The 144,179-nt window shown below is 44.7% G+C and overlaps 2 protein-coding genes across 5 annotated transcripts in view; one reads left to right on the forward strand and one right to left on the reverse strand.

Annotated features, from left to right (window-relative positions):
• Window positions 1-16,800, reverse strand: part of LCTL (lactase like) — a 160,214-nt gene extending 143,414 nt beyond the window's left edge. For 2 of the 4 annotated variants that reach the window (XM_086958000.1, XM_086958001.1), the window contains exons 1-3: window positions 16,709-16,794; window positions 899-976; window positions 1-124 (exon numbers count right to left, since the gene is read on the reverse strand). The exon at window positions 1-124 is cut by the window's left edge and continues 112 nt beyond it. In XM_086958000.1, coding sequence (XP_086814126.1) covers window positions 1-12 — 12 coding nt within the window. In that variant the 5' untranslated portion in view covers window positions 13-124; window positions 899-976; window positions 16,709-16,794. Of the gene's footprint in view, window positions 125-898; window positions 977-16,708 lie in introns of all 4 variants that reach the window. The other 2 variants (XM_086958003.1, XM_086958002.1) reach the window with 1 other exon arrangement.
• Window positions 16,801-23,594: 6,794 nt separating this feature from the next.
• On the forward strand, window positions 23,595-103,194 carry LOC147733376 (gamma-crystallin A-like). The gene is made up of 7 exons (XM_086956346.1): window positions 23,595-23,607; window positions 47,341-47,416; window positions 87,696-87,744; window positions 92,324-92,445; window positions 93,603-93,738; window positions 94,945-95,084; window positions 102,967-103,194. The coding sequence occupies exons 1-7, from the start codon at window positions 23,595-23,597 to the stop codon at window positions 103,097-103,099; spliced, it is 669 nt and encodes a 222-aa protein (XP_086812472.1). The 3' UTR covers window positions 103,100-103,194.
• Window positions 103,195-144,179: the final 40,985 nt, after the last annotated feature.

Raw genomic sequence — 144,179 nt, forward strand, 5'->3', positions numbered from 1 at the left:
ACACATCCTCATCCTCTTATGTCACGTTGCAGCCAACTTCAGAAATCCTTCCCGTGCACTTTCACTCTTGCAGGTATGCCTTGCTCGTGCTGTAAACTTCAACGGGTCATAGCGCCAGTGTCAACTGGGGAGACGGAAGAAGATGGAGAATGATGGAATCATTACAATTTTGGATCATTAGCACTGCCTGCATTTGGAGCACATTTGACGATCCATATTCGAAATACTGAAACATTTTAGAATTCTAGGGGATCCTTTGGAATGCTGCTAGAGCAAGGTAGATGACTCTCGGAATTCCAATTGATGTAGAGTCAACTCTAAATGGCTCATTGGAATGGTTGCCTGTGCATCAGAATTCTATATTCAAATCTCCCTAAGTATATTAATGACTGAATGAATGTTGGAAACATTCCAAATTTAGATGGATTGCATTGCCCACAGATTCCACCTGTATTATGTGTAGTCTGCAACAAAAATTGCGAACGACCAATCAAAACTTCAAAGAGACAAACACAGTTCCACTAGTCATGCCGCAATTGTACAAGACAATTCAGGTACTATAATTTTGGAAGACTAGCTTGCAAGCCTTCTTCTGAATCTCGATTGCAATTCAAAATCTGAATATCTAGAAGCACCTAATGTCTAAAAAAATTATGATAACTTGCAGAATTTAGATAAATTAACTTTGCTAGCATTCGGAATCTTCCATATTCACATTCGGAAGAAAAAATTATGAATTACAGGACTCCTATCAATCGAATGAGTTAAAAGTAGAACTCTCCTATTCTCTGTTTATGGATTTGGTCACTAGGGGATGAGAAAAGATGCAAGTAAACACATACATGAACTGTGTTTGGCTGCAAATCAGTTGACAGCCCAAAGAGCATGTTTTTTTTACCTGAAAACCACCCATTTCAGTCGGCGTGACGAATAACTGCCTCCCCGCTGGTCTCAAGCAATCTCCGATGTGCCACTTCTGCAGAAAAGCATAAAACAGACACAGACTGAGTGTTGCTTTCCTCTCAACCGCAGGCTTGTAATATTGTCTCTACCCCTGTTTTTGATGCATGTATATATTGTTGCCTAATGCCCTTAAAGTTTTCATAATTATAGACACACACTGGAACCACCATCTTTGTACCTCACTATGGCCACACCACCCTCTCCCATCACCACCATTAGCAGGAAAAACTAGGAAGGACTATTACTCACGCCCTCGCCATGCACTGCTAAATACTTCTCATATTACATCACTCTTGACATGTTCTATGACATCACTGATAACATCTCTGCAAAATGTGAAATTACATCACTAATGACCACACTGTGCATGGCGGGGGCGCAAGTTATAGTTACTCTAGGGCATGAGTTATAGTTACTTTGGGGCACGAGTTAATGTTACTTTAGGGCACTAGTTATAGTATAGTTGCTTGAGATAATTATAACTGGTGAATTTCAGTTGTTGGTTTGATTAAAAGGGTATGTTTTAACTGACATTTTCACCTGCATAAAGTATGATATTCATGTTCATTTAGCCATAGTTAGTTTAGGCCTCAGTTTTAGTAAATTATAATTAGGGCTCCCGGTTTTATGGTATTTAGTTTTTTTGACATTTCTGTCTATATTTATCCATATTTATTTTTTGTCATCTTTATCTGTATTTTTCCATATTTCTTATGCGTTTTGTGAAAAAAATAAAGCTGAATCTGGTATATTTCCAGATTTCTTTAATATGAACACCCGCAGAACACAATTCAATTCACCTTTATGATAATACGCACTTTCCAGTATCAGCCTTGGGAATATCTACTGCTGTTTAAGTCTCTTTACTAAAATTCCTTTCTTTCTAACCCCGTTATCTATCAATCCACAGTTATTGGCCTGGCAGTCATGTCTAAGTGTATTTAGAGCAGTACAAAAAGGGGTGGTGATGGACGGAGCATCTGAACCAATCAAACACTCACACCCAGTCAACAGATCTGGGTTTAATCCATCACCGTTCTTTAGCCCACTCTGCCACCCCAGTTCAGACATGGCCATATGCAAATCAGTCTGACCCTGTGCCTCATGGGAACAGTCCAGCCCGAACTGCCAAGCCATGCCTTCCTGGACCGGAAACAAGCTTCCCATGATTGGTTCAGATGCTCCGTCCATCACCACCCCCTTTTGTACCGCTAAGTGTATTTAGAATCACTCAAAAAGCACCCAATTTTCGTTTTTATCCACATTTAAAAATAAATACAGACAAGAAAATAAATGGTTTTCTGTCTGAATTTATCTGTAAAAATCAGTAAAAACGGAAAACAGGGAGCCTTACTTATAATAAGCAATATATTCTGGGTTTGCTGTGTGTTTGTCCTTTGTCTTGTTTCAGGCGCCAATCTGCAGTAGTTAATTTGAATGTTTAAAAATATTTTGGTTTCTGTAAGAATTGTTTATCTGTTTGCGTCCCATAGAGACTGAACAGTGAATATCCACACCTGTGCTTGAACCATGCTGACCGCAATGTATCATCCTGCTACGAGATATCTGTTGAAAGCCATCCAGCAGAAAACTTCCAAGGTGCATTGTCTGGGAATTAGACTACAAATGTCCTATAGTGAGATGTTAGACCTTGATTGGTTCTCTTCATGGGATCCGGAAGGAAGTTGTTTCTTAACTCATAGAAGTGTATGATTTAATTGTGCATTGCTGAGTTGGTCAGATTCATATACCCTTTCCATTGTCTTGAGATTATATGCTCTCTCTGTTCTTGCTCAAAGAGTTAAACTCCTAAGGAAATATGGTCTCATTTACCTAGCTGAATCTTTATTTGATTCTGTCTTTCAGAGGTTGTAGCTGGGGACACTTCCTACTTGACTTCTTTCACAAATGTCCTACTTTCCTCTCACCATACCATTTCAGGGATTGATCCCTTCTTAGGAAACTGAATTTGATCTATTTTGCTGTATGACAACTTTTGGAACAAAAGGGGCTAGTAGGCAACACAAGCCTACTGGACTCAAGTGCGCACAACTTAAGGAAATTAACTTGATCTCACAAGATTAACCTTGATTCTTAGCACCTTATGCGTGCCAATTTATTCATAAGTAAACCATCAGTTCACAATTTCTAGAACATGAATTGTACATAAAATTTGATTTGTGTAAACAGAAATAAACAATGAAATCAAGAAACACATAAACTCATTTTCATTTGAAGATGTTGATAGCCCAATGCATTTCGGGACAGAAATGAAGTCCCTTCGTCAGGGGAAAAACTCTAGAAAAACAAAATATTACAAGCACATAAGTTCAATTCTGGTACATATGGATGAAGTTCTTTCAATGGATCGATTATTCACCAGTACAAAACAGTGAAACATAGTCAAAAATAGTGAAAGACCATCACAAAAGGCAATACCCCTAAAGTGAAAACAAGCAATTCATGAACTCACTCAATAAATGTAGAACACACTCTCCTCGAAGTATGGGACAAAATTATGAAGATACCTGGAATCCAAAGATATATGCAAATACAACGTAAAAACCAGCGTGTCAATGTTATACACTTCTCATGTGTACTACAAACAAAAGGATACTCACGTCCTAAGACGATACGCTATCTGCAAATTGAATTAATAAGATGCATCAATAAGATTCTTACCGCATTTAGATGGAAAAGCATTTACCATTTCAACAATGTCAACTGTCACGTACCGTAAGACTGGGAATCCCGGTCTTTCATAACTCTGCCAAAATTACACAGCTACAGGAACCTACACCCGCTGCCAATATACAAAAAAAAATCTAACATCAACATTCTGAACGACTTTCCTGAAAGCTACTCTCTTGAATCGCGTACAGACAACGCTTACCTCAAAAACACAAGTGAAGCCCTCCTCGTTTTCACGTTCTGTGAAGATCACTCGATGCTCATCATGTTGAGCTTAAAAACGTGGTGCGTCATCCCGTAACTAATTCTAATTGGTTGAGCGCTGTCTAGGTAACTATGGTGACGTAAAGCAACAAACCTACACCGAGCTGCCATGCTATCGCGTTACTAATACAATCACACACTCCGGAGTATTCCACGGTATAACCTTGACCATTTCAACAAAACTTTATGCGAACAAACGTATGCGCGACTTCAAAATCTCAGGAGGAATCCCTCTTTTTAAATATAAGTAATCCATGAACGAAACTATTGTGAAAACAATTGTAACCAATAGCGATATACCATGAAGTGCATATGCATCTAGGAACGCCGTATAAGAGAATATCCCTTACTAAAAATGTGAAAGGTGAATTTAGACAGGGTGAAGAGCGCAGAAAAAAGTGTGTCAACAGAATCCTTTTTAAAGACAAAGAAATTAAGAACAATTACATGCAATAAACATCGATCATGACAATACATTGTACATTTATAAAATAACCGTATTATCCATACATTTTTACAGGAAACAACTCAATTCTATCTGATCATTAAGACCACACGGGGACAAGGTGTTAAGCCTTTTCATCTAGAAAGTCTTCCTTAGGAGTAATTTTTTATTTGTGTCCTGTCCTTTTTTTACAACTACTGCCTCAATAATCTGGAATCTGACCTGTGCTATGGTGTGGTGCTTTTCAAGCCAGTGTACAGCTAAGGTTGAAGTTGTAACCTGGTTACGAATCCTGCTCTTATGTTCTGAAATCCTAATTTTAAGCTTGCATTCAGTTTTGCCTACATACAGTAGGCCGGCCACATGGGCATTTAATCACGTAGATAACGTGGCTTGTGTTACAATCTCCATAAAAAAATAATTTGATCTTTTCTCCGGTGTGAGGATGAGAAATAATGTTTCCACTGATAACATTATTGCAATGGACACAATTTACGCATCTACGCATGCCTTTAAAGTCTTTGGTTGTCAATTTTCTTTTGCCTGTTTTCAGGATTTCTTTAATGTTCTTTGCACGTGTATAGACAAACAGTGGTCTTCCGGCGAAGATATTTTGGAAATCTGTTTCTGATTGGAGTAGTTCCCATCGTTGGTTAATAATACTCCGCATTTTCTGAGAATTTATTGAAAATTTTGATACAAAAACTTTCCTCCTAGTTTCCGCTTTGTCTTTTTTCAACAGTAGTGTACGGCGATCCTGTGCAAGAGATCGCTGTTCTGTTTCCTTCCACAATTTTTTAGGATATCCTCTTGTTTCATATTTTCCTTCAAATTCTGTGATACTTCCCATGCACATCTCTGTCTTTGAAATGATACGTCGTAACCTCAGAAACTGAGAGTATGGTAGGTTATTAAGTAGGCTTTGGGGATGAAAACTTTGAAAATGTAGCAGGCTGTTTTTGTCTGTGTCTTTTTGGTGTAGAGTAGTCACAATTTATTGTTCATTGATTTCAACTATGACGTCAAGGAATGCAATTTGAGATTCACTCAGAGCACCTACGCAAGTATGACAACTTTTTGCATTTTGTTTGTATTTGCTAATTTTAAATTGATTTGGATTATATAACAAAGACAGTCATGTACTGACTAATTATCTTTGATAACCTTAAATGTCTTGAGTTCATAACTTTCATGGTTTGAAATCTACTACTCTCTGTCGTCTGTGAGGGGCCTAATCTGTTTCCCTGTTATTGATATATTGTTAATGGCAAACCTCAGCCCAGGACTAAAAGTCCATCTGCTCGAATGCAGCTTGTACTGGAATTTGCACCAAAGAACTGTATGTTGCAAATCTCCTCCTGCCGCCAAAAAATCCACAACAGACTAATCAAACAACGACCAATTGTAAACCCAGAGATGCTTGAATCCTGCAATGTTCAGTTTACAATGTGCATTGACTACAGATTGAATATCCCGGAATTGCTTAAGATTTTATGAAGAGGTTAATAGTTAAGCAATAGACAGTAGTGAGACCCTACGGAGGTCAATATTATGATGACATTTGAGAAAAATATGGAACATAGTTCACAGACCTTAGTAAAATATACATTTTTATACCACTGCATTTTGTAAAAAAACAAAAAACAAACACACATGTAATGTATAAGTGGTAATGCCCTGCCAACGAAAACAAATGTGTTCCCATTACAGGTTATCTGAAGCAAGCACAAATTCATACATGCATTACTAGTGTCCAAAGCTCAGATTCCATGTTATAACCCCAGTAGAGCATAACTGACTAGAGAAAATACAGTTTAATGCCTCTCGAATTCTATTCAAAAATCAAACTGCATAAGAAAACAACGGTGAACCTTAGGAGGGTTAGTTATTGTGATTTTAACACGTGTTTTATATATCAGTAACTTGTTTATAACTACTACACACGAAACAACAGCAGGGCATACATCATATATGCAGATTTGCTGGGTGCAATATGCTATTTATCAGGTTTTTTAATGTCTGGCCCACCCACAAAACAGTGGAGATGCAAGAGGGTCACGTGGTCCCTCTAAGAAGCGGGGCTTTAAACAGGAATGCCTCTGCAACTGCTGACCGGTTTGGGATTCTGTTTGCAGGTTTTTGGAGCTTGGACCTCATTGGCAAACTCACCAAACATCCACAGGCCAGGATTACAGACTGAGCAAGATCTCAGTCCTGCAGGGGGCAGCTTGGGGAACACACTGAGGGTTACAGGGATTGAAGGGGCCCACCACAGTGGCCTATAGGACTGATAGTTTCCCTAGGTCTCACAGCATTGATAAAGTGATGATTAGTGGATCCCTCTGCACATTTTCCCTTGATAGGAGGCCAGTGGGTTGTGGTCTCCTTTTATGGACAGTCTTTCCCCTGTGGAGGTGTTGTCGAGCACCCGCTCACTTAGTAGTTGGCTTCCTCCTACAAGGAGAGAGCATCCCTTCTGGCATTAATGATTCCCAAGTCTGTCCCTGGCTTGACAATGGATATGGTAGTGGAACAATCCAGCCCTGGAGCTTATAAGAAACCTCAAGCACAAGGCAAAAGTGAATTCCAGAGCCCCTCTCTGTTTGCAGTTAAGTCTGGTTTTTGGGGTGTGGGTGAGTTTCAAAAAAGCAGTCTCAGCCTTAGTCTTTTGACTGCAGAATCAGCAGGGCGAGGTGATGGAACCATGTTGTGACAGGAGATTGGAAACAAAGGTACAAAAGAGGAAGAGGCAATCCTATCCAGCCACTACACAAAACAGTCTGCAATAGCGACTCTGGTGAAGGGGAAGCAGAAAGAGGCCATGAACTTCCTTCGCACTTCAAACAGAGGTCACTCCCCACCCTCCAGCTACAGAGACCTGGCTTGCTGCAAAGGGAAGGCTGTTGAATGTTCTTAAACCTTCCCTCACTCAACAAATAACTCACCTATCGTCTCCATTTGGCCAGCCATCCAGGAGTTTGGATGTTATAGCGCGGGGACACACTGTTTTAGTGTAACCAGGCGCTCTAGAAATGGCTATATTATTATTATTATTATTAGTTTCAAAAGAGAGAACAACACACACGCACTATGCTTGCCATATCTCACGCAAGCAGAGTAAACATCCTCTCTCCACCCGTGTCTCCCACGAATGGAATGAAGGACCCAGTTGATGGAGGACTGGGCAAGTAGGAACGTTTTCCTATGATGATGAAGGCAAAGGCCTGGTGTCTAACCCAGTGAGAAGACAGTAATCACACTCTGAAAGATGAGTGCACTTTGGGTGCACTTCCTGACCATGCAGAAACCTTACAATCAGTCTAACACAGGGCAAATGCACATGTTATCCGGAACCATGCAGAGAACATGTTCGTCCTAATAATATGCATGCAAACACTTTGAAACTGGAGGATTATACGTAACCTGAGCATAAGTGGAGTCTGGGTGCAGATTTATGGAGAATTATTTGTACAAGAAAGAGTCACAACTTTCCCTAATGCACTGGAAGAAACATTCACTGTCAAGTAACCTACACAAGTAACACCAACTCTGTTTCCACAGGCTAAGCAAAATATTACAGGTCATAAAATATATGTTTGTAAGCCAGATTTTGTGGTGTTGCTGTGGCCCCCCCTCCTAATCCAGTAGGAGTCTTAAAGGCCGAGTATGAGTCCAGTGTAAGTGTAAGAGAGTATTGGGCCTCCAGTAGAAGCATTTGACAGGGTATCCCTACCCTGGTTGACCTACTTGGAAAGGCCAAGAGGAAGCTTCCCTTTATGGTGGTAGGATAGGTCCTTCTAGGTGTGCTCCACCAGAATACAATATACATGTGTAAGATATCTAAGTGCATGTACTTGTTAAATGGGTCCCATTCTAATTTTTATTGTTTGGTGGGTTTTGTAATGTATAGCATCGACCATCTAGAGGGCTGTGCGTGTATCCTTACCACTGCATATGTGTTGCATTGTCTATCGTCCAACGTTTTCTTAAATATCTTTATTGATATTTTGGGGTTTTCTACTTCCCATATCATAACAACCAGTACACATATCACTACCACTTCATGGGCAATTTTCAACAAAGGATACATAGCCAGGGAGTGATTACAGGAGAGAACAACATCACGCTAGCAACCTTAGTGTTGTTAATGCTCTTAATGTGGGGGCAAAAAATCCTAGCCCCCCTCCTTGAAACTGCTCCTTTCTCAAGCCCTTTCTTGCCCATTCAATTACTTTGCATTATCTTGCAGCCCTTTAAAATCACAAGTCTTTTGGACATTTTGGGGCAAAGTTTCACTTTTGTTACCTTTTCAGTGGCAGTGCACCACGTTCCCATTTTGATTTGTTTGCATGTGCTGAGATCCCCAGTTCCTTTCAATGTGCCAAGCGGCCATAGCATACAAAACATAAGCTTTCTTTTTCTAAGATCTGCGTTGTTGGGAATCCCCAGGATCACACGTTAAGGCGGTGGCAAGACTTCAGACTATGTGATCAGCCCGAGTTCATCCAATGCACTCTGCCAGTATTCCTGTAGTTTGTTACAGATCCATTTTGTGTGCTGTTTAATTCACATTTCAGACAGTTGGGTTGAATATATTGGCACAGCATCCTCATCTATATGTTCCATTGTTCCCATATATTCCTTCCCATCCATATGATCATTTTTGCAACCCATATAGCATATTGTTTATGAGGTTCTTGTAGGAGGATAAAATTGCCCCTTTTTCCAATTCCCTAGAGTGCTCTGTTTTCCAATGGGGAATGCCCAGGGACTGCCGGCCAGTCCAATGCCCCTGCCTGTAAAGCATTTCCGAACTGTGCACGTGTAGGCCAAGGTCAGGTGATATTCATTTTACAGGCTTGAAAAAGGTTTTACATTTCCACCATCCAGTAGGCCCCTAATGTAGATTATCAATTAAATTCCCATGCTGGGAACCTTTGTAATTTGGATACTTCTTTCCGCATACTCTCCTCTCTCCGTGTTTCGTTTGTGACTTTACCGTTCCACCTAAGACAGCGCCTCGCTCTACACCAGGCCACAAGGTTCATCTACATGGTTATTAACAGTATTTCCCTTCCAGTGATGCCATACATATGTTATTTTATGTTATTGAGATTTATACTGTGCGCAGCTACTCAGAGAGTGTATCGGCGCTAAACAGACAACACGGCACCCGCAGTGATTGGCCTATGAAGATCGTTGAAAGAGCCACATCTTTTTAATTTTTTCTTAAAAGTAGGGAGATCGAAAGTAGTACGTAGCTCCAAAGGGAGTTTGTTCCATGTAACCGGCCCAAAATAAGAGAAGGATCGGCTTCCTGTTTTGGGCCGACGGATTTTAGAAACTTTAGCCAAATGGTATATAATGCACTTATGCGGGTGTTTCCATCATGATCTCTCCAGTCCCTCTGAAGGTCCATCTCTCTGGATTATATACAGTCGTTTATTGGCAGGAGTTGGGCAACCCAGTAATAGTCTGTCATATCCAGTAGAGCAATCCCTCCACTGTATAGTCACTATCCATGGAGTACCCCCCCTACAATAGAGTCTGCACTTCTCTGTCCAGTCTGAGAAATATCCTTCCCGGCATGGAGAAAGGTCTGTTCCGCATTACACCGATTCATTCTGGCAAAGTGATCTTTTTGAATATCACACCCACCCCTTATTGTAAGCGGAAGGGATCTCCAGCGACTTACACCCACTTGGAAGATACCTAGCATCTTTCTAAAAGTTGCTTGTACCAGGATTTTTTTCCAGTTTTGTTGTTTTATGTTATTTTATATTGATGATGGTGAAGACTAAGTGGATATAGTATTGGCCACTTCACATGACTGAAGACAATGTCCTAATATACCTAGCTACTGTATTAGCTGTACATGTAGTGCAAGAAATGTGTCCCCTAGTAAACTCTTAAACTGGTGATAGTGCTGAACAATCTCTGTCAGATGTGTGGAGGTTCAGCGCTCCATATTTCTTTTTCCATCTGTTTTCTTGTATCTTCATGAATGGGTGCATTTTTAACTGGTGTAGTACGGGTGATCTGTGAGCTAGGTTTCATCTGGCCTTGATCATCATGTTTTAACTACTTGTTGGGTCGTTATTCCAGTATGCCCTTAAGACCACCTCAAAATCATCTCCTCTAAGTTATCGACGTGCTCATTTGCCTTCAAGTGTTTTTTTGCAGATTTATATAGAGCAAACTCGACCCGAAGGTATTTAAGCGCTTTACATGAGCACCAGTTACGTTACACAAGGACACATTCATTTTTTGGTAGGCACAGGGAGATTAAATGATTTTCCCAGAATCACAGAATGTGGAGTCAACCCCGAGGCTCGAACCTTGGCTTCGCAGCTCTAAAATCGGCAGTCTAGCCGTGGGACCACATCCTCTCCCCCTAGGTTCTTAAAATTAGTTAACTTTTGACTTCACTGCAACTTCACACAAGCCAGTAGCAAACCTTAATGTTGGGCAAAACAGCGATGTAAGCAAACAAGTTATTTGTTTAAGTAGCTTTACTATAAAAATATTTTCTTTGTAAATAGCATTGCTTATGCTTTAGGGCTTGAGTGGTACACATAAAATTGACACTCTGGGTCCATGTTTACTATATTTATTAAGATTCTGAAATTGTGACAGACATAGAGAGCCTGAAAATACTGATATCCCCTGGTAAAATAATAAAATTAACTGTTTGTGAAGCACAAATCGAATTGTCTTTCGATTATTACTGTCAGCTATAAAAAAATAAAAGTACCATTTTATAATTTCACTATTTACTATTGCTACCATCAACTGTTCTCTCACTGTGTTTCCTTTTTCTCAATATATCCACCCGATTCAACCTTGGTGCTTATTTTTCCCTTGCCTCTTTTCTCCTGCTCATCCTATTACAATTTTCAGCTCCATTCCCTTTTTCTAGCACTCATTCATTTTTACTTATTAATGCTTTGTATTTTCTAGTGTGCTTCATACCACATTTCTGAAGTTGACATGCATATCACACCAGATGTTAACTTTAAATGTTTCTTACTTAGTAATCTATTTCCTTCTGACCTGTTCTGCAAAAAACATTTTCTTTTTATTTTGTTTATTTTCAGACACTGCAGCTTGCTGTAGTTCTGCATTCTGTCGATTCCTTATAGGAGTACCAGAAAGTCTGTGTATCGCTTTCAGTTACTCTTTGTGTCATTTGGATGTAATCCAGGAGATGGTCATGTTGACCTCCGCAACTCACCCACCTTGGTTCCCGCTGTCAAATCTATTAGATTTATCATTGACCAAAGCATCTCCCGACTAACCAGATTGCAATATTCCAATTCCACTTTATCAGAAAATTAGAAATCCTACAACCTGTCCTTGAACTTTAGTTTCCCTACTCAAGCTTTTTGTGTGCTCACATCCAGACAGCGATAATGTAGTAGCTGGCCTTCGTGAACAGCACTAGACCCTCCCGCAGCCATCCTATATGCTGCGTTCTGATTTATTAACGATTTGATTGTGTTCCGGTTCAGAGAGGACCTTGCCTGGCAGTTCGGGCTGGATTGTTCCTATTGGAGCAAAGCTAAGTCTGATTTGCATATGGCTGGGTCCAAACTGAGCAGGCGTGGTGCGCAAAATAAAGATGGATTGGGATGAGGCCCGAGTAATTACCAGTGGCTGAGATTGATTCAAGCATTCCACCCATCACTTTTTTAATTCACTGCCAACCTGCTTTATGTCATTTAATATCTCATATTATACTGTTACCTATCTCTTCACTCTAGCAAAAATACTGCTGCCATTAGAAGTGTTCAAAAACGTGCGTGGTTAACAGCCTCGATGCACATGATGCCTACTATTCCTACTTTGTTACGTTTGTGGAGTTGGTGGGCCATGCCTGTGGCGGAAGTGGGAGAAAGCCTCTTAAGAAAAAAAAATGGGACACCTGTAGTTCTTTCCTTTCTTCTTTTTTTATGGTTATTTATTTATTAATTTTTTAACCAACCAAGCACTACAGTCAAGGTACTATATTTTACATGTTATGGCATGAGACTACACCTAAAACTCTTCTCCCCATCTACAATTTTACTCCGACCAACATGGGGCTCACTATTGCTCTGCATGGATGGTAAGGATAACATTTAACAACTCTGGGGCATATTACCAAGCCGGGTGATATGTGATTATCGCTGCTTTAGCTTTAGACTCTCCAAAGGACACCCCCCTCTTCCCATCATAGAATCTTCCCTTAGCACTTCGACCTGGAAGTCTTGGAGAACAAGTCCTGTTGTGACACCAGCCCTTCACACCAGATCCAGCAAATAAATTTCATTTTCTTTGTAGGCATGTTTTGGAGTTTCAGTGACATCTCCAACTCATGCGGCAGATTTACTGCTGTTCGGAGTCCAGTGAAAACTTTATTGCTACAGACATCTTTCACAAGCCAGCTATCCTTGCAAGGAAAAACTTGGGTGATTATTCAGTTCAAAGAGATCACCTACACTACTTGTTTTTTCTCCTTAAATCCAGTGCTTTAAATGGGCCGGTACTGTCCTGTACGGAGTACCGGCACTTTTTATTTTGAGAGGGAGAGTACCTGCACTTCTCAAGAGAAATGTAATGCATTCAATAGGATAGTACCAGCACTTCTCTGAAACAAGCAGGTACTCTGGCACGTACTACCTTCCATTTCAAGCACTGCTTATATCAGTCCTGGAAATGTCAAGCATGTCTTTCTTCAAATTACCAAAACGGCCATCATGAATGCCTCTGCAAAAGGTGTCAAATCCTTTGGTATGTTGTGCAAAGTGTTTTACGCTGAGTCACGGACATGCCTCTTCTGGATTGTAGGTTGCTCGAAGCACACAACAGTGAAAGTTAGCTCAGGACGCTTCCCTCTGAACTGTAGTAACTGGAAGGTGTTGTTGACACAATCTCATTCACAACACTCGCTGATGAAGTATCCAAACCACATGCATCTTTCATGTCTTGTGGTCTTAGAAAACAATTCATCGTTTCCCGCTTACTATCATTTATGTTGTGATGTCGTTTTTTTAATTGTGTTGAACCCTCGCCAATTTCTGAACCAGGTTTTGATGCTATTGACATTTACACGGGCATTATAGGAATCACTGGATGGCACCAAGAAGGCCTCGCGCTTCACCCTAGCATGGCTGTCTGATGCTTCCGTGCAGTGCTGGTTTTATAGAGTGTGGCCGTGATGACGGTGCACTTTAAAATATAGCTTGTGGTGTCAAGTACCTGTTGCAGAGTTCTTTGTGTGCTCATTAATTTTCATAATAATGGTAAGACATAGGTTTAAAACCTCTCTTCTCCCTTCTTCATCCTACTCATCTCTCGTGTCTTAGTGCCTTGCTTTAACTCTTATTTTATCGCACCATTGTCTCTCTTCCTCTCCTGCCATTTTCTATCCTCTCCTTTGTTTTGTCTGTCTCCTCCCTCTGGTTGTCTTGCGCGTCTCCCTTTTCTATTTCACCTGCCTCCCTCTCTTTCTCTTTGTTATCTTTTTCTCACCTGTCTGTCCCTTTAATATCTAGCTCCATCTCTTGTCACGCTCTCTCGTTTTTTTCCATCTATCTTTCTGTAATTACCTCTTTTTGGTGATGTTTTACTTCATAATTATTTTTTACTCTTGTCTCTTCAATATATCTGTCATTCCCACGTTCTCATGCACACTTAACTGTCTCTTTGTAACTTTTCACAATCTCACACACACACGTTGTTCAGTCTGGGGTGTCATGCTCTTTTTCTGTTGGCTGGTTTCCCCTTTCTCACCTTTGCTATATTTCTTATTCCCAGCGCTTTTTCCCACTGGTTTGTTTGAAGCCTCTATTTTACTTTTGAATTTTCTCTCTCTAGTGTGTCATACTCACCAGGCTCTGTGTAGCCTGTGCGTCTCTCTTTCTCCCTCTGCCTCGCTTCTGTCTCAGGTATCTCTCTATTCTCTCTGATTATTCTCTCACACATTCATTTCTCACTTTTTTCTTTTTCTTCTTACTCACTCAGCTGTCTCTTACACATCTGACTTTGGCATGTGAATCTCACGCACACTCTCTTTTCTCTGGATTCTTCGTAGTCTCTCCTCCTCCATTATGCCTCTCTCTTTCTCTTTGTTTTTCCCCCTCTCACATGCTTTGAGACAAGTCTAAGAATTACCTCTGTGGTCTGCCTATATTGTTACAATACATAAAAAAGTTGCAACTATTTCTTTCTGCTCACAAACAGCACAACCCACAAAGGAAGGTTAAGCCAGGCCAGAGCAATAGCTGTTCTCTAGTTCAGTGGTTCTTTACCTTAGTCTGACCCCTGGGGGTCCATGATGCCTTCTCAGGGGGTCAGCGACTGCTTAGAAAATTAAGTAATAATAACAAACTAATAAAGTATATATAAATGAAAAAGGAACATTTCGATTTTTTGTAATAACATACTGTAAATGTGAAGCAATTTGTAGCTAGAGGCTAAAGACCAAGTTAGTATCCTAAGTTTGATTCATGGGAGCAGTGCAACTCCATCAAACAGAAAATAGCGTGGTGTATGAGTGGCCTTAAATTAATTTTGGAAAGCTCCAACCTTCCCAATAAAATGTAGAATGTCTTATGTTTGTTTGTGATTTAAATATAATAGTTCATCATGTGTATATTTGAGGATTACTTACTTCTGGATTTTTATGTATGTATTGTTTTATAGTTAAGATTATCACAAATGCTTAGGTCGGGTCATTGGCTTCCAGCAATTACTCTGGCGGGGTCCACCATATTCCAATAATTATTCAGTGAGTGTCTCTGGACTCCAGTAATGATTAAGTGGAGGTCCACTGAAGTCAAAGGTTTAAGAACCACTGCTCTAGCTTTATCGCACTGACACTCTATGGTTGTTTGAGGGACCACCTCCAGTGTGGGAGAGCCTGGTGCCCCACACTGGTGGGTCCTGCGTAACGCCCCTAAATGAAGGTGTGGGAGAAAGGCTGTAAACAGTGACAAAGGAAGAAAGCAGTCATGAAAAGGAACTTACAAGAGTGAGATAGAAGGACTGGGAGAGTTTAGTGGTGAATGAAAGAGGAATGAGGTGGACTCAAGACTAGACAACATTGGGTTTCAGCAACCTAGACATTTGGCAGCAGTGCCACTGGGCTTCTGAGAAATTCTGTCGACCATAGCACTTATTCTTTTACAAACTAAGCTTTGGTCCTCGATCCTCACTAACCTTTTCGGGAGGACACTTACCTCTCCCTATTTCAATCAGTAAATCATTCAATCAATAAAGTTTCTTATAAAGTGCAACTACTCACAAGTGAGGGTCTCAAGGCGCTGAGGGGGAGGGAGAATATCTATGGGTTCAGTCGAAGAGTCAGGTCTTGAAGTCTATCCTGAATTGCGGCAGCGATGGTGTTTGCCTGAGGTGCCAAGGCAGGGAGTTGCTGGTCATTGTAGCGACATAGAAGGATCAGCTTCCAGCCGTGGTCCCGCAGATCCATGGGATGATGTTTAGGGCCAGTTGAGCGGAGTGTAGAAGGAGAGGCAGTGGTTGTGGTATGCATAGCTGCCGTAGTGAAGGGCTCTGTATGCATGCGTGAGGAGCTTAAAGGTTATTCTTTTATTGATGGGTAGACAGTGAAGTTCTTTCAGGTGGCTGGTAATGTGGCTGTGTTGTGGGATGTTCAGGATGAGTATGGTATTTCAGGGAAGTTTATGTTCATAAACTAAATTGAATAGACTAGAGGTTGTGCCAAGAAAACTGTGGGAAGGAGGTTGGGGAGGGCTTAAGAGTCTTGGGCTGCTTATAACTATTTACAATAAATGATTTGGTTCTGGTTGGATTTCCTTGTATTTGAGTAGACGTGTAAGTGTTCAAAGTGGCTTAGGCTGGGTCCATTGCTTTTGCGTGGCTTAGAGGTGGTTCTGTCCAATTCAGAGAAGGTTGGTACTTTGCAGGCAGCTGAGGCGTACCTCCTGGTGGAGACTGACAAACGCCTCTCCACGAAGACAGATTCAGATACCAATGAAGTATGGAAAACAACTGTCCCACCATGGCCCAACAACATCCGCTGACAGTATCAGCCCCAACAGCCCACGGCCTTCCGCTTGGCCAGTCCTAATGGAGCATACCCGGCCCTCGCCTCTGTACCAGCTTGTTCAACAGTCCCCTCTGACAACAGCTGCTGTGGCAGGATTTCCAAACCCATCACCTGAATGCAACCAACTATGAACGCATTCAATAAAAGCATAAACCAGCGTATGATGTGCGCATTAAATAAAAACGTAAACCAGCTTACGATTTACACATAAAGATGGATGTAGCGACATACCAAACCATAGCTGTGTATAAAAACAACATTAATAGGCCTACCTCGGGTACTTCTTCACGCGTGCGATCTCGCTGTGAGAGTTCTCTGAACTGCCAGAAAGCGACCTAGACATTCAGAATAAATGTAACTTTTTCCTGAACTGTGTTTTTCTTCACAACACAAAGTGCGGACGAGCTCCCACAAAAGGGACAGCAGTGGTGGACCCCCGAGAGAAGCATCTCGTAGCAGGTCGCGTTGTGCTAAGTGTAAGCCCATAAACAAAAGCGAACAATCGCCGCTTTCATGGTCAATGACACAGGAGCTAATTCTGCAGAAGCAGCCAAAAGTCTGGCATCAAAAGAGGAGCTTAGCGTGGTGTAAGCAGAGCGCGCGCAGTGTGGCTGACCCCGATCACTGACGCGGCATTGTGCAGGCCACTGCTGTGAGGTGTATCTGGCTGCTACTATGACTCATGAGATGTTCACTAGGTGAAACCCAAATTAAATAAATATCCACGAGGGAAGCTGCTATTTCCGAACAGACAGAGGCCTATGAACAGATGAGCCAGGCAGCCCCACTGCACATGGGTCCTCCCCCCAGCCCGGCCTTGTAAGTCTATTAGATGGGAATATTTTGGACATTTTAGGGTGCTTCTCATTCAGTTATACAGGTGGGCCTTCCATTGTGCTTTAGGCCACAGTTAAAGTCAGCCACAAGGAAGAAACTATAAACAAATCTGGAGTTCTCCTTGCGAGGTCTCTGGCAGGCCACTGCGAGGAAATAGAAACACTCAATCTTATCAACACTCGAACCAAAGCTGCCGCAGCGAGCCTGCACTGTGGGCAAGGCTCCTACTTCATGCAGCCCAGGTCTATGACAGGTGGGGTAGTATACTAAACTACGTCAAATGCAATGTGCATCCGAGGAACGGCACATCGAACGCCTGTTCTTAAAGGGGACGATGAAGATGGAATCTCAGACTCTGACCAGACCCTGCAATCCGGAGAGCTTTAACTGTAGGACAGAGTGGCTGATTGGTTTAATATCCTTTATTTAAACACTTGTGTTATAATTTCCCTACATTACTAAAGACGAGAGACCCGCGTGCCCCGCTCGTTAACGCCCAACAAATGCACTCAATTAGGAGGAGAGCGCCACCTGCCCGTTCCTCAGCGTGCGTTGGAATTTGATTTAAAATGCGTCACGGAGCCTCGCGCTTCAAAAGAAACGGGCGTTTCAGAATCTGATAGCTCTCAAGCGAGCCTCACCATTGGATGTGTGGATGGGAGGAATAGGCTGGTTGTATGAAAGAGGAACCCACGCGCGACTCTACAATTGTATTGTATCTGTATTAAAATTGCATTTATATAGCTCTTACTACCCCTGACCAGGCGTTGAAGCGCTTTTTCGGCGAGTAGCACGCTACTTCGGAATCCATAAATGATTAGTTGCGAATTAGTATAGTGAAAAGCGAAAGTAATTTGAGATTTGGATTGAGAAGGATAGTGGATGGATAGCAGAGGGAAAAAGGTTTGTATTTTATATAGCGCTTGCTACCCCTGATGAGGTGTTAAAGCACTTTTTTGGTGAGTTACACGTAACGGATTAGTGGTGAATTAGTATAGTGAAATATGAAATTAATTTGAGTGGTGGATATGTTAGTCTGTTATTTGGATTGAAAGGGATAGTGAAGGGATGTTTTGGAGCTCATAGCAGTAGAAGCAGGCTTGGGGTGAGTAAAAGGGAGGCGGAGAAGGAAGAATCAGAGGGAAGGGTTTGGAAAGGCTTGTTTTGGGGGATCAGAATAGTAAAAGAGGTATGAGATGATGAAAGGAGGGGTAGAGTATGGAAGAGTCTAGAGATGTTTTTGGGGGGGATCATAGTAGTGGTGTGGGGTTTGGGATGAATGAGACAGTGGAGAAAGAATCTATTGAGAGAAGTATAGGGTGAGAAATGGGGTAGTGCATTGGAAAGAGTAGTAGAAAGAAGTTTGAGATGAGTAAGAGAGTTGAAGTAAAGGATATATTGAGATCGGTATAGGGTGAGGAATAGGGCAGTTCAGTTAATATGATGAATTAGAAGAAAAGTAATAAATCTTTAGATCCATAAGTACATGGGAGGTGTATAGATGCATATAGAAAGGTGGTATATGTACATTAAAAAATGCATTAAATAAACTCCAGCTTTCAGGTGTTGTACTTTAAATTAATTATATATATATTTTTTGTAATTCAATAGTGAAGCAATTGTAGATAAATAGTTATAATAAACAATTTACTTATTTATGCAGTCACTTGTATGCATGTTAAAAACAGAATAATGTAACTATCAGTAATATGCCCATTTGTTAAGCAGATCTAATGAATATTTATATTTTTTGAAACATAATTATTCTACACATTTATACAAAGCAATACACATATATAGGTACATATCTATAGTCCAAATAGATGCTTACAGAGGGATATGCTGTATTTCTGTTTGCGTACAGTGGTTATGTGGGGAAGAGGCAATTCTTGAGTAGTTTTCTGAAGATAAGGTGGTACCCGTGGATCTTATGTTGGGGGGGGGTGGTAAAGGGTTCCATAGTTTGGCTGGTTGAACAGAGAAGGAGTGCCACCCATGGTTTCCTTCTTGTATGTTCGGATTTTTAGGCGAGGTGCCTCTCTAGAGTGCGGGTTCCATTGTGTAATGTGTTTGGTGATTTTATTCCTGATTAAGAGTGGTCCTGCTTTGTGGGTGATACACAGCAGCTTGAACGTGGATCTTCTGGCAACCAGTAATCAATGTAGGGCTTTAAAGGCGGTGGAGATGTGGGCTCGCGGTTTTATATGTAAGAGTAGTCTGGCAGCCAAATTCTAAATCTGTTGTAGTCTTTTCATGGTCATTAAAGGTGATCCATGGTAGAGGCAATTGGCGTAATCGAGTTTGGACAGAACAAGGGAGATGGTGGCCTAGACCTTGTGTGGAAATCCCAAATGAGGGAATATTTGTTGCAGAGCTTTTATAGTAACAAAGCTTGATCTTGCTAGTTTGTTCACTTGCGCATTCATTGATTCCTTGGCGTCCATGGTCATTCCGAGTTTCTTACTTCCTTTCAATACTTTAGGCGGAGTTTCCAGATCATCAGGCCTCGCGGTGAGTGGGTCATAATGTTTCCAATCGCCACTAGTCAATACTTATGTTTGGGAAGCGTACAATGTGAGATTGCTCCATGTCATCCATTGATCCCCGGCTCTTAGACAACTGAAAATTGCTGAGTTTCCAAAGTCTTTTGGGCATTTCAGTTGAAGGAGTATTTGGTTGCCATTTGCATATTCATAGCACGTGAGGTGAAATTGATTGCTTAGTGCCAGTAATGACTTCATGTAGATGCTGAAAAGCATGGGCGAGATGATAGAGCCTTGAGGGACCCCTGCTTTTGTGAAGTACGGTTTGGAGGAGAAAGGGGGGTATGGATGACATTAGTTCTGTCACGAAGGTAGGATGTGATCAAGTCTAGAGCAGTCTCCTTTATGCCGGCATCGTAGAGTCTTTGTACCAGAGTGTCATTGTCAACCGTATCCAAGGCAGCCGAGAGGTCCAAGAGAAGTAACGCAGACACCCCATTGCGGTCAGCTGTGTTCTTCAGGCCATCCAAGATTGCAAAGAGGGCAGATCCTGTGCCTCTTCCTGGACGGTGATTTTGATTTGTAGAAGAGTGAGCAGTCTTTTGTGGGCTTGCAGCAGGTGTGTCCTTGGTGTTTTTATTAGCTGTATGAGGATAACATTTGTGTAGCTGTTCCGTATCATGTACCTCATCCAGCAGACTAAGAAAGCATTGTGATGGGTCCATGTTTGTAGTTGGTGGAGATGGTAGTTGAGAGTGAGTTGGTGTGCTGTGTTGTTTTTGTAGTGTAACCTTGTTGGGCAGTAGACATGGAGAAGCAAAGTTGTGAAGTGTGGCATGTTGCCTATTTCGTTAGCGTCTGTTTAGGGTGGAAGGTGTATGAGCTAGGGGTGGTGGTGCAGCATGTGGGTCATGTAGTAAGGTTCTAAATTGTCCAATGGATGAGAGGTGGTTAAAAGAGAATTGCTGTATTGCTGTATCTGTGTTAGGTGGTGAGGAAGATAGAAAGCTTGGAATGGGAGTTTCTTCATTTATGTAATCTGAAAAGTGGGTGTATGTTTGTAGTTTGTGATGGAAAGATTATGAAGGGTTGAGCTTGAGAGATTTTGTTGTGCTGGTGTGCGTGTTATGTTTTCTTTTTGAGGAGTAGTGAAAGGAGGTGCTAATGTATTTGTTTTATGAGATAGATTTCTTAGTATAGTATTGTTGGTGAGTGGAAGTTGTAAGGCAAAGGGGGTAGTGCCCAAACAACGACTGCATCTAAACAATGCATTCCTTTATCATGCATGCCTTTACTACACAGTTTTGTGGTAAAGGCATGACTGGTAAAGGGATATGTGTAGTATAGATCACATACCAGCCCCTCCCACAACCCTGAGCCCTAAAATCTACCCAGGTCCCCGAGCCCTAAAAACTACCCAACCCCTCCCTGTGCCCTAAACACTATTACAGCCCCTCCCCAAACCCTAAAAACTACCCGACCTCCCCTCAAGCTGTAAAAACTACCCTGAAGCCCCCTGGTGCCCTACCAACTATCCCCCAAACCTTAAAAACTATCCCCATCCCCTCAAAACCTGGCCTCTGCCCCACTTTCCAGATTGTATCCTCTCCGGATCCTTCCTCTTCCTGTGCCCGCTCATTCCAGCATCTAGACTGCGCTTTGCCTTAACCACGCATACGCATAGTTCGGCGGTGGGGGAATGGCACTTGTGGCTCAGGCCGCATTGTAAAGGCCATTTCCCAGATTCTACCTAGGTGGAAGGAATAAGGCTCGTCTAGGAATGGAATTGGTTGAAGGAGGGAGAGATGGGAGGGAGGTAGGGAGTTCCACTTTGTAAAATCGCAGCCGAAGGCAAGACATGGTTTCAGAATAGCCATTATGCTCATCTTGGTATGTTCATGGCAGTTTGCTTTGTTGCCTCCTGAATCGAAGCACATATACAAACACACATAAACAAATACAAAGTGATTTAAAAGTTTTAATCAGGCTGTGAATCAAACATTACTTATGTCAGTGGAAGGGGTGGTGGTGTTCAGTGTGTCCCAATTTCTCCAGTTCTTGACACAGCACTTCTGCAGACTTTCATTTAAACTCTTGTGCCCTTTACTCCTCATATCTTTCCTGCGCTGTCCATTCCTGCATCTAGACCGCGCATGTCTCACTCCTCATCTCTTTCATCTTCAGCACACTGTTTTACTCTCTCCTGCACATACTTACTTGTACCTCCTTCCATTAACCCCCCAACACAACCACTAAACTTTAAGCACCTGCCAACTCACACAATGCCACCGTGTGTCACACAATATAGGCCCCCTTCAGACAGTCACCCGGTAAAGAGCTGATTTCACATGGTGGCAGGCAAGGCGAACTCGAAATGACTGTATAGAGTGGATTTTCAGCTCATCTTTTGAGGTTGTAAGCAGCTGATGTCCATTCATGGGTGTAAAAACACCCCAGGACATTCACAGCACCCTTTTGTTTTTGGCTTTTTGAGAAGTGGGAGGAGGTCGATGGGTACAGGTTTTGGAGGCATACGGCCTCTATGGAAGTTCTTGGCACAAAGTCCCACTCCCAAGCCACACCCCCTTCTCACACAGGGATTTTTTTTAAAAGCTTGCATTGGCACTGCCTTTTCTTTATCTTAATTCTGGCAATTTTTTGCCAGTTGTGTACGTCCTTCACATACTTTCACATAGAATCACATTTACAATTGGCACACCGGACCATTGCTCTGTCTGCACTGCAGAAGGGCCAAGAACCTGGATGTAGAGTTGAACTAGCTAGTAGCAAATTTAATGACATCCCAAAAATCTCATTCTATTCTCAAAGAATATGGTTTTCTGTTCTTCTAACTGATATGTTATCGAGCCTAAGAAAATTGCAGTAGTGGTAGCTATTCTTCAAGCATTAGAGCATAGCTTCTAGTCTCTCGGATTGCCTGTCCTACACCATAGTTGGGAAATAGAATGGGGGATAGTCGGGGCCTCATTTATGAGGCCTTGCGTCAGTTTTGCGCTTCCGATGCATCACTTTTTGTGACGCATTGGTGGCTTAAAACGTGCCTCCTGTTGTGTACTATTTACAAAGTGACCCATCTAAGCAGATGCATCACTTTGTAAACCTCTGCGCTACATTATACCTGCGTCAGGTATCATGTATGCAGGGGGGCATTTCCCTGCAAAAAGCCTCGTATAAGTGACGCAGTGAAATCTATGAGATTTCACTGTATCACTTCTAGGACGCCGTTGCGTCAAAATCTTGCGTCAAAATCTTGCGCCTGCCTCACAGCACTCAGGCCCTTTCACATGGGGCTTGCCCCATGTGAAAGGACGCATTGCAGGACACACTCCAGCAATGTGTCACCTTTGCACTTACAGATACGTCAGAAATACTGACTTATCTGTAACTCCTTGCGACATGATGCATCATACAATAAATATGATGCATCAGGTATGTCGCAAGGAGTGTGCACTGAGAAGTGGCGCATCGCTGCTTTCACGCAGCGATGCGTAATTTCTCATAAATGAGGCCCTCTGTTTCTAAGTCCTCGCAACACTTAGGCCGCTGTTGGAGAGAGTGAACGGCAGAATGTCTGATAGCAGGGATGCCGTGACCAATCAACCAACCAACCAAGTAACAGACCCAAGCCCATCCCGAGGCAGTCGTCGATAAGATTTCTTTCCGCAGCTGAAATGAGCATATTCGTCTTGACGTCGATGCTCATGAAACGCCATGCCAATGGGGAGACAGTGGTGAGACAGTATTCATATGAGAGAAGTTCAAAATAAACAATCTGAACAACAATGTCACAGTCATTTCATCTCACAAAAAAACAGCCATGGCCCATGCAGGTAAGAACGGTTGGGCCGGGTGGGGGGGTATTTCAACATATGACCGTGAGAGAAAATTAAATAAACAGTTAATTTTTTCTTGTGGTCGTATGTCGAAATCTCCCCCCACCTCCCACCGAGCCCCACCATTCTTACCTGCATTGACTGTGGCTGCAAAAAACTTCATTTATATAACAATAGTGCTCACAAACCAGCCTTCAGAGACAGGAGGAGCAACATCGAGTTTGTAACGTCCCAGTGGATTTCTATATTTTTGGAGGCCTTGGAAAGATGGAAGGGAGGTGTTGGCACATTCAGGCAGTGTCTGCTCATGATGGAACAGAAAGAGGTGAGTTTTTGCTTTTTTGCAGAGGGACTCTCTGATCCAAGTCACACCCCCTTCAACATCAACAGGCAAGTGTGAGCAGATCAGCGAGAAGAAAGATTAAATGCTTGGTGCTAGTTCTCTAGCAACAGCATGTAGGAGTTGTTTTCATACACAGAGCAGCAGCTCCACTCCAGCACAGGTTCAATACAATTTGGTTTCTTGATAACTCCCCGCTCCACAGCATGGGATATCTCACCAAAAGCCAGAGATTGTGGGGAGCAGCAAAGACACCAAGCCAGACCACAGAGGGATCCAGTATCAAGGAGATGGCCACTGATGAGGGGTGATGGCTCATCGTAGCGTGGCCATGGTGCAGGCGAAGGTGGGGGCTGGAGATCTTGCCAACTGCCAGATGGCAGGGTAACAGGGACAGGTCTGGCAGATGTCCCCAGCCTAGGGCTGATGCAAGTCTGGAAGCATGTAACGATGAGCAGTTGTCTTGAGGAGGTGCAGCACTCTTGCACTGAGAGGAGTTGATCCACTTCTCCAGACCAGAAAGCTTAACAGCTGTGTTGGTGATCAGCAGCACTTTATAGGTGTCCCTGCAGTAAGGATGTTCTCGGATGTACTAGAGTGTAGATCCAGCCACCAGGCTGAAGGGAATGGCAGCTTGGATATGAGGAAGGAAAGTGTAAAGACAGTGTATACATTTTCTGAAGTATTGTAGGACTGCATCAACATTCAATTGTAAGCCTAACTCTGCCGCAGAGATCGAATATGTGAAGAGTCGCAGCACAGGGCAACCCGTAACTCTCTCGTATGGGCTTATCTTGATTTTCTGGGTCAGCACATCCCTAGTGGGCCGCAGTGCTAGAGGCAAGGTATTGGACCATTTCTACTGAATTTCTGAACATAGCTCGGCCATCTTGTTTTTGAGGGTTGTATTATTTCCCTCTACTTTGCCTGCTGACTTGAGGTGGTAGGTGCAGTGGAAATGTTGATTTATTCCTATTTCTTTGCAAACCTCCTGTCCTAAGGGTGAAATCAAATTTGCTCTCTGGCCACTTGAAAGGCTTCTAAATCATGGAATAAAATCCCAAATTAAACGCTTTACAACTGTAATGGTAGCTGCTATTATGCGGAGGTACATTTCCAACCACCCCAAAAACATACAAACAATAAGCAGCACACAAGAGTATGACATGCACATAGGCATCTGGATAAATTCCATCCGGAGGTGAACAAACAGACATCGAAGGGGAGCAGCAGGAGTGGTCTTGGTCCCTTTCTCCGCATTATTCGACTGGCAGGTGACAGAGGACTGGGAATAATTTGGTCCATAGAAGGGATGAACAGCTCATACCAGTGGCTTGCAGCTGCATGGATTATACTGTCCCTACCGACATAAGCAGTTCCACAATACATCTGTGTTAGGTTTAGTAGTAGAAATGTTAGTGCAACTACACCCCCTGAACTGCCTGTCCACACTCCCTCAAGGTCCCTTGCACACTCCTGCTTGATTCAATACTGTTTCTCACTCTCAGAAGCTCTTTCCTTCAACAGAGACAAATCTTTTAAGGAAGGTAAAGGAAACATATACAACATATATAGCAGCATCAGCAGTTTGTGACGGGTTGCCTTTCTGGCAGCGAATCAGTGTGGGCATTTCCCAGGGACACTTCATCATGTGGGTATTGGTAGGAAGCACACATAACCACTGCAACCTGTTGTGGCAACATCAAAGCAGGGAACAAATTGTGCACAAATTTACCATTTTGAGCTGGAATTTCAGCGGATGTCCCCAGGCCTGAATGGAGTCCTGAGTGAATGCAATGAGTTTGGCAACCTGAACAGATTCAACATTGGTCAAGAAGCGGCTTTCAGCAATTTGATATAGAGTACCTACAGTGCAACCCGATAAAAGGACACCTTCATCATTTCTGAGACATGAACCATCCACAAAATCCTAATTTTTTATAGCTATATGTAGCAATTCCTCCTTTTCTGTGTGGTCACCTGAAATGTTTTGCCATTTACTGGACCCTATATTATCACAGCCATTAGAACACTGCGCAGTTTACCTCACTAACCAGTAGTAAAGTGACTGTGCTCTTCCTTTCAACATGATGAAATTAGTATATTCCTAATTGGTATATTTAATTTACATAGAAAGCCCTATAATAGGATACAAAATGTACCCAGGGCCTGTTAGTTAAATCGCATAGATGAAATGCAGCGCATAGTGTCATCTACTACAGTAACAGTGTAAAACATGGCTTCAGGCCTACCAGTGTAGTCTAACTGTAGCAGTTTAATCATTGCAATTCGGCCTGTCAAAATAAATCCTTTAACATGTAAAAAACAATCTCTTATTTATTAAGTCACCCTTATGTGGACCTTGTAGTCCACAAGGTAGAGTGCATGGTGTTTAAAAATAAAACATGTAGAAATGTAGGATGGCTGGACTTCAGTCCGCCCGCCACCATAGCGGTGCTGGGACCAGCTGCCAGTGGTACGGCGGCCCCGCCATAGCAATTAGAATGCCACTGACGCATACGTTACATTGTGGCGGGCGGTGCTGTAAGCAGCACCCACCACAATGCAATATATGCATGTTGTGCATGCACAACGTGACAGGCACCGCGCGGTGCCTGCCACCTTGTGCATGTCAATGTTGGGGGTACCATTGGTACCCCTCCCCTCCAAGTGCAGCCTCCCACCTCAGGGGGCCTGCAACGGGCCCCCAAAGAGAACTCTGCATGCCTTACCATGGTGGAGTCTCCGCCATGGAAAGGCATTGAAAATGGCACAAACTAATATGGATGGCGGTGTCTGCAAAGCACTGCCACCATATTATGGGCATTTTCCGCCGGTAGGCAATCGGGATGATTGCCTACCGGCGGAAAAGTGGAGGACTGTCTTTCCACCCGTAGCCGTACCCCCGCCATGCTAATGTGGTGGGGGATAACAGGTTGTCGGGTGGGGTGTTTTGGTGGGCGGATTGCCACCACCGGTCAGGCGGTGGTGATCCACCCGCCATGCTAATGACCCCCTTAATGTTTGAATGTCCTTACAGTGACTAGCACCCAAAAGCTATTTTTCACAGTGGCAGGCCAAGCTGTCCTACATGGTACAGATTTAAAATCCTAATACTGTATCTCGGGAATGGGACTAGCTATAAAAAGAATTAAACAGTTACAAAAAAAACTCCTATTCAATGGTGAAGTCAGATTTTATTAAATTAAATATAAGGACAAGTAACTTTTTACAGGTCACATTTTCCCTGCCTGAAGTTCATGGAGGCTAAATTTGCATTTTGTTCTCCCACTTCTGACAGCCAGTTTTATTGGTACAAATGTCTTATCGTCCTCTCCAGAACACTGCAAGGGCTCTGGGGTGTTTTTACTGAAATAATCCAGAAAGGGCTTCACCATAGTGGCATATCCCAGGACTCAGTGCCTAGAATATTCAACAGTGCCCAAGGAAGTTCATACCTCTTAGGCAGCCACTGGATGGGACAACCTATGTATGACTTAAACTCTCTTGGGTGATGGGTGGTTTTTGCCGGGTGATATTTCATACCCAAGCTATCATATTTGCTAAAGGCAAAATTGCAATTTCTCTTATGAAGTCCTGGGCCTTTCTTGGCCAATCCTGGTATGAGGTAGAGAAAGTTGACCTTGCAGTGATCTAAAATATTAGATGCCAAAAGTAAATTGTCTACATACTGCGCTAGACTAGATCCCTGGGATAAAGGCCTAAGTTTCCAAATCTTTCCTTAAAGCTTGGGAAAAGATTGGTGGGGAGTCTGTAAATTGTTGTGGCAGCCTTCACCATGAAAGTTGAGACCCACTACATGAGATTGTGAACAGGAGCTAACTTACTTCATGTGTGGGGATGGAGAGGAAAGCAGAGCAGAGATCTACCAAAGTGAACCAATAGGGGTTTGCGGGGATACAAGAAAGGATAGTGGCAGGTTTGGGAACCACAGAGAAGCTAGGAATAATCACAGTATTAATGGCATGGAGATGTTGGACTAATCTGTACACATTGTTTTTTCCTACCTTTTTGATATGGAGGATAGGAATACATTTGCGGATAATCTGTATGAAACTCGCTGCTTAATGAGATCTGCAATGATTGGACAAATTCCTACCTCAGCCTCAGGTTTGAGGGTGTATTGAGGGATCTGAGGCAGGAGATGCTGTGGGTTGATCTTGACCTTTACAGATTCCATTGAAATACATCCCACAATGGTGGCTTCTGTGGACCACAATGTGAAGGCACCTGAGAACGTAAATCATTAGGTCAGAAGCTAATTCTGCATTATTCACAGCAGGGTAGTGATTGGTATTCTCACAGAGTAACACTAGCACTTCATTCCCTCAGTCCTGGTGTATGGTGAGGTGGATTCTGCCAGGGGTACAGAACACTGTGCACTTGAGCTTACATAAGATATTCAACCTCAACAGATCAGCTGATAAGGTAGGTCTGAGGAGGAAAGCATGCTTATCTGTAATGAGTCCAAGAGAGATAGAGACAGGATCAGAAATCTGATAGGGAACACTGTTGGAAATACTGACTGCATCTATAGACAAGCCTGGGAGAGGTAATGAGGGAAACTTGGAGATTTTCAAAGCAGAGTGGTTGGCACTAGTGTCAATAAGACATATGGTGCATCCACCATTAGAAATGTGATCAATATGGGCACCTTTCTACAAGAATCAGGGCATTCGAGACACAGTCAAAACCTCTTAGGCTGTCCTATGATTTAAGATAGTATAGGTTGAATTTTTGTGTAATTTGTTTGCATTCGAGCTTGTTGGCAAGACTTGGTACATTTGTAGCAGATTAGAGCAATCTCTTTTCCGATGTTCCAGAAGACCACAGGTAAAGCACACCTGGGGCTTCTCCTCTGCCATTTCCCCCTGCCTATTCTGCCATTTCCTTGTCCTGTCTTTGCTTCGCCCCTTCATTCCTGCTTTGCAAGGGGCCCATGTTCTCTCCCCTTCACACTCTGCTGCATATTTTGCAATTTCAAAGACATGGGTTTAGATTTAACATTCTTTTCTTACTCTCTCAAAAGCTATACAGTACTTCATAACAGTCACAAATCCCACTTGTTTATTAGTTTGCTGTCCAATATATATTGTCATTAATTGGCTTCTCACTTTCGGTAATATTCCCTGCACAAAAACAACACCTACAGCTTCCAGGGCCATCCCTGTCAGGCTGCCAATGCCTGAGCATCTCTCAAAAACATCCTTAAGCCTGTTTAGAACCTCTCTTGGCAATTCTCCTTTATGTTGTTTGCAATTTAAACTTAGTTCAATCCGTTTTCGCTAGGTACATCCGCAACCCCATTCAACAGCACATCCTTTGCTGTGAGCAGGGTCTCATCATTTCTGGGATCCTGTGCCATGCCGACGTTCCCACCAGTCTGTCTCTCACTTCACTGGCTACCGTCGAACATATCAATTGATTCATATCAGGCCCGTTTGGTCTAGACATGTCAAACACACTCACACAGGTAGGGTTTTTTCTAATGTTGGGGAATTGTTTCTTAATATTCATTAAAACAGCAGGGGCCCAAGGTACAAGAACAGTGACTCTGCCCCGAGGAGTGTAGTAATCTGTAAAGGGGAGAAAGGTGTCTGGATTAGGCCTGGGCAAAGCACTACACTACGCTCCCATAGTTTGCGCAACTACGCACTACGCAAACTGCACGTAGCACAGTGCGAACACGCGTAGCATAGCGTAGTGCAGCGGTCATTTTTTGCTTGCTCGCGGTCCTCATCGTCAAGTTGGCTACCGCGAGCAAGCAAAATGACATCCTGGCGAGGCTTTTTCCTCATTCGCGATCAGCAACATCAAGTTGCCGATCGCGAGCGTGGAAAATAAACCTCAACGCGGAGGTCTGGTTTCTCATTGCGAGTGGTTGCGTATGCTTGCGACCGCTCACAATGAGAAACTACCAGTTCGCATTGAGAAAGCTGCAGCTCGAGTAAAAATCTCCTTGAGCGGCAGAAAACTACAGCTCGCACTGTGCAAGGTGCCGTTTTCAATGATTGCACAGTGCCGGATGCTTGTTCGCACTGTGCAATCATTGAAAATGTCATCTTGTACAGTGCGAACAGGGTACTAGGCAGTTCGTGTAGTGCTACGCGTAGTTCGCAGTGCACTTCGCGTAGCTACGCGTAGCGCTACTTCGCGAACTACGCCCAGCCCTAGTCTGGATAGGGTAGGGTGTGGTCTTTTTCTTTGGCAGCGCTAGACTGAGGCGAGGGAAAGTGGCTTCTAACCACCTAGTTAGCCCTCCTTCTAAAGCTTTCCATCATAATTGTGGAGCTGCCCTCCTGGAAGTCTTTGCAGTCAGCTGGGCCGCAACACGTTCTCTGCCTAGACCCCTCCTCAGTAGTACAGTCTATGGCTTGCTTGACTATTAGGGTGCTTCCACCAAATTGCCTAGTGCCAATGTCTCACATCACAGTGCTCCTTGTGCTCTATCTCTCAGTGGCCCTGAAGGCAAGACTTCATTTCCAGGTGCATCTGAGGCTGCAGCCCTATCCCCATTGGCGAGAATGGAGGAAACAGCTTATAAAATATCCTCCTCCCTGTAATCCTTGCTCTGCTTCTCTTTGTCTCATGGTTCACTGATTTTGGGGAATAAATAGGGGGAAGACAGGATAATCTGAGCGCAAGCCCTTACTCTGTCCTTAAGGTGACTTATCTTGTAGTCTAGCTTTACCTGTGTATTCTTTAAACCATAGACTTGGGGTATAGGCTTCTGCGTATTGGCCTCCTTGTGTCAGTCCAAAAAGATTGGCCATTGTTGAGCTTCTATCTTGTTTTTAGGATCTTTCAACTTCTTTTGTAAATTGGCTAATCTTTTTATAATTAAGGTACTGTGTTTAGTAAAAGACTTCTTATCTGAGTTAGTGAGTCCCACTCACTGTGCTTTGCCCTCGATCATTTGGAGCATGTACATCTAAAATCCACACATTTTAGTGCCATATTTATCCACTTTTTCCCAATGCAAATGAATGGAAGCAAGAACATGTTATAAAATCGAAACCTACAGATAGGCGCTAATGACCAGGTGCCCGACTCTTCTCATGGAAGAATGCAGGAAGACACTGGCAGCAAAAGATACAAGTATTGTCAGCAGGAGCGGATTGATTGATTGATTGATTGAGTAAAATGTATATAGCGCATGGCTACCCGGAGGCATCCCAGCGCTTGCAGTAACAGCAACAGAAGTGTCAGGCCAGGTTTAAGGAAACAATAAAGTTTTTAGAGATTTGCGAAAGGGAAGATGATTGGGTTCAGCTCGCAGATGGTGAGGGAAGGAGTTCCAGAGTCTGGTGGCATTAAGCGAGAATTGTTGACCTCCACTTCTGGCCTTTTTAATCCTACGGATGGAGGCCAGGTTTAGTGTTTTAGATCGAAGACTTCTGTTGGGCTCATAGGACTGAATGATATTGTTAAGAATGGAAGGGCCTGTGTTAAATAGAGATTTGTGGGCGATGCATAAGGATTTAAATGTAATTCTTTCTTGTAAAGGGAGCCAATGGAGGGACTTCAGAGCTGGTTTTGGCCGACTGATGTTTAGGAATGTCCAGCAACAGTCTGGCGGCCCGATTCTGGATGGATTGCAGCCTGGAAATCGTAGCCACCGTGGACCCCAAATAAAGCCCCATTTGCGTAGTCTAGCCGGGACAAGACGAGTGCCTGGACCATGATTTTTCTGGCCCGGAACGGCAGGATAGGGAGGATTTTACGAGACATTTGCAGGACACCAAAGCATGAAACAGTGGTCTTCCGTGCCTGGGATTTAAATGACAGGTCTTGGTCTAACCAAACACCCAGGATCTTTAGCTGGGTTTTAGGAGTGGGAGCCAGGCCTAAAGAGGTGGGCCAAATTTCTTTCATATCAAGTGGGGAGCGATTACCCCTGACTATGATTTCGCTCTTTTCCCCGTTTAATTTTAAGAAGGAGCTCCTCATCCAGGTTGCAACCTCCTGTAGACAGGCGTGTAGGCCGGGAGAATTACTTTCCTCTTTGTTAAGCCCAATCACCAGCTGCGTGTCATCAGCATAGGTGACTATGTGAATTCTAAAGGGAAGAACTGCTTCTGCGAGAGTGCGGGTGTACACATTAAATAAAGTAGGGCTCAGGGAAGATCCCTGAGGCACTCCGCAGCGGAGGGGAGTTATTCTGGAAGTCACATCATTTTGAAACACTTGAAAGGATCTGTTGCCTAGGAACGACTGGAGCCAGGCCACAGCAGTTCCGGTGATACCTATTTTACTGAGCCTATGGATTAGGATTTGGTGATTTATGGTATTGAATGCCGCGCTGAGATCAAGAAGCAGTACCACCGCGGTACCGCCAGAGTCGACTATTTTCCTTGATTCTTCCACTACTGAGATCAGGGCTGTTTCTGTGCCCTGTAGTGGACGGAAGCCTGTCTATGTCTGGTGGAGAAGATTGTGGGTCTCCAAAAAAGAGGAAAGTATCAAATTAAAATATTTTTCAGTGATTTTACTTATCCCTGGAAGCAGGGAGATGGGACGGTAATTTCCTAAGGTGGAAAGGTCTAGGGAGGGTGTCTTCAGCAGGGCCTTTACCATGGTTTCCTTCCATGCAGGGGGGGACCACCCCTGAAGACAGTTATGTGTTAATTAGATCTAAAATCACAGGGAAAACTACACCTGCTACCTGGGTGAGCATTCGCAAAGGGGCAGGGTCTTTGGGTGATCCACTTTTTACTTTAGAGAACAATTTTTCTAGTTCTGGCATTTCCATTGCCGGGATAGAATCCAGGCTGGGATCATTTTTACCAAGTGAGGGGAGTGTGAGGTCGTTAGTCATAGGGGGAAATGAGGAGAAAATGGTATAAATTTTAGTTGAGAAAAATTCTGCAAGTTTGTCACACTGTGCTCCTGAAGTATCAGGAAAGACAGGTGAGGGGGGGGAGTTTTGAGAGAGTTTTCACAATGTTGAAGATCTCACGAGTGGAATTAGGTGCAGCTAAGATTTTATTTTCATAGAAGGCAGCCTGTGCTGGTCTGATTTCCGGTTTATAGAGGTAAATGCTATCTCTATATTTTTTCTTCGAGTCCAATGGAAAAACTTTTCCTCCAGGCTCTCTCCTTTTTTTTACAGTTCTGCTTTAGGCCTCGTAGAACAGCTGTATACCAAGGCGTTTTGGTGTTCCTTGTCTTAATTTTCATCCTTTTTTAGAGTATCCAAGGATTTTTGAAGCCAGTTAATAAAATTATCATTGGCCGTGACTACGTCTAGTGGGGAGGCTGGTTTGGTTTGTTCCAGAACTGTGGTCCATTGTTCTAATGATAATTTGGACCAGGGCCTAGCTCTTGAATAGGAGGGGCTCTACACGCTGTTCTACAAGGCGGTGACCATGAGAAAGGTATAAGAAAATGGTCTGACCATGGAACAGGTATAGGGTTTTCCCCTACTATCGCGTCCAGGTTCGAGAAGATGGGGTCTAGTAAATGGCCCTTTATGTGGGTGGGTTTACTGATTTTTAGTGAGAGTTGGAAAACAGCTAGGTCCTTGATAAGTTCCGTCACCGAGGTCTGTAGAGGGTCGTCAAAGTGTAGGTTAAAATCCCCCAATATACAAAAATTAGCAGAGGAGCTGGCTAAATTTGCAGCCAGGTCTGGGAGAGATTTACAGAAGTCCAGTAAGGGCTCTGGAGGTCTGTATAGTAAAATACCTGAGAAAGTAAGGGCAGGGCTGAACTCAATGGAGAACGCAACGTTCTCGCAGTCTGGGACAGGACTGCCCAGTATTCGCCAGATTAGATTGTGTTTGTGAATAATGGTGATCCCGCCCCCCTTCCCTACGGGACGGTCCAACCTCATGACGGAGTAGCCCATAGGCAGAGCCTGGACGAGGTCAGGATCGGAATTAGGGGTAAGCCAAGTCTCAAGTAAGAAATACCACCACCGGCGATTCTTCTTTGAGAAGAATGGAGATTTTGACAGAGTTTCTTGGCAGAGATCTACAATTCAGCAGAAACATCTTATATCTCTAAGAGTTGGTAGGGGGGGGAAGGTTGTTACTTAGATGAAGGCTACAGTGTGGACATGTAAGCAAACTGTTATAAGGTGGGATGGAATGTTTGCATGCTCCCTTCAATGGGGCATCCAGGCGGCGGAGATCGTCCAAACTATACTGTAGCCGCTGGCTGGCACAGGGGGCAGCGCCCGCTGTGCGCGTCCGCTGCGCATCTGGGTTGTCATTGCTTTTATGCTATTTCCTGAGTGGGGCGAGCGACTATACCGCTGACCCTCACACCCAAGATGGCGTCCACGCCGAACTTAACAATTTAGCTGGTTCTCCCTCCGCACAAACAGGAACACCCGCGGCGGATCAGGGAGTAGGGGGCAAGGTAAGACTTATGGCGGAAATTAAGTGAGGAGGCAATAGATTTCTAGTGCAAACAGTTAAAATACTTTTTTTTAAAAACTGGCGATAATGCAAATTTTTGGCTAAAAAGGCTCGTAGTAGTAGTGCAGATTGCAGTGATCAATGTTCCCTCAGCGCGCTTCTCTGTACCAACTGTGGCTCGTCCGGGCTGTCGATCCTTTTATGCTATTTCCTGAGTGGGGCGAGCGACTATACCACTGACCCTCACACCCAAGATGGCGTCCACGCCGAACTTAACAAGTTAGCCCGAATCTCCCTCCGCACAAACGAGAACACCCGCGGCGGACCAGGGTGTAGGGGGCAAGGTAAGACCTACGGCGGAAATGAAGTGAGGAGGCAATAGATTTCTAGTGAAAACAGTTAAAATACGTTTTTTTGTAAAACTGGTGATAGTGCAAATTTTTGGCTAAAAAGGCATGTAGTAGTAGTGCAGATTGCAGTGATCAATGTTCCCTCAGCGCACACCTCTGTACCAACCATAGCTTTTTAAAATCTGCACTTTGATGTGGCAACATCAGAATGAGGCTATGCTTTTCTAGAACAGGTCTACAGAAACGTACTGTGTACAACATAAGATACATTGATGGAGACTCATTTACGGCTTTAGTGGTCTTCAAACAGATACAAAAATTAAATAGCATTTGATTAGTAAAATATAACAGCACATGTTAAGGCACATCTGGGTAGGTGCTTGCTTTTCCCCGGTGTATGAAAAGTGGTTTATTATATGGTGCAGTTGTGCAACCTCACCATGTATTGAAATCCATATCAGGTCCAGTCAGGTTCATTTGTAAAACCTTAGCTCAGTCCTGACTAGCTGGGGATCAGAACAGTCAGGCTTTATCAAAGGTACAATTGTAAAGCAAAAAGAAGTATATGAACAGTTGTATAAGAAGAAAATGCACCACACATAAAAATGCAACACCAATTAATAAAAATAGTTTGTATTTTTATCTTTACATAGACAATTCAATGACAATAATATGATTTTTTAAAGAAACAATAAATCGCTGTAATCTACTGCAACTTACATTTTAGAGTGAGCCACAACAAGTAGCATGAAAACGGCTATAAGGGCACTTTTGTGAAGTCCAACTCCAATAGGGAGCCTGTCCCAATGACCAGTCAGGTCCAGTTGAACAGTTACCTCATAATATAAGCAGTCTCCAGTCCAGTTCCAGGACCTATGCCATACAAGTCAATGGAGTCGTCTTGAATCCAGGGATACAGGATGCTGAAGATGCTCAAGGATGCTGAGGATGCTCATCCTGAGCCGGTGTCAGTTGTCTTCCTGCGGCCCCCCTCTGGTCCGTGAGAGGCCGACCTTGGCCCCAAGGCTCGATTATCCTGCGAAGTCCAGTTAAAATCTAGCACAAAACCAGTTGCCACTGGTCTACTGTTCTCTGGTTACAGCAAAACTAGCAGTCCCTTTAACTTGCAGTAACTCCTGTGCTAGGTGACTATACTGCACTCTGACAATTCTCCCAGGTACCGCAGATGTGGGTGCAACTTTCTACTTTTGGGACTCGGTCTCCTAGGCTGTACCTCGGTGTCCAGTGGCAGTCAGGTTTCTTGCCACTTACCTCTCAAGGGTGCAGGTTTCTCAGCTTTTATGACCCAGGGGATGTAACACGGAGTCAGCGAAATGACTCTTGGATTCACTTGCTGTCTGGGGCTCAAGGATGACTTTTCCATGAGTGGGACACCCCAATCACAGTTGTTTCTTTGCTAGCCCAAGGTACAGCAGGTTCAGTCTAGCCTTTGGTGCAGCCTCCCTTTGCTGGGTCCCAGGAACAGCAGAGCAGCCCTTTATCAGCCCTATCTCCATTCAAGACGTGATCTGAGGTCTGGGTGCCAGGGGTGCCACTTTTATGCCCATTCTGAGCCTCGGGTGTGGCGACTAACTATCCAATGTGCTACCAGGTCCCTTCCTGCCTAATTATGACTTCAATAAGGTGGAATTTTAAAAAACACAGTGTCATGCCGTGCACCGCCTGCTTGGTGGGCTCCCATGTTCACCGTGCCCTTCTTACTCTCATTGTCAGTAATACATGACCACAGGCAATGTCTACTCCTCCACTTGTGGCTCTGCGGTCCTCTTGACCCTCCAGCATCCCTACGAATGGCCACTGTCTCCCCTTACATACTTCCAATGTAAAGACCTTTGCTTTTGGACTGGTTCTTTCTAGTTGACCTTGCTCTTCCCACAATTTCACAAGATTTAAGGAACTGGTGGCCATCTTGCGCGTGGTCGTATAAATACTACCCACTTCCTGAAGCAGAGCACCTACTTCGTATCCAGCATCTGAGACAACCCTGCAGCAACTTCCAGAGATGTGGATCCATCACAACTTTTCCTCCTCTGGTATCTACTTATGACGCTAAAAAAAAGGTAAAGATAAAGTTTGAAAACTGATAAGAATAATTACTGCACACTCAGCTTGAGCTCACAGAATAATCGCTACAGGAAAAAGGTTAGTGCACCAATGAAAGAGTTAATTGATGACAGACTTCATTAATCTCAATGCAGAACTTCACAAGACTTGAATCAAGTGTATTTCGATAAAAGACTTAATGCCAACTGCAATTTGATGTGAAGAGGTTATTGATAAAGACTTTAAGTAGAGAACTGTGTGTAGCAAACAAGACTCAGAGACTGGAGACAAGAGGACCTTGAGGAACATTTTCTTTTTTTTTTAGAGCATGAATACTATGGATGTTCACCGGTGTTGAGGGGTACTTACTCAAACAAGAAAGGGAGAGGTGGGAACTGACGGGATCACTAAATGAATTCTTTCGAGGTCCATTGCTGTATATAATTAATGCATGTTGGAATCTTTTAAGGTAAAATCTTCATAGGGGGGTTTAGTTTCACAAGTGCGTCTTCCCGTAGATAAACTCATGGATGAGCGCAAGACTCATCAGAGTTATGAGGCAAAGATCTGATATCTTATCATAATCCTACAGTGTAGTAAAGAACATATAACAACTATATGCACCAATCATGTTCTCTAATGTATTCTTTCCTAATGGATCACCAAATAGCTTAGCAATTCTAAGAGCCCTGTAGAATCGCAAGGAAGAAGATGAGGCAGACTCAAAAGCGGTCCAGTCCACTGGCACAAGTAGTCTGTCTCTCTCGTCCCAACCCCACGTCCCATGAAGGCTACCACGCTCACACAGTTCTTGAAACCTTCGTATAGTGGTAACTAGTCTGTAGGAGGATCGGTGGCCTATTCTTACCTTCTGCAGACTGCCAGTATTCTTCAGGTGAGTGGTGATTGGCCATGAGACACAACATGTTTTTGGGATTTCTTTTTGGGATTTTCATATTTTGGGATTTCTTAATCTGAAAGAACCTGGAGGCAGCACCCCTCTGCCACACATTTAAAACTTCTCCGCCAGGTCAGAAATGTCTATAACAGGAACATCCTCAATTCAAAAAAATAATTTTTCAGAACTGAACTAAAGTAGGCCAAGAACAGACCCCATAATCTCTTTGAACTGGTCAAACACCAATCTAATAAACTGGCCAAAACATCGAAAGAAACCCCCATGTCTCTTATATCCTGTTTCTTCGCTGACAAAATCATAACTCTAGAAATCGAACTCAGCTCCGCCACATACTCTCAACCCCTTCCTGACCTGCTGCGACGCCCCCACAGGCTCCACCTAAAAATCAAGCTCTCTGGACCGACTTCAAAGTCTATGATGAAGACTCCGTCTCTAAAATCCTATCTTTCTCAAAACCAAATAACCATTTTAATGACCCGCTCCCTTCCAACTGTCTAGCTGCCATCGCCCAATCCATTATTCCTAGCTGGACTGCAATAATTAACGCCTCTCTCCAGCAGGGATCAATGCCTGACTCTCTAAAAGCCGGCCAAGTCCTCCCCATTTTGAAAAAGCTGTCCCTGGATCCAGCTTCCCCTGACAACTTCAGACCCATCTCCAACATCCCCCTCCTAGACAAAGTGCTGGAGAAGTGTGTGCAACAGCAGCTAAGTCAACACATCAACAACTTCCACCTACTCGATGACTTCCAATCCGGATTTAGACATAGATACAGCACTGAAACCACCATGCTCCACATCATTGATGATGCCCTCCAAGCCCTTGACCCAGGCAAAACATGTCTCCTAATCCTAATAGATCTATCCTCGGCCTTCGACATGGTCAACCATGAAAGACTACTTGAATGCCTCAAACTCAGGATGGGATTGGATGGCACTGTTCTAGAATGGTTTAGGTCCTTCCTCCTAAACCGATCACAGCGATTCCTAATCAACAACAACCTATCTGCACCCTCCCCGGTCATGGTTGAAGTTCCTCAAGGTTCAACCCTGTCCCCCACCCTCTTCAACCTTTACCCAGAACCGCTGGCCAAAGTGCTACACACTGCAAACATCTCCTACCATATGTATGCTGATAACACTCAGATCTACATCAAAACCTCATCTCTCAAAGAGATTCTCATCCTGAACGAAGCCCTGAAACTCACTGTTTAATGGCTCTCCTTCAATCATCTCAACTCAATGCTAAGAAAACTGAATTTCGCCTAATTCCGACTCCTACTATCAACCATGGGATTCATAAATGGATTAACGCTATCACAGCCTTAAATTGCCCACTGACCATTGTGGACTCTGCCAAATCCCTGGGAATTACCCTTGACAGCAACCTGAACATGCGGGACCACATCAATTCGATGGCCAAATCAACCAGATTCCACCTGAGCTACCTTAGGAAACTGAAACCCTTCCTTGATGCTCCTGTCTGGAAAATGGTTGTCCAAGCACTCGTCATCTCTAGACTGGAATATGGCTGTACTACCCTCTCAGGTTTACCCAAGATCTCCCTGGCACCTTTAAAAGCATGCCTCAAAGCAGGCAGGCAGACTACTTACCGGCACAAGAAAATTCAACCATATTTCCCCACACCTGAAAGCTCTGAACTGGCTTCCCTTTGAAGCAAGAATACAGCTCAGGCTAGCATGCATCACACACAAGGTTTTATACTCAAAATCCCCTATATATCTTGCACGGAAACTTGTGATTTCCGGAGGAATCAGAAACTCCCGGGCTGCCAGAGACCTCTTGCTCCAACATGCACGCTTTCGGAAAAAATAAACTTACAATTGGGCTTTCTCTGGAGCGGCTCCAAGAATATGGAACTCTCTCCCACCTGACATCAGGAAAATCCCTTCTCTGGCCCGCTTCAAAAAGGACACCAAGACCTTCCTTATGAGTAAATTCCTCGTTTAAACTTTGCCCTCAACCACCACTATGGCCCTGGTTTATGTCTGTCTATTGCCTTCCCTCGGATTACCTAGTCACCCCACCCAGAAATTTGGGATCTTGTCTTGAGTAATGGTAAATGTAATCTGTAAATATGTATATCATCTTGAGTAACTGTAAATGTAATTTGTAAATATGTGTCCTTCTATCTCTTATATATCCTGTACCACGCCCCCTACTATCCGTTTTTTTTATTTTATTTTTTTACTTGCTGATTCTATGCCTTTTTGTATTGTATTGTATTGTATTGTATTGTATATAACATTTATAAAGTGCAACAAACACCCTACGGGTACCCTGGTGCTGGGGTACGAGACGTAAACTATCATAAAGCGAAGAGGGTAGAACCCGTTTAAACAGTACTTAAAGACAAGAGATCAGATTCTGGGTCTCGTGGTCTTGACAGCACCAATCTTGCCGCCCCATTTTGGACCCGTTGCAGTCGCTGAATCAGATACTTTGGTGACTCCAACAGTAGGGCGTTACAATAATCAAGTCTGCTTAAAATAACGCCTCATACTATTAAGGCTCTGGCCGAGTTTGGAAGCAACGGGAGGATCTTTCTCTGAGCTCTGATCAGACCAAAGCAGCATCCCACTGTTTTATTCACTTGCGTCTCCAATGGCAGGTTGGCGCTGAACATGACTCCCAAATTTTGCGCTGTCTTAGTCGGAACCAGAGGAGTAGAAATTACTAGGGGCCAGAAGTTATGAGGGAGGGGCAAAGGAACCTTTCCAACTGTACAGTGTAAAATTTCGGTGTTATCCGAGTTGAATTGTAGAATTGAATTGTTCCGTTGCCACTGCGCAATATCCTGCATATAGGCTTGAAAATCCTCCAAGGTGTTAGACTGGGTTTCATCCAATGATAAGATAATCTGGGTGTCATCAGCATAATTGACCAATTTCACATTGTGAGCCCGAATTATGTTAAACAATGGGCTCTGATATATGTTGAACAAAATTGGGCTGATGGCAGACCCTTGAGGGACACCATGCCAGATGTTGTAAAAGGCTGATTGAAACGGAGGAAGAGCCACTGCCTGACACCTGCCGGAAAGATAGGATCGAAACCAATCCAGGGCAGTGCCCACTATTCCTACCTCCTCTAGACGGGTCAGCAAGATGCCCTGGTTAACCGTGTCAAAAGCTGCAGACAGGTCAAGCAGAATAAGTATCGCCGATTGTCCCCAGTGCTATGTTTCCTGTAAAGCGCTCTGATACCCTAACGGGTCAAGTTCGCGCTCTATAAAACACAGTAATTAATAAATAATAAATAACTAAATAAATGTATTTGAAATATTAGTTTTATTCTACCTTTACAACTGTTAGCTATAATTAGTAGGAAATTATGGACTTTAAATAACTGTGAGGCAGACACTTTGAGAATATTTCAGGAAACGTATACCAAATGGTGTTATGAAAGCACTTCTGGTCAATGAAATTGATTAAACCTGAAGCTGACGAATCTGCCTTGTTTGTGTAAGGAGTTGTGTCTGTTGAGGTTGGCCAGGCCGGGGTGTGCTTAGTTCCTTGAAAGTCCGTGAGGAGTATGAACTTTGCTTGCTTGTGTATTGGGAACCAGTGGAGCTCCTGAAGGTATGGTGCGAAGTGTGTGCGGGAGGTTGAGTATTATTCCTACAGCCGCATTTTGATGTTTTATAGGTCTCTAGTGAGTTGTTTGCTGTTCTTGTACAGGCCATACCCATAATCCAGTTTACATCCATCAGATGCTGATGTGCAGCTATTATTTACGTTTAGTTTGCTACCATAAACCCTCTGTAACCAACAGACTTTGGTTTGCTGGAAAGGGAAACAGCCATTACATCCCATGTGTTACAATGCATGTGGTTACAATGCGGTCGTTACAACGACCGCGTTGTTACATCGCAATACATTACAATGCAAGTAGTTACATTGACTTGCTGTAGGGGGTGCGCTAACCTAATGAATAGTATAATTTACTATTCCAAAACCTTCCCTACTGTTACGCAGACTGGAGTTGGAATAGTAAATTATACTATTCCTAAGTCCAGCACGCCCCCTACAGCAAGTCGATGTAACTACTTGCGTTGTAATGTACTGCGATGTAGCAACACGGTCGTTGTAACGACCGTGTTGTAATTGCATGCATTGAAAACGCATGTGATGTAAGATGCTATATTTACTGAAAGCTGCTTCCCAAGTCATAGAAATAATTATGTCAGTTATCTGTCAGCAATGCTAGTGGTCAGAATGACGAATTATCTTATTGTCATCAATACTACTAACTTCGTTCTCGTTTAGTGAAAACATTCCCGGAAATATTTTTGCCTAGGTTCATGGTTGACTGGTCCAAAAATTCCACCTGTAGCTCAATGATATGAAGGCCCTAGTCGACCCTTTATAATCATGGCCCCTTGTCTAACTAGAGTTGGCAAAGCCAATAGGGCTTGGCAATCTGGTGCAATGTTTAATTTTGTTTTATTTACAAGCATATGCCTCAAAATAAAAAGGGAAAAAAGAAAATATGCTGCCTCCTAAATATTGCTCTTTATGCTTGACATAAAAAATCGCATTTAAAAAAACATTCACAGATGCAGCTGCTTTACCACTGATGATTTTTAAGCAACAAGCCATTCAGTGGTTCCATGCGTTTATTATTATTTTTTTGGTGAAGAATACAAAAATAAACCACCACCTAATTAGGCATTCAAATTGCAGGCAGCTACAATGTTAAAATACAATTAACACTTTATTGCACAAACCTTAAAAGGGAAAGCAGGCAAAATAAACAGCTGGTATTTGAAGTTAATTTAAAATAAATTCAATAAACTAGCCAACTTTGAACCACCTTTGCAGCTGATGAGAAATAAACTATTTTAGGTGGATGAGAACAATGTGAACAGCCTTTCTGCAGTCACTCAAAGTGAAGGGAGCCAATGGACAAAGTGGGCTGACCCCTTGCCCATATTGTATACTGTGGTGAGAATAAGCAAACTATGAATGACAGTTTAGCAGACTGATGAATGAAGCCCATTGAATAAAGACCCTGTGCGTATGTATATTATGTATGATTGTTTTTAATAGAAAAACAATAGTTTGGAGAGAGAGCTACAGCTGTTGCAAAGGACAGATCAAAACATTCAAAATGTAACCAGAGTCCTATCCCGTTGTACCTACCTGAGGAAGTCTGGAGACTCATACTTACTTTTTCAAAGTAAATGAGTCCAGGACACTCAGTCGGGATTGTCAAAGCGGAGCATCATAACAAAGACAGTATTACATGGTCACTACCTGTGGCTGGATACTACCCTGACACCAGTTTTTTTAAAGCCTTTTTTAAACACTAGGAGCAGTTCAGTTTGTGGTATGTGCTATAGAAACGATCCTTCCAACCACCACCACCACTACAATTACTACTGGGTTGCAAATCGAAGGACCACGTGCATGAAAGAGCAGGGGTGCATACGCTTCTCACATCTGATATAGGATAACTAGAAAGCTCTGGTTGGTCTTTTTGTCTCTGGTGTCCTTCGGAAGCAAAAATACAGTTGGATGATGTAATGCTCATTAAACTTTCTTTGCTAAAGCCCCATAATGGTCTTTGTTTGGGTCACATCTCCAATGGAAACACGGCAGGGAGGTTTCATTTCTTTTTGAGACTACATGAGGTCCCAACCAGACCCTCTGGTGTGTCAGAGCCCCATAGAGGGCTGAGTATGAAATAAAAGAGAGATGATGAATTGGCTTTTTTATGGTGCGGTGCAGCGCCTATACACACCAGACAATGATGTCAGAAGCAATTGTAGTTGGAGCACGAGCCATCAAACCAAGCAGCATAGGAATGCAGAGGCTTTCAGCCCAAAGCCAGGGTGGGAGGTAGGAAGCCCAGAACAATCAGATATGACAGAAAGAGTGACGTATCCCAGCCTTACTAAGGAAGACAGCAGCAAGTAGAGATCCAAGCAGTGCATAGGCATAAAAGTTACCAGAATCCCTGTGCTTGAGAGAGCGGTGGCTGCGTACAGCATTAAAAAGTGAGCACAGCAATCACATCAAACATTATACAATATTCGATGTAACCTCGCTGCCACCACCCGGGCCCTCATCTTTCGACCTCTCGAGTACTGCAAGTCACTGTATGTAGGAATAGTAAAACTGATCTGAGGCGCAAGATTACCACAATGCAGAGGCCATTTTACTGCACAGTACTCTGTACTTCAGCAGATGCCAACATCTGTAGTGGCTGCCTTCTCATAGTGCCATGAGGTCCATGTGGTTGATTACTCGTTCATAAGCCAAGCAGCAGCCATCCGTAATGTCGTTTCAGGGCAAAGCTGAACCCCCAAATATTCTAGTCCTAAGGCCCATCTGGTCTGACTCGGTTGTATCAACAACGTTACCACTGTCAGAGGCCCCGGGTCATGAGTGCAACTTTCAGGCAGTCCTGGTTTTCAGCCAATACTAGTAAGTTTTCCACTACTTCTAGGCCTATATTCATAAGGGGAAATGTGAAACTGGGGCACCAGTATGCTTAAAGTTGGTTGAAATGTTAGGACTGGCTGAGAATCACCCTAATCACACAGAGCCTGTTGACAGCTGTACAGCGCTCTTCTCGGTGGACTTTCAAAGCCACCCTTGTTTAGCAGATAAAGTTTATGTACCTGTTGCGCCCTTCTCGTCTTACTATGTGGCTCTCTCTGATGCTTGATTCTCCTTTATATTCCGATGCATCAATCGCCAGAACCTCCATTTAGAGTAGGGGTCTCCAAAGTCGGTCCTGGAGGGCCGGATCCGTATCAGATTTTTAGCATATCCCCATTTAGATAAATGTAATTATCATTGGTGGCTCCTTTGCTAAGGCAGAGGAGCGTCACCCTCACTGCTATTAAGCAATGCAACTAAAGGAAAAATAAAATGATAATAACTGAATGTTATGATCATTTTATTTATTCCTACTCGTTTGTGGCTTGGCAGTTCGGGCTGCTCTGCTCTCAAAGCATGAGGCACAGGGTCAGACTGATTTGCATATAGCCATGTCTGAACTGGGGTGGCAGAGTGGGCTAAAGAACGGTGATGGATTAAACCCAGATCTATTGACTGGGTGTGAGTGTTTGATTGATCAGATGCTCCGTCCATCACCACCCCCTTTTGTACCGCTTTTGGCCGCCATAAGTGTGGTAGGGTATGCTCAGACGTGAGTCCCTTGCTCACTTTGCCACTGGATTCAAGCAAGCTGGGCTGAAGATGGCTGGAATGCCAGAAACCGGTCCTCGGAAGCTTGTTTCCGGTCCAGGGAAGACATGTCTTGGCAGTTCGGGCTGGACTGTTCCCATGAGGCACAGGGTCAGACTGATTTGCATATAGCCATGTCTGAACTGGGGTGGCAGAGTGGGCTAAAGAACGGTGATGGATTAAACCCAGATCTTTTGACTGGGTGTGAGTGTTTGATTGATTCAGATGCTCTGTCCATCACCACCCCCTTTTGTACCGCTTTTGGCCGCCATAAGTGTGGCAGGGTATGAAGACGGCTGGATTGCCAGAAACCGGTCCTCGGAAGCTTGTTTCCGGTCCAGGGAAGACATGGCTTGGCAGTTCGGGCTGGACTGTTCCCATGAGGCACAGGGTCAGACTGATTTGCATATAGCCATGTCTGAACTGGGGTGGCAGAGTGGGCTAAAGAACGGTGATGGATTAAACCCAGATCTTTTGACTGGGTGTGAGTGTTTGATTGATTCAGATGCTCCGTCCATCACCACCCCCTTTTGTACCGCTGCTCTCAAAGCAGGGCAGGGACGGAGGGGTTTACCCACTCCAAGTGCGCATGAACGCATGGCTAGCCTGAGTCAGGGGCACTTTGCATATGTTCTCCACATAGGCTGCATTACAGCCTGCATGGAGAACATGCCCAGGCCCCCATTCCCTGGCTGAACACCGAACCAAGGTGCTCAGACCAATCACAACGCTGCATGCAGCATTGTGATTAGTCAGGGGAGCCTCAGTGCTTTTTGGTTCCTGTTCCAGCTGATTCCTGAGCAGAGGACAGACTGGAGAGACGCGGCGGTGATAAGGTAATTGTTTTACCTTCTGCCCCGCCCGCTCACCACTCTTGATCTGTGCCGGCCACCACTGGTAGTTATCTTAAAAATCTGGTATGGATCCCGCCTTCCAGGAGCGACTTTGGAGACCCCTGACTTAGAGCAACACTGTTATCTTAGTGACAAACTTCCCTCTCCAGAGGTGCCTCCTCCACAACACATCAAGTAAACCTCTCCGGGACTAGAACCTTTACCCAGCGTGTCAGGCTGTGCTTACAGCCAATGAGGCTCTCTGACCTCCATCCTTAAGACCCAGCCTGCTGCTGGCCTGAAAAAAATCTGATACCACTCTTCGCCCCCATCTTGTCAGCAGGTTCATTGGTGAGTCTGCGTCCTCCATTTTGGTCCAGCTTGTGTTCCACATACATATGTAACCGGTCCTGTCGATTTATAGATCCATGGACCCTGCTTTTTGAGTCACATGGATTATTTTCAAAATTCTCTTACTTTCTGCAGTTTCCCTCCCCTTTACAACACAAAATGATCCACTGCTCTCTATAAATTCTAATGTGATCCCAGCATCACCGACCCAACAACAGCTTCTTTATAATCGTTGATCTTTTGATTCTTCTAGCCAAATACATCTATGGTATAGATTAAAAAGTAAAATACATACTGAGGGATACAAAAGTGATGCTTTTAGAGTGGGTGATAAACATGCACGTTGGTGAGAGCTCTGCTGCAGTGAATTCCAGGAGTGCAGTAAATAAACAGTATATCATCCACACGATCCTACACTAAATGTATAGGGTTTTCCTATTACAAGCCATTTGTGCTCTCCTTTCTGAGCAGCAGGAAGGCCCGAACCCCCCTTTGTCAGGATGTTCCCCTTGTGGCTTGTAAAGGATTGTGAGGTGCACATTGAGATATGCAACAACAAGTGAGAATTGCAATGCACACCTATGCATTGTAAACCAGTACACTCACCGGGTCTGTTGAGGCTCAGGTAGTTAGAGAGAGTTTGCTGGATTACATATATTGCCAAAAAATACTTCAACATTTTTTGGTTCCCCATTGCCGATGACCAAAAAATCCCAAACTGCAGCAGATCTATTATGCCCATGTTAAATGTGTATATGGTAAACATAGGGTTTCTTCTGGGGGAACTACACTCACACCACGTTTTCATATATGTGAGTGGAAATGATCAAATGGAAGCAAAGAAAGACCACAACTCCCAGAATACACTGGTACGTTGATTACTCTAAAAGTGTTTCTGTGAACCGAAATAGCAACTGTAGTAAATGAAAACAATTGAAGACAAAGACGCGATTTATCTGCCCACCCCCTCCCGTCCACCCATTCTAATACCTCCCGTTCTGTCCTCTCTTAGGAGGGGAGGGGGGACCCGGGGCTGGCGGGGATGAGGTGATGGCGCTCCAGCTTCAACGTTGTTTTATTCTGTGTGGCTACAATTTGTGCTGAACGGGGTCCGTGAAAATGTGTGCACTGCAGGACGAGGGCTCTTTCTTCGCTTTCGGGGGATTCTGTGCACAGGGCCGGCTGCGCTTAGCATATCAATGCGCAGGGTCGAGGGTCTGCGCTGGGGTCATTCTAGCACCCACCTATTGAGCCAGCCCTGGTATTTAAGCTGTAGAGGTGAGGCAGGGGCTCAAAGGGGAGGGAGGCCTTTTCATCGCGTTACCGGAGCCGAACAGTCACTCGAGGTGAGTCGGTCCTGCTCTGGTTAATCCGGTTATGTATCCCTCCGCGTCCATCTCTTAACTAACAGCGGTCACTGGCATCGGGTGTGCCCACTGGTGTCACTGGGCGTGTTCCTGCTGGGCGCATAGGGTATGTTTTCCCGTCATACTGAGTGTGTATCATCGCTACATATGCAATAGAGTATGTCAACCCTTCCCCACCCCCTCCACCAGCGCCACGGGCACGTTGCCCATCACACTGGCTGTGTACTTATTGGTCGCACTTGGAAAGTATGCCATAGCCACATTGGGTGCGTTTTCACTGGACACTGTAGTTACGCACCGGTCAGCAGTGAATATGGTAACTAGGACCAGACAAAATACACATTTTTGGGTATTTTGTGTTACACTTGTTGCATGAAATTTCCATAATTATGCCACATCACGTAATTACGCTGCCATTCATAAAAACATTATAATGTAGGGACAACGTGAACATCCAAGTCATGAGCTGCTACCGTTTGTGGCACTTGTGTTTTTTGCTATATTTTTCTAGTGCGTAATGCCTAGACGTCTTCTCTGGCTGTCAGATTCCTTCTGACAGTGGTGTGTTTTGGATACAGAGGCGGTAGCCTCATTACTCATCATTCAGAATTTTTTTTTAGTCTCAGTTTTGGTTTTCTAATTGATCTGTGACACTTTGTCACAGGTGAAGTTGGTTCACACGGTCAGCGCTGTGATTGGGAAACGCAGATAGCGGTCAAACAGGCCTGCAGACATTTCAACAGGTTTCTTGATCAGTGGGTTTTGCTTTTGATCTAATTTGTTGTAGAATTTCTTGTTCTGTTTGCGGAGATGGCCGTCCAACATCTCAAAGCCTAGATCTCTGTGGAGGTCTGTGGCTCTTGTGAAGCAGGGAGCACCTGCAGCTCTCCGGAAGGCCTTCCTCTGTAGTTTCTGCAGGTCTTTCCGACACTTTGGATGGCAAACACTCCATACCGGTGAAACATATGTTATTGTTGGTCGAATAATTGAGGTGATTGCGTGCACCTTGCTCCGCATAGACATCAACTTGGTCCTCAGAAGTGGATACAACGCAGCCAGTTTGGTTGATGCTTTCTGGCAAGTTCTATATGTGTTTTATCCAGCTGAGTTTGGACTCAAGTGTCACCCTTAGGTTGGAGCAGTTGTTTTCCCACTTGAAATGCATTTTGCATCAAAAAGTAACACAAGAACGAATTTTAAACTAAATTAAAGCGCTAATTGACCGATTTGCATATTAAGTAATTGTACATTATTTCCCCCTACTTTTGCATAATTACGCAAAAGCAAATTGAATACCTTCTGTATACCTTTGATTATAATTATGTTTATAGTCATCAGGGCACATGGTACTGGTTCAGCGAATACTTTAAGAGCAGGTGTCTTTAAACTGGGGGTGCGTCCCCCTAGTGGTCTGTGGCAGCATTCCTAGGGGGAGGGGGGGTCAAATGCCTCATTAAGTACTTGTGAATGAAGATGGCCTGCAAGCCTAACTTTGTTTATTTTTCCTTTTCCAGGCAATCTTCATTTACATGAAAGTTGTTTGTCAAAAATAGTAAGGCTGATGTGATCCTGAGGCCTGGGGTGACAGGGTCAATGGCTTAGTTAAAAGCAATAAATTCTATAAGTATTTTGTAATATTTACAGGTTCATATCAACTGCATTTCAATCATGCACACCCCTTAAAATGTAAAATTATGTGTAAAAAATTGCACATTAAACTAAATGATGGGAAATGCACTAGTTCACATTATGAAACCGGGTTAATGTGATCACTGCAGATGTATGTATGTGAGATCAGAAAGTCACACAACTGAATCCTGGTTGGTGCAGTGCATAATAACGACTTGCATATTTATAGTGTTATAAGGTCCCAGCATGTAACAGAAAGCAATGTGAATATGTAAGGCATTATTCTAAAATTGTACTAAACACTGTATAAGATAGGCTGCCACACAATGATTTTGTGTATGTGATCAGGGCCACTGGAATTATATGGCATGGGAGCACCAAATTATGAGGCAGAGTTTACTAATTATGCAGCAATAAAAGGCAAAATATGCAGTATAATGAAGCACATTATTTTATTATATTACTTAATTTTATTTTTTATTTTTTAAATGATAGTATTGTCTGGGCAAAGATTTCAACGTTAACGCAAATGTAACAGCCAAATACAGAAATAAGCAACTGAAAGATGGTCATTTACCCTTTGTGAGGGACTTCCGATGAGCACAACACGTCACCATATTTTTAGTAACTTTTGATCCGTTTGAGCTAGAAACAAAATAGTTTTTGATAAAATCTGCATATTCTACTGCAGGTGGTGGATTATATGGGAAATGCAGAAAATCCATAATATTGCGACAAATACAGCGGCTGCACAATCGCATAATTACAGAGACCCTGAATAAGATAAAACAAGTGCTTTCAAAGAATACACATTAGTAATAATCTAGTTCAAGCATTTTTTTATAAGTCCATTAAAAAGACACTTTACAAAACCGAGCATCCTTACATCACCTCTAAAAAAATAATTGATTTTTTTTATCATGATGCTTCAAGTGACTCCATAAATTGAATCAATTTGGACCCCTCCTTTAACTCTCATGCAGAGTTACCTCCAGCTCCCCATTAACAAATTTGATTTTTTTTTAAAACAAAAAGTATGGGAACAGTTTTTGTAAAATTAAAAACACATTGGCACCTTAGTCCTCATGCAGCCTGCCAACTTTGGCCTCTGTTAACATGCAGATGTCCATTCAGGTGAGTTGAGAGGGTAGAAAGCAGGGTGCCAAAAGGGTCATATTCAGAGGACTGATCGTCCGGACCCCTAGGGTTTCTGGGTAATGGCCCAGGAGAAAGAGTAACTGAGTGATATCCATGGATAGCATCAAAGAGATGGCCCAGAGGAGGCAGTGTTATGTGGAATTAAAATTTTTCATTTATAAATGAGACAGCTTCCCACCTTCTCCATAGAGATGCCCTGAAGAAAGTATTGAAAAATGTAGGTACATTTTTTTTAAAGGGCCATCACTACAATTAGTGCAACAGATGCATTGGGTCTGGGACAATGGTGTGAGGGGCGACTGACCCCGATAACGGGTGTGGTTCTGGCACAAAGGTGTGAGAAGCCATTTTTCTTGTTAGCATTGGAGGTCAGATTACAAGTAATCGAGGGGGTGAGGGCGCGTGTGTGGATATTTTCCCCCTTTTTCCAAAGGGGTTGACAGTCTTTTTTGGATTTCGGGCCTAGAAATAATGGCTAGTGGAATGTGGAAAGGAGTAGGCATCATTGGTGCTGCAGGCGCAGAGGTAACTGGACCCAGGCCTGTAAGGGCCCTGCTAAAGCTGTAGTAAGGCTGGTTTGCTCATTACTTTCTTGCATTAGGGCTCAGTGCACCCATGCTGTGCCAGTATTGTTTTCGACATCGGACCAATGGCTCAAGAGAGGGCATAATTGGAGAACAGGAGACACCTTAGCATTAGGCTTCAAGGTGATGACAGAAAGGAGGATGGGAGGAGGACTTTAACAAGGGGCAGAGAAGACTTTCCCGTTCACAAGGCTGTAGGTCTCATTAGTGAAACAAGCGAATTGGCACTGGGGCCCAGGAGTGTGAAGGGCCCACTGCATCACAATTAAGACTGTCTCATACCTTAGAATAGGACATGGGGATAGCATTAGGCATTAGGGATGAGGTGGACAATAATGTGGGTGTTCATTTTTACTGAAAGGGACAGACAATCTGTATCAGGAATGGAGTGATGGCCAGATGTGGTGGGGAAGGGGTGAAAGAGGCAGAGAGGATAGCCTACTATTAAAGTTAGCAGCTATCATTAGTCCATAAGACGCAGCTGCATTGGGACCCAAGAGCAGGTAGACCTCAATTAATGGGAGTAGTTTTTTTGTCTAGTTCAGTTTTTTATGTGTTTGCTCTTTTGTACGTCTCACATTAAGGGGCCTATTGCAATGGAAGTTGGAAAGCCTCCGACCCCCATCGTCTGCTTCAATTCCGACTGGCTGATTATGTACCAGCCAGTCGGAATTGAAACCGGCCGGTCATTCTGGCTGGCTTCCGACAGGCTCAAGGAGCCCATTGGCCAGTCAGAGCCAGCTCGAAATCCCAAAGGGCAGGCCTTTCTGCCCTTGGTATTACGATGCACGGTTTCTGGCATGTTTTCCATAGCAGCCTGCCCGACATGGAAACCATGTTGGAAAGTGTGCTTGGGGGCCCACAGCAGGACCCCCTTGTGTGCGCGGGCTCAGGTTGGGCCTGAAGGGGCACCTATGGTGCCTCCCTGTTGATCCCTGCACCTCATGCTAGGCACACTGAGGTGCCTGCAATGGGGTGCAGGGATGAACAACACCTCCCATTAGCCAAACAGTGTTTGGTCGCATCCTAATGAGGCGGTTGGGACCGCCGACCGGAGGTCGGTTGGTCCCGCTTACAAGATGGAGTTGGGCGGACGCAAGTCTGCCTGACATCGTAATTGCCCCCTTAGTGTGGAGTATGAGCTATTGAAAAGTGCCCCATATATTATCCCATAAACCCCACCCCCGTGCTCAGCGCTAACCCTCACAATCTCCCAGACTTTCCAGAAAGTTTTGCAGAAGGACCATGGCTTCAAAATATTTTGGGGGGGGCTCAGATCAAAACATTTTGAAGACCTTTATTTTAGAGGAACCCTAAGTGCAGGCATTAAAGAGGAAGATGCAGAACCCCACCACCACCAGCATATGGATTAGTGGAAATTTTGAAGTGCAACATTGCCATTACTTTGCCAGAAAGTCGACTGTTCTGGTGGCCTTATTTCTGGACTACAGGGATGAAAGAAGGAGTTATAAGCGGGGAAGGGGGCGAAGAAGCAGCATGCAGAAAACATTGCTACAGCCATATGTTTGTGGGCATTCACAGATGTTCTACTAAGTAGCTGCCCCAGGAGGCAGTGCAGTTCCAGGGTTTTAAAGAGAAGAGAGCACTATACACTATCATATTTGATAGGTGGAAGGGAAGATTTTGCCACAGGGATGAATATTTTCCCAGTACGGAAAAAAAATCTAATTGGCAGAAGAACCTTCCAACTTAATGTCTGTTATCCATCAAGTAGAAAATCCACGTAGGAGAGCTAATGAGAGGGAAAGATGGGTGTTGGAGCAGGGCGGGGGTGAAAGATATTCACAGAAAGTCAAAGGGAAATTATGGTTCTGTACCCTGAAGATAAAATGTTTTTATTTGAAATTCCCCTAAAAAACCTCAGTTGAAACAACATCATGGTTAAGGTCAATACCCCACATAATTTCCCAATAATAGTGGGAAGTGTAACCTTACCTTTCCCAAAACAGCCAAGACTGCTTCAACAGCCTTGGCAAGCGGTGTTCCTGTCCTAAACATAGGCATCTGTGCATACGTTCACCAAGCACTACTGCCTTGAAGACCAGGTCCTCAGAGGGGGCCATTTTGCCCACTTGGTTCTGCAGGACTTCTAGGTCTGTATTAACTCCTGCCAACTTTTACGACGTACTGCTCTGGTAGCTATACAAAAGGTGACACATCTGCAGTTAGAAGTATCCATCAGAAGACATAGTTACTTACCTTTGGTAATGCTATTTTGGGGGAAACTCTAGCTATCCACAGATTCCTCACTACCCTACCTCTTTTACTTTCTGTATAGTGTACTCTTGTACCAGTTAACAATGTCACAAGATAGAAACAACACACTATCTATCACCTACAGTCTCTCATGAAGGATCAGCGCCTGAGGGTATAGAAAAGTGAACAAAGCAAACGAATGCATCTATATGCGCTATCACTTCCTGGGGTTGTGAAAGGCTGTCACATTCTGCTGGTGCCTCCTACTGGCAGGCAGAAGCAATAGCCATTAAAAATCTGGATCCAGTCTGCTGCTTTGAAATATTCAAAAGGTGAGGAATATTCAGGTAGATAGAGTATACACAGGAAGGAGTATTACTGAAGGTAAGTAACTTAGTATTGGAGTAATGAACTAGAAGTTCCCTTTATTATAGATTGCTCATAGATTTCTCTGTTGCTTTTTTTTAAAAAAAAAACTATATTCTTTGACTCCCAACCAAAGTAAGTAACCAATCTGTATTGCCTCTGGCTATACCCTGAATCAGAGAATTTACCCCAGCATCTGCTGATTTTCTTTTTTTAATTTACACTGTGTTTTCTTGATCTCCCACCCCTTGCTTGCTTTTTTTTGTGCCATCTTAGCTAATGCTGTTCCATTAGTTGAGGGAAGCGAGGTAGCACAGTGATGGCGAATGCGACAGGTAGTACGCTGTTGGGAGACATTCATGGCCTGCAAACTAATCAGTGATTGGCTTTCATGGCAAACCTCCATGTTACCGCCTGCTTCGTTGCTTCTTGACTTTTTTTTGTTTTCTCTAAATGCAATGCCCCCAAATAGTGACTCGAGCCCCAGCCCTTTACTTTTTCCCAAGCAGGGGTGCTCTAAAACAGAAAGTCTTGAGGATAGTCTACCAAAATATTGAGTTTTTAATATCATGCTCCAAAAATCTTATTGCCAAAATATCTGGTTCTATAGTACTGTGAAGGTAAGTATATGTAGGTAAGAATAGATTTATCAGTGTGATCTCCACACAAACGTACCTTGAAAGTATAAATAGCTATATTTATCTATAGCTTCCAGGTACTGAAATCTGGCAAGGCACATAGATGTTAAGTTAATATTAAATAGTGGAATGCTATACATTTCATGCAAAAATACATGAATAGATAAGTCCACGTTTGCCTTAGGTCCTACTTTATCTACCTGGTCGGAGTTCATTGACCCAGTTATTAAGCTCGCTCCATTGTTTTTGATTAAAAGAGAACAAGTGGCTGTTGCAGGCAAAGTGCCATTCCTCATTCTGCGTGATTGTTTTCATGTTATTCACTCACTCTGAGCAAGCTGGAATTTCTGGTGACCTCCACCTATGAGCACTCGAGGTGCAAGCCATAATGATCCCAAAAGATTAGATTTTTCATAACCTGATCCCTCTTGGGCTCTTGTCACCTTCCCAGCATAACCACACATGAGTCCTAATTCGCAGAACATTGGTTTACTTTCTCAAAATGCATATAAGCAGCCCAAAGGGCTGAATTTGAAACATCCCCTCATCATTTGTTGCCTAACTGAGTACCACACCCGGTGCATGGGAGTGATAATTCCTTAGCAAACGTACTCATTTTCTGTCGGTGTAAGATAGTCTATGTACTGAAAAATACTGTGGCAATGGATGTTGAAGCTAATTTACTTATTTATCTCGACACTGATTATTTTCTGGTCACCATCTATAAGTTTGAGCCCCACATCCTCTGTCCATATTTGTCTCATCTTCCCAAACTTCAGGCCTTCAACCTTACTTAGATTTTGGTAGACCGGTGTTATATAAGTTGGTATACTATAGTGGTGAAGCATATTGTAAAATAATCTTGACTCCTCCCATGGTCAAGAAAGCAGCTTCTCAGCTGAAGTGATAAACCCCCCCCCCAAACTCTTTTTTGACTGAAGCTGCTTGAATGTATTTGAAAACGAGGTTATGGTTTGCTTGGTGGTTATGTATGGTTTGTTTAGTGGTTTTATGTGTTATGAATTGCAGAGTCAACCAAAATTGGCACATTTAAGTTGGGGTCCAGCTAAGGCGGAGGAGCCTCGCCACACAAGAAAGCTAAAATGATAATAACTCCTGGTTATTATCATTTTATTTTTTACTAGTGGATCTCCAGGTGCCCAAAGAGCAGGGTAGGAGTGGAGACACTCCCAAAGTGCGCATGACAGTTTGTCCGGCCGTCTAAGTCTGGCCAACCATTCATGCGCACTGTGCATGTTCCCCACCAGGCTGTAATACACAGCCTGGTGAGGAACATGCACAGAACCCTAGTCCCCATCTGAACGCCGATCCACGGTGCTCGGACCAATCACAGCGCTGCATTGCAGCGTTGTGATTGGCTAGAGGGGTCTGGAAGCCTGGGTGCTTCCTGTTCCTGTGTTGTGGAAGGACGGAGGAGAGGCAGCCGCCGGTAGGGTAAGTTTATTTATTTATTTATTTTTCCGTTTTTCTTTTTTAAACCACCCCCATTTCCCCTCCCCGCCTCACCACTGCTGCCCAGTAGCAGCTGCCACTGGGATGGATCCTGGTTTCTCAGTGGCTTTCCGGTTTTAAATCATAACCATACATTTTCTTTAACTATGTTTTTTATGGGTTTCGAAGAAGCTTTTTTAAAGCATATTTTAATGTGTTATGACTAATCCTAACTATAACTTCAATTTAATTGTAGTTTTTTTCAGTGAATCTATACCCATCAGTCCGTTGCTTTAAATGGAAGGGAGGTCTCTTAAAGGGGAGTGGCTAAAGGAGCACAGCTAGTTTCCTTTCCTACAGATGTGCAATATACAATTAAGGATGTTGCGTAAAATATGTTAGATAACATTCTGTGCTTCACATTGCGGGGCCCAATGTCCTGTGTTTGGGTGCCTTTCAGGGAGTTATCTATTATTGAATTCAGACATGTCACACACACCTAAAACAACAGTAATTTTGCTATGAAGGAGATTTGAAAATGTTTCAATTCTGAAAATATGAGCCTGTTAATGAAACATTACTAAGGACTGTGGAAGGGGTTAGTGCTCTTCAGCATGTGTCAAACACTGCTGTTCTCCCTTTCACTCCACTTTCCTCTGCAGTCTCCCTGGGAGATATTTATGCTCTTTTCTTCCCAACATCTTTCTGATGTTCTTCATCTGCATATCTCACACATCATCTATTTGATGTTCAGCACCATCTTTTCACTCTCTCCTCCACGTACTTCTTTAAGAGCCTCAACATCATCATCCCCCACACACAGCCCACCCACTCACCTGTAAGCGCTGCATTTCCTTTTACTTGGATGGTGTCTACATTTAGACATTCGTGTACCTCCTTTGTACACTTTCCCACAATTACCATTAGCACATAAGTAACCGTCAGTCTGTGTGTTCTGTGCAGTGGCCAAGGATTGGATGTGCAGCCTTATGAGCCACTGACAGGCACTGTGAGCATCTTGCAGTGCCTTTAGCCTCAACTACTGAACTCTTATTTGAGTGGTGGATATATGTAACCCACCCAAAAAATATTGATCAAGTTTAGCAGTGCTCAACTAGTGTCTGGCAGGTCAATTACACAAGGTGTATAGCTAGCTACACATAGGAACATGGGTGAAATATGGACACGAATGTTCAGAGTTCATTTAAGGAAGCACCAGACTCAACTCCGCTTTGAAGCTGGGTCAAGTCCATCCACTGAGGAAGTGGAGCCTGGGTAAAGCACTAAACACATAGCCCTGCCCCTTTACCTGCGACATCGAAACAGTAGTAAAGGGCAAACAAAAGCCCAAACAAGAAACACTACATAAAACGATACCGTCTAGGGTCAGGTATTATACTTTAGATGATGCAAGTTCTTTTAGTGTGATCTTAACCTGTGTACGAGTTGAAATAGTTTTTGATACAAGAAAAAATCGGATTGTCAGCATTGGCTGCATTTGACAGACGGTGCGGGGATCCTACTAAGTTCGGAGCGGGATGAAATTTGCAATGTGTGCCAAAGGGAATATCTTACTCTCAAGCAGCTGGAGCGACCGTTTATATCCACAAGATTTCAGTAATTGGGACTAATAACGGTACATCCAGCCCTTGAGAAAATAAAAAATATGAACTTATGGCGCAGGTAATTCTTGAAGGTAATATGCAACCCCATTTTAAACAACCTCGGCACTCTTCTCCAAATTGAAATTTTATTCTTGTCAAGTTAAAATTGTCTTGTTATTAAACGCTGCTGACTGTCGTTTAACATGAACGTGTTAATTTGAGAACTATAACAGGGCGGCAGGAATTATGCCCCAGGAGAGGCCCAAGATATACATGGGTTGCACATGGTCTTTAAAAACCTGTGAAAAACTCAGGCGTGCCGGAGATAAGACTCCAGACCATTCCCAGACGAGCCCCCAGCAGCTCAAGCTGCAGCAGCAGCCCGGGCTGAGACACACGAAGCCTAATCGGCCTGGAAGGAACAATGGAAGGTTAAGTGGTGGGATGGAGTGTGCGCCTGCCAGGAGGGAACCCCCCACAGTTTGAAGACTAAGGTTCTAGAGCAAAAATGCTGCATGCCCAAATGAATGACACAGCATGCTGTTCTGCTACAGCTGTATTTGGCAATGATAGCATTTTCTACTTTGTAGGCCTGTATAGGTCGAGCCTAGGCAGCTCTTGTGCTGTAGCTTAGTGACCTGTTGTATATGCTTTGTGGAGGTACAACTCCTCCCTTTGCTTGGCTTTGCTTTCATTAGTCTCTGTCCTTTAAAAATCCTTGCTTGCTAGTGGCTTGTCCTGCCTCTTTGTCCCTCCTTTTTCTCTTCCATTCCTCCAACGCAGCAGGAACTAACTAATAATAATAATAATAATAATCCACATTTGTAAAGCGCACAATCACCCGTAAGGGTCTCTAGGCGCTGGGGGCCGTCGGGAAGATTAAGCAAGCTATTGCCCAGAGTCACATGGTGCGGGGCTAATCTGCCGCCAGTGCACGGGATTTTTTCTTGGTTTCCTACTCTGTTACTGTGTGCCTGTGCTTGCATGTTAATGCAGCATTTGTCCCTCTCATTTGCATGTTTAGCGACTGCATGTTTTGACTTGTGTCCTGCACTCTGAAGCTATTGGAGCACAGGCTGAAATGCCGTTCCCAAGCTTCAAAGGGGCTGCTTTAGCCATTACTACTCTTTTTGCAATTTTTAATATCGACCATCAGTTGGGCCTTTTTTCTTAAGATATCGTTTTGGTTTTGAGCTCCCCTTTCAAGGGGATTGGGCTTGTTTTGCTTGCCCACTGATAACGCCGATCTTCCCTAAAAAGCATGCCAGTTCCAGCGGCGCATTTGTGAGTTGCATTAAATGATTTATATTTGGTTTGTTTGTGTGTGTGTGTGTTGCTTTTATGACATCCCTGCATCCATCAGGCTGTAGGATTTTGTAGCGATGGGGACATGGTAGGGGGGTCCTGTAATCAACATGAGCCCCAGATGTTTACTGCTTATGCCGAGGGTGCCTGTTCCTTCCTCAAAAACCCTTCTGCTTCGTAGCTTCACTCGTTCCCCCCGCTGCTTGCCCCCTCCTTGTTCAAGTAGCACGTAAGACTTACTAATCTGTGATATCCCTGGTTCATGTGTACATTAGAGGTTGAAACCAGTGCACGTTGCCATCCCCTTCCTTACTTGCATATTCAATTTGCACAAATGCACTGCAAAATGTAGGTTTTAAAATACCAGGCAGATCCTCTTACTCTTTACATTTAACGCAGTGTTTGTGCCTTTGCTGAAAGTATCTGCTTATTAAACTTTCACATTAAACATGCATTATGTTTTCATTTTTTCTACCACACGGATTTACGACAATTCACTGATTGTTCCCAAACAAGACCCATATGCAGTTCAGAAGAGCGATAGCAATCTTTACAGCTTTGCCTCTCCTTTCACAAGACAGCTATAAACTGTTCAGCCCTCTTACACCACCCCTCCCTCCTGCTGGTAGCATGTCTCTTCCCCGAAGAGAAACAAATGAACCAAACAATGTGCCTACACATTTCACCCAACAGAAACCTACCACACTGAAGCATGTACTGGTACAATGCAAGCCACATGCATACCTATGCAGACACCACTTCAAAGATATCTTCAGAGCCAGCCGGACACAAGTCTATTTTGAAACACTGCGTAAAAGAAGAACATCACCAAAGTTAATGTTTTAAATGCAAAACATACATGTTTGGCGTAAATACAGGTTATAGTCAATCCTGGACTGCTATGAAAGCAGAAGTTTGTGGCATGTGAACCCACTGAAATCAATGGCGGTTAACAGTGTAGGGGGCATAAAGTAGCACAGGAACCTAGCGAACGGCAACTATAGGTGCACCAGCCTGCAGAGCCCTGAGGTAGTCATCAACTCCATTGATGTAAAGGGAGAATATAAATGCGGCCAGGGCACAGCCTTGTCTAATTTCTTTCTTGACTCTAAAGGATTGGGTACATTCCCTGTTTGTGTCCAAAGCATACCTTGGCAGCCAACTTCTCATATAATTTGCCAAGAAAAATAACAATGTTTCCTGGCGCCCCCAGTGAAAGTACAGTATGCCATAAGATTATATGATACACCATGTCAAAGGCACTTCTAAGATCAGCAAAACACAGGTATACCCTTAAAGGTTTACCCTTTATGTATTTCCATAAATCAGGTCATGGTTAACACACTGTTCTACTGCCCCCAAACCTTTTTAAATGCCATACTGTACTTTTGTAAAGATGGAGTTATGTATGACCCACTGCTCTAATCTTTGCAGAAGAATCCTGCCCATCAATTTAGTGGAAGAGTCTAGGAGTGAAATTGAATGATATCACTTGGTGGCAAATCTATCTCCCGTCTTGAAGAAAGTCGCTATGATGGAGTCAGTCCAACTTTAGGGTGGGGATCATATACTCAGCGGCTGCGTTGGGCACATACTTCAAAATGGGGCCCCAGAGTTCCCCCACAGCCTTAAAGCCATCGACGGGACACCATCTGGTTTGGGCGCTTTACTGTCTGCGCTATGATGTAAGGCAAGAAGTACCTCCTCCAAGGTCATGTCCAGGGACTGCTACTTGTTGGGATACCAATACTACCTGTATCACCCACCAATGAGCCAAAGATGATGCTCAACCCATACGTGAGGAAGCACGTGCAAGGTAATTTTAGGGGCTGAGTCATCTCTTAAAAAAGGGGCATTAATTGTGTTCCAAAACAAAGTGGCGTTATTGGTCTGAACTACCTGGGCCACATTGGACCATGCCTCTTCCCTAAGAGCCTTTCTCCTGTTTGCTAGTGCCTGATTACAATCCCCACTGGTTGCTTAATGGCAGGGAAGTCCCTGGGTGAGCTATGTAATGCGGTCCGCAGTAATTTGGCAGCCCGGGAGCACAAGTGATCAAACCAGCCTTGTTCCATTGGGCACCGGGATGTAGGGCTACGGGTCAAAGGAGCATTAATTGACCACGCAATTACCCCAAATGCCCCTATCAGCTTTAAGTTTTCCACCTTGTCACCCAGGCAGTATCTAAACTCTGCTGCATTAATATTTAACAGACTTTGCAGCACTACCGAGGGATCAACCCACGTCCACATAACCCAGACACATTTGGCCCTGGTGGTGTCTATGTTGGCAACAGTTTTGTTTACCCATAGCCCCTCAGCCTGTACTAACAGGGATACAATCAAAGGGTTATGATCACTGACTGCAGTTGCGATTATTCTATGATCGAGAACAAGTTTCATAGTTGAATAATGTATGGTCAATAATCGTGCTAGGACCTCTGCCCATAAAAGAAGGGATCTGGGCATTGTAATGATAGATTATACTTGAAGATTAATGAATTAAAGTCATATCCATAGGTGATGTGTAAAACGTGGGGCTCCCACGCTGACTGAATCTGTAATGCCACTCACCGATTTAGCTGGAAGAGTGCATATCTTTATGTTAAAATCTCCAGTCCATAAAAGGAATCCATTTTGGGGGCTAGCTTGAAGGTACGGGTCTAAGTTGGCCTCTAGGGCTGTAACAACCATTCTGTGGGTGGAGTCAAAGATATTATTATAAAAATTAATTATAACTAAATCGGACCCACCCTTAAAAGAGAGTAGCACAAACTGATAGCAGTGTGAGGCAGTGTAAGACCTCCTAAATACCGCAGGTAACAAGTTTGAAATACAAATTTGAAGACCACCCTTTAAGCAACTTGATAGTGAAGGTATGGCAGGTGTAAAAATAGTCAAAAACCCATCCACATGGGAGGGTTCTATGTCTCAGGTTTCCTGAAGGTAGATCACACAGGACATAGAAGTGGTATGGACCCAGTCTGAGCCAAGTAACTTTTTTTTTAAACCAGCTATGTTCCATGAGGTGAACAAACATTCTCCATCAAAGCATTCTGGAAACGGCAAAGGTGTTGCCGTGGTTCGACTAGAGTCTCGGCTAGAGGCTCCCGATAGAGTTAACCAAATTAGCGAGGAAGGGTAATTAAGCGCCGGGGTGATGGATCCTGCATCTGGGCCATAACTAGGACATGAAGGATTAATTTGGTCACCTACTTCATCCTGGTTGGGTGGAGTGCTTAAACAAAAAAAAGGTACCATTTAAAAAGTGAGCAGTGGAAGTATCCATGTAATGCGTCCATGTTCCAGGGGAGAGACAAACACTAAAACAGGAAGGAAAGCCCACACAAGCTGGCGAATAAGAAACAAAAAAAATAAGAGTGGAATTAAAGTCAACTAAAGGTAAGTTATGGGTCGGCTCTATGCCAACTGTAAGCCAAGAATACGTTTTGTAGCAGGACATGAATCCTAAAAATCCTCCTTCCATACCACCCTATTACCAATTAACCAGACCTGTCATGCTTTACTTCATAGTCATTTTTGATGAGAGATTGAAGTATAACTACATTTTGTAATGATTCACTGCAGATTAATGCAGCCAACTCCTGAGATTGCATTTCTTGCTGTGGTTTTCTGTCACTGGCATAATTGTTATATGTGATGTTTTCATACTTGTATTTTACAATCGCCCACATGTTGGCTGCTTTTCCAAGTTTCTGTTTCCTGTTTTCCTTGGTGTTTAAAATGCCTTTGAAGGTGAGAGGGCAGGCGAGGACACACTCTTGCCTACCAGGGAGATTTATAAATAAAAACAGTTGTAGGGATTTGTCAGGTCAGTTCTGCAGCCCAGGCGTTGCAGTCTGGGGGAAGATTAGAGAGTTAAAGTTCTGTGGCACTGACGGATCAGACAGTATTGGGAGAAAGCCTACATTGTTAGAGTGCGGAACACCGTGCTGGAGTAAGGCCAGCCGCAGGAAAGAGATTGAGAGAAAGGGCACTCCTATACACCAAAGCAAACACTAGGCATAAATAGATGCCAAATACACACCATTGGTGCAGTAAGACAAGCCTCACAAGTTTTGCATTTAATAACATTAACCTATCACAAACAGAATACAAAGACAAACAGCTTTTACACATACAACGTGCAATGCACCCACACATTTATACTATGCAATTGCACAGCATTTACACAGTCATTCACATGCATCAAGACTGCTCAGACCATTCACACACACATAGACACTAACCCTCAAACACCATTCATACTCGCAGTTCTCCCATGCACACATAGGTTCAAACTACTTTGTATCACCCACAAAGCAATACAAGGAATGGGACCGCTCTTCATCAGGAATAAAATCACCAAACACATTCAACAAAGGAACCTCCGCTCTAAAGGAGCATCTCGCCTCAAAATCCCACCATACAAGAAAAAAAACATGGGTGGCACATCCTTCTCTGTTCAAGCAGCCAAATTATGGAACTCTTTACCCCCCAACATAAGGTCCACCAACAACCACCTTATCTTCCGAAAACTACTCAAGATTTGGCTCTTTCCCACATAAGCACCATACGCAAACAGAAATTTACAGCATATCCCTCTGTATACAAGCATTTTTTTTCACTATAGATATGTACCTATCTTTGTGTATTACTTTGTATAAACATGTAAAATAATTATGTTGAAAGAAAAAATAATAATAATAAATAAATAAAAATCATCTTTGGTCTACATGTACATACTTCCATTGTGCATCTATGTTCCTTCCACGTACATGGATCTGTGTTTCTGTTACTTTTCTCTTGAAAAAGCATATCCAATGCACTACCCTATTTCTCATCCTGTGCCTCTATCAATATATTTAATCTACATATACTTACCTCCTTTATGTATCTATATACTTTCAATATAATTATGAATCTATATATTTATCACTTTCTTCTAATTTAGCATTTCCAATGCACTACCCTATTTCTCAGCCTATACTCAATATATCTGCTAGCCCAACCTTCCGACTCATCTCAAACTTCTTCTACTACTCCTTCCAGTGCACTACCCTATCTCTCATCCTATACATCTATCAATATATCCTCTACATCCACTCTCTCATTTATCCCAAACCCCATACCACTACTATGATTGCCAAAATAACCCTTTCTAGACTCTCTCCTACTCTACACCTCCTTGCATCATCTGACACCTCTCTTGCTATACCGATCCCCTAAAACAAACCTCTCTAAACTCTTTCCTCTGAGTCCTCCCCTCCAAAACTCCTTTTTACTCATCCAAAAGCCTCCTCCTACTGCTAAGACCTAAAAAAAATCACTCCTTTATCCCTCCACTATCCTTTTCAATCGAAATTAACAGACTAACATGTTCACTTCTCAAATTCCATATTAAACTATGCTAATATACTACCCAAATAACTGAATAACATATCCACTACTCAAATTATTTCATTTTTTTTTTACTATACTAATTTTTATCAGTAATCCTTTATGGAATCCGGAGTGGCGTGCTACTCGCCTGAAAAGCGATTCAACACCCATCAGGGGTAACAAGTGCTATATGAATGCAAATCTTACTTCCCCTTTTATCCCACCGCTATCCTTCTCACTCCAAGTAATTGACTAATATCCACCACTGAATTACTTCATATTTCACCATATTAATTCACCACTAATCCTTTGTAGGCTTCCTGAATAGTGTGCGTCAACAAGCGCTATATAAATACAAACCTTTGTCCTCCTCTATCCTTCTGCTATCATTCCAAATCCGAATAACTGACTAACCTATTCACCACTTAAAATTTACTTTCATGTTTCATTATACTAATTCAACACTAATCCTCTATGGGTCCAGGAGTAGCGTGCTACTCGCCGAAAAAGCGCTTCGACACCTTGTCAGGGGTAGTAAGCACTATATAAATGCAATTACAATACAATACAATACATACAATCCCCAACAATTCACTCACCGAACAGTCACACCAGGCATCTTGTATTCCTTGTAGTTGAACAAAATACAACTCTCGTTTTTATTTAACTTGGGGACCTATCTTTTTTTGTGTTTAACTTTGTTTTTATTGATTTTACAACAACTTTGCAGTTTACAGTGTATTAGTTTCATTTCTCTGCTTTAAACAACATTGTTAATACAAGACAGAGCATGGGTTTACAGATATAGCTCAGTCAGTATCTACATACAGGCCGACCGATATTAACTGTTATAGTGATCTTTGTCCAGCAATCGGCTTGACATCATAGTGTACTGTTTACAATTTACTTAATGCTTAGTCAACAACATAACATAAAAAGCTAACAACCTACACCTGGACCACTTACAGTGAACTTATATATGCCCACCTGTGTCACACCCGCAATTCCCCCCTGCCCACGCACGTGACCCAAGACACCATTTCGTTTATGGATCTTGTTTACGTAGCCCCCCATTCCCCCTAGTACATAATACATACCAGGCATATGGTATACCCTGCAGTGTGGGGGCTAAGTATATATACCTAAGAGGGGAGGCCAACAACGCATGTGTGAGCCCTTGCAGGATGGCTGGACGATGCAGTGGTTGCTACCTTACATTCCCTACGTTATAGGCCATTTTCACTCGCATGTCCGTTGTCAATTACAGGCATTCCCGGTGGCGACTACAGGCGGTCCTGCCAGGCTATGCAAAAGTCTGATAGTATCGTGTCCCACGCCGCAGCTAGCGGCTGCTTCTGCAGCCCTCTAGCGTCCTCCCGTTCGAGTCACGCTTCAAGCTTGCGCCCAGCATAGTAGTGATTGGTATCAGGCCTCTGCTGCCGGGGGGTCAGGAGACTTCCAACGCGTGTGAGCAGCCCCATGGCGACTATGATTTCCAGGTCTATGTATCTGGAGGTCACTTTGTGTTTTTTGGATCTGGGGTCCAGCCCCTAGACTCATTGCTCCCACGTCCAGTCCAGTTCCCATTCCGTGCACTGAGCCAAGCAACTGGTGACCGTGCTCCAGTATGTACGGATGGCAACACATGACCATAACATATGCAGTAGGTCTGTTCCTATTTCGTCGCATCTCGCACATTTGGCATCAGTGTGATCAAAACATCTATTCAACTTGGGACCTATCTTTTATAAGAAAACTGAATTGGAGATGAACCAAATTGCCCCGTTTTTTAGAATTTCTTCTCTTAAACGCAGGGTGATTTGACGGAAGGTACAAATGCAGAACTTTGTTCATTGATTGTTTTAGTTATCCAGAAAGCTTGAGCAAGGGAAGAAACGGACCTCTTGCACCCCCTCCTCCCATACTTATTGGAGCTAACATATTTTTGCCAATCCTTTTCTATAAATGCATTAAAAATAACCATTTTATAATTTTTTTCTTTAAAATATGTCGGGGTACGTCTGTATTCGTTGTATTCTGCAATTGCTTATAGGAATCTGCGGGATCTGCTGCCTCATAGTTCAGTTAGCTATTATTTCCTTAGCTTGTCCTGCCATAGAATCAACAGCACATGACCAAAGTCTACGTATTTACGCCCACCATGGGAACAAGTCCTTGTCAAACCGCTAGGCGTCGCGGCTCTTTACAGTAATTCGCCCATCTGTAACTTTGAGCGAGTACCGTCTGACTTATCAGAAATATCAGTGGTGCAATATTGACATCTGGTGGCTAAATAGAATATTGCATTTGTCTGAAACATCACATGATACAGTTTGACTGATGCATTGAAACGTTAATGCAGTGGAATGTAAAGATAGGAAAGGTGTTGGACGTATACGTGCTGTGTTTATGTCATAACGATGCGTACTTAGCATGGATCATGTCATGTTGCTACATATGTCATGGTGACTGGAGCAAGGTATACCTGAACTTAGGCTAGATTTCAAGTTATGTGTGTGCTGCATTAAGCAACACACTACAAAACTGCATTTCAAGAATGTTCATGTGCAGGAAGGGGGACCTACCTCAGGGGTGGCTCTAGGCTCATGGTGGCCCTGGGCAGGGAGCGTAGGTAGGGGGCCCCAGAAGAGGGGCTCTGCGCGGGGCGGAGCGCGGAGGCCAGTGAAGAGAAGGGGGTGGGTGGGGGGGGAGGGGTCAGGATGTTTGGAAGTGGAACAGAGCCGACCGGAGGCCGCCAAATCCCTGCCAGGGGCCGCCACGCAAATATGTATCCATCCTCAGAGGAATATTATATTAAGGATATATATTGGCGTGGTGGCCCCTGGGGTTTGGTGGCCCTGTGCAGGTGCACAGCTTGCACATGCCTAAGGCCACCCCTGCCTACCTGTACATGAATAATCTTCCCCTGCACGCAGACAACCTGGCACTATGGTGGAAGGGTGCTTATGAATATCAAAGGCCCCCTGAATTCTAAGTCACGAAATTCGTAGGACAGGGAAAACAACAATGCGAGAGAATAAATTTCCTAGGCAATTATTTGTTTATAGTAACAGAAATGCATGGAGGACTCAACAATAATCAAATATCAAAGAAACCAATGTTTAAAAAAATATATAGCATATTTTATTGAATGTTACGTGTCAGACCCAGTATATTGGAAAGGTGTAACATACTAGATCTAATCAACTTGTTTTAGACAATACATAAAATCCATATACAAAAAAACGAGTTAAAAATATATAATACAGTAGTAATTATCGACGCGTGTTTCGGCGTTACATACGCCTTCTTCATGGTGGAAGGGTGCCAGTGTTAGCTCTAAGCTGCTAAACTTAGTGCCAGCGCTGGAGGAAACGCAGGGCTGCACCATATTCTTGTAAATATGGTGAAGCCCTACGTCTTAGAAATGGTAGCGCGTGTCGTTAAGCCAAGGAGGCTAACGACATGCTCCACCTCTTCCCTTGTACATATGACCCTTAATTCTTATGCTGGGTAGGCGAGCTACGTTAACTGCCCAATCGCAATGCTCAAACAACCAGAGGCAGGATTAGTAGAGCTAGCAAGAGCTAGTGCCACAGGGAGTGTGGAATAGGACCCTCAAAGTACGCAAAGTGAATTAAATGATATGGACACTGTAATTATCAAATACTAAAGACCAAGCCTGGCTCAGTGTGATCCCTGCTTTTATTCAGGCTCTTATGTTGGATGTCACGCTGAATGAGACCCTAGACGCCCACAAGGTAAACATTCATGTTACCCACGTTTTCAATCTCCCCCCTCCTGAACTTAGTGTGCAAGTCTACTTGACCCACAACACTACAGTGAGAGCGAGCAAAGAGACTGCTGGTGCTCTATTTAGATAGTGAAGATAATGCATGTTATGCAGCTGTGCCAATTGTCAAGCATTGTGTAACAATTTCACCCCTTGCGGTGAAGTGGAGAGAAAGATTAAAGAGCGTTAGTCTAACACTAGATGTGTGGCACTTGGCAAGGCTGCCGTCGACATTTATTACACGGTTAGGCCTGTACGGAACTATTGGGAGCAGTCATGCAAGAAGACAACATGCTCTAGGACTTGTTAATGCGTGGCGAGGCTGAGGTGCTGTTATCATAAGACATGCTATCGTCAGCTGTTGCCCGACCACAGAGAGTTTTTTTTGCAGTTTTGTATAGCGCACATCCCACCTGAAAGTATTGGAGTGCTTTACATGAGCACCAGTTACATTACACAAGGTTGCCCAAAACATCTTGATCACAGGGAGATTAAGTGATTTGCCCAGAATCCCAGGATATTGAGCTGGCGCCAAGACTTGAACCAGGTGTCCAAGTCCCTAAGTTGGTAGCTCTGGCAGGAACACCACATCCTCTCCCTGATAGAGCGCGCAGTTCACCCGGGTCACCAATTTCTTACACGCACTGGGCCCTGGCGTGCATTCAATTTCAATTAGTGATTCCTGCGAACCGGGTGAAATCCTGGCACGCTTCTATGAGTAATAAATGGTTCAGGATTACCTCTGCTTACCATGCACCTGACTTACCACAGGCACAAACTTTCGACGGACCTGGAGCTAAAAGGGAAAATAGTAGACAGGAACCTAAAACATTTCTTTACGGCAGTACATACTTATTCACTTTCTGTAAAATGACCACAGACACCTGATGAATTTTAACACTTTATATGAAGATTCAAAGAGAAGATGCCAAGACAATAAGCGATATGCAGAATAATATGTCAAACATCAATATCAACACCAATAGGTAACTTTGCACAAAAAATATGACCATTAGGATATATGGGAAGACTAGAGGTAGGTTTTTGGACAGACCTAATCACTGCAATTATATACTAAGACAAGAGTTATGGATGGACCTAAAAACATGTACTTCTCCTTATCACTTTAGACTATTCTTGCTAAGTTCACTGCAATCCACTAAAGGAAAGGGCAAAATGGGAACAAGCTATTACTTATAATAGAATCAATGAGCTCCTAAAGGACGGGGGGGGAGAGAAGGAACCAACTAAATCAGACACATATACTTGATGTTTCAACGGCAATAGAGCAATATCACAGGAAAAATGCTTTAATAGATTATACGAGGGAGAGAAAGAAAGAGAGAGAGAGATAGAGATACGCAAACCCACAATCAATATTTACCTAATTCAGATTGAAGACCAACCCTGGCCACGGGTCAGTTGGGAAGACGGGGACAGGGACCCTCGGAAAAGGAACACCAGATGCGAACAGGTACAACCCACGGACAGACCAGGACAGGATACCCCTCAGGTTCGGGTCAAAGGACTGGGCCTCCCAGGGTACGACCAACACCCACAGCTTCGGACAGCAACGCCTGCGTTACCCCCTTCTGCAAGTAATCCGCCAGAAACCCCGTTTGGATTTTCGAATTTCCCAGCAAAGTGCTTCGCCAGCACTTAGGATTTTCCACCCCTTAGGAGTTTGTGGAAAGTATGGACAAAGTGCTCCGCAGCACTTTCAGATTGAGCACCTATTGAGATCGTAGGGTCAGTGACAGGTCTGCTACTCGGACAAGTCGGACAATTTTCCTAAGCTAAACTAGGGCAATTATACAGTTTTGGGGACCCTCAGACCACCCACTAATGTTGCAAGTGACAGCTTCTCATATTATGATTGGTCAAGAGAGGTGGTGCGATCATTACCACCTCCTAAAATTCAGCTTTCCCATATTTAATATTCAGGTTGGCATACCCGCCCCCCGGGTTCACGTTCCCATCCATAGAATACAATAGAAAATCTGAGAGCACAGGACATCGCAACATAGTCAGTTATTCTCAAGGTGAGTGTCCTCATCATGTGCTGGTTTTCTCAGGCGCATTTGGCTTCGGGAGCCAGCTGGCTGATTTCAGCGTCTGCGCAGTCGAGTTTCTCCCAGGTCACATGGCAATACCCAGAGGAGCTTCAAATATGGCGTAGCTTAAGCACTCCCAGCCCCCAGAGACGCGGTACATGAAAAGTAAGCGAGAACAAATTAAAATCACATATAAAATGATCACACTGTATACCATGAGAAATTTTAACCAACCCTTACTTTATAATGACTACAGCATTAATGTTTAGTGCGAAAAGACAGATAGGCTGAAGCAGCAGTAGCAAGCAGAAAGCGTGGTGAAAGACAAGCGGCCATTTTTGCAACAGTGCGCATGAGCACAAAACTCCCTCCAGAATGCGAGTGCGTCACATCACATGGGTATGACCGACGCATGCGCAAACTGAATTTCAGCGAAGCAGCCATTTTCCTTAATGCAAGCTTCGTTAATATGTAAAAGACATACAAGCAAGCATCCAGGGACACCCGCGTGTTTGGAAAAACGTACAATAAACGACAAACAATGATTTTAGTAGTATTATACTTTTGGCGAGGTTCTTGCACTGGGCAAGGCGCTTCACGTGCGAATCCTTGCTCCATCAATCCCCTCTTTGATGATATTTACTATCATCACTACATAAAGGAAACAGATGCCAACTTTTCTCATTCATCCACATCACTCATTTCAATTTCAACAAATTTATTGTTCAGCTTTCTTTCAGCTTCTCTATGAGAGTGGTGATTTTTCGCCTTTTTGTAGATTGTATTCTTTAATTCTTCTAATTCCAGTTCATCAATATTTCTTTTCACCCCCCTCTGATTTACTGTGTATTTCTTTTTACACTTCTGGCATTTGCAGCAGATAAAAATAATCAATACAATTATACCTATCACAACTATTGGCATCAGTATTTTCCATAAAATATTTCTACCTAGGTTAGAAAACCAACTACCTATAGAGGAGAGACCTCCAGTCAGTCTCGTCCAGGCACTGTCAACCTCCAATGGTTTGAGTTCCTTTTCCAAATTAGTTATGTTCTTCACATATTGTTTTAATTCGATACTTTTGTCAGGAATGTAAGTGCAACAATGTTGCGCCTTCAGCATTCTACAGACTCCGCCCTCTTTTGCTAATAGGGTGTCAAGGGCAAGACGGTTTTGTAAAACCATTGATCTGATCGCAACCATTTCGGTATTGACCATCAGGAATCCTGCAGCAGTGTCCGTTGATAACCGGTCCACCACTGTAGACAATTTGCAGATTCTATGGGTGTTCAGAACTACCCCCATTCCAGGTATCAGTGCACTAAAAATATCACCTATAATTTCACCTACACTTTCACGTCTACTACGCACTAAGCCATTAGTATCGTCATCGCTTCCAGCTGCATTATTCACATGGTATATTTTCGGGAAAACAATGCCAAAGTAGCAGCTTCCATACCAGTGATCCGGCAATTTAAAATAAGCCTTGTTCCCACATATATAATATATTCCGGGAAACACAGGTTCTGACCCATTTTTGAAACCCCAACCTCCAATTACCTTATAATTATGTTCACACTCGCTGGAACCGATGAATACATTGTTATAGTACTCTGTCTTTTCCCTATGGATACAAAGTTTCCCCTTTCGTTCAAAATCCAGCAACAAGGCAGGATTAGCTTCGCCTTGCGAGGTGTTATCCATGTGCTCAGCCCACCTAGGGACTCTATCCTTTTCGTCATTTGCTTTCTTTTGAAACTTTTCTCTCCTTCTGTCTGCCATCTTAATGAACATCTTTTCCTGCTCTTGCAGAGAACAGGTCAAATTAGATTCTCTAGCTTCATTTAAATCTATGTTACCTATAGTCAGAAAATATTCTCCCATATAACGGGTCACGTCACTTGTAGTATGTACACGGTTCAAGTGTCCTCTAATAGGTAGTTCCGAAAATACTACGTCATCATTTGAATAATAGTATTGCAAAGTGCTTCTATAGAACAAGCTAGCTAAAATACTGCAGGAAATTCCATAGGTTAACGGTAGATGATGGTATGTCACGCCTTCAGCCACTGAGGTAGGTAGCTTCATGCAGACATAACAGTCTTCTATTTCCATAGCTTCTACATAATGCACTAACAAGTTAGCAAAAACATTTAAATGTGTCCTGTTTTTCATTTTGTGAAAATGTAGTCCATCCTCATCTGATGCTTCTAAGTTAGGTCGTGTGTGTGTCAGACTCATTTGTTTGTCGCGTCTTTCTAAGTTTCGTGGTGTTTCTGCAGTCGGGTCAGCCCCTACTGCTTCAGGTTCAGTAGGGGAAAAGTTAGGATTCTTACTTATCATAAACGGTAAGAAGATTGTTAGTCCTATCCACATTACTATTAGCATAGCTACGCTACATAAGCATATTTTACAGCAAGTTTTAAGACACCCACATCTGGATCTCCCAGAGACACTCGGATCAGACATTTTAGCTTACAGGAGGCTTTTGCTACCCCTCTTCGTTTCCTTGTACCAGAGGTTCACTTCTGGGCTCTCTCAAGGAGGGTCTTCGTCCGAACTCCGATCAGCAATGGACTCGTCGTCACTGTTGCCACTGTGGTGTGGTTAGTCGATTTCTTCCAACACAAAGTAAGTCCACTCAGGGCTTCGATACCGTTGGTTCTGTTTCTTTAGTCTGTCGCTTTTTCTCAGCGATTTTCCTTGGGCTGCCCTTCTTTCACTTTGAGCCCTTTTTCGGTCTTTATCGTTTTCTTCGACTGTCTTTAGTCTGAGCCTCAGTCTCTTTACATATCGAGGTGCACTTCTGCCTCCTTTCCTCCCAGTAGTTGAGGAAACTTGCCCTTCTTCGTGCACTCTTTTTACTTTTTGTTGTGGCACTTCTGTTTCCCTGCCTGTCTGACTAGTTCCAGGTCTTTCATCTATCTCTTCTGCCTGGTCCCTAGTCTGACCCTGCTCAGATTCAAATCGTACTTGCTTTTTCTGTTTAGTTGGTTTTATTTCTGGTGTCTGAGCACATTGATCTATTTCTATCTGTTCCTGTTCATGCTCTTCGATCTCTTCGTTTTCTTCTGCATGAACGTCAGCTCTAATTACTATCTGTCCCTTTCCGGACTCCGGAGTTCCAGGAGGAGTCTCGATGCCTTGATCTGACCCTACTTGGCCTATTTCCTGATCAGGTGTGATGTGATTCTCGTGGACCTGATCTGCTTCGTCTATTTCTAGCTCACCTGGACTATCCCACTCACTGTCTAAGTAGGAATATTTCCTGGTTCGTATTGGATCATGAACCGGGTCGTCGGCGGGGAACCATTCAATGTCTTGACTTGTGCTCGGCAGCTCGATGTCAGCTAGTTCCGGACTCTCCTCTTCGGAAGCCTCATCAGCTGCGCTGCCTTCAGCTTCAGTCGCGTCTTCTCCAGTTACCCGCTTGGTGTGGCTGGCGTGGATCCACTTCGGTACACCAGCACACTTTACAGCAGTGGTAGTGACGAGGATCACTTGTCGTGGCTTTCCCCACCTGGGTTTCAGGCAACTGCTCCGGGTGTGTTTCTTTAACGCCACCCAATCTCCTGGTTGCAGTTTATGTGCTGGAGTCTTTGGCCACTCGTCTTCTGTCTCCCCAATCTGCTGAGAGAGAGAACGCACTTGGTCACCCAGCTGCTTGCAGTATTCTAGCACCATATCATCAGAAATGCTTAGCAGTTTGTGTCCGGGTACCCATGCCTGCCGCATCACTCTTCCCATCAACACTTCATGGGGACTCAGGCCAGTCTTTCGGTTCGGGATACTTCTCAAACTCATCAGCACAAGGGGTAAAGCCTCTATCCAGTTCATTTTTGTGGAATCACACATTTTTCCCAACCTGGACTTCAGGGTGCCGTTTATTTGTTCCACTACTCCAGAAGCCTCTGGATGGTAGGCACAATGTAGTCTTTTCTTCATTTTGAATGCTTTACAGAGTTCTTCTAACACATCGTTGGCAAAATGCCCACCTTGGTCCGTTTCGATAGTCTCTGGGATCCCATACCTAGGTATCAACTCCCTGAGCAATAGCTTAGCTGTAGTTAGGGCATCATTCTTTTTTGCTGGGTAAGCCTCCACCCACCTGGAGAACAGACAAACTATGACTAGGATATATCTATATCCTTTGCAATTTGGCATGGTTACAAAGTCTGCCTGCATTCTGACAAAGGGACCTACTGCCTTCCCAATGGTACTCTGTTCTACCACAGTCCTTTTTCCTGCATTAAATTGCTGACACACTAGGCACCTCTGGCAAAGCCTTTCCGCCTGGTTCCTGAATTTTGAGTTACAGAACACCTTGTCAAACACCCGACACATTGCGTCTCTTCCCATATGTGTTGGTTCATGTATCATTCTGATCATGGGGTCTACCAAGCTATCAGGCAGCACAGGCACCCCAGTCGCGCTTACCACCACACCATCCTCTCTCAACTTGCATTCATTTGCGGCCCACCTGCCTTTTTCTTGCCTGTCTGTTGCCTGTTGCAAATCCTTTAGTTCTTCCCACGTTGACACATTCTCAAACAACATAAGTTGGCAGCTGGTTCCACTCCACAATGCAATTTGGAGGGACATTTGATGTCGGGCACAAAACTGTGCAATTTGGTCAGCGTATCTATTACCGGCGGTCACATCATCGTTTCCTGATCTGTGAGCCGCACACTTGACCACAGCCAATTCTTTGGGCAATTGGATAGCTTCCAGTAAGTTATGCACCACTTTTCCATTTCTGATGGGGGTGCCTGAGGAAGTCATGAATTCTCTTTGCAACCACAACTGGCCGAAGTCATGAACAACCCCGTAACAATACTGGCTGTCGGTGTACACAGTTATTCTTTTGTTCTTACCCCTCTTACAGGCTCTAGATAACGCGATGAGCTCTGCCACCTGTGCAGATTTCACCTCGCTTAAGTATGATGCCTCTATGGTTTTCGTCAACGTGACCACAGCGTAGGCAGCACACAGACCTCCATTCTCATGTCTTAAACATGAGCCGTCCACAAACATTGTCTCATCCCCATCAAGTAATGCTATTTCACGGATGTCCGGACGGGGCTTAGTACTGAACTCAGTCAGATCAATGCAATTATGCTCCCCCTCCTCTTCTGGTTCTACATCCAGGGGGACAGGTAACAGTGTCGCTGGGTTTAGGACATTGCACCGGGAAATGGTGACGTTTTCAGCACCAATCAGGATTCTTTCATACTTAGTCAGCCGACTAGGTGTGAGGTACTGGGTCTTAGTTCTAGTTAGCAGGATTACAACAGAATGAGGAACATATACAGTGACGTGATGTCCCATGACAATGTTCTCACTCTGTTCCAGACTGACACAAGTGGCAGCAACTGCCTTCAGACACCCCGGCAATCCAGCAGCCACCGGATCTAGGGTGGCCGAAAAATAGGCCACTGGGCGTCTAACTAATCCGTGCTCCTGGGTCAGAACTGAAAGAGCACAATTTTCTCTGGTGTCACAGAATAGTTCAAAAGATTTAGAGTAGTCCGGCATACCTAATGCAGGAGCTGTACATAGGCAATTTCTCAATGTTACCCAAGCGTTCATGCTTTCGTTGTCCCAACTGACGGGGTCTTCTACTCCTTTCTTGGTCAATTTTATCAGGGGCCTGGCCAGTGCAGCAAACCCTACAATCCATTGTCTACAGTAACCCACAACTCCTAGAAACATTCTCACTTCTTTCTGAGTTTTGGGCAGTTCCATTGCTCTAATTATTTTGATTCTTTCAGTAGTTACTTTCCTGATTCCTTTTTCTATCTGGTGCCCCAGATACTTCACTGAGTTCTTACAGAACTGCAATTTGTCAGGCGACACTTTATGTCCTCCTTTTCCTAGGTGATTCAGCAAGGCAATGGTGTCAGTGACACAGTCAGTTTGGGTTTTAGATGCCACTAACAGGTCATCTATGTACTGTACCAAAACAGACTCTCTTGGCAGCACTAGGGATTCAAGGCACTTTTTCAGTATCTGGTTGAAAATCGATGGACTTTCGGTGTACCCCTGGGGGACACGATTCCAGACATAGATATGGCTGTCGAATTCAAAACTGAAAAGGAATTTGCTTTCTGGATGTAATGGGATGGAAAAGAATGCGTGGCATAGATCGATGACAGTGAACCATTCTGCATTCCAGGGAATCTGATATAGTATTACTGCAGGGTTGGGTACAATAGGGCAGCAAGGTACAACAATCTGGTTTACTTTGCGCAAATCTTGCACTACCCGGTACTTCCCACTAGGCTTTTTGATCCCAAGGATAGGCGAATTACAGGGGCTGCTCATCACTTCTTCTATTATTTCTGCTTCGAGCAGCCGGGTAATTTCAGTCGCCACTCCTGCTTTCACTTCTGCACTCATTTTGTACTGTCTGGTTTTGGGGTATACAGCATTCATTTTTATTGCTATTTTAACTGGGTCCACATTTGCCATCAGGCCTACATCTTTTCCTGTGAAATCCCACACTTCTGGTACTACTCTTAACTGGAGCTCTTCAGGTAAATCTTCAATTGTCAATGATTTTATATCAGCATCTTGTCTAACTAACATCAGTTTGTACAGGCCATCTTCATCGGGGGTCTGAATTTCGACACCATTTGGTGTGCAGTAAATGGTACAACGCATCTTGCACAACAAATCACGCCCTAGCAGGTTTACAGGACTGGAATCACAGACCACAAATCTGTGCATTTCCTTGAAATTTCCTATAGAAATTTCCATTGGTTCGGTTACTGGGGTACTTATTATTTGATTTGAGACTCCCACTACTTGGATTGCTTCTCCCGAGAGGGGTAGGTTAGGAACATCCACTGTTCTTACAGTAGATCTGGTAGCACCAGTGTCCAACAGAAAGGTGACATCTTTTCCTTCAACCTTTCCTTCAATGTATGGTCCAGTCTGGTCTACCGGCAAGGAGGCGCCAAGTACGCACTCCTCATCCTCCCCTCTCAGGCCCCGTCAATCTTGATCTTCACAGAAGAAGGTATCACTTAACAAATATTGTGGAATGACTGCGTTTCTTTCATTCTCGACTTCCCATGCTTCCGCCCTTTCATTCTGCTGACCCTGATTCTTAAAATTCTGTCTAGGAGCGCGAGGCACTGGGGGTAATTTTACCTGTTGCTGGTTCTTCCTTGTCCCCTCTTTCTGCACCTGTGGATTTAAACCATTTACAGGGGCATTACCGGCCTGCAGGTGTGGACACTCGTCTCTCCAATGCCCTATCTGGCCGCACCCATGGCACGGGAATTTCTTCATGGCCTCTTCTCTACTCATTTTAGTTCGGGGTTTTCCTCCTCCTCCCCCACCAGTGGTATTCTGTGAGTTCTTATTAGAATTCAAGTTACTTAACTGCTGTTCTTGTTGCTCAGCCAACTTCACCTGTGCCCACATTACCTTCTCCTTGAGGGCCTTCCTTTTGTTTTCGATTTCATCTTCGCAGTATTTTGCATATTTCAAGACATCATCTATTGGTTTTCCCTGCCAACTGATTTTATTGTCTCTAATCCATTGGGAAATTTCGGGCCTTAATCCTAGCACAAATCTGTAACTGAAATGTGTCATGTCTTTCATGTCCACATTGTCGATACCGCTGTATGTTTTAAACACTTGCAGTAGTCTTTCATAATAGGAGTGAACAGTTTCATCACGTTCTTGGGTGGTTCTATCTATTCGGGTCCAGTCTGTTTCCTTTGCGGGAACCTTTTTCTTGAGATATTGTATGACTTGTTCATACTTCCTCATTACTTCAGGTGCAGGCGCACCTGTTTTCTCATCTCTGGGAAATTCCTCACTGGGCCAATCAATTTCAATTTTACAGTCGGTCCACAGATCTACAGGGACCACAATGTCGAAAAACCCATCCAGGTCTTTCAGCAGACATTTCTGAACTTTTATGAAGCGTTCTACCTGCCTGTACCAATCAACAGGCTTCTCCCGTAATTTCGGGAAGTCATTTGTAAATGACACAATATCCTGTCGGGACCAAGGGACATGGACATATTTTCCTCCCGGGACCTCCCTCATGGGGCACAATTTTTCTGTTGGTGTTACTTCCTTTAATACGAATTCTGAAGTTACTGACCCAGCCCTGCTGCTTTCCTTTTTCTTTGCCCACCGGGTTCTCCACTTCCCCACCTCGCCCCACTTCTGCAGGAGTTTCAACAATTCTTTTACTTGGATCTGTTTTCCCATCACATTCAGGCTTTCTAAATCTTTGTCTGAGAAATCCACTCTGTAAGGTTTCTGAAGAATTTTGGAGCGACTAACATCAATTCCCATTTCTTCTGCTGTATCCATTATCTTTTCATGGAGCAACCTAGCACTCCGGGTAAGATTTTTACTGATAAATAGTAACTCTTCTTCATTATACGAGCTTAGGCGCTCAACTCCTACGTTCCCAGCCATCATTTCTTCTATTTCTATTCTCAATTTATATATCTCCAATGCTCTGGGTTGGGGAGTGACCTCTTTCTCTAGCTCCTTTGTCCATTTGTCCAATTCTTCTGGGGAAACCAAGGTGGCACTCTTAATCCCAGTCGCACTTTCAATTAACACTTCCTTTTGTCTGGGCTGACTTTTCGTCCCTATTATACTAGCCCTTGATTCTCTAATGGGCAGATCCATCAGAACCACAGATTCACACTCACTCTCTTGATCCTCATCTATGAATACCTCCTTCCTCGGGGTCGGGATGCTAGAAGTAGGCAGCATTGAGGTGACAACAGGAGGATGGGGACTAGTCATGTCATTTCTATACAGTGGAATAGCTGGACCAATAGTTACTGGAATAGTCAAGGAATCAGGATGGGGATGCATCTGGGCAATGGTTCGAACTAACTCATCTCGCTGTTTAGACAGGGCCTCTCTCTCTTTTTCTCCTAATACCCTTCCGGAAGATTTGTCATGCAATACTTGAGGTACTAAGGACAGATAAATATTCGGAGCTGTCGGAGTGATCAATCGAGGTGGATCTTCTCCGAATGGCTGATAATTCGGGACTGTGGATTTAGGTCTGCAAAACCCGTCCCTCTCACTGGTTTTACTGTCTGTCCCTGTTCCATCTGTATTACTGTCTCTCCTACATCTGGGATAATTTGTAAAGGGATTTCTAGAGGGCACAGGTTCTGAGTCTGCATCATAGGGAGGTGGATTTTTCATTAGCAAATCTTCCAAGTGTTCATCATCTAAGTCCCCCATAGGTGCTAGGTGATGGGTCTTTTCTTTGCATTTTCCTTTCCTTTCTTCCAACACCCCCATCATAGGGAATAGTCCTTCAGTTAACATAGATTGTCTCCACTGTTTCATTTTCTGCTCTTTGGTTGGCGTTGGAAGCTTAGGATACCATTTACTCACTCCCTTATCCATCCGGGGTTTATCTCGCTCTGCAGCCTCAATCTCCCATTCCTCCAGAGCTTCGTACTGGGTCAACCTAGGTCTAGGGTGTAATTCATTCATACGGGTCCTTAAGTTAAACAGGATCCGACCATTAAAGGTACCTTCAACAGGGAATGCTAGAACTCCGTCATCTACAGTATATTTTGCCCAATTTTCTAACCAGACACAAGTGTGATACCCTTTATCAAACATCATGAAAGAAGCAGGGGTATTCGGCGGGGGAATGAGCACACCTTCCCTCGTTCTAATGGGCTTGTCGGGTTTGAAGAAATTCTTTACCTTGTCAGTAAATGACATTTTCCTCTTTATTCCATACATCATGTGTGGTCTACCTCGTATAAGCTGATCCTTATAAAATCCTAGGTACTTTGGATTTGGTATAAAATCTGGATACCACATATAATCTTCGGGACTCTCTTCGAACTCGGCTTGATTAATTTTGTTTACCTTTGTACTTCCAATGCTAGCGCGACTTTTATTTCACAATACCCAATCAGGTCTGTGAATACAGAAATTCTTAACCAATGGGTGCGCGGCCTTTCACGAGAACAAGTCTCACGCTCCGGCACTCACCCCTCCTTCACAAATTCAGCTCCACTACACACCCGCTGTCTTGACCAATACCAGCGCGGCACGGAGTGACGTCAGAGCAGCTCTCCGACTGACTCCCTCCTTCACAAGGTAACGGAAACTTTTAACTTTTCCTAAAGTGCGAATACAGAGTTTATTTACCAACACGCAACGTTTGCCACTATGTCTGAGTGTTCTAAAAAGATAGAAAAACTTTCTCTCGCTACAAGTAAACCACTTCTGTCTACTTCTCATTAACTCTGGATAGACTTCTTTGCCTGTCCCTTCACACTAGTAACATAGAACCCGTTATTCTTCTGACTCATCCACCTCAGTCGGGGATATGTACTGAGCCAGGATTTCACCAGCGAACTATCTTACTTACCAGACAAGCCTCGGAGACCCTACTACTCCTCCCGTATGCGACCCTTACTAGGTGATATCGCAATGAAAGTTTTATAAAGGACTCGTAGCTATCATTCACTTCAGAAAACAAAGGTCCTAATTAGTGCTTCCAGTTATCCTAACCCTGCACTAATGATTCAAACCCTAGTGACTTCAACAGCTAACCGGATTCTGCTCACCGTTAGCTAAAATACTTCCCCGGGGATTCGGACTACACTGAACACTTACAAACAGTTCTGGGTTAATTCAACATGTAATATCTATAGCAGCAATGCAAAATCATATACATTTACATATAAATCCTTAAACATTTCAAAACATTTAAACCAATATAGTAGAAAATCAGCAGCACACTTTTGTTTTCACGGTTTGTTTCTTAATTTCCCTGTCTACCTAATCTAACTAGTCCAAACCATACTACTGCTACCAGAAAATTACTGATAGAGCGCGCAGTTCACCCGGGTCACCAATTTCTTACACGCACTGGGCCCTGGCGTGCATTCAATTTCAATTAGTGATTCCTGCGAACCGGGTGAAATCCTGGCACGCTTCTATGAGTAATAAATGGTTCAGGATTACCTCTGCTTACCATGCACCTGACTTACCACAGGCACAAACTTTCGACGGACCTGGAGCTAAAAGGGAAAATAGTAGACAGGAACCTAAAACATTTCTTTACGGCAGTACATACTTATTCACTTTCTGTAAAATGACCACAGACACCTGATGAATTTTAACACTTTATATGAAGATTCGAAGAGAAGATGCCAAGACAATAAGCGATATGCAGAATAATATGTCAAACATCAATATCAACACCAATAGGTAACTTTGCACAAAAAATATGACCATTAGGATATATGGGAAGACTAGAGGTAGGTTTTTGGACAGACCTAATCACTGCAATTATATACTAAGACAAGAGTTATGGATGGACCTAAAAACATGTACTTATCCTTATCACTTTAGACTATTCTTGCTAAGTTCACTGCAATCCACTAAAGGAAAGGGCAAAATGGGAACAAGCTATTACTTATAATAGAATCAATGAGCTCCTAAAGGACGGGGGGGGAGAGAAGGAACCAACTAAATCAGACACATATACTTGATGTTTCAACGGCAATAGAGCAATATCACAGGAAAAATGCTTTAATAGATTATACGAGGGAGAGAAAGAAAGAGAGAGAGAGATAGAGATACGCAAACCCACAATCAATATTTACCTAATTCAGATTGAAGACCAACCCTGGCCACGGGTCAGTTGGGAAGACGGGGACAGGGACCCTCGGAAAAGGAACACCAGATGCGAACAGGTACAACCCACGGACAGACCAGGACAGGATACCCCTCAGGTTCGGGTCAAAGGACTGGGCCTCCCAGGGTACGACCAACACCCACAGCTTCGGACAGCAACGCCTGCGTTACCCCCTTCTGCAAGTAATCCGCCAGAAACCCCGATTGGATTTTCGAATTTCCCAGCAAAGTGCTTCGCCAGCACTTAGGATTTTCCACCCCTTAGGAGTTTGTGGAAAGTATGGACAAAGTGCTCCGCAGCACTTTCAGATTGAGCACCTATTGAGATCGTAGGGTCAGTGACAGGTCTGCTACTCGGACAAGTCGGACAATTTTCCTAAGCTAAACTAGGGCAATTATACAGTTTTGGGGACCCTCAGACCACCCACTAATGTTGCAAGTGACAGCTTCTCATATTATGATTGGTCAAGAGAGGTGGTGCGATCATTACCACCTCCTAAAATTCAGCTTTCCCATATTTAATATTCAGGTTGGCATACCCGCCCCCCGGGTTCACGTTCCCATCCATAGAATACAATAGAAAATCTGAGAGCACAGGACATCGCAACATAGTCAGTTATTCTCAAGGTGAGTGTCCTCATCATGTGCTGGTTTTCTCAGGCGCATTTGGCTTCGGGAGCCAGCTGGCTGATTTCAGCGTCTGCGCAGTCGAGTTTCTCCCAGGTCACATGGCAATACCCAGAGGAGCTTCAAATATGGCGTAGCTTAAGCACTCCCAGCCCCCAGAGACGCGGTACATGAAAAGTAAGCGAGAACAAATTAAAATCACATATAAAATGATCACACTGTATACCATGAGAAATTTTAACCAACCCTTACTTTATAATGACTACAGCATTAATGTTTAGTGCGAAAAGACAGATAGGCTGAAGCAGCAGTAGCAAGCAGAAAGCGTGGTGAAAGACAAGCGGCCATTTTTGCAACAGTGCGCATGAGCACAAAACTCCCTCCAGAATGCGAGTGCGTCACATCACATGGGTATGACCGACGCATGCGCAAACTGAATTTCAGCGAAGCAGCCATTTTCCTTAATGCAAGCTTCGTTAATATGTAAAAGACATACAAGCAAGCATCCGGGGACACCCGCGTGTTTGGAAAAACGTACAATAAACGACAAACAATAATTTTAGTAGTATTATACTTTTGGCGAGGTTCTTGCACTGGGCAAGGCGCTTCACGTGCGAATCCTTGCTCCATCATCCCCATCTAGATTTTGAGTATATTTCCACATCATTGATCTACCTCGTCCTAGTCCTGACAATATGTGGCTTTGGCTTGTTATGCAGAAAAAAATCCCATATCCAGTCATAGAGAAAAACCCTCTAAAAGTATAAGGAGTTCCTCACTGATTGCTAAACTAGGCTCCTCCCTCCCAGGGGCAGCTCCTCCGTTTGAGTGGAGGAACATCGCCCAACTAAGAAAGCCCCAGGCCAGAGCTGAAAAATAAAATGGTAATAAAGATTATTTATTACCATTTTCTTTTTCTGCAACCAACCTGTCCCGAACTGAGTGTCAGGACAGGGCGGTGCCAGTGCTGCCGAGTAGCATCAGGGACCTGTGGGCTTAAGTTTAAAAAAGGCATGTCCCTTTGGCCGGTCGTCTTGCGCCAGCCAACCTGACATGCACCTTTTAAACTTCTCTAACCAAGCTGTCTTAGACAGCTGGGCTACAGAAAGCGCAGGCCTCCAGTGCTCTTAGAAGCGCTGACAGAGGCGGCTGCCCCCAATACTGACGCTGCTCTAATGTTGATGAGAGCAGCGCCAGAATTAGTTAGGGGAGTTTTCTGCTGGGTCCCTCATTGGAGTCTGCCAGAAGACCGGAGGAGGAGGACTTCGGGTCTGAAAGTAATTCTATTTTATTTATTTATTTATTTAGTCACCTGCCTCACCACCCTCGGTCCATGCCAGCTGCCACTCCTGCCTCCTCTCACAAGCCTAATATAAGGGAACCGCCTTCCCTCTTCCTGTACTATCCAAGTAAAGGATCTGTCCACCCCCCATTCCCATCCGGGTAGTTGGGAGCTCGGGAAGACCAGGACACAGAGTGATGAAGATTGTCAGTAAGTAACCAGGGGGCATATTACCAACAACTAGCGATAATTATCGCTATGTTGGTTTAGCGGGGATATTTTTATCGCCGAGCTGCGGCGATTTTTATCGCTTAGGAACCTTGCTTTTATCAAGGTTTATCTCCTAAGCGATAAAAATCGGCCGAAATGCATGAATATCGCTGAAAAGTCAGTGATATTCATGCATTACCGAGCTAATGCTCTTAGCCATGTTATCCACCTACCATTGGATAACATGGCTAAGAACTGCTCAGGGGCAGGTGTTAGCTTTGGAGATATTTGCGCTTAGCGCGAATATCTCCAAAAGTTGGTAATAGGAGATAGCGATGTTAGCGACTGTTTCCAGTCGCTAACATCTTGGCACGCCCACTTTGCATGTCATTAGCGATAAATATCACTGACATGCAAAGCGGGGCCCAAGATGGTCGCTATCTCCTACTAGCTGTCGCTAACTGGTGTTAGCGACAGCTAGGTAATCGGGAGATAATTTTATCTCCGCTTTCTTGGCTTTTAAAGCCAAAAAAGCGGAGATAAACCCCCTTGATAATATGCCCCCAGGTCTTTAGTGAATATCATTGAGAAGCACAGCAACTTTAATAAGTGACATAACTTCCAGCGATCAAAAGAACAGTAGTTAGTGGCTTGTTCTCTCTGTCTTATCAGCGTGGAATAGTAGAGGCATTGTATAAGAGACAGTTCTATGAGGTTCCTGAACATTTGTTCATGAGCAGTAAGTAGAAGCAATGTGGTGCTTGGTAAACTCAGCTTCCTGTGGCTAAAATAGAGGAGACATTCTGAAAAGGACCCATTTAAATGTACTCAAGAAAAGTCTACCGCTAAAAGGTAAAATTGTGATTATAGTAGACACTGAAGACCGGTTCCTGTTTCCATATTTGCCTGACTTACAGATGATGGAAGGCCAAGGCCATCTTGATTTTTATGCAGGGTACACAACAGAGGTTGGGAACACATCACTCCAAAGAAAATGACTGCCATGGGAAAAATGCTGATTTTACACGAGTGTGCATAATATATATAAGTAAAAAAATACACAAGTGTAAAACTTTGTTTCACAACTTCCATTAATCTGCGCTCACATAGTCACGCAGCAGTCATTAAAGTTTGCTGGTTCAAGGACCTTGGTACAAGGTGAACGATATGGTAATGGGACGGTATTCCAAGTACCTCTCACATGCCAGCCGTTTGGTAAATTCAAACTTTTACCACATGAATTTCAAAAAAAGGGAATTTATCAACTTGTCATAACAGATGTGTAAAAATATACTTCTTTATTTATTTAAAGTTTAAACATCTAAACTCAGCAGCCTTTTTTTTACATGATTAAAGTGCATCATGTTGCAAAAATTTTAAACGTTATAGTTTGGCAGCAACTGAAACATTTTAGAGGTTTGTGGCCAACATACAGCTTCAAAACAGTTGAAGATCAGATGCTAAAATATTAATAAGTATTAATTAAGTGTGCAAGCTAATAGTAAGCGTAGAAGAGAAAAGTTGTGGCATAGTTGCAACTGTGTTTCAGTAATTAAATATGCTGTTAGAGTAAAAGGCAAAACTTCATGAAAATATAATTCCACCAAAGCGGATTTTAACAGTATTTTGGGGGTGGGAAACTGATAAGAGAAGCAGACGAGGAACAAGCACTGCTAAATACAGTAAAAAATGCTACAGCCGATAGAAATGGAGGAATTGTAAGTGGCATGCACAGCAACCAATGAGAAGCTAGGAAGGGGAGGAAGCGGGATGTAAGTCCCTTTTAGGTTTATATTAAAAAAATAGACTTTTCAAGTACAGTGAAAACCTAAAAATGACATCTGTTGATGACGAGGTTGACCAGTGGAATATCCAGGAGAAGAGCAAAGAGGGTTAAGGGTGCTTGAGTAGTAACCAATTGACAGAACATCATGGGGCAGATTTATTATTTTTCAGCACAGCAAGTTGCTGCACTGCACAAAGGGGAAAAGGCAGTGCACAGCCATAATGAATAAAAATGGCCTGTTGCTGCTCACTGCTGCTATGCTGATACACAACCAGGTTACCTAGCGCCACGCACAACCTTTGCAAAATGGTATAGAAGTTTGTGCGTGTGGTGTACCACAAGATAAGTACTGGAAGCATACCCTTCCAATACAAAATCCTACACCTGGTTAAAGTCTTAAACACTCCACAAGTTTTATGTGTGATGTACCTTGCAGTATACATGCAATGCGTGGAACGTTTGGAGAAACTTAATGCAATTCTCCTTTTTGTGCCTGCTTCAAGGAAGTGTTACTTTTTGACGCAACGTCTGGTCTGGCTTTCCTAAAGGATCAGGCTTTGCATATAAAACTATGGGTATTTGCACTGAATGCCCAAGTTACACCCAAGTGAAAACCTCTTGACGTAAAGTGGCTGAGAGTAGTGTAAAGTGCTATTTGTGATGAGAATAGACACCAAACCAGCAGAGCATGTCTTTTGTGCTGGAAATGAAATACTCACACAGGATATTGCCAGTAATCAAGGTGTGATATCTCAGGGTCCTTCTTCAGTGGTGTTTGCACATGAGCAACCAAGAGGCTGCTATCCTTAGGGTGGAGCTTTGTTGTTTGATGATACTTGGATATTTGTGCCTGATCGTGAACTCTGACCTCAAGGTATTAGTCCATGCCTTTCTGTTCACACAGCTTGACTACAGATTAACAGGAAGCACACAGTTCCCTGTGCACCTGATGTAAAATCTCCAGGTTATACGGAATTCTGCAGCTCATGTGCTGAGACTAGTCTTTCATCTTGAGCATATACCATCATTCTATATGATCTGCAGTGGATGGCTGTGAATGTCAATGTATAGTACAAAATGGCCACGATAGCCCTCAAAGGTCTGCAGGGTTTCTTGGTATTTACAGAGTTGAATGTTAAGACAAGACATCAGGTTCTCAACAACAGATCTGTCTCTTAAAAATAAAATTTGCAGTCTGAGAAGGGGCGTGGCCTTGGAGGAGGCTGGGCTTTCTGCTGAGAACTTCCTTTGAGGCCTGTTGGCCTCGTGGAATGCCCCCAGTGACCTCCTTCCCCTAAAACAAACCCACAAAGGTTGCTGAGGCTACAGCCGATGTCCTGAGTACTTTTCACACCTATTACTGGTCATCGTCCGCTTACAATCTCCAACGAGGAGCTGGAAATCCACACTTTTCAGTGATTTCCAGCTCCTCTTGCCTGCCACAGTATGAATTTGGTTCCTCACTAGGTGACCGTGTGAAGACGACCAAAATCGTGTGACACACAGTGGCACCATGGGAGTAAGCAGGTCGGTAACAGTCCTTCCTTTGTTCAGACCCCCGTCTCTCCAGCCCAATTACATTGCTATGCCTTCCCTTTCATCCGTGTTTATTTTCTAGACTCGTTTTTCATCTATGAAAATGTATATCGATATAGGGCATTGCTTTCAGAATAGAGTTAAACTGATGCTGTTGATGAAGCTGAAGTGACTGCACTGCATTATCCAATTTGCAGGTTAGTTATTTCTTCCAGAAAAGAGGTTACGTATAAGGAGAGTGCGTGGGGGGGGGGGGGGGGGGGGTGTGGGGGTGATTTATGCCTGATCTGTGACCACATCATAGGAGGAAGTTTGTCCCTTTTAGAAGTACCTACTGGTCATGAAAACTCCTGATCTGCCTAAAAGACACTCAAGTTTAGGTCGAGCATGGTCAGCGCATTCGCTGGGCTGCAGCATGCTGTATTGGAGTATGGACTCTCCGCCCATATTTCTCATTGGCTTGTGTCATTGTCCTTCGTAAATTCTGGCTTCTGATTCATTAAAAGGCTTGCTAGTCCCTCCTTAGTACCGCCTTGTCTTCATTTGTAACCTCCCATGATGACTGGCCCTTATAGTTAGGTTGTTAGACGGTAGACAGTATGTCTTTTTCAGTCTATAAGCACTATTTTCTTTAATGAGTTTCTCTTACTGCAGGCACAACATGCTTTCCTGCAACATTAAGTGCGCCATTCGTGCTTTCACTTTCAGTGCAGCCCGGGACGATGGCGGCCGCTTTTTTTAATGTGTTTTGCATTTACAAGAGTTTGAGCTATTGGCATTGTAAATGACAATGCCTTTTATTTATGTGTTAATTAGCAAAATAGATAAATAAAAGGCTTTGTCATTTACAATGACAGTAGCATGAACTCTCGCAAATGCGAGGCTTATTGCATTGCAAATGCTTGTTATATCTTGGTCAGTGAACTCAAGGGACTTTATGCTAAAATGTTCCTTTTGCTTTTCTTTCAGCAAACTGGGGTCTGTACTGCAGCGAGCGTTCTTCTGGTCCAATGGGAGGGTACGTTCTCTTTTTTGTGTTCTCTATATTACTGTAAAGTGCTTTAAAAGAATACCTGCTAAACAGGTGAACCACAGATAAAACGAAAACCAGTCAGATCCATGTCTCATTCAGATTATTCCATATATCTTTCCAAATAGATTTATGTATAATACATACACAACTTCATTAATTCATATGAGTTATCTAAACATTTTTTCCATTTTCTATGTTTTCCAATCTTATTTTCATTATTAGGCTTCTATAAAACATGGAAGTCTGCAATCCCTATATAAATAACTGTCCCTAATTGCATTATGTCAAATTGTGACATCTCTCGTCATCTGTAATAATGAGCGGCTCAACTGTAATACTTTATTACAGTTGAGGTGCTTGCTGCCTGCTGCTAGAGTCAGCGAGCAGTCAAGGTAAAAGGCCGGTCACAGAGAATCATTACAGCTGCAAATTAAACAATAAAAAGGAGAACTGTCTTTTTCTTATTTTTATCTGTTTTTCTAAAATGAACGGTGTTTTTACACTACATATTTCACTTTTTTTCTCATGTCTGAAACTATACTCTTTCTTTAATAGTAGATAGCAAAGTAACACAGATTTAAGTGATTTATAGCAGAAATGCATTTTATGGAAAAACATTGTGAGATTGACACTTTTAGAAATAAAAAAGTATTCAGTTATAACATTTCCAGCACTCATTGCTGGCATTCAAGCCCTACTCGGCCATTTATTTTATGAACTCCTGCTGGAAGGTTAGGGAAACATGGAGGACCTTTTTAGGTTTCGCCTGTCGAAAGCTGCGCAAGCAGCGTTTCGCGCAGGCGAAATCTTTTGTTTTGCAGTATGGATGTTTGTCCCGCCTCTGTTTCCCATTGGCTAGCTCCATAAATGGAGGCTAGCCATTGGAAAACAGAGGCGTCCGTCATTCTGCGAAGCGACTCGTGGGCGTTTCTGAGAATTTTTCTCGTCCAGCCCCTTTTGTCACGTCAGTGCGGCGGTGGGCGGGGTTTATTTTTTTGGTCGCCGAGGTTTCATTTGGTCATTCGGCGGCCAACCTCCGCCGGAGGAATTCCAGGTGAGTGCCTTTCTTGCCGTTTGCCGTTCCCGCCCCCTCCCGCTGTCCGTGCCTTTCCCGCCCCACCTCCCGCTGTCCGTGCCTTTCCCGCCCCCCTCCCGCTGTCCGTGCCTTTCCCGCCCCCCCTCCCGCTGTCCGTGCCTTTCCCGCCCCTCCCTCCCGCAGTTCGTGCCTTTCCCGCCCCCCTCCCGCTGTCCGTGCCTTTCCCGCCCCCCTCCCGCTGTCCGTGCCTTTCCTGCCCTCCCTCCGGCTGTCCGTGCCTTTCCTTGTTTCATAGTTCTATTCCAGTTTAGCTCTTTGGACCATACGTACTTCTCGTCATGGAACTCTCCTTTACCATCCATGTGACCCCTCGACCCCTTTCTTGAACCACCTCATTTATTTCCCTTCTTCAAATGGCATGTGGTGATTGCCTCCTTACCACCATATGCCATGCGTCCTCCCAGATTAAATGTTGGGCACACGTTCCTTCGTTTTCTTTGCCTCGGTGCCCCTCAGGCATGCCACCCTCCGTTCACGTGAGCGGCGTCATCGCTTGAGCCCTCCTCATCTTCCTCGTGTGTGTGATCAGCCTCTGGACCGAACAGGCCTTAAATGGAGCTGTAAGGTGCAGGCGCCCGCTATCCCCGTGGACCCGTTGTAGTGAAAAGCGTCAAAATTTGCGCGCGCACCCCATTGAGAGGTGCGGCTACTTTCCCTTTTAGATGAAAGTACCTGGCCACTTACAGCGCCGTGACCCACCCAAAGCCCGTGAAGCGCCTCGCTTCCTACAGCTCTTGCCTCCTCTACACCCTGTGTCTTCTGACGCATTGTCTGGGTGGTTACCCCTGCTTTGTTCCTGCACCCAGTGTCTGCCTGATTCTGCGAAGGAGTGTCTGCACCCGCAGTCCCTGCCTATAGGCTTTGCCGGGCTTAGCACTGCCTGTCTGCTTCTGTGACTCCCTCTTTGCTGCGAACCCCAATACTGCCAGTCTGCTCCTGTAACTCCCTCATTGCTGCGCATCCCAATACTGCCTTTCTGCTCCTGTGACTCCCTCGTTGCTGCGCACCCCGGTACTGTCTGCAGGCTGTGCCGAGGTGTCATACCGCCCTGTCTGCTCCAGTGGCTCCCTCCATGCTGCGCACCCCAATACTGCCTGTCTGCTCCTGTGACTCCCTCGTTGCTGTGCACCCCTGGTCCCTGTCTGCAGGCTGTGCCGGGCGTCACTCTGCCTGCTCCAGTGGCTCCCTCCATGCTGTGCACCTAGTACTGCCTGTCTGCTTCAGTGACTCCCTCGTTGCTGTGCACCCCTGGTCCCTGTCTGCAGGCTGGGCCGGGCGTCACACTGCCTGCCTGCTCCAGTGGCTCCCTCAGTGCTGCGCACTATGGTACTGCCTGCCTGCTCCAGTGACTGCATGTCTCCTCCTGTGACTCCCTCGTTGCTCCTCAGCTGCAGATCTGTGCACCCCTGGTCCCTGTCTGCAGGCTGGGCCGGGGGTCACACTGCCTGCCTGCTCCAGTGCTCCCTCAGTGCTGCGCACTATGGTACTGCCTGCCTGCTTCAGTGACTGCATGTCTCCTCCTGTGACTCCCTCGTTGCTCCTCAGCTGCAGATCCCCTGTACCGGGAGACTGAAGCGTTGTAGAATTAAATGCCATTTTGACAGGCCCCATTGGGCGTACGTTTCAGTGATTTGTGCAGGACACACACACACAGGACTATTAATTGCAACTCCGGATTCGGCGATGAAGCCGAAGGCTGACACTGTCCCGATGCCAGCTGGGAGGTCACATCCGCCGCTTGAGGCACTGTGACTGCACACTGCCGCTTTAGGACGCGTCGCTGTGCCACTCGTGAATGCCGTCTGCAAAGCAGTGCCTTGTGTCTGCTTCGGTGTCTAGTGACACGCTGCTGTCGCTCATGCCCCCTCCTCCTCCGATGGATTAAAATGCATGTTATACCTGTGTCCCCTGGTTAATGTAGTCCCCCCCTTTGTTGTCCCCCCCGCTGTCCGTGTCTCTGTTTAGGCACACCCAGGCGCTCCTGGCTGTTCCCATCCCATTTTACAAGAGCCCAGCCCCATTAGCCCATTGCTATTATTGCTTCTGTGACTCCCCCTTTGCTGCGAACCCCAATACTGCCAGTCTGCTCCTGTGACTCCCTCATTGCTGCACATACCAATACACCCTGTCTGCTCCTGTGAGTCCCTCGTTGCTGCGCACCCTGGTACTGTCTGCAGGCTGTGCCGGGGTGTCATACCGCCTGTCTGCTCCAGTGGCTCCCTCCATGCTGCGCACCCCAATACTGCCTGTCTGCTCCAGTGACTCCCTCATTGCTGTGCACCCCTGGTCCCTGTCTGCAGGCTTTGCTGGGCGTCACTCTGCCTGCTCCAGTGGCTCCCTCCATGCTGCGCACCTAGTACTCCCTGTCTGCTTCAGTGACTCCCTCGTTGCTGTGCACCCCTGGTCCCTGTCTGCAGGCTGGGCCAGGCGTCACACTGCCTTCCTGCTCCAGTGGCTCCCTCAGTGCTGCGCACTATGGTACTGCCTGCCTGCTCCAGTGACTGCATGTCTCCTCCTGTGACTCCCTCGTTGCTCCTCAGCTGCAGATCTGTGCACCCCTGGTCCCTGTCTGCAGACTGGGCCGGGCGTCACACTGCCTGCCTGCCTTGTGTCTGCTTCGGTGTCTGGTGACACGCTGCTGTCGCTCATGCCCCCTCCTTCTCCGATGGATTAAAATGCATGTTATACCTGGGTCCCCTGGTTAATGTAGTCACCCCCCCCTGCTGTCCGTCCCCCCCCCCCTGTCACATCCCCACCCCCCATCCCCCCTGCTGTCCGTGTCTCTGACACTCAGGCGCTCCTGGCTGTTCCCATCCCATTTTACAAGAGCCCAGACCCATTTAGCCCATTGCTAATGGCAATGTACATGACAATGCCATTTATTTATCTGTTTTCAAAACCAACACATAAATACAAATTTTGTCATTTACAATGCCAATAGCTCTAACTTTTCCAAAGGCGAAACCATTGCATTGTAAATGCTTGTTTTGAGGATCCTTTCCCAGCTCTTGCTCCCATCGCCCAATCCACCAATATGTTAAACTTAAAATGCCATTTCCTCTGTGAGGTAAATATTTTTAATGCAATGAATCACTTTTTACCACTTTCCTTGGATCACAGCATCTGGATACATTGAATAAATTGCAACATTCAAAAAAGTTGGCAAGGATCATCTTTCCTCTGTTTTGGCCAGCTGCCTATTTTTTAAATCTTTTCTGGGAATTTTTTCCTCCTTGGACAAAATCCGTCAGTTTTGCCACTGACGTATTTGAGATCCAGGGAAACGGACCTTCGTTAAAAACATTTTGACAACTTTTGTAATATTGACAATGTTACTATGTCACCTTTTGTTGGTACGTATGGTGGTAGGTAAGACCAAACGCGTCAAATGTGTAGTTAAGTGCTCGTCTGGTCCAGTGTGAGGATAAACTCTCCATCTCTCATGCCTGCTGTCTTGCTTTGCCCCAGGTGACCCTGTATGACCAGCGGAACTTCTCCGGCCGGAGATTGGATCTGAGTGGAGATTGCCCACATCTGCATGAGAAGAACTTCCCTGAGAGATGTAACTCAGTCCACGTAGACAGTGGCGCGTGAGTATCTAACTACGGCTCTCTTCTACTCATAGCATTGTATGGCAGAATATGGAGGCTGCTACTACGATGCCCAAGTAAACTTCTTCCCTCTCCTGCATTCTGCAAAGACTTGTAGGAAGGTCTCCAAAATGCAGTTCATGAGCGTGTTGAATGAAGAGGAGGGGGACACAAAAGAGGAAGACTGAAGGGAAGAGGGGTGCCACTAACAGGCGCTTCAGGGGTTTTCCTTTCATACTCTTTAGATTGGTTACCGGGTTCCTAGAAACCTCTGACTTCTCCATGAAATGTCAAGGCCTTCTGTGCTGGACTATGAAACATGGCGCTTCATAGGGCAGAAAGCGAAGGGTAAAGGTAACCCAACAGAGTGAAGGGAGCAGTTGGGCACCCAGCAGGCACTCATGATAAAACTGGCTCTGATGGCTCTGGTAACTCATGCATCTACTAGGGTGAGTTACATGTCATATCATTGCCTCAGGTTCGAATCCAGGCGTGTGCAGTCAACCTTTGATCGTCCAGAGGTAGATATTGAGTGAGATAACAAGACAACATCTATTTTTTATTCTTTGAAGTCACTGGGTGAATATACACTTTGCAAACAATCATACTGTGTCAGTGAGTTGGTGTTCACACAGGCAGGCCCACCATCCTTCAGACTGCCCCTCCTCATCCTACTGGCCATGGCAGAGGATTGTCTGGAGAGCAGCACAGATAGCTGTGTTTCTGAAAGCCACACAGGGACAGTCATGGAATATTTCTGAGACCCACACAGAGGCATATAAATATTGTTTGATACCTCCATCTCAGCAGTCATGGCACATGCATCTGTGGCTCCCAAGATGTAGTAAAGAATTTGATTTCCCCAGGAAAAAAAATATATTCTGGAAGATTTCCTGTCAGGAAAGTCCCTGAATGGTCTTTTAGAAGAGTTAGTTAGAGCATGCTGCCTGACTGCCTCTGCCACAGTGCAATATGCCTAGAGTGTAGAAATGTAGAAATGAGAGTAGGATGTAGAAAACTCCAAATATCCATGTAGTCCTAGAACCTGGTGGGCAGGGAGAGGGGTCTGTATCTTCCCATTTCTCTGACCTAGGGCATATGAGTAGGACCTCCAAAGCATTCCTGATATCTGAATCCAGGTTTTGATCTCTGTGCAGGTGGATTGGATATGAAGACCAGAACTATCGGGGACGCCAGCACCTCTGGGACATGTATGACGCGGGTGACTATCCCAGCTCGGACCGCTGGTGTTCCTCCTCCGACCAGATCGCCTCAGTGAGGAGCCTCAAGCAGGTGGGTAGATTCAGGGGACACAGCTGGAAGTGGGTGGGGAGAGGTGAGGAGCTCGAAAGGGTGGCTGTAGTACCTCCTGGACTTTAAACTCATTCGGCTCAGGTCCTAGTGGCTAATAGTAGTTAGAATATATCAGGTTATTGGGTTCGTAAAATGTGGCCTCAGGTGGATGCGCATAGCATGATGTGCGTATGGACATAAGTAAGTAGTAGTAACAGAAAGAGTACAACTGCTTTTAGAAATGCAATGGGCAGAGTGAGGGGACTGGACAGGCATAGACTGTGATAGAGAGTGCAGGAAAACACATGAGCAAAGTGTAGAATAGATTTTGACATGCGGTTACTGCAGGGAGCGACAGGGAATGGGGAGAGACCACAAATAGACTGAAGTGATTCTGACCCAACTCCTTTAACTTTTAAAGGCAATCGGCCTGTCGTCATATGTCGACATAGACCGTCATATCCTTTTCATTGCACAGATCTGGTTATAGCTATTGTGGCATAGTGATCTGTTTACTTTAAACCCAAATCCCCAGATACAGTGAGAGCTTTTCCTCTTCCACTCACCTTCATATGTATAAGAAAAACCAAATACTCCTGCTGCTGTCCATGTGCACAATATAGTTTCACATTCACACAACTTTGCAAGGGGATAAAGACCTGCTCACCTGCTTCCTTTATGCACGCGTGTTGTGGATCTGTTTACATTATATGTTCTGATTCTGAAAAATGAAGATATCTTGTCTCTGATATCCCTGTTATGTACACAATGAACATATGTTCTCCTTATACTCCTATCATTGTGTACACTGGAAATCTATTCCTTCATCTACCTGTGTGTAAACACAATATGTGTTGCGCCTCACCCCTGTACTTGTGTACACTGGATATCCGCCCCTTCGCACCTCCATATGTGCACACCTCTATCCAGTGCTTTAAATGGAAATATACAAGTGCCGGTACTCACTCTCTAGAGCATCTGTTTGATCCTGAGAAGTGCCGGTACTCTCACATTAAATGTATTGCAGCAGTGCTGAGAAGTGTATGTACTCTCCCTTTCAAATTAAATAAGTGCAGGCACTCTTTCTTTGAAATTAAAAAAGCGCAGGTACTCAGTACCGGACAGTCCCGGCCCATTTAAAGCACTGCTTCCTATCAATGAATTTAACGAACACTTCTCATCCTTCTTCCCTCTCTTCATGTCTAGGACCAGTCAGTGCCTAAGATTCACCTTTTCGAGTGGCCTGGGTACTCAGGGCGGAAGTGTGAGCTCCAGGAGGATGTTCCTAATATGATGTCTCGCTTCCGCGTCAATCACATCTCTTCAGCCCGGGTCCTCGGAGGAAGGTAAGGATGGCTAGTTCTGTAGTTAGGGGCACTTTGTGGAAACTACTGTATTGGTGTTACGAGTGTGGGCGACCTGGGGAGGAAGCAACTAGCTTCTTCACATCTTGTTACTCTGTAAAAGAGTGCTTTGCCTCAGGAATACAATCAATCAATCATGACATTTATATAGCGCGCTACTCACCCGGAAGGGTCTCAAGGCGCTTGGGGGGGGGGGGGGAGGGTCCGCTACTGCTCGAACAGCCAGGTCTTCAGTTGCTTCCTGAAGGAGAGGTGGTCCTGGGTCAGTCGAAGGTGGATGGGGAGGGAGTTCCATGTCTTGGCCGACAGGTAGGAGAAGGATCTGCCTCCGGCGGTGGCTCTTCGGATGCGTGGAACGGCGGCGAGGGCGTGGTTGGTCGATCGTAGCTGGCGGGTGGGATGGGAGTGTAGAAGGTCAGGCGGTCATTGAGGTACTTGGGGCCCAGGTCGTGGAGAGACTTGTGTGCGTGGGTGAGGAGCCTGAACGTGATCCTCTTGCTGACGGGGAGCCAGTGCAGGTCCCTCAGGTGGCTGGAGATGTGGTTGCGTCGGGGGATGTCCAGGATGATTCGGGCGGAGGCGTTCTGGATGCGTTGGAGTCTTTTCTGTAGCTTGGCTGTGGTTCCGGCATAGAGGGTGTTTCCGTAGTCCAGACGGCTGGTGACGAGGGCCTGGGTGACTGTCTTCCTGGTTTCGGTCGGGATCCATCGGAAGATCTTGCCGAGCACGCGGAGGGTGTGAAAGCAAGAAGAGGAGACGGCGTTGACTTGTCTGGTCATCGAGAGGGAGGAGTCCAGGATGAAGCCCAGGTTGAGTGCGTGGTCTGTAGGCTTGGGGGCGGTGCCCAGGGCTGGGGGGCCACCAGGAGTCGTCCCAGGCGGAGGGTGATGGTCCCAAGATGAGGACTTCCGTCTTGTCTGAGTTCAGTTTCAGGCGGCTGTTCTTCATCCACTCTGCGACGTCTTTCATCCCTTCGTGGAGGCTGGTTCTGGCGGTGTCTGGGTCTCTGGTGAGGGAGAGGATCAGCTGGGATAAATAAAGGATTTTGGGCCTGCAACGAGCATGCAAAGGCAAGGGTATTTGGGAGAAGTAAAGCACGCCAAAACTGACCTCAAACACCTAGATTGTATGGGACCCATCTGGTAGGCAATGCCCAGGACGTGGCTCCCCTTTTAGACACTGTGGAGTTGCCCACTCTTACAGTGGACCAGTTCCTGGAGCTGGGCTCCCCCCTAACAGAGAACGAAATACGAGACGCATTGCGATCATTGTCCTCTTGTAAAACACCGGGTCAGGATGGCCTCCCGGCCGAGTTTTTCAAAACATATGAGGAACATTTAGTACCACATCTCCATTCCTTGTTCACAGAGGCAATCTCGGACGGGACTTTTACCCAAACCATGTGTACCGCTAATGTAGTATCTTTGTTGAAGCCTGGTAAGGACCCTACGTCTCCTGGCTCCTATCGCTCGATTGCAATATTGAACACGGATTATAAGATCCTGGCAAAAGTTCTGGCTAATCGACTAGCCCCGCTTGCCTCTGATTTAGTACATTCTGATCAGGACGGCTTCGATCCACAGCGTAACATGGTCTTGAACATACAATGCTACTTTCGAGTGGCGGAATATGCCTCAATGGATTGCCCACGTTCGGACTGCATGGTGTTGGACCTCGAGAAGGCCTTCGATTCGCTGGCCTGGAACTTCCTCTTTACCGTTCTGCCCAGTTTTGGGGTCGGTCCCTATTTCATTAGTTTACTGCGACTACTGTATCGTAATCCCTCCATCCGGATTTGGATGGGGTCTTACGTTTCACACCCAATGCAAGTGTGGCGTGGAACCCGGCAGGGATGCCTGCTGTCTCGCTTTTGTTCGTTTTGGCAGTGGAGCTGCTGGTGGTCCACGTTAGCACTCATGTTGCTATGGGGATAGAGCTGGGGGATGGCACTCGCACCATTTCACAATATGCAGATGATCTGCTGTTATATGCTTGACACCTCCATAATATCCCCTGCTCACTTGATCGGGCCCTTAGCCATTTTGCACGTGCCTCGGGACTGCGAGTTAATGCTGCGAAATCTATACTTTCTCCATTTCTGAAGGATATTCCTGAGCCAGGATACGTGCTGTGGGGACTCCTGTGGTTCGGTGTGGGGACCCTTTTCATTATCTAAGGATCCAAGTTTATTGTAGCAGAGTCGATCTCTGTGATGGGAACGTGCTCCGGGCTGCATCGCGATTCGGTCACAGATGGGTTTTTGGCAATCGTAGGGAGGATTGCCCTTGTCAAAATGGTGGTTCTTCCTCGCCTTCTCTACTACTTCGCCACTCTGCCCCTCATTATCTCTCCTCCTTTCTTCAGACAGTGGGAAAAGGTTGTGCGGGACTTCATATGGGGGACATCACGCCACAGAGTGTCCATGGGAAAGCTGTACCTGCCTACCGAGCTGGGTGGCCTAGCAGTGCCCAACTTCAAGCATTACTACCTGCCTCCCAAATGCAGTGGATTGCCAGGTGGATGTTCTCCCGTCACTTGCTAGACACGGCTTCTTTACAGCCTCCACTAAAGCAGAGCAGCCTTTTACAACTTTTCCATCCTTGCTCCAAGTCCAGACTCCACGATACACTTCTTCTGAATATAGCGTACAAATGCTTTCATAGGTGTCTTTTTCTTACTAGAACCACCATCCCAAATGCACCTGCTACCCAATTGCTGGGAACTCCTTGAGGGGACACCTACACAACATTGACTGAGTTACATCACTGGGCCTCGGAGGGAATACAGGACGTGGGAGACCTTTTCCAAAACAGCACTCTCATCTCATACCAGGAACTCATAGCGGAGAGGAACCTGCATCCTGGGCAGTTTCTACTGCATAGAACAGTCATAGCCGCTTTATCGACTAAATGGGCTACACTCACTCAGGAAACTCCCACGCACCACACTTTGCAAAAACTCCATGTGATGGGGACAGGATGGCACCTCACACGCTGGTTCGTATCTTCCCTCCGGCAACACATCCAGGTGGACCTCACTAGGCTTCAACATCATTGGGAGGGGGGCCTGGGGAGGGCATTTACAGATAGAGAATGAGCTGTAGTCCAGGGAAGCCCGACCTATGTCCCCCGTAATCAACGGTTCAAACAAATCCAATTCTTTGTAATGAATTGGGCTTAAGTTACTCCAGCTCAAATCAATAGATACTTCCTTCACACAGACGCGGCTTGTCCCTGTTGCCGGCAATTAGATGCCAACATTCTCCACATGCTCTGGTGTTGTCCAGTCTTGATGGACTACTGGAACAATGTGACAATCACTCTAGCAACTTGCATCACCCGAGCCATTCCCCCTAATTAGAAAGCCCATGTACTTCACCTATTTTTTAGCAGAAAAAAAAACTATAGAGCCGCCACACGATTTCTAGACCTGGGCCTAATAACGGCCAAACGATTGATCACCAAGCGATGGAAGTCCCCTTTGTCATCTCACCCGCTTGCTTGGCGCTGATCCCTGCTTAATTGGGCTAGGTCGGAGGGAGTGGCGCTGTATAGAGAGGACCTACTTGGCGTTCGTAAATTCCCCCTAGTGCCTCAGTGGGACACAATTGTTTCCAAGCTCCAGGAAATGATCACTCGCACAGGGGACCCGAACATGTTACCAGCGGGCACGAGTGATGAGTAGTACTGACACCCATGCTGACATAGCCCCTCAGATCCAGAACTTCATTACCACTAGTCTCTGACATCTTTGGCCCCCCAGCTACATTAGATGTGGCAGCAGGTCTCAAGCAACTCCCCCTTTCCCTTCCTTGGCTTATGTTGTCCTCCTTTTGTTGTACCCCATGTCCCCAGTTGGGTTTGAACTGCACTATGCCTAAATCGTTTGCATGTCACCCGGTGGTGTGACTTACCAGCACTGCTCCATCCTGTCTAGGAATACTGACTCATGATTCGATGTGCTCGCCATAATATACACATTTGTCTTTCCTATTAATGTTGGGCATCATGCATCGTGCTGTTGGCAATCACCTTTATTTCTTTATCCAAATGATGCATGGGTACTGCTCTGACAGTATGTTTTATTTAAAAATTTGCAAAACTGGTAATAAAAACATTTAAACAAAAAAGACTGACCTGAAACATGAAGGAGGCATTGGGAAACATCTTCCCTGCCCAAAGAAGCAACCTCACCTATCCGCAAATGTGCCCACTTCACTTGTGCACTGGTCCTTTTTATGTAATGGATTGAATTCAAATATAAACAACAAACAAAAAACAAACTTGAGACCACTAGGGCTTGCCCACATACTATCCAATCTCAGTGTTGGCTATAGACATGTATGCAGAGACAGAGAAATCCTACTACACTGTAGCATAAAACAGGTAGGTATATGTTTGAGACAGATCTTGCCCAATCATAACACAGACCTTCCCACCCAGAAAACCATTTTACTGTGTGAGAGGGTCGGGTCTTAGACAAGGATCATTTCCACTTCTCACTGCCTAAAATCCCTGGAGAGGAAATAGAAGGGGTTGGGGAAATGGAACTGAGGCAGATCCTAAAGGCAACCTAAGACACCTCTCCTACCCTCTTAAAAATAAAAAAAACAGAGGCTTTTACATGCACCCCTGCTTTCCTGAGAGGGGTACACATTTCTTTGTAGACTTTAAGGGTGCAGAACACCAAACACATTAGCTGGAAAGTTACCCTTTATAGGGTTTTACCATGTGATATCAGTTCTTCATTGGTTGACTTTGTGAAAAGAGACAATATTGTGTGAAACACAAGGGCACTGTGTGAGTTGGCAGGTTTGTTACCAAGCTGTTCTTTCTTCTATTCCTGCGGCTCCTCTCTTTTTTGGTCTTGGTCATCCATTCTTTGAAGACCTCTTGCAGACCACTCTCTCTATTTATTTAATTTATGTACCTTTCCTGAGCTGACTCGCCTCTTGATGATTGGACTTTAGTTCTGAAACACACCTGAATCCTAAACCTCAGAACGTTCTTATTAATTTATCCTTCACAAAATAAAATAAGATGTCCCATGTTGGTTAGAGTCATGCGTGCACTTCGTAAGTCATCAACGAATGTTGAGAGGCCTCGTGACGGTAGAAGAGCGCGAGCATCATGCATGTACAAAATGGTTGATCTCCCACATAAGACTCAAAGAGTTTGTAAGGATTAGCTGCTGCAAACTGCTTGTGACAGAACATGCACAGCTTTAACCCACAACAATGTGGCATAGACTGACAAAGCTAGAGGTACAGGAAGAGAAAGGAAAAGGGAAGGCTGAAGGTCCCAAAGTCCAAGGTTGCTTTCACAGCAAATTGTTAGATAAATCCCAGCTAGAGATTGTGCTTCGACTGAATAGCCACTGCTAGCTCCAGTTCGAGATGACTGGTCACCGTGAAGCCCACAGCTGATTGGTCACTGTGAAGCCCACAGCTGATTGGTCACTGTGAAGACCATAGCTGATTGGTCTCTATGAAGACCATAGTTCATTGGTCCTGTGAAGACCACAGGTGTTGGGTCACTATGAAGACCATAGCTGATTGGTTGTGAATACCATAGCTGATTGGTCACTGTGAAGACCATTGACTTGTGATTCAGTACACACATTATGGAATACATCATCCCTCTCCACGTGCCCTGAGGCCTAACGCTTGGAATTGAGGCAAATCCTAAACAAAATCTCTTTTGCTTGGATTTGAAATTGCCGTCTCCTTTCAGGCACTTTAGCTGTATTCCAACAATTACCAGCTTTGAGAAACAGTTTAAAGTCCTGCCTCTAAATGACAGGGTATGGAACAAGATGAAGAGAGGGAGCTATGATATAGACAAACTTTGAACACTTATTATACGTATATTGTTTTATTAATTTTACTTTATTGAATTATTTATTTTAGTGTGCACACTAGGTGCCAGAGGTGCTGTAAAAATTCCATAAACATTAATCCTCAGGACAAGACCAATACAACAACACAATAATATCCTAACTTCTAAGCAGGACTGAAATTAATTTTTCATTTAAAAAAAATTACAATTAGGTTTTTTTAAACTTATCAGCATTAGCTTGTTTTTGATTTCTGAAGTTAGAGAGTTCTAAATTCGAGGGCTGGGTACCCCAAATATGTGATCCTCTATTGCCCAGAGTGATGTTCTTGGGACTTATCTGTGCGTCACCCCACGGCTCCAAAGCGTAAAATGAAAGAGTGGGTTTCACTGCCCATATTTAAAAAGCATTGGCATAGCCAATAGGTCTCTCCTTTGTGACCGTATAAGTGTTTAGCCATGCAACAGTTGATGTTGCACCAAGGATATTGTGCTGCATAACTAAATACTCATAACGTTCCAAAAGCGCGCCCTTTTGGCTATGCTAATGCTTATTTTTCTTGACAATATACCTTCCTATGGACACTTTTAAACTCAGCATGTCAACTTGAAAATAACAGTCTCAAGTACTGGCAACGAATGGACGGAGTTTAAGCCTGGTGTGGTGCTACCACATTTCCCCAGGTTGAGTACCAACCATACCGCTGTATTTTGCACGTCGCAGGTGAACACTTTGGTCCTGAGTGGTGCCAACTGTTAATGTGTTTGAATAGTCCTATTTGTAGTTTAAGAGGGGTTCAACAAACAACGATATTCTGACTCAGAGCCACACAAGTGTGTAACATGTAAAAATCCTGACCAACAGACTGTTCCTCAGGCCTAAACGGTATCTGGATCTCAAATGAAAAGGTAAATGGACTCCATTTATGGAGCCAAGCAGACACACACAGGACAGCAGAAGCCCGTGATGGCGAATACCTGCTGCGGACTGTTCCAAGAGTCAAGAAGACTCAGAGATCTGGTCTGAGCAGCTTAGTGTTAGCATCAGCATATTGGACTACTTTCCCGTTCAATTCACTATCACCCTACCCTAACGTGGGCCTTCACCCTGGAACTTCAGACGCTCAGAAGACCTGACGGGGAGGAGCGTACACAGCTCTGAGCTCGCAGCAGAGTTGTATAAAACCATGCACCTCTTAGCAGCACCGAATCCACACTCTGCATTAGTAATCCTGCTTAGAGGTGATGCCTCTAATATCAGACACTGTATCAGAAATGTCTGCAGATCTTATGTGTTGCTGCATGTTATGAGTTGAGTATGTCTCTCTTCTACCTTGTGTTCTCCTCTCTAGGGCTTCCTTGATTCTCACAGGTAGGGCCCGCTTTAGCGCTGGTGGCGCCCTGTGCGACAATGTCTGTTGGTGGCCCCCCAATGACCACCTCTCCCACGTATTGCCTCACCACCGCCCATTAACAGTGCTTCTCAAGTCTCCAGAACCACTGTCTCTTAGATTCATTTACTTTTATAGCACCACTCTTACCAGTGTAAGGTGTCAGAGCACTTTATATCACACTCACATTGCACAGAGGCAATCATAGTTGTGTAAGTGTGAGTCACAGGTCACCAGAGCCAGGCGTGCTTCTCAGTACATTGGTTCTACACTGGGTTTATCCTGCTACTGACTTTTAGCAGTGAACACAATTGCAACACAAGAAGGGAAGGCGCTCAAGTGACCTGAGTGGTAGCGGTGGGCCGATCTTCGCTTACCCCAAATACGGTACAGGAGAAGTTCACCCCATTTTGTAGGAGGAGCGATTGTTACTATGTTGTCTACACAGTGGGCGCAGCCTGTACCGCAACGTCTGATAGGGAACCGCAAAGTGTACTCTGTGGGAAGCAAACCATACTATTTTGCTTTTTTGAAGAAAACACCTTTGTAGAAAAAAGCCCACTGACTGATAAGTTTTGTTCAATGAATGAGCTACTAGTCCTTTAAATAATTCTGCTTTTTTTCTGCTCTTCCTGTTAGCTGGGTGGCCTATCAAGAGCCCAACTACCGAGGTGCTCACTTCGTCCTAGAGAGAGGGGACCACAACAACTGCAATGAATGGGGCAACCACTCTGGCATCATTGGGTCTATCCGCAGAGTACAGTTCATTTAACGTGGGCCACTGACGTAAGCCATCTATGCGATATTACATCAGCAGTGCCACCTACCTGGGCGCCAAGAACCTCTGTCTTGCTTCGAATAAATAAATACATGAAAACTATGTGTTCTGCTGTTTTTTTTAAAACATCTTTTTATTGGCATTTTATAATAATACATGGCAAAATTACGTAATTTTAGCACTTAACCAGGATATCAACAACCAGAATCTGCATTAATCTTATTTAGGAGTAAGCTTCTGCCTGCAGCCCTCTACCTATACACGGGTGTTCTGCTGTTTCATCAAACTTTGTGTGGTTGACCTTGGAATTGGAGCTGTGGTGCTGAAAATAACTTCTTGAGTGGTTGAATGCACAGAAGGCGATGATTCAACAACTTTAGCTGCCCCTGACACCAGTTAGTGATACGGTAGACTGGGTGTGCTTGGGTATTCTGAAACCCAGATGCTCTTCAGGGACAGGTTTCTGTAATAGGCACATCATCACCATAGTGTACTTTGACACCACACACATGACACACATAATGGCCAATAACTTAGAAAGAAGTGTACTTGTAGACGTGCAGGAAAGTGCTTTGAACCTAATGAGCTTCAGAACTAGACCTTGCTGACAGTAGTTGACAGTCAAATATTCTGCTAAGCACTAATTGCTATAAGGCAAGTCCCAGATCGTTCCCACCAAATCAGGGACCTGTTCTCCACGCAGGGTGCGCCTAGTAGGAGATACTGCTCTTTGCAAGGCAAGGTCTGTAGTTCCGTGAGTTTTGGGTCTGGTTCGATGGTTCCGAACCCGTTCAAATAAGGTCGTCGGAAATAGACGATTCTAGTGTCAGCAGACCGCAAATGACGAGTGTAGTGTGTCTGAGTGTTTTCGCATGAATCGATCTAAGAGAACACTCTGTATTTAGGGATTTAGTTTGAACCCTCGGGTTCCATTTTGTGTACGGCAGCCATTTTGTATGGTTGCCCTCACATAGGCCCTGACTGCGGCCGAACTAGTCCTTGAGACACGTATGCCTTAGCTGACTTCTGAATGACCTGGCCGAACTGACTCTGTGCCCGAGGCTGACCTCGCTGAGCCAGTTCCTTGTTAAGCAGCTGGTCAGATAAAGATCAAAGAGTAGGACGTGCCCGAGTTTATGGTACACTGCTCCCACCTTACTATCTCACTTCCAATCTGTTTCTGTCTTTCCTTTACAACATAATCATTGATTTGGGTTGAGGGTTTTATGATGGGATTGTCCGGCCTGATCCGACAAGAAATTTGGAATGTGCTTGGTCATTTCTGGTGGGCTGGACAACGGAGAATGGGATTGTCGTCATACACTACTTTTAAATTGTCACACTGTCATTGGTCAATTTGTATGAACTCGATGCTAATTTTGAATGTTGCCTGAGGCTTCATTTTTGGCATAAAAGACCATGCTCCGCTCATTGAATTTGTGCAGTCTCTAGCGAACCACCCGTGCGTGCTTCGTAGATCTCTGTTCCTGGTTGCAGCCAATAAAATTTGGTCTTTGACGTCATCAAGAAGTGCCCTGTGTCTCTGTTTGCCAAGACAGGGGAACTCAAAGGCATCAGGCGTTTTCCCTGACGCCGCTGGGTTCTAAAACCCGGTCCTTTAGGTCTTCCCTGAGCACATTCTCTTTTGTGGTCGAGAATTTGGTGTTTACTGGACAGGGTGCTGGTTACTCAAATGCTACAAGCTATGTCCATATAAGTACCTCGGTGGTGGCATGACATACTCAGAATTTCTTTTCCTCAAATCTAGAGCTGTGAAAATATGAACAATCAATGCACTTAATGTGCTTACATTCATACAAACTGAAAGTAGTCCCATAAGAACTATGTTCTTCAATGAGAGAATGAGATTTCTTCAACAATGAGTTTTTGAGAGTATACATTTAGGACATTGCTCTCTTGTTGTATATCCCGTTAATTAAAGGTAATTCTTGCTTACCTCGATTTAGTCCTAAAACTGAAACTTTTTAGGGTCATTTCAGGAGTCTTGTTAGGGTTGACCTACTTGGGTGGAGTACATTTGTTGGGAATCTATTTTTCTCATCAAATTACAAGTCTGTTCTAAAGGATCTCTGGGCTCAGCTTGATTCTAGAATAGGATTGCCAGGAGTAAGTGTAGGTTTAGAGGTATCTTTATATGTGCATAATATGTAACAGAAACGTGGGATCTTATATAAGAATTTCTATGACAGCCACTGATCGAATTAGAACTGCAAATAACATGAGATTAAAGGGAAGGTAACGTCAAACAACCAAGCAGTTGTTCTGCTAAATGCCATATTTGGAGGAACTAAGGGGCAATGTAACAGATCGTGTTTTTTTCTACAATATATTGTTTCGGATCGAGAACTAGTATTTAAAAGGACTGAGTGGTTATACAGCAGCTGCTTTTAGGAAAGAACAGATAAAAGGTAAAATGGAATTTTGTTAGTGCAAGTGGATGTAAATGTACTAAGACAGGAGGCATCAGGAAAAGGTACTGTGAACCTCAGTCGAGATTTAATATCCTCATGGAAGGTCATGATCCTGGCTAACTACCAGACCTTACCTCCTAGTTAATATTTGGGAGCCCCATTTATTTTTCTTTTAGCATTTCTATTAACTCCAAATTTTAGTTCTTGAAACTATAGCTAAGCTCCTTCAAAGGCTTAAATATAAAATGTAGAAGGCAATGAAACTCTGCCGGGTTGCCTGCTGGCTCATAAGGTCATTGAAACTCTGCCAGGTTGCCTGCTGGCTCATAAGGTCATTGGAACTCTGCCGGGTTGCCTGCTGGCTCATAAGGTCATTGGAACTCTGCCGGGTTGCCTGCTGGCTCATAAGGTCATTGGAACTCTGGTAGGTTGCCTGCTGGCTCATAAGGTCATGGAAACTCTGCCAGGTTGCCTGCTGGCTCATAAGGTAATTGGAACTCTGCCAGGTTGCCTGCTGGCTCATAAGGTCATTGGAACTCTGACAGGTTGCCTGCTGGCGCACAAGGTCATTGGAGGCCGCAGCCTCGCTTCCCAGCAGAGGAACACCCGCCAAAATTAGAGATATCTCACACCTGGCCCGTTGGGGTGCTTGTTCCTTCAGCAGAACCTCTTTAGTGACTCTGAAAGCCGGAGTTTCCAATCAAATCCCTGGCCCTGAAATACAGGGAGTTTTATCCCTGCACATTGGGGTCATTGCGTCTCCCCTGAGTGGAATTGACAGAGCAGCTCCAAGCTTGCAAAGATGCAATAAGTTGGCTTTACCCAATGGAGGAGGGGGAAATCCTTTCATCAGCTCCTAACTGGAGCCAGCGAGGGTGAGATGTCATCCACAGAGTCGCCGGCAGTCCTTAGTGGTCAGTCAGGGGCAGTTCCCTCGCAGGGTGGGTCCAATCCGCTGATTGTAGCCTCAGTTCATCCTTCAGGTGGAGGCTTGATTCCTTTGGCAATGTTGGTGCTGGCAGCCCCTCCTGGCATAGGAGGTTGCAACAGTACATGGTAATATGGGCGCAGTCTCTTACAGCTCAAGCACCCATGCCCATTGCAAGCTTTGGCGCTCCTCAAAGTTGTAACTTTACTGGTGGCTCACTCTGGCATATGTCGTTTCCGCAGCATGGCGGTATGGGCTTAGCAAGAACAGCATGGCTCTCACCACACCGCAGCTCTCTCCTGGCATATGAGGGCCACTGAAAAAAAGTCTGCACATGGGCTACGGCCCAATCGGTGCACAGCTGAATCCTCACACAACGCACATGGAGTCCTCAAGGGATGGCTCCCCACTGGACCTTGCTCCCTCCACTGCTCTCCTCTTCCTCATAGGGCACACTGGTCTTGGCAGACAGGCAGGCGCTGGTGCTCCAGGCTCTAGGCGCTCTTGGTTTCTCTGGGTGATATGCTCTCACCCAGCAAGTAGACTGCCTGGCCTTTGCGCCCAGTCCTGGGCACAAGCAGAGCCCTTTCCCATATAGCTCATCTGGCTGCTTGGCAGATGACAAAGTTTGGGGTCTCAACTGCTCCTTGTTATAGTCCATTTCCAGGGACCAAAATGTAATTTAGAATCTGAGTGCCTGATTTAGGTCTTGGTGGGACTACCATCATCCCTCCGCAGCGGAGTATCTAAGTACTCTGCCAAGTGGATGGTATCCTCCTCACCATATTTAGATGTGTGCTGGCTGAACCTCAATTCGCATCAACAGACTGTTTCCAGTCGTGTAAGCTGAGCACAGTTGTCGAGGCGGCAGACTCCTCTGCTGACTAACAGTACTCCGTCGCTGTCAGGTGGGTGGGTTTGTGCTGAGTCTATTTAGATGTCCCCATTGTGCTGCTGTTGTCCTAGCGATGGTTTGCTGATGGAATGAGTCCCAGGTGGAGTGAAGCCTGGTAAGTCCTACTGATTTATATGTCAATACACATATATTTTGTGTTTGTTTCTAAAATATATGTAGGTAATGTGTTATACCCCCTTTCTTACATATTGCAAGGCTCACAAACAACACACACATGCTATTTAATGCACACCCACAGGACCACAAGCACAACACCCACACCAATAATATACATTTTTCTTTACTTGTCAATACAGGTGTGTTCATTTTACCTTGATAAGTTGTAAAATGTACACTAATGCATTACACAAAAAAATGCATGTAAATGCACGGTAAAAATACTCGAGATTAAACCAATTGTCAACTCACTATTCATAGTAAGACAGGTTAACAGAAGCCTTAAATCCCAGCAATAACGGAGTTGATTAGCGTCGTGGTCATGTACTAGCAGCAAAGGGAGTACTTAGGCAATGCGGTTCAAGAAGAAAACGGAAGTGAGAAATAGAAAAAAAAGTAAATTTCTACCTCATTTCCTTCAATTCCACCAGCTCAAAGTAGGAGTAATCCCTGCAGTTTAATCGACGGAAAGGCTCATGATTTACCCGGCAGTAATCTTGGCTGGACTCTCGCCGACAGCTGCTTTTGCCTGTAGCACCATCAATGCGGTCGAAACTTCCTGGCGGAGCCGGCAGCACTCAGGTGGATTTTCATCGATAGGCACACTAACATCTAAAGAGAGTGGGCGGACTGCCAAGTAAGCGGGCGGTGAAACTGTTGATAAAGGGACGTCGGGATTACATCTCCCAAGCTCTAAATCAGATGCTGAGTATTTGAAGTTTGTTGAGGTTCTGCTCCTTTTGAAGTGGACACTTCTCTTTCTCTTATTTCTTCATGAAAGATCTTATGTCACAGCAGGCAAGACTCTGAAGCTGATAGTCCTACAACACAATGCTTGGGAGTCACCAAAGATCACACCTGTATATACGCCACAGTGATATGTGCATCAAAAGGTTAATCTCAGACCGCCAGTCCGAAGCTTTATGATTCCCTTACCAGCCCCATATCCTTTCCTGAGATATGTCCAGGCTCCTTCCTTGTGATCAATCACTGCATCAAAGAGCATTCTTCTGAAGTGTAAAGGGAGTCTCTTCCTTTTTTTCCCAGTGTGTGTCATCTTGCAAGAATGCAGCAATGCACAAATCTGTCTAGGGGGGCAATCCTCTACTCCTCATTTCTTTCCCAATCAGACCTGGGTTTCCCAAAATGGATCCCAGCGTCCTTCATGCAATGTACCATTGCTGTCAACCTTACTTAGTACACATTCACAGCACACCTACTGTTCAGCACTAGTACCTCCATGCATTGTACAATTACATGTACACATGCATTCGGCACACATACTCAGTCTGTGCACTCTGTTCAGCATTCAAGCTATTGTGCAAATCCAGACAGCCTCGTTCAGATACTTAGGTATACTCATGAGGGAGGACTATGAGCCTGTATATGACAGTAATGTTAACTACTTTCTTAGTTCACTGGAGGCAAGCATAGTTAAATAACTGAGGCATCCCATGCCAATATTAATACCAGAAGCATGCTTTCGCAAACTATATGTTTTAATGTCAGGGCCTTCCACATTAGACATAGAATTGAAAAAGGTAAACGGGGAAGATTCTCTCTAGCGCATAACCCAACTTAATGACTGTCATTTTTTTTCTTATGGAAATAGTTTTTTTGTCAAAATCTTAGGCATTTTAGTATTTACATTTATTTCTCAAAATGTGGAAAAACACCCAGGGTCAGATTTACAAGCCCCTTGCGATGCCAGGATGTCACTTTTTGTCAGGGTTCTCTGTTTTTGATTCCTGTAGGAAAATAAAAAAAGATAAAGTTAAAAATATACATTTTTAAAACTTCTGAGTAACAATAAAGATAGGTGCTGATAAAATCAACAAATTAAAATGCAAATTATTTAGATTAGCAATCAAAAACATGCAATGATTAATGTAAAATTCAAAGCTGAAATGACACACATTTTAAATGTGCAAACTGCAATAGGCAGGCGTAGCTATGCGTATACCCCCACAGACATACTAGGAAGCAAGCTTCCTTTAACTAGAAGTGAAGCTAATATTGCTGAACAGTGCACAATATAACTTAGAAGTCTGACCTTAATGTGACATGCTTAGAAGTGGTTGTCATAACTTCAGAATGTACCGTTTTTAATCAAATACATTATTTTCCTCTGACCCATTCCTTTGTGCTAGGCTGACAATGTGTTGCTACTGCTGCTTCTGTTCATCGACTTTACTTTTGAGGCTTTATTTTTACAGATTGATACTTCAACTGTAGGATCACTTTCTTGATAACTGAGACTCAGCTGAGCGTCATGAGCTGCCCTTTATGTGAAGTTCTGTTGCTTGAAATTGTCTTTGAGCTTTATGCTTCTTTAATCTCACTCTTTTCCTTTGATCTTGAACTCTTCATGGGTTCTACTAACTCTGAAAATCTGGTCTGAAATTTTAGATTAAGGTTAATTTCTATATGGAACGTGCTTGAAAGAATATTATACCTATTTGATTTCAACCAAACCTTTTATGGGATTTCTGTAAACTTACTAAAGATGTCTTGACTTATATAAATAAGGATAAGGAATAAAAAGACAATTACTAATCTCTTAATAAGAATAAAGCGTTAAAAACATATTTGAAATTCTCATCATTGATTGTACTTGGAATTGTATTTGAAATTTTGCTTGTGATGCAAAAATAGCTCATTGAATCATAACACGTGATCAAGATCCGTCGCTTCGAGAAGAAGATACCTGATTGTACTTGGAATTGTATTTGAAATTTTACTTGAGATGCCAAAATAGCTCATTGAATCATAACACAGTGACCAAGATCCATCGCCTCGAGAAGAAGAGACCGGTGCAGGGAATGAGCTTAACCCTGTGAATGATGGTAATTGAAACGGCGAACTATAATATTTCATTTTGGCCCCAATCCGCTCTCTCAGTTTTCTGGTAGCAGACATATGGTGTCAGATTCAAAGAGCTATAAATAATTATCTAAGTTAATACCAGAGTCCTGAAAATCCAATGCCTCGAGTATGAGGAGCTGACAAGGTGTGATTTCCGAAGGATGATGCTGGTTTGGCAGTGTAAGTATTAATTGGGTGATGCGATGCCTATTGTAATTGTGTTTATGGTTGTATTATTGAGTTGAGAGTGAATGGTTTGATGAATGAAGGTGTTTATTGTTGCTTTGTAAAGAGATATAAGAGTTTTGAGATAGAAATACTAATAATTTGTTGTGGTTGTTTAATATCGATTGATGTTAGCAGAACCTAACTGTGCAAAAGTGTGAAGTTGCATTAATTAGAGTGATTTCACTTTGGTCAAGATTTCACCTGCAATTGTGGAATTCTTTTGTGTGGATGAATTACTATTGTTTTCTTTAGAAGACCATATAAGAATTGATATATGCTTTTTATTGTCATTTGAAAGGTTTTTGTTGGTTTGCATAAGTATGAGAGAAATTGCAGATGAGGGTGAGCTGCTGCATGAAGTGAGATTACACGTCATAGTGTTTCGTGCTGAGATTGATTGGTTTGTGTGATTTCACGCTGAGATTGGTTGGTCATGTCAGTGTGCCGCGCTGTGATAGGTCAGTGTTTGTGTGGATATTGTATTGGGATTTGTTAACATGAGTTTGAAAAAACAACAACAGTGACCAGATTGGAGTAAAGAAAATCGGACATTTATGGAACAGAACCAAAATATTGAATTCAGATTCTTTATTTAGAGATTTAGCCAGAATCATGAAATGTTTTTAACAATGTAAGAGTTTTGTGATGGGTAATGTTTCAATTCCCGTATGAGAGGGTGGGGAGGTACCTCCTGAGGGTACGCCTGCACATAATATGGCAACTGAATTGAGATTACATTCATGTTCATGGCTTCCTCAATGGTGTAAGATCATTGAGAAGGATGGTGCATTAAGATTTCCAAAATACAGTAGTTTTCAGACTAGAATATTTGATAGATTGAAAGAAACATTTTACAAAATGAAACCGGCACCTAGACCCACACAATACTAAGCCATGAAAATGTGGGAAAAGGCTGGCTGAGAGAAAGAAAGGGAAAAGTATCAGTGAAGAACAAAGAGGGCAATTCGTAATTATGCAGATGCTCGATTGGATGAAGGACAGCAGAGATGGAGGAAAGCCATAGTTGAAAGCACTAGATTGTATCCACTTATTTTTACAGAAATACCAGAGAATGGAAAGAAGAGAAACATACACAGGAAAGATAAAGGGGAAAAAGAAAAATAGAATGAGACAGATAGTGATTAAAGGGATGATATTTTAGAAGAAATGTTGGCTGCCTTACCCCCACTTATGCAGGACCAACTGATAATACTGAGAGTGGTGCCACAGGAAGCAGTACAATAGCTACTGCCCATGGGGAAACTAGAGTAATATCAATTGAGAGACCCTTCAAGTATTACAGATTGCCTCACCACGAGTTGCCTAGCTATAGACTGTTCCTTCACCTGTGGCAAATCCATCCAGCTCTTATGCATGGTCAGGTGCAAGTGCTGTAAGCAGTAATTGTACAGAGAGTGCCTAGACCAGTTGCAAATGCTCCAGTAAATGTTAACCTGACTTCAGAGGTTGAAGGAGCAGTAGGAGGTTTACCGACTACAGGATATATTCAGAATTCTCAGAATTCAAATATTGTTGTATAGAGACCTCCTTAGACAGTCCTGGATTTAGGAGATGAAGGAAGACTTGCGTTTACAACATCAATAGCATCCAGGGAAACACATTTGTTTGAATATGGAATTTTCCCACCATGGTTTGAAGAAGCTGCAGGGATTTTGAAGACAGAAAGCACAGTGCAACAGGCTAGCCGTGAACCTGAAAGGGAGAGAGAATTAGATATTTCCAAATTAAAAAAGTTGAATTGGAAGAAATAATTAGGGGTTGCCTAGAATTAGAGCATTTGAACCAGTATCAAGAGAAAGAATTGATTTACCTGTGTAAAGTAATTACAAAACGAGCAGCAAATGCACATGATAAATTGACCAAATTGGTGTGGAAATATGAGGTCGATCTTTCTAAAAGTTTTCTTGCACAGAAAAGTTACAGGATTTAATTAGATGATGAAGCAATTGAGACAATATGTTCTTCAAGAATGCGGTTGCACATTACAGAATTAATCAAACGCATTTGTAAATGGAGTGAAACTTAAAATGCAGAAAATAAATGGGCAAGAAAACATGAAGCGAAAAAGAAGGAGCCGTAGTTGGTAGGGGAAAAGAATGAACAGAAGGAGGAAGGAGCTTTAGCCTGTTAATTGAGAGAAATAGTGGGAGGCGTGCAAGTCCATGTACTTTGTACATGAGTAGAGCAATTCTTGCAGCTTTTACAAATAATTTCCCAAAATTGAGAGATTAACCTGTGCAGTGGTACACTCAAGTTGATGGATTTGTGAAAATTCCAAAAGTGCTGTGGATTGATTTGAATCCATTTTTAGGTCTCGCCTGTCGATGCGCATGCGCATCGAGCAAGCGAGACTATGGGGGCTTATCAACTCTTTATCCACACTGCAAGGAATCGTGGCGATTCCTTGCAGTGCCCGTGACTTTTAAGCTCAATGCGCATGCGCATTGAGCTTAAAAGCGCGTGCACGTCCGTCTCTGTTTACCCGCTCCGCCCCCTCCCCTTCCCGCCGTCTCGCATTTCCCCTGCCGCATCAAAGGCTTTCACGGCCGGCCGGCCATGCTTTCAGTTTCACGACCGGCCGGCCGGCCGTGAAAGCCCGCTCTCCCTGCTCCGGCCGAGACGCATTTCTCCTCCCCCCATTCACGTTTATTCGCAATTTTTTTAGAAAAATGTACCACAGACTAGACAATATTTTGAGACCATGTTTATAACTAACACGTGTGTGGACGGAGTTGAAAGTGAGTACATCAATTTTCATTTCGCCTCGCTATTTAGCACACCTTCGAAGTCTTTCTTTTGGGTCTGTGCTGCAGTCATCCAATGATGTCCATCCAACTACAGCGGTTGCTCGGTTTCTGGCTACCCGTCTGACTGTGATTGGTGTGATTGGTGTGAATCTAAATCTCCTCCCCCCTCCCCTCTCTTCCCTCCGTCTCGTTTGTTTATTTTACCCGCTCCGCCCCCTCCCCTTCCCGCCGTGTCGCATTTCTCCTCCCCCTCCCCTTATCTGCTTTCCCTCCGTCTTTTTTTTTTTTTTACCCGCTCCGCCCCATCCCCCAGCTCAACTCGTAAATGCTGTTACATCACGTGTGGCCTGTTTGAATTTAGAAACTTTTTTGCTTGGACTCCAGATAAGCAGCAGAGGTCCGAGTGCACAGCAAGTCCTGTAAAACTCCCCGTGGTCCTGCAGATGGGCCATTCTGATGCCGCTGCCATGGTGTGCCTATGCCAGAAATCTGGATGTTTACTTTCTGCCTTCCGTTGTGGCAAATTTCACACAGTCTACTGTGACACCTAGAATGTAAGGAGGGAGATAAGCGCACTCTGTGATGGTCAGGGTTTGTTTAGTGCATTACTTCCGGGAAGTAGTTTACCTCATACAGTTTGCTTAGGGCCCCTTGTTCTTGAGCGTCCTTTCACGGGAGCCCACCACATTGCCCAACCATTAAACATGCGGCGACCAGCATCTTTGCTTACACCCAAGTGAAGTAGCTTGGCGAACGCATGGTGGGTGTGCCGTGAGCTTTATTTATTGGCCAACAGCTCCATATTTGGAAGCCTTCCTATAACTGTTCACTCTACATTACCTTGAAGCACCCATTGCTCGTGGGGAGGCCAGCTCCTACTTTACACCCCAATGAAGTGGCTTATCAAAAAACAGGTGAGCGGTGTTTATTTAGCTTCATATCTGGAAGCCTTCCTTGGCTCGGCTATTATGTGGGGTTTTTGTTGTTGTTTTTTTGTTCAAGTACCCATGTCACGTACCTGCGGGCCGGCCCTGCCTCTGCACGCCTGCCTGCTTCCGTGCTTGCCTCTGCTAGAAAGCAGGTGTGGTGGACATCTGCAAACTGAAGGCCTCGGTGGCAGCAGGAAGAACTATTGCTTCCCCTCCCCCCTGCGCCGGGCGGGTGTGCTCATCCGACACCTCGGCGTGTCACACTGCCTCTAATCAGGGTTTGTTTATGTCTGCGGAGACGCTGAAAGCATCTCTCCTCCTGCAGGGCCCGGGCAGCAAAGCGCCTGGATTAGCGGGTTTATTATATTTTTTTGTTTTGATATAGCGCCGCGCCCTACTTATGCTTAACAAATGCTGCCGTTGTCACAGGTTACCTGCACGTGGACGGTAACTATACCGGTCAGCTCCATCTTATGTGACGGTGCCGCTCTCATAATAAATTATTCCAAACCCACATTTTTTCCACAAGGCGCTAAATCTTGTGTTTTCTGCCAGATACCAAAACACCAGTCTTTTGCACATTAGGTATAATAAAAGAGTATCCGAAGTGCTCTTTTTATTATAGTTTGTAGGCTGAGTAGTGGAGCTAGTTAGTTGCTTATGAATCTGCAGCCAATAGCTAGCACAAGCAGTTGAGCTCCAGGTGTTGTAACCCCTGAGCTGTTTTAGCTCACTTTATTCGGAGCTGAAGCACTTTTTTATACGAATGAAGTAAAGTGCGAGTCGTTTTTATGTCCGGCCTAGGTCAGCGCATGCGGTGCATGTGCTCTCACTTGCGAGACGTACTGTTTATAATTAAGGGCCTGTCCACTACTACAACTGCCACTACCATTGACTTACTTCCCCTTGTGCCTGCTGCTTCTCTCCCTCTCACCCACCCAGTGCTTAATTTCTTTAAAAAAAAACCCACCAGGGCCCTCGTAAGGATACCTCCCTCATTTTGCTTTTCCCATATCTCCCTCCTCTGTTATAACTGCTCCCTCACCTCCATCGTGTTTCTTTTTCCCATCCAGGTGTTGCTTCTCCCACCCTCCTTCCCTGCACCTCCCTCGGGTTGCCCTAGCTGGTGGAAAATTGCCTCAAAGCGCTATGATGCAGTCAGCACTGGCCATGTAATAGCGCTTTTTCCTTGACTTTAAGCCATGTATAAAGTGACATGATCAGACCTACCAGACCTGTTTTCTTCCTCTGGCTTCTAACGTTGCCTTGTTTATCTCGAATTGCATCCCCCTCAACTCACAGCCCCGGAACAGAAGAGTTTGTGAACATCGCTGATGTTATGTGATTTTTTTAGAGCGTGGGATAGATTAGTTGATTGTAACACTTGCTGCTGGGGTGAGTAACCTGCAGGGCACAGGTTCAACCATGTCAGAATTCACGTTTCCGCGTAGCAGGTACAATGTGCCAATGCAAAAGCAAGTTCGGATGATATAGATCCCACAAGCTCAAATGGTCTCACAGAATATGGGAGACCCAAAATGTATTTTGAACCAGATGCCAAGAGCTAATCAAAATAAATTCTAGGCATTGCTTAACACAAACCAGAATGCCCTACAGTAATTTCTTGTTTTCGATAAAGATGGCTCAATGATGGTGCCTGATCGGGGGAGACTGCATGTTTGGCGCTGTCTTAGATGTAGATCAGAATGATTCATTTGTAGAAAGTGAGGTAAATGGCCAACCTGTATCTTTCCTTATTGCTACAGGTGCTATCAGATCCACTGTTAGAACTGTGAAAGTCTAACATCTACCCACCTCAGGAAAGAAGATCTAAGTTGTGAGGTAACAGATTACCAATCTAATTTCAGAGAAGGTCCCCATTAAAATAGGTTCATTTGAATAAATCCCAATTTGTTGTTTGTGACACAAGTCCAGTAAATTTATTAGGGAGAGATTTGTTGCGAAAGTTAACTTGTACAAACGTCTGCACACCGGATGGTGTGGAGTTTAAAACACATGATGAAGATGTAGAATTGAAAATGACTCAGCAAAAGACAGTTGCAGGGTTTTTTAATAATGACAATTTTTTTTTTGCAGAGTTTCATATAGCACGAACTAGACCCGAACCGAATCGGGTATCAGAACGCTTTATATAGCACCAGTTACGTTATATGAGGACACACACTCAAATGCAACATACCCAAGAATACCACCGTACTATCTGACTCCAGAAACCATTGCAGGAATAACACCTGTAATAGAAGACATGATACAGGAAGAGATTTTAAGAGAATTGATTGAAAGTCTATGTAACTCTCAGATCATGGGTTTGCAGAAACCCAATGGAAAGTATAGAATAGTGCGGGATATTAGGAAAACTAGCAGTATAGTTGTTCCATGTTGTCCCGTGGTACCGAATTCAGCCATGACATTGCTCTAAATTCCTTGTACTACGGAGTGGTTCACTGTCATTGATCTCTCCCAGGCTTTCTTCTCGGTGCTATTGCATGAAGGTAGATAGTTTCTTTTCTTCATTTATTTTCCAGCAGAGCATTTTGGCATGGTGCCGAGTCTTACAGGGGTATATGAAGAGTCCCTCAATCTTTAATCATATCTTGAAAAAAGAATCTAGAATCATTTCAAATACCCTACAGATCAGTCCTTGTTCAGTACATAGATAATCTGCTTGTAGCATCCGAAACACAAGAACCTTTTAAAGAAGATTATATTGCTTTGTTGAATCACGTGGCCAAATATGGACACACAGTGTTACCAGGTAAACTGCAGTACTGTCAGAAAGAAGTTCAATGTCTGGGACACATAATTGAGAAAGGAGCTAGAAAGGTGTCACCAAAAAGAGTGGGAGTCATTCTTCAGATGAATCCACCTCAAACACAGAAAGTCAGGATGTTTCTGGGAGTGGATGGCTACTGTCGACAGTGGATACCAAACTTTTCTCTAGTGGCAAAGCGTTTACTGAGGTGGGCACACAAAGGTGTGTTTGATCCGCTTCCTTGATACAGCGAGTGCTTGAATGCCTTTCCAGAGATGAAAGAGAAACTTTGTCGTGCCCTAGCACTGGGAATGCCAGACTACAGTAAATATTTTACATTATTTTGCAGTGAGAGGGAGGGCTGTGCTCTCTTAGTACTTATTCAAACACATGGTGATGTCCGTAAGCCTGTGGCAAACTTCTCGACTACCCTTGACCCTGTTGCCGCAGGTCTGCCTGGCTGCCTTAAAGCGGTTGCTAAGGTGAGTGAAAGTTTGGAAAAGAGTGAGAGCATAGTGATGGGATATCATTTAACTGTAATGGTCCCACACTTTGTGAAGCCTCTATTGACACAAACGAAAACCCAATACATGACCCATAATAGGATCACTAAATATGAGCAAAGAATTTTGTCATCCAACAATGTAGTTTTGAAACATTGTCAGATTGTTATTCCATCAACTTTATTGCCAATCAATGATACTGTTGTGATGAAATTCAACATGATTGCCTAGAAGTCATGGATTTATACATCAAGTCTAGACCTGACATTAAGGATGAACTCCTGCTTGGTCCCAGCTTGTAATTTTTGTTGATGGCTAATGCCTGATAAATAATTAAGGTACCCTGAGAGCAGCTTGCACTGTGTCTACAATGAATGATGTTGTCGAAGCTGCATGGCTTCAAGGGGTTCCCTCAGCTCAGGTCGCAGATTGCCCTTACAAAAGAATGCAGTTTGGCTGCTCAAATGAGAGTGACTATATTTGCGGGTAGTCAGTATGGCTTTGGTGTTGTCCATGATCTTGAGAAATGATGATCACAAAGAGGTTTCATGACCTCCTCAGGTACCCCATTAGAAATTGTTTGCAAGTGAATGACTTATTGGAAGCCTTACAGTTGCCTGAAGAAATCGCTGTTGTTAAATGTTCAGCTCATCAACATGGGAATTGTTACATTGCCATGGGAAATAGGTATGTAGATTTGGTAGCACAATATTGTATTTCACATTTGTATCTGAGGTGAACACCTCATTTTCAATGTTGATGAAAGTAACCGATACTTGGGATGAACTAAAGAGAGTACAGGAAAATGTTTCTGAAGCAGGACAACTGAGCTGGACCAGAGCAGGTTGTGTGAAAAATGGCAATTACATATGGATGTCAGCTGATAGGAGACCAGTGTTACCTGATAGTTTGTTTTTCCAGTGACACAATATTTTCATGGCTTCACACAATTAAGTAAGGATTCCATGGTGAGGCTCTTCCGGCAGAGCTGGTTTAATCCCAAATGTAGGATGCTTGCAAAAAAGGTTGTCATCAGTCTGTGCAATGTCAGCAAATTAATGCGGGGAAAAGAACACACGTTACACTGAGTCACTTAGGAAGATTAGGTGGTCTTTTCAACAGAATGCAATATGGACTTCATTGAAATGCCTGTTTGCAATGGGCTGAGATATGTCCTTGCCATAATATGTGTCTTCTTGAGATGGGTGGAAGCCTACTCAAACAGGAGAAATGGCTCACAGTAGCTAAATTGCTATTATGAGAACTGATTTTCCAGGTATTGAATGCCGGTTTCTCTGGAATCAGATAGGGAGACTTACTTTAACAATGAGGTCCTGGTTTGGCAGCTATTCTGTTTCTAATATTAACTGGTCGAAATCCATGATTTTTCCCCTGTCGTGTCCCCCCCCCCACCTCCCTCCACCCCCCCAGAACTCCGTCTCAGTGTTCGGCCCAGGTGGGTGGTATTGGAGGGTTTCAAATACCTGGGCATCTGTGTTACACGGGACAGGAAGGTGTTCCTTGATAGGAATCTCGACTCCCAACTGAGTCATCTGGGTGCAGACGTGGGTCATTGGTGCTCTCTTCCACTCTCCCTCATAGGTAAGGCAGCACTGTTTAAATTGCTGACATTACCGAGACTCCTGTACATTCTGCAGAATACACCATATCATGTCACCCTGGGCACCTTCACACGAATAGCGCAGGCAGTCCGAACCTTGTTGTGGGAAGGAGGGTCCCTGTGGATTGCGGTGCACAAGCTTCACAGGGGAGTGTATGATGGTGGCCTGGCGATACCAGATGTAAAGTTATACTACTGGGCTTCACAGCACCAAGTGGTAAATGATTGGGTAAATGTGGACAGTAGTGAGCTAGCACACAGGGTCGATAGGATGGTTATGCCCAATGGGAACTGTGAGATTCTCCTGTATGCCCGAAGGTCACATCCGGTGTGGCCTGAACACACCAAGGTGGTACTGCAGTGTTGGAGGGAGGCAAATAAACTTTTGGGGTGGGTGGGAAAACTGACTGGTAGAACCCCGTTGTGGCTCGGTGAACAACTGGGGGAGGTGACAGTTCTAACTGGCTTCAGGGGTGGAAACTGATTGGGATCAACTACCTTGGGGACATTGGAAATGGGACTCCCCTCGCTCCTTCAAGTATCTTAAAAAAGAGTACAACTTCCACCACTTACAGCGATATAATTAATGTTAGAATCTTACATGCCCTCAGAATACATATACAAAGTGGCTAACCTCTTCCCGACTACTCCCCGCTGGAGGATAGCCTGTTCCTGGATGCTATCGCAGAGAAACCGACGTCTACAATTTATCTCAAACTCATAAACAATATAACTGAGCCCCCAGTCACACTTAGAGAAGCTTGGGCTAGGGACCTTGGTAGCATAGACGAGGAGGACTGGTGGGATGCATTGCAGAGCTCTAGAGAGATCGCAATCCATTCACGTTTTAGGCTAGTGCAGCTAAAGATCCTACACAGCACATATTATTTCCGCACACTCTTGTATGCATGGGGCCGGGTTCCGACTGCACTACGCGTTAGGCAATGCCAACAAGAGGGTACCTTTTTTCCATATCCTATGGGAATGTCCGGAGATAAGTCACTTCTGGAGGAGGGTCACTGATACTATGTCTGAGGTGGTTGGGGAAACGGTCCTGATGGAGCCGAAGTGGTTCTTGTTGATGATTAAAGGAGACACTGCTTGGTCTAGATATATAGCAATATGATTGGTCCTGGCTGCGGGAATTGCAAAGCGTAATATTGCAAGGGGATGGGGCGCGGACACCCCCACAGCTGGAGGACTGGAAGCGGGACCTGGGCTGGTGCCAAAGGGCCGAAGAAACCGTGTACAAAAGTGGGGTGTGCAAAAAAATGGAAAACAATGTGGGCGTCATGGCAGAACTACAGAAGGTTTGGAGGTGCCACGTAGTAGTTGATGGGATGGGGATTATTGATTGTTCTGGTTGCTCCCTCATGATTGTGTTACTGCTGACTGTAGTGATATCGCCAAATATGGACTTTTGTTTCTTCTTGGTGGTGTATGGTCTCATGAGCATGGTTAATAAAAAGATTTAAAAAAACAAAAAAAAACAATGAGGTCCTGAAGATGATTTGCACAGCATTACAAATTGAGCAAAGACCACATTGCAGCTATTGACCTGAGGATTCAGGTTTTGTGGAACAGATGAACGGGGCTATCAAGTCTCTACCAGTTAAAGTTTGTGCTTCAACATCATTGAAATGGCTGTATGCATTACCTGTGGTGCTGATGAGTATTCAAAGTATTCCTGATAGGAAAACTGGTTTATCGCCCCACAAGATTCTAATGAACTGTGCAATGAGGCTGCCTGCTGTACCTACAAATACACTCTTGAATATCACAGAGGATATGATACTTGATTACTGCAATGGACTGACTAGTGTGGTCCATGCTGTTTCTTACGAGGTTGCAGCTGCCACGAAAGATCTGCATCAATAACAGTGCCACAACATCAATCCAGGTGATTGGGTCGTGATCAAGAAGCACACCGAGATGGAAAGGCCCCTTCCAGGTTATTTCAGTCACTAACACTGCTGTTAAATGTGCCAGAGTCCTTAATTGGGTGCATGCATCCCACACTAAGAAGGTGAGAAATCCCAAAGAAAAAAGTGTGCTCTTTCATCCGGAACAAAGAGCATTTATGTTTGCACCACCAGCTAAGAGAAGACAAAGAGAAGTGTTACAAAGAACACAACAGCAATAAGGAAAAGAAAGGGGTGAAGATTCACAGACTACAACACAAATCCAAGTGAAGGAGAAGCAGAGATTGAATCTGAGCTTGGAAACCTTACTGAGACAACATCAGTACAGTCAGGAGATCCGAGTGAGGAAACAAGTACTGAAACGAGAAGAATCATCTGTAGAGTTGAATAGCCACACAACTGTAGTTAAGGAAGACTGAAAAAGAGCATATCAGCTGATCAGATTCCAGCAACTATTCCTGAGGAGACAGTGTCAAGTGATGAAAGTGATACAGAGGGAGCTCATCCAAGACTGAGGAGATCAAAAAGAGCAAGAGTGCCTTGTCTGAGGTATTTAGCACCTGAGTGGTCTTACTACAAGGATCAAGTACTAATTGTCACAGTAGATGATTTGTGTGATGTATGATCCAAACTGTTTAAGTTTCCATGATTTTTCTACAATAAGTGTTGTTCACTACAATAAGCATTGTTAGGATAAACAGATACTCGACAAAGACGAACTGTGCAATCACAACTCTGTGCAAAACGCAAACAATGTGCATTACCTCCTCTCTGTGGACGCACACAGAGAGGAGGTAATGCACATTGTTTGCGTTTTTTACCTCCCACACTTTATTTTAATAGCACCAGCCCGGGGGCCCATTAAAAAATGTTTTGTCATCCTACGAGCCAGGCACTTTTTAAACTTTACTCACTTAGATCTAAACCTCACCATACACTCACATTTAAATACCCCATTCACACCACACATAGTCATTTCAAGTGCTCCCGCGTATCCGTAGGTCGCAGCACGCCGTACCCCGTAGAGGGGTACGAGGACCCCAATGATGAAGCATGACACCAAGGGGCCTGTTGGTGTGTGAGGGAACCAAAAACAACAAGGGTGTTCCCCAATTTTGGAGGACACGGCCTACACTCAAGGAGTGGATTCCTTTTGTTTATTTACATTTGTCTAGGGAGAACGAATCCATTTCGATCTATTTCTCTCTCTCCCCCCTTTTGTTATTGATAGTATACTTATGTACTGTCATCAGCGTCATAAGAAATCACATTTTATCACATGCTATTATCTTATGGAATAACATGTAGTATACTACTTTCACTTGTATATAAACGTCAACATTTTCAATATTTCTATTCTAAGTTTGACCTAATTCTTTTTAGAGTGTCTTTAGTAGCAAACATGTATTTACACCCGCAAGCAAAAGAAATGGACACAACTTGGTACTATGTTATGCTACACAGACCTTTAAAGAGTTTAAGGTTTATCAAAACAATTTACCTGCTTGATGCGACCACTAGAAACATTTTTCACTGTCACTTAGGAAAGAATACTAACCTGACATGTAGTTGAGATAAACAAAATGATGTTTTGAAAAATGTTTGGGAGAACGAAAAAGACGAGGTTAGAAGGAAAATGCTAAAGTCAACATAGCAAGCCCTACAAACATACCGCACCTCACCCTTGTCCCAACACTTAGGTCCTCATTTATGAGGTTTTACCATAGGACAGCCCAGCAGGCATCCCCGCGTGCTGCCCTGCGGTAAAAGAAAAGGACAGGAATGAGCCGTATCTATGAGATACAGTACATTCCTGCCCTTTTCCCCTGCGCTGGCGTACAATTTGTCTGCCGTGTGCCAACGTGTTGAGGTGATGATTGTTTTGTACAGGAAGGGAATTTTTAACAAAAACAATCACAAGAGGCTTTTTCTTTTTTCTATGTGTGTTGGAGAATGCAGCACACATAGAAAAAGGAGAAATTAGAAGAAATAAATATATTTCTCCTCGTTGTGCCTCCCTTATGCAAGTTTTTGGCTCTGTCTCAGATTTACGATTTCTTATAAATCTGGGGCAGTGTCAAAATGCCATGGATGTTGCTGGGAACGCCTCCATCAACACCCATTGCATGCCCCTTTAACTGAGGAAACTGTGTTAAAGGGGACAATATTTACAAGACTGCATTAGGCCAAAAAAGTGGCTTAGTGCTGCCTGGTAAATATGGAGTGGGCTCCTGCGCCACAGAACATCATAAAAAGAGACGTTCCGATGGCTCAAGGGAGTTTTTTAACATTCTAACCATTGATACGTGCACCCACCCAAGGCACCTGCTGCTTAAGATGGTGCAACCCTAAAGTAAAATTATGTCATATATCACAAATGGAGGTGCAATGATAAATCATAGTTCATTCACAGAAGTCCAATCCCAAATTGTGTGTGTTCCATATCTTCTTTATTTTTCTATGCTGATAAAAAAAACTAGACTTTACAGCAACTGGTAATTTGGAAATGAACTTCCTTGAATGAACTATCATTTATCGGTTCACCACCATTTGTGATTTATGAATTAGAAAGAAAACGGTTTACCCAAAATTAAGATTAGACAGTCAAGATAAAGTAAAATCTGTGTTTACAGAAGAAGGACAACTAAAATAAACAGACATATAGGGATCAGTAGTTGTGAACACACATTTGAATTAATGTGAGGAACATGGCAAAGTTTACAGGGAGAGGAATCTGCAATTCAGGAGTTTATTTTGAATGTTTACTTTCTGCTGCCTGCTGACAGGGAGGGTATATGGTATTTAGCTTTGCTATTTTCAAAACCGTATCATGTGAATAGAATAGATGCATTAACAATGACACCAGCACACAGACACACTTGTAGTACAGAAAGTAGAGGTAAATTAGTGGAGACATATATGGTGCAATCATTTCACCTGTGGGAGTCATATTAAATGACTAAAATATTTGAAAACTGTCAACTGTTGTCCACAAGCTGGCAACCAGTAATTCTTAAGCTTTATTAGTTGTAAACACTGAGCTTGTAGCAATACGATCAATGGTTTTGCAAGATCGTCTAGCATTAGACATTTTATTCACAGAGAGAGGTGGAGTCTGCAAGATGCTTAAATTAACTCATTGTTGTTGATACATCCATGATGAAAGTAAGGAAATAGAGGAATTTGCAAGGAACATTTCAGACATAAAACCTGAATTAGAAGAGATAGAAACACACAGTTTTTTTGAAACTTTGAAAAAGGGATTAATACAATTGGGAATTTGATTACAACAGCAGGAGGAATTATTTGGAAAGCTATACTTATATCATTACTTACAATAGGGATTTGTTTGTTATGCCTACTTGCTTTATTTGAAGGCTGCAAACTTTACTTTCACAAGAGAAAGAACAGAGAAAGAAATAAAAGATTTGAAACAGATTGAGACCCAAATTACCTCATGAATGTTTACTATTGAATGTCATTAAAATTCTAAAGTTTGAGACTACAACAACAAGATTCAACGGTCAATGACAGTGACCTTTGAGCAGAACTCAAAAGTGAAATCAAATTAGTGTGATGGATAGGATAACCATCACATGGGGGAACTGATAAAATTGACAAATAAAAATACAAATTATTCAGAGTAACAATTAAAAAAGTGTGATGATTAATGTAAAATTCAAAGCTGAAATGACACGCATTTTAAATGTGCAAACTGCAATAGGCAGTCATATTTATGCCTAAAGGGAATAGGAAAACTAAGAAGCAAGCTTCCTTTAACTTGAAGTGAACCTAATATTGCTGCACAATGCACAATATAATTTAGAAGGCTGACCTTAATGTTACATGCTTGGAAATGTTCGTCATAACTGCAGAATGTTCCAGTTTTAAGCAAACGTATTATTTTACTAAATAACATATTGTTTGCAATGATTAAATCTTCAGGTTATCACCCTATTTACCATAATGCCTGAATAGAACAGGTGCACAATCAAAACAATATTTCTTGTTTGTATTAATGAAATGCATTACAAAATAGTATTTTTACAAAGAAAATGTTTTTTCTTTTTAGCATAGTTCATTGTGTACGCAGTGAAACAATTATTTTAGAAGGCCAACTCCTGATCGATACCTATAGCAACTCAGGCTTATGTTTCCAGAACTTAACTACATAAGAATGTCTATAACTAACTGTTAGGATTGGGGGTCTCTTAGTTGGTAGTGGTATGCCCCCTGTCCAAGTAGGGACCCTTCCTTCTAGTCAGGTAAAGGGAATTACACACCTAAGATAACAACTGCTCACCCCCTGTTTAGTTTGGCACAAACAGTCAGGCTTATCTCAGAGGCAATGTGCAAAATATTTGTACTTAACACACACAGCAACACAGTGAAAACACTACGAAATGGACACCACACCAGTTTAGAACAATAGCCAAAATGTATCTAATCAAAACAAGACCAAAACAACAACAATGTAACATACACAAGTAAAGATATGAATTTCTTATGAATAAAGCAAAAATACAGTTCCTTGAAGTCGATAGCGCCAACCGCGGCTATCCGGGCTATCACATTTTGTGGCCAACAAATCCACAGTTCAATCCGACCTCGATGGACTCGAGGGTGGGCTACGGCATTGGGAAGACCTGCAAACACTACCTGGAAGTTAAAGAGGCCTTGAGGACCTTGCGGTGAAGTTTAGCGGTAAGGCGACACTGGAGTTGTGAGGCATAGGTGCAGCACGTCGGTGCAGAAGACAGGGAGTTCTTGAAGTCACACATGTTGCAGATCGAACTCCCTGAAGTTGAAGTCAGGAGCACTGATGCTGGCAGTGCCGGGGCTGTTGTGTCATTGTGGGAGGTGCGTCATGCAATTCACGATGCAGTGTCCGTGGCTTTGGTGCAGGTAGCGGCGTTGCATCTGTGCGGCACTGTCATTGGTCAACCCGGGGCTGCGATGTCATCGTGGTCGTGTCTATTGCTCCGCACGAGGTGGTTACTGTGGCTTTGGTGCAGGCAGCGACATCGGGTGACGATGTGAGAGTCGATGCTGCTGTCGTAGGCAGACCAGAGGCTGCAGTGGCATCGAGGGTGGTGACCAACGGCCATGGTGCAGGCAGTGGAGTCGGTGATGGCGTGAGGCATCGTTGGCGGTGAGACCAGCACTGCGGTGTTGTCAAAGTCGTTGTTCACAGCCATTGTGCAGGCAGTGGTGTCGATGACAATGTGAAGCAGCAATGTCGGTGAAACCAGGGCTGCAGTGTCGTCAAGGTCGGTGCTGCACTCACACAGCGAGCAGTGACCACGGCATCAGTGCAGGCAGCGACGTCGGTGACAGTGTCAGGAATGCTTTTCTTGAATTTTCAGCCTGGCAAACACATCCAGTGGCCCAGAACTGGAATTGGCACTATTTGGCAGGTCTTTAATAACCCTGAGACTTCCATTAGCAGGCAAGCACACACAAGCCCTTTGGGAAACTTCACAAGCAGGCTACACAGTAATGTCCAGTCCTTTCCCTCTCCAAATCAGAAGGAGCAACTCTAGGCCAACTTAGCAAAGCCACACACACCAAAAGGGACAGTACTCCTCTTTACAGCTCTACAGCTTTTCTCATTTGCAGAGTTTCCTCTTGTTTTAGAAGAGTTCTAAAAGTCTGTGGTTTTAGGTCCAATACTTATACCTCTTTGGGGCTTTGAAGCAGGCATTCTTCAAAGGTGTAAGTGACAGCTCTTCCCACCACTCTAGCTTAAGAAGGCCCATCAACCTGGTGATTGGCAATCAGGATATGCAGGGCACACCTTAACTCCCTGTGTGTGACTGTCTAAAATGAATACACAAACAACCCTTGTCAGTCTAAACCAGACATTGATTCCACAGGCCGGCAGAGGCACAGGATGTTTAGGGAAGAAAATGCCCACTTTATCAAACTGTATGCACATTGGGGACAAAAAAGTATGGATTTAGGCCCAGATCTCTGTACTGGGGTGAATGTTTAACATTGTTTAACATTTTGTCTATCAATTGTTCTTTTTGCACTTCCTAAAAGTGGCATTTTCAAAAAATAATTTAAATAACACCTTCACTTAAAGGTGTGTTTTTAAATCCTGAGCTCAGAGAGCCCAAACTCCAAATCTCTAGATTTTCCCAATTGAACGTCACACTTATAAAATGTTATAAGGCAGCTCCAATGATAAACTATGGGAGAGCTAGTCCTTACAATAGTGAAAAATGTAAATGGCAGTATTTCACTATCAGGACATGAAAAACACACCTGTACATGTCCTACCTTTCACATACTCTCACATACACAGTACCCTGCCCACGGGGGTACGTTGGCCATACCTTAGGGGTGCCTTACAAGTAGTAAAAGGGAAGGTTATGGCCTGGCAAGTAGGTGCACTTGCTCGGTAGACATGGCAGTTTAAAGCACTCAAAGACACTGTAAGGGAAGGCCTAAGATAGGTTTACAGGGCTACTCATGTGGGTGGCACAACCAGTGCTGCACGCCCACTGGAAGCATTTGATTTACAGGCCCTGGGCACACCAAGGGCACTTTACTAGGGCCTTACCAGTAAATCAAATATGCCAATCATGGAGAACCAATCAGAATCACAATTTATACAGGGAGCACTTGCACTTTGGCCCTTATGAGCAGTGGTAAAGTGCACAGAGTACCTAAACCAGCAAAAGTGAAGTCCAGTATAACATTAAAAATACAGGCGGTAGAGGAAAAAAGACAGGGGAAACCACGACAACGATGCCAGGTCTAACACTAACTTGTGATAAGGCTTTACAATCCAGACGTATTTTCATGGGAAAGGAAGAACTGAACCTGCTCAACGATGAGTGCAGCCCATTGGTTGGTCTACAGAGGAAGATGCCTGCTACAAGGTTTGCAACATGCATTCATGTCTTTTATATTAGTCGTGTTCCTAGTTCGATGCAATGCTTCTCTTGATGCTTCCCGCAACCCATTCCTTTATCTTAGGCTGACAGGTGTGGCTACTGTTGCTTCTGTTCATGCCCCGGTTACTTACCGGTAATCTTCATTACTCCGAGTATAGTCTTCCTCGCCACATGATTTACATAGTGAGCTTTAGCTCCACAACAGAACCCTCCAAAGCAAAAGAAACCACCTCCCACCCCCTCCCAACATGGCCGACCAGTCCCACCTGACCTCTATAAGAGGCGGGCCGGCCCAACCAATCAGCCTGATCTACCAAGCAAACAATGAAGCCGATAGCCAGACAGGGAGGGGGGGAGGGAACTCATGTGGCGAGGAAGACTATACTCGGAGTAATGAAGATTACCGGTAAGTAACCGGGGCATTACCTCCTCGTAAGTCTTCCTCGCCACATGATTTACATAGTGAGCGAATACCCAAGCCAACAAGGCTTCATTGACCACTAGAAGAACCACACCACACGGTGATGCAGGTAAACCAACATAAGGTTTTATTCAGCATAAAGTTCAGCCAACAGGAATTGCAGCAAACCTGAGACTAGACATAATAGACAACACACATCAAGGTGCTACCGCTCCCGCACTGAGAACGGCCCCCGCGAATTCCCCCCGTGCCGGGCCACCCAAGACCACGCGGTAGTGTTCCATGAACATGTGGGGGGACGACCACGTCGCCGCCCGACAAATCTCCTCCGTGGAGACACCCTTGAAGGAGGCCCAGGACACAGCGACACTCCTCGTGGACCGCCCCTGGACCCCCACCGGAACCCCCGAACCCAGCGCAGCATAGGACAGGATGATCGCCTGTTTAAGCCAGCGACTCAAGGTGGAGAGAGAGGGCTTGTGGCCTGATCGGACAGGACCGAAAGTAACAAACAGGCTATCACACCGGGCTATGGGGGACGTGCGTTCAAGGTACACCAACACCGCCCGCCGGACATCCAGCAAAGCCAAGGCTGGATCCACGTCGGGGGGGAAGGAAGGCAACGACACCTCCCGAGCCCGGTTCACCAGGGAAGGAACCTTGGGTAGGAACCGCGGATCATGCCGGAGTAGCAATCGGTCAGGCAATACTCGTAAGAAGGGCGGGGAGCGGAGGAACGACCCTAGCTCGCCCATCCGCCCAGCCGACACCACGGCAACCAAAAAAATCACCTTGAAGGTGAGAAACCGCCAAGCTACCGAGGCCAGGGGTTCAAAGGGAGGACCCTGAAGTGCCTGCAGCACGAGAGGCAGATCCCACGGAGGGGATAGGCAGAGTGACCGCGGGCGACGGAGAAAACAACTCCGGAGCAAGCGAGCCACCAGGGGATCCAGCCCGTCGAAATCCGGACTGCGGAAGGCCCGCAAGGCCGCCCACTGGGCCCTCAGGGAAGAAGGGGCCAAGCCCAAGGAAAACCCTTCAGCCAGGAAATCTAAGACCCGCAAGGGAACAATGGTGGCGGGGTCCGAACCCCGCAGCCCGCACCAGCGAGTGAAAGAAGCCCAGTGCCGGGCATAGGACGACAAGGTGGAAGACCTGCGGGATCCCTGCAGCAAATCCACCACCCCGGAAGAACATCCCCGAGCCAGCAGCGTCACCCGCTCAAGAGCCAGGCCTGCAGATGGAGTCGGTGTAACACCGACTCCGGGAGCGGGGGACCTTTCAACGGGAAGGGCAGATCCGGGATCGGCCAGTAGGCCTGAACTGCCAGATCGCAAAGGAGAGGGTACCAGGGGCGGCGGACCCAGCCGGGCACCACCAGGAGAACCCTGGCCTTGTCCAGGCGAATCTTGCAGAGGACCCGGGGGATCAGAGGGAACGGGGGGAACGCGTACAGCAGTCCGGAAGGCCAAGCGAATGACAGGGCATCCACTCGCCATACCCCCGGACCCGGGAGGAGAGAGCAGAACTGTGGTAGAAGGGCCGAGTCCCTGTCCGCAAACAGATCCACCAGAGGAAGACCGAAGCGAGACACCAGTTGCTGAAACACCCTCGGGGACAGGGAGAGACACGGAAGCGCGGGAAAGACCCGACTTAGTCGATCCGCCTCTACATTGTCGGACCCCGGGAGATAGACCGCCCGAAGAGACAGGACCGAATTCTCCGCCCATGAGCACAGCTCCTGAGTCAGCAACCAGAGGGAGCGCACCCTGCACCCTCCCTGATGGTTGACATAGCATCTCACCACCTGGTTGTCCGTCCGCACCAAGACATGGTGACCCAGTAGCGACGGCGCAAAATGATGGCAGGCCAGAAGGACAGCCTTCAACTCCCGATAGTTCGAGGAGCAGTGAGACTGAAGGGGAGTCCAACGACCCTGAATCGACTCCATGTCCAAGGTTGCCCCCCAGCCGAGGAGACTGGCATCGGTCGTGAGCACCCTGGATGGGGCTACCAAGAAGGGAAGTCCCTCCGCGAGGTGGGCCTCCACCAACCACCACCCCAACTCCGTCCGGAGCCGAGGGGAGACCAGGACCAGAATCTCGTAATCCTCCGAGCGGGGGTCCCAGAAGGACAGAAGATGGTTGACCAAAGGATAGAGGTGGAGGCGAGCCCAGGGGAGCACATTGATGGTCGCCGACATGAGGCCCTGTACCCGTAACCAAAGGCGGACCGGTGCCGACTCCTGAGCCAGCAGGGACCCCAGATCCCGCCACAACGTGTCCCGGCGCCCCAGAGGCAAACACACCTTCCCCTGCACCATGTCCAGGCGACCCCCAATGAATTGTAAGTCCTGAGCGGGCACCAGGTGAGACTTCCGCTCGTTGACCAGGAAGCCGTGGGTGGACAGGACCTCGCAGACTCTCCTGACGTGCAGCACCCCCTTGGAAAAAGAAGAGGCAGAAATTAGCCAATCGTCCAGGTATGGAAACACCCTGATCCCCTCCCGGTGCAGAATACCCACCAGGGGGGCCAGGATCTTAGTGAACACCCGCGGGGCCGATGACAATCCAAACGGAAGTACCTGGAACTGATAGTGGGAGCCTGCCACGCAGAACCGGAGGAAGGGCTGGGAAGACGGATGAACCGGGACATGTAGGTAGGCGTCGAGTAGATCCAGCGAAGCCACCACCTCGCCCCGAACCAGAAGAGGCAGAATCTCCTGTAGAGAGAACATTTTGAATTTAGTATGAGGAATATAAGCATTCAACCCCTTCAAATCCAACACAGGGCGGAACTCCCCAGACACCTTCCTCACCAGAAACAGGATGGAGTAGACGCCCCGGCCCCGCTGTGATGGAGGGACCGGGCGGATGGCCTGTTTTCCCAGCAAGTCCTGAACACCGGCCAGCAAAGCCCGTCTCTTGACCAGGGAGGAAGGAAGGGGCGTAGCGCGGAAAAATTCCGGGGGAGGGGAGGAGAAGGAGATGGACAAACCTTCCCTTACAATCCGCAGGGCCCAAAGATCCGTGACCGAAGACTCCCACGCCAGGATGAAGTGGCGGAGACGGCCCCCCACAGGGAGCCCCCCGGAGAGAGAAGGCCGAAAGTCAGGACTTATGGGTGGCAGATGGAGCGGCAGCCGTCGGCTGAGGCCGGGATTTTCCGAAGTAAGGTGCGCCCCGGCCGCGACCCCTTCCACGAAAGGGCGCGTTGCCCCTACCCCTGGAGGTTGAGGGGAAAATCCGGCCGCGACCCGGGAAGCGGGGCCCTGATGACCTGATGGGCGCCAGCAATTTGCGGTCCTCCGCTGATTTTTTAATCATCGCCTCCAGTGGAGGACCAAACAACTTAGCCCCTGTGAATGGGATCTTCATGAGCAGAGTTTTCTGGGCCGCCTCCGACTTCCAGTTCCGCAGCCAGATCTGTCGCCGGGCCTGGATCGCTGCACCCCCCGCGGCAGCCGCCGCACCCAGGGTGTCAAAGGAAATGTCCGATAGCAGGCGAGTCTGCTGTTCCATCAGGGCTAGCGTGGGCACCACATCAGCCCCTTGATCCAGGAGTTCCCCCAATGACTGGAAATCTTTTAAAAGAGACTGGACCGTGCACGACAAGTAGGCCGAGGCCCGGATGGAGAAATTAGCAGCCGCATAAGAGCGCTTCGCGGCAGCCTCCACGCGTTTGTCCACAGGGTCAGAGGGAGAGGCGTCCTCCGAAATGATGGAACCCTGGGACGACAGACCCACTACCAGGGAGTCCACCTTCACCATCGGGGGGAAGTCCTTGGTGAATTCCTCCACAGCGTAACGGTTCGCAAGATACCGTGGAAAAGCCTGCTTATCAATGTCCAGCCACTCCCCCTCGATGACCCTCTTGATGGAGGCATGTAGCGGCAGGGAGTCCGGCGCCTTGCGCTGATACTGGACAAAGAAGTCCTCGGACGCCTCCTCCGCCGCAGGTGGCGGGAAGGCCAAGTTCTCTTTAATGTGCGCCAGGACCTCACGCAGGTCCTGGCCCTGTACGTATCGACCATGATGATCCTCCTCCTCCCCCTCCTCCTCAGTGACCGGAGAGGGGTCCCTGCGTGGCCGTTTTGGCGAGGAATGGCCCTGCGCATCACGCATCGCCAGGGCATCGGCGACCGCCGACTGGATCATTAGCTGAATGGACTGGGTCGAAATGGGCAATTCAGAACAGGGGCCAGGTCCCTGACCCGCTGTGACCTCCTCTTGCTCCATATCAGAGTAGAAACACCACCAACCCAAGCAAGCGGCAAAACTCAATGACCCTCGGGTCAGCGGCGCCTTATCAGTCCGCCCGTGGACACAGCTGCAAGCTTACGCTCACGAGCTGCACCTGGCGAGAAGCCCCGCCTCTCAAAGGCGGGACGCGACCTCGGCCAATCCGGGCCCGGGACCGTTCGCGTCACGTCTGAAGAACGTCCCGCTCGGCGGCAGCGTCCAGCGCTGTAATCCGTCCCGTGAGTTGTTTTTCGGCACGGAAGACCCGGCCGCCGAGGTGAGAGGAGGGCCCGCCCCCGGCCCGGCGACTGCAGAGATGCCGGTAAGATCCCCAGCCACGAGCGGGGAGCGCCTCCCCGAGCGCTGCTCCCAGGTCAGACGCGGCAGCCCCAGCCACCGCCGACCGGCGGCGACTGCAGAGTACAGGGGAGAGAACGCTAAACACTGCGCCTGGGAAACCCAGGCGGTCACCCGGCAGCCGCATCAACCCGCGACCGGCGCCGCGTCTCCCCACACACTTGAGGCAGAGAAGGCACCCAGAGCCCTAGCCACGGGCGAGGGCCACCCCCAAACGGCAGCCAGGGAAAAGGGCGAGCCCTCAACCCCCCCACCGCCCCCCCAATCCCCCCCAGGCGCCCAGGCACGCTAGAGCAGCGCCTCACCCGCCAAACCATGACGGGGGACGGGGGAGGGGGAGGGGGCCCGGTCCCAGGTCCTAGGGTCCGCTAGAGCAGGACCTCCAACCCAAGACCCACGGACCTGCTAGAGCAGGTCCCATCCTTACCTTACGGCGCTCTGGAGTAGAATGCGCAGAACAAAAAAAACAGGCTGATTGGTTGGGCCGGCCCGCCTCTTATAGAGGTCAGGTGGGACTGGTCGGCCATGTTGGGAGGGGGTGGGAGGTGGTTTCTTTTGCTTTGGAGGGTTCTGTTGTGGAGCTAAAGCTCACTATGTAAATCATGTGGCGAGGAAGACTTACGAGGAGGTAATCTACTTTACTTTGAGGCTTTATTTTTACAGATTGATACTGCAACTGTAGGATCACTTTCTAGAATAATGAGACTCGGCTGAGGATCATGAGCTGCCCATAATGGGAACTTCTGTTGCACGAAATTGGCTTTGAGCTTTATGCTTCTTTAATCTCAATCTTTTCCTTTGAACTTGAAATTTTCATGGGTTCTACTAACTCTGAAATTCTGGTCTGAACTTTTTGAACAGGGTTTACTCCTTTATGGAGCATGCTTGATGCATTATTATGCCCATCTGATTCTAACTAAACCTTTTATGAGATTTCTGTAAACTTACTAAAGATTTCATGACTAATATGAATAAAGAAAAACTATAAAAAGACAATTACTAATCTCTTAATGAGAAAAAACTTTTAAAGCTTATCCAATCTCTCATCATTATTTGAACTTGGAATTGTATTTGAAATTTTGCTTGTGATGCTGAAATAGCTCTTTGAATAATAATACGGTGACCAAGATCTATCACCTCAAGAAGAGACTGGCACAGGGACAGGGCTTAACCCTATAAGTGATGGTAATTGAAAAGGTGAACCATACAATTACATTTTGGCCCAAATCCACACTATCAGTGCTTTGACAAATTACAACTACCTTCAGTTGGTGAAATGCGAGAAATATCAGGCTTGAGTTAATAACAGAGCCCTGTTTATTTTTTCTTTGCATTTTGCTTTCTGTAGCCTGGGTTTACAATTAGAAAAGCACTTTTCCAAATGTCTGCTTGAAATTGGGAGGGGTGGTGAGGGGGAAACAGGAACCAGCCTGAAAGAGCTATTCATATCTAACATGGGGCAGCTTGAGGTTTTTGCTTGATTATCCATCACAATCCGAAAGTGCAAGCTGGGTCTCCGGGTCAGATTTGTGCAAAAATTGTCGACTTTTAACAAATGAAGTAAATTTGCGATTGCAGACTAACCACTAAAATAATACAGGGTGGTACATATATTGTCACTGACTGGAGTCCCATCAATGTCTAGTTTATTGCCTTTGCTGGGAATTGGCAGATTTTTACAATATGACCCACTTCTAAGTCAAGCTCTAATGGGGTCATTATGATTTTTTGGCATCCTTGCTGCCAAACTACCTTTATGGTAGAGATGGCACCTCTTCCACAACAACAACTGGGCTCCCAAAGACAGAGATGCCTAATTCTTTAGTAAACTTTTTACCTCTGAAATGGATCCAGTATGCATTGTGCAAGATGCTTCTGAGGGATACACATGGTGACAGGTCCACCAGGTCTGCATGGCGAAAATGGGTGAACAACCTTTACGACCGAACTTTTACCACGCGGTGCCTTTACAACGCAGTATTTACAACGCAAACCAGTACAACGCATTGCGCTGGGGGGCGCTCTAGGATAGGGAATAAGTTTAATTTACTATCCATTACCTTCCCTAGTGTCCACGGGGACTGGTGTTGGAATAGTAAATTAAACTTTTCTCTATCCAACACCCCAAAGCGCTATGCGTTGTAATGGATTGCAATGTAAAAACCGCGTTGTAAAGGCATGCGTGGTAAAAGCATGCATTGTAATGTCATACATCCGCGAAAATGTCTCCACTCAGGCGATTCTTAGAGATAGACCCCAAGGACTTGAAAAGGCTTCTATCTGGTTTTCACGTTCCATGCAATACAGGCATGGTTGGCTGTTACACATGCTAACCTATCATTGCCTTTGCATGTACATTCAGTACATATGTAGTGCTAGTAAAAAGCCTAGCTAGCAGACTGACTTGTTGTTATATTTTTTTGTAGCTAATTAATGTGTGCTTGGATTGGCATGCTTTTCTTAACCTCATGCTAACAAGACCAAGAAGGAAAAGTTCTCTGATTCATGCATTGTTTGTAATTGCAGCACCTGAGACCCAGCAAGAAGACAGATGACCTTGCGCGTTCTTTTCTGTAGAAAGAATGAAGGGAGAATGAAGGAAAACTGCAGGAAGTGTCTGCATGCACTTGAACAAGATGTATGTCTCAGATAGCCTGTACAATGATATAGGAACGGAGAATGAGAAAATCTCTCCTCACTCCATTGAACACCATGTCTAGAAAATATATAGAAGGCATTAGTACATGGGCTGGGTTAGACACACAGACAGGTTGATGAAAGGAGTGCTGAGTCATGGAATTATAACTTCCGGTCTAAAGGAACAAGAAGTAACCCAGTGAGGCATGTTATGACTTGGCATATTATTTAGAACTTACCCGACCATGCTATTAGATGAACGGATACCACTTAGATACAAATAGTGGTATATGCATGTGTAGTGCAATATGTTTGGGACAGAATTAGCCACTGCCCTCATGTGCTTTCTCATTGCTGAGCTGTTTATAATACTTTACAAATAGTTTATCATATGTAATCATACCCTAAAATGTAAACTATTATGAGTGTTTTACTAACTTCAGGGTATGGCACGGACCTCTAAGTATATTACATGTGCGAGGGAAATCCGTCTTTTCTGAGTGGCCACCCCGGATTTTTCACCTCATACACCTGGTGGTATATCCAATTCTCGCTCCATTGCTGTCAGCCTAAAATTGTGCCTAGGCCCATGTCTACTGCGACCATACACTTTGATTGTTGCTTAGTGTTTCTTGATGTTATTACTACTTAAACTTTAAAAATTCATATCTCTGGTCCCCATATTTGATTTTTGGTATTTTGGCAACATTTTGTTTATTAAAGTTTCCTCATTTTTCCAATTTACTTTGGGAGTTTTAACTGTTTGCATTTAAATTTTTGTACTGTTTTGGTACTGCATAGATACTTTACACATGGCCCTACGCTAGGCCTATCTGATTTGTGCTATTGGTATCAAGGGTGGTGCTAAGGTTACTTTAGTGACTTTGAGGGTTCCCCCTGACAAGAGTTGTGATTATTCCTTGACGTAGGCACCACCCATCCCAATTAATAATCCAATGTATTACTTGTGAATGACAGATTCTTTGACAGGTTTGTCTGACTTGTAACAATCCCTTTTAGTCGTCTTATTCAATGGGGGCTAGGGCGAGAGACACCTGCCAGTTCTTTTTTTCCACAAAAATGTATTTATCCTTTGGGCCTTTGAGAATCTACTGAATGTAATTACAGTAAATTGGCCTTGTCAAATAACAAGTTACTAATTTTTTCTACTTGTCTGTGAGGAACATTTAAAATATATTCTGTTCAGAACTGCCTGGGTTTTAATGACAGTGCTGGGCAGAAGGGGCCCAGCTTAATTGGGCCGCTCCCCTGGCTCTAGTCCCATTGGCTTCTAAATGGTGGAGCGTTATTGCTGATGGCAGAGTCAGTTGCAGCTGTGCCGTCCGGAACACAGCCTTTCTCTACACTCAGAATAAGGGGCTGGAGAATGCAGAAGTTGTTCCATGCTGCATCCACTTTTTTCGTGGAGTCATCAATGTATGGGTTCTCAGGCTAATCTAAGAGATCGGGCGGAGGGTACACCCACGATGCACAAAGAGTAGGGTTAGTGATAGGTAGGGATATATAGAACACAGACTGCCATGGTTAGACTGTTATTCTTTCCACCATGTTCATAATGCTGGTTACTTTGCTTTGCTTTATTTGCCTAATAATCACAGCTCATTCTTTCTATACAAGACTATGACTGTTTCAATAAATGTATTTTAAACGTCCATCGTATGTTTCTGATGCCAGAGAAGTGGAGGCTCACTGGTTAGAGCGGCAGACTCTGAAGCAGAGATCAGGCCCGGGACCAGGGTTCAAGTCCCGACGCGGCAGGGTCTTGGGCTCAATGTCCGCGGACTCGATAATTCTCGCCTCGGCGCCTACTCTAATCTTGGGTCCCACGCTGCAACTCTGGGCAATAGCTTGCTTAATCTCCACAACGGCCCCTACAACACTGGGATGCCTGGCTTCACCTTGGGGGTGCCCAGGAGGGGCATCTCACAGGGAGTGCCGGGAAGGGTTCCACAGCGTTATACAGCGCCGGGACGCCCCGTTGGGGCGCAGCTGTGCGCTTTACAAAATACACTACATTTACATGCTTACCAAGGCGATGCATGAGTAATCAACAAAAGAAGTGAGATCTGTTTCCATGTTTCCCTTGGGGATCAGAGTGGCATGTTCGAGGTTGCCAAAATCACCTGCCACCCAGGAAAGTTAGGGGTTGGGGTGAGGCACTGTGAGCTAGCTAGAAGCTGGGCCAACAGTCTGATGGTGTAGATGGACTCAGTCCCTACATTCTGAAGTTCTGTTGTCCTAATACACCATCCTACATTTTTTTGTCACATTCTAAAAGTAATTATTGTCGTAAACGTCAGCTTTGTTGTTAGGGTAGAAACCCCTTTATTGTTTTACAGTGAGAGTATTTCATCACAGCTTTCATTATTGCCAAAACTAACTGTTAAAGAAATAATCGGTGATCATGGCAATGCACCGATTGCGTACAGAAATTACGTTATTTTAAATAAAAATGTAATCCAATACAAAAAAATATACACTTATTGCATAATGTTAAAATGAAATCAAAGTATGGCGATACAGCCTATTCTGTCCACTCTTTTCAAGGGTAAATAAGGGTTAAGAGTCATCCCAAAATCATGATTTTAGCAAACCAGCAGCAAATATTTTTCTACAAAATAGAACACCAATGCTTGAATCAGGAGGGTGTTATAAACATGTTCAGTTCAAGGCAGCTTTTAATATCATCCGCTTAAGGCAGCCTATAGATAATACAGCGTTACAAGCAGACATGACATAACATGTTGAAAGGTACCACACTGCAGGAGTTTTTAAAGTAATTTATTGGAGAAAAGGCACCTCACTCTGATAGCAACTGACAAGGGTTGGAACCTTTAACATTAAATTCAACAGAGTTCCATTCAAGACATTCTAGAACAGCTTATAGAATCCAGTGGCGGCATCTGAATACGTTGACAATGCCATGCACATGTTTTCAAAACAATATTGGCCTTAAAGTCATCTTCTCTGAGAGGAAAGACTTTTCCAAGCGCTCCTGCCACACCCAGTGGGAATGGGTTCAGTTCAACAAAGGTGCAGATAACACACTAAACACATACTTGAGGACACCATCAATTAAAAATTATAAGATCCGGTTCAGGCTAGATAGTTTTATAACAAACATGTCCCTAAAGTAGTAGTTGCCACTCCCGTCCCCCCACCCCTTCACCACTCCTCCCACTCCCTACCTAACTCCACCTATGCATACTCATACTCTAGCTGCTCTCTTCTCTTTCTCTCTCGCTCTCCTCCCGTCTTGCGACCTACCAAGGTATCCCACACACCTCCTTCACTGAACAGCTTTACTCTCAAACACACAAACAACATTTTGAGGCAGATTTACAATAACTGGCGCATCCCCAGGGATGCGCCAGTTATTGTGCGCCGCAGCTCCGCCACCCATGGTGCGCCGCATTTACAATACGGCGCACCATGGGGCAAAAATGGCACAGATGCATCACGCATCTATGTCGTAAAGGGGGCGCATTGCTGGAGTTGCGTTGCAAGTGCGACGCAGCTCCAGCAAGGCTCGGGGGTGCCCTATCTGTCCAATGATGCGTCAAGCCTTACGCCTGCTTCAAGCAGGCGCAGGGTTTTGACGCAGCATTGGCCTAAAAGTGACTGAGTGAAATCTTGTAGATTTCACTCAGCCACTTTTGCGAGGCGCACCTGCGCCGGAACGCCCACATGTGGCGCAGGGCTTTACAACGTGACGCATCTGCTAGATGCGTCTCGTTGTAAATAGGTCACAGGGATGCGCCACGTTTATGCCGCTGTTGCGTGACGCAACGGCGGCTTAAAAGTGGCGCATGTCCGACATAAATCTGCCCTTAGTCTGTTTCACTAACTCACACACATATATATTTACACCAGCCCATGCTGCTCTGAGTCTAATTCATTATGTAATATATACTGTTGTATTCATGCATTTTGATGGTACCCCACCATGTGGTGGATTTTCTATATGCATTTAGCTGTATTTTTCTGCTCGCATAAAATCCTAATAAAAACTTCTTTGAAAAAAAATAAAATAATTGGCTTGGTAATTTAACATAAGCAAAATTCAAGATTGTTATGGTCTCTCACCACATGATGGCAGCAGTGCTGAAGAAACTGTGACTTGCCAACTATCCAAGCTAATCCTTTTACCACTGTTTAAGATATTCTGCTGTACAAAGTAGTTAGCTAAAGTCCCCTTGACGCTATAATTCTAACAAAGCCAAACATCATCCGAAAATGGGTGCCAAAAAGTAAAAGACTTCGAGGTTTATAGCCTTCAACAATATGGTTAAACTGGCTCACAAGCAGTTTTTCCCATTCCTCGCCTCCTTGATTCCCTGTCAGTATGTTTCAAGGGAGCACGCGTTCGCAAAGGCACCAGTGTTCCATGCAACTGCCTTAACAAATATTGAAAAGCCCAGTTGCAAAGTATAAAGAAAAATTATTTTTCAAAAGCCTTATGCATTTTGTGTATATTTGTTTCTTCTTCCCTTTGATATTTTTTATAATTCTCTTATTCGCAGAAGTTCGTTGGCCCACAGTGAAAGTTGAATTTGTAAATAAATGTGCCTTGTGTGTCGCATGAGGACGGGCGTATGATGGAAGCACCCTCCACAGGCCAAGGAAAGCCACTTTGCGTGGCTTTACACAGCCTTGTAAATATGGCCGCTTTTACCCAGCATTCTGCGTTAAAGGGTCGTGTCATGGGTGTTGCTGTGGGTGTTCCCATGCAACACCCATGGCTTTTTGACACTGCTTCAGATTCACAAGGATTCGTAAATCTTAGGCAGATCCAAAAACGAACGCCTTTCAAGGGAAGACGTTAAAGTGGCGCAACAAGAAGAAATACTCTTATTTCTCCTTGTTTGTTGCTCTTTCTATATGTGCTGTATTCTTCAGCACACTTAGAAGGAGCTAAACACCATTAATGATTGAATTTGTGCAGGAATGTCTCCCTTCCTGCACAAACACAATCCTCCCTGCAACTCAGGCACCCTTGCACCATGGTGCATGGGTGCATGGTGCAAGGGTGCCTGCGTTGGCGCACAGCTTCTGTTTTAGGGGCAACGCAGGGGAGAGCAAAGGATGCGCAGTATTTCTGTAAATGCAGCGCATGCCAGCGTTTTTTAAATGACGCACCTCAGTGCAGCAAAATTGCTTGTGGCGCTGCGCCATTTCATTGTAAATATGTCCCTGAGTGTTTGTCCATTGCTGAGGGGTTCACTCAAAGGATACTCAAGCTACTGGGATCAGGAGGAGCAGACAGCGACTCACTCCTACAGGTAGGCGAGCCAACAAATTACCAGGGTCTGGCTGTGCACAAGCCGAGCCTTGAAAATGTTTTTTATGTAAATCGTACGAAAAACCCTTAAGTAAAGTATGATAAAGTCTTTCCAGAATTAAAAAAAAGTGTATTTCTTTAACATGTGAAGCTTTGACATTAATATGTCACATTATTATTATTATTTTTTTGTAAGAAGTTTATTAGTGATTCATTGAGCATTACATATAGCTAAGCCTACAACCCATCGGGCCCGGCTGCAACATTGCGATATTTCGTAAAAGAAAGGAAAACAGAGGAAGGCATACACCTCCGGTGACCACAACATCCTGTGAAATATCATTATCACATCATCAGTATCCCATATGCTCATAATTAAACTGCGCATTTAAGTGACGTCTTGTTTTGTCTTTTAATAAACACATTAAAAAAGAAAAGAAAAAAGGGGAATATAACTCTGTTAAACTCGACAGTTCGTTTCAACGTGTCCCAACTTGGTGGCTGAGTCATCTAGGAGCAAACCGGCGTCCGCCGTACTGAGACTCATAATGCTCACTGACAGACCCTGTGCGCATGTCACTATGTGGTAAGGGTGTGAAGTACTCGTGTTCGGCCTGTCTGTGTCTCTGTGCATGCCACCGTCTCAGAGCGTCAAAACCCCTCCGACCGTCAGTACAGCGGGTGTTGCAATATTTGAATAAGCGGTATAGCCTGATCTTATGTTGGGGAGACGCATCGTGTTTCAAGTCACACAACTGCCTGGGCATCGAAGCGTGTCCCCCAGGTGTGGTACTCGTGCAAAAAAGAGCCATATTCGAGAAACAGGATCTCAAAGAACTAATGAAACTGGGGAATATGTTCGGGGGAGAGTGGAGAGGGAGAGTGCACGTGAGGGGGGGGTGCGTCTTGTATGAGGCCTAGGTGGTTATCATTCCTTGTCACAGACAATTGTTGCTTCGTGTGGGCGGGCGCCCGGGCCTGCGGTCCACTTGTCGGGCGTTTATTACCTTCAAGGCGCTGTGCGGCGGGGGGGGGGGAGGCATCAACCCATAGTTCTGCAGGCTCCGCATGTCCAGCATTCCGAGCACGTGGTTAATATGTCACATTATAGCACTGCACAGAGCAGTACTTACTAAAGTGTCATTTTTTAAACATGAACTATTAGAGAACAAGGAGAATAGAGAGATGTCATGTATACCCTGTATGTGGCCCAGGTTATTATAGCCACAACAAGGTGGTGGATGGAATGCTTGAATTAATCTTAGCCACCAGTAATTGCTTGGGGCCGCAACCCAATCCATTGTTTTTCACCCACCATGCCACCTCAGTTTGGACCCAGCCACATGAAAATCGGCCTTGACCCTCCTCCAGTGGAGACAGTTCAGTCCAAACTGACAAGCCAGGTTTTCCCCGAACCAGAATATAAGCAACCTAGCGCTGGTTTCACCCTTATCCTGGGCTCTTCAGCCAGTTATAGCTTCATTCCAGTGGCACAGTGAGATTGGGCCCCACGTCTGGGCATACCTGTCGCACTTAGTGTGTCAACTGGAACAACAATAAGGTGATGGATGGAATGCTTGAGTTAATCTCAGCCACTGGCAATTGCTTGTGGGGGCTTATCTTTACTTATGGTAATAAAATATTACTTTACATTAAAAGAAAACTAGAAATTCACTGACAAAAAACAAAGGTTGAATTAAAGGTATAGTTTGTTGAAATGTTCAGTAGCAACATAACATTTTAAACCCAAAAAACCATAGAAATTCACCAGCTTTAGTTACAGGTATATCAAGTTACTATATCTGGTGCCCAAACTATAACTTGCACTCTTGTCATGCCCTGCTAATTATCCCACATATTCAGTGCTTTAAATGGGCCGGTACTCACCGGTACTGAGTACCGGCACTTCTTAAATTTATCGCTCTGAGTACCAGCACTTCTCTACTGCCCGAGGAGAGTACCGGTACTCATGAAAAGGTAGGCTTAGTGGCTGTGAGTGCCGGCGCAGTGGCGAGCACGAGTGGGACGTGTCTCTGGGAGCAAACGCGCCGCTTTTGTCTCCGGAACTGAGCCCCTGCTGAGCTATTTAGCAGGGCTCATCTGAATAATGTCCGGTGCTCGCCGTCACGCTGTGCTGGACAGAGCAGGGTCGAGATTCGTTTTACAGTGTGCGCGTGTGATTTTCAAAGCGCAGCTCTTCAGGTAGGGAAAATTCCGTGCAGGGTAACACTTTATACATAGATAGACATATTATCAGGAGCGGATTCTCAAACTTCCCGTACTGTCTCTGGATCAGAGGGTTAATGCCCAGACGATGCGATCGAAGTGGCCCCTGGAGCGCTAATCCAACTGCTTTCTGCACTGAGGCACCTACCTTCCTAACGCCACATGCCTCAATTACCCGGTCTGAACATAGAAGGCTTTCTTATATGCCAAACAAGCTCAAAACTAGCGCCGCCAGCCCATTGTTTCCCCACATTCCTAAAACTCTCCTTTAGATGCGCCTGGCTCCCATCTTGCTCTGTCACACTGTGGTCGCCGCCCATGCTGTGGCAGGGTGTTTCATTTTCTGCCTGCCAGCCGGGCCCCAGAGCACCCAGGAATTCCCTCGCTACGTCGCTTGAAGGAGCCGGTGTTCGAGACTCGATCACCTGCTCACCTCCTCCTGACCTGGACATGATGGGCTATTGCTGTGCCCAGCCCCGAGCCCAATTTCTGCCCCACACTCACCACGCCAGCCCAGTGCTACCTTTTCTCTAAACTAGCAGCTTTGCTGATTTATTAGTAGTGCCAAGTGTTTAACATCCCTGCTTGACAGTGACACTACGAAGCAGCACCCTTTATCTTCTCAGCATAGTTAGACTTGATAAGTCAGGTGATTATTGTTCCTTCTGGAGAGAGGTCAGAGTTTTCTCCACTGGCCCTTTTCACTCTGACTATTAAGTAGCGTAGAGGGCTAATATGCCTCTTTCAAAAAAAGCATATTGTATTGTACTTGATTGTATGTGGATAGCTCAGTGGGTTGCTGCTTTTGTCACAGAGATCTCTTTGTTACATGTGGTTTGGCCACACCTGAAGCTTAGGTTGGGGTGGAGGGTGCTGATTTTTTAAAGAATTTGAATAGCTTCAAAAGCACCTACTGCAGAGTTTGACTTCCTTGTTGCTTAAAT

The sequence above is a fragment of the Lissotriton vulgaris genome, chromosome 2_1 (genome assembly GCF_964263255.1).
Source record: "Lissotriton vulgaris chromosome 2_1, aLisVul1.2, whole genome shotgun sequence".
NCBI lineage: Eukaryota > Metazoa > Chordata > Amphibia > Caudata > Salamandridae > Lissotriton > Lissotriton vulgaris.

Bases quoted from the DNA above. Each gene is read 5' to 3' on its own strand.
- LOC147733376 (XM_086956346.1), top strand. The intron at 47,417-87,695 runs GTGAGTCGGTCC...CTTTTCTTTCAG, and splicing joins GAGCCGAACAGTCACTCGAG to CAAACTGGGGTCTGTACTGC. The intron at 92,446-93,602 runs GTGAGTATCTAA...ATCTCTGTGCAG, and splicing joins GTCCACGTAGACAGTGGCGC to GTGGATTGGATATGAAGACC.